The 144,179-nt window shown below is 43.3% G+C and overlaps 1 protein-coding gene across 1 annotated transcript; it reads left to right on the top strand.

The window, feature by feature from the left end:
* The first annotated feature begins 65,981 nt into the window (after positions 1 to 65,981).
* On the top strand, positions 65,982 to 128,770 carry LOC124551083 (general odorant-binding protein 72-like). Its single transcript, XM_047126009.1, has 7 exons — positions 65,982 to 66,092; positions 100,378 to 100,456; positions 106,519 to 106,571; positions 106,799 to 106,834; positions 112,136 to 112,250; positions 122,518 to 122,582; positions 128,503 to 128,770. Exons 1-7 carry the CDS (start codon positions 66,024 to 66,026, stop codon positions 128,518 to 128,520), a joined length of 435 nt encoding a protein of 144 aa, XP_046981965.1. The 5' UTR covers positions 65,982 to 66,023; the 3' UTR covers positions 128,521 to 128,770.
* The last annotated feature ends 15,409 nt before the right edge of the window (positions 128,771 to 144,179 follow it).

The following is a 144,179-nucleotide window of genomic DNA, read 5'->3' as shown; positions in this document are numbered from 1 at the left end:
TCGCTTGTGGCTGCCACTACTGGGTCCTATCAAAATAAATGCTGTGGTCTCCTAGCTGCAAAACACGTTCCGCAACAGCTGATCTGTCAATCTCCCTTCTTCTGCAATTGCCCTTTTGACCACTATTCTTGTAGTATCCACGTACACCTCTCCACAACTACACGGAATCCTATAAATTCCTGTTTTTTCTAGCTGTTGGCCAGCATCCCTGGCCGATTTTAGGCGATCTTGTATCTTCCGGATGGGTTTGTAGATTGCTGCGATGTTCCCCTTTTCAAATATTTTGCCTGTGCGGTCAGTAAAGTCCCTTAAGAAAGGCAGGAAAACTTTCGATTTCACCGGAGCTTGAGCATCGATATGTTTTCCACGCGGTGGTCTTAACGTTCTTTTCACCTCAGCGAACGAATAACTGCATCCAGCAGCTCTGGTTCGCAGATTTTCCTCGTTCTACCCGCCAACGTTTTTATAAATCCTCGCTTTGGTTGTGGGTGGTGGTTCGAATTCAGGTGTAGACAACGGTCTGTGTGCATGGGGTTAAGGTAATCCGTGTAGCCCAAGCCACCACCTTCTTTCTTAAAAAATGGCTCTGAGCACTATGGGACTTAACATCTATGGTCATCAGTCCGCTAGAACTTAGAACTACTTAAACCTAACTAACCTAAGGACAGCACACAACACCCAGCCATCACGAGGCAGAGAAAATCCCTGACCCCGCCGGGAATCGAACCCGGGAACCCGGGCGTGGGAAGCGAGAACGCTACCGCACGACCACGAGATGCGGGCCTTCTTTCTTAAAAACTAGCACACCCAGAAAATTTAATCTTCCGACTGACTCCTCCATGTTACACTGAATCTTCGGATTGATTCCATTGAGATGTTTGTGAAAACGACCTAGCTCTTCCTTGTCGTGCCGCCACAAAACAAATGTATCATACACGTACTGGAACCAAACATTCGGTTTCTTGTTCGCAGTTTCCAATGCTTACTCCTCGCATTTTTCCATAATTCGCTACAACTGGTCTTAAGGGGCTCCCCATAGCGACGCCGTCCGTCTACTCATAGAATTCATCGTTCCATTTGAAATACATGGTGGCACGCGGGAGCAGAATTTTGCCGTAGTTCAGTAGCGAGCCAGGATGTGAATCGGACTTGCATAGAAGCTATCATCCCCCTTGAAACTGTCCTCCGCAGGTGGGAACGAAGCGTTGGGTTTAAAGTGAAATCCATTGTACCATGACATGATGGCTCGGAACAGTTTATTAATTGTGACATTGCCGGTCGTGAAAGTTTACATTTTACCTTTATGATTGTTTTCATGCGAGAACACACTCATGCGTTGCTGCCAGGGTGTGGTACACTGTATAGTGATGCGAATGCTTGGGCATCCCTTACTGTGACGTGTGTTCATCTGGTCCGAACTTATTATCGTATACTGCAACTTTTCTAGTGTTTAATAAATCCTGTAAACTGAACCTGGAGTAAACAGAACTGCTGTTATCAGTATCCGTGTATCTGTGTTGCGGCCCTGTAAAATAGAAGTTGTGTACTTACAGAAAAGCTATTTGATCAATTAGTCGCCAGAAGTGAAATTGTATAACTGTATTTTAATTAATAAAGTAATTAGAAACGCAAAACTGAACTGCCGGCCTGTGTGACCGTACGGTTCTAGGCGCTTCAGTCCGGAACCGCGTGACCGCTACGGTCGCAGGTTCGAATCCTGCCTCGGGCATGGATGTGTGTGATGTCCTTAGGTTAGTTAGGTTTAAGTAGTCCTATGTTCTAGGCAACTGATGACCACAGATGTTAAGTCCCATAGTGCTCAGAGCCATTTGAACCAAAACTGAACTAAATAAGGTACCCCGTGAAACTGCGTATTGTGCGGGAATGAGCAGTGATAAATGCGTGACGTAACGATGCAATTCCAACATACAACGCTAACTGAATGAAATATAAAATTACCAATCGAATTTTGAAAGAATAACGAACAAAAGTGTTTCTACAAAAATTCCCTGTAACTTTTCATACTTAGTCCGACCAAACAAAATTCGAAGCACTGAGTAATGCACACGCAGATGTAAAGGATGCAGGATGAAAAGTTTGCCTAATTAAACTGATACTGAATTTTGAAAAGCAAAGCTAGTTGATTCATATAACTGTAACCTAAGTGTACGTTTAAAATTGGCTGAAACAAGTTTTGCGTGGTTTGCCTGTGGCAACGGAAAATTCGTACTCCTCAAAGACCTGAACACAAAATATGCAACAGCGCGGCAAGTAAACTAAACAGGGGAAAAAAATCTTCTGCAAGTCCAATAATGTACGTGCAACTACTCTAAAGAGATCTTATCATTGTTTCAGCCACTGCGTTCCGCAGAGTGCAGTAAGACGACGCACACAATCAGAAAATAAAATTCTTTCGTGAGGAGGCGGTGCTAGAATTTGAACTTGTTTAATGATTGAAAGAAAAATTTACCTTTAAGAAACCATATTGCGAAAAGAAGTTCATTGTCTGACTACAACAACCATCTTTACAAAATTTACTCTGTGAAAATTATTTACTAAAATGGCACATCAAAAACCTGAGAGTGCATGCCATGTAAATAAAAAATCTTTACTTGCTCACATCTGAGCCATGAAACTAACTAACCCAAGCCAATAAAGAGAGATGCTACTAAAGCCTCATTGACACATCATAATCACGCACAAGCAAACAATGCAGCAACATCTCACCTGAAAAAAAAAATCTTCACTTGTCCAGTTAATCTTTTCAAAACCATAATTCAGAGTTCATCCTTCTCTGTATCTTTACCTGTGTGCTCTATAAACCATTTCCATCCGCTCAGTAGCATTGCCAACACCCGACTCATCCACCAACTGCTATCACAATGCTTACTGCAACGACAATGCTACGAAGCAACCAAAGATCACAGTGCTTGTACGCAGAACCTCTGTGAAGTAACATATCGACTATCGAACACTGCTATTTGAAAAATATCCAGTATGCTTATGTGGAATATGACACATCGAATGAAAGCAGAGATTACCTCAATTTTCTTGAATATCAAAACTGAACTAGAAACCGTACAATATTCCTCCAAAATGAACTAGCTGTCATCTCACTTGTCAATAAAATGACTTTTTCAGGTTGTTACACTACTGGCCATTAAAATTGCTACACCAAGAAGAAATGCAGATAATAAACGGGTATTCATTGGACAGATATATTACAGTAGAACTGACATGTGATCACATTTTCACGCAATTTCGGTGCACAGATCCTGGAAATCAGTACCCAGAACAACAACCTCTGGCCGTAATAACGGCCTTGATACGACTGAGCATTGATTCAAACAGAGCTTGGATGGTGTGTACAGATACAGCTGCCCATGCAGCTTCAACACGATACCACAGTTCATCAAGAGTAGTGACTGGCGTATTGTGACGAGCCAGTTGCTCGGCCACCATTGACCCGACGTTTTCAGTTGGTGAGAGGTCTGGAGAATGTGCTGGCCAGGGCAGCAGTCGAACATTTTCTGTATCCAGAAAGGCTCGTACAGGACCTGCAACATGCGGTCGTGCATTATCCTGCTAAAATGTAGGGTTTCGCAGGGATCGAATGAAGGGCAGAGCCACGGGTCGTAACACATCTGAAATGCAACGTCCACTGTTCAAAGTGCCGTCAGTGCGAACAAGAGATGACCGAGACGTTTAACAATCACGCCGGGTGATACACCAGTATAGCGATTACGAATACACGCTTCCAATGTGCGTTTACCGCGATGTCGCCAAACACGGATGCGACCATCATGATGCTGTAAACAGAACCTGGATTCATCCGAAAAAATGATGTTTTGCCATCCGTGCACCCAGGTTCGTCGTTGAGTACGCCATCGTAGGCGCTCCTCTCTGTGATGCAGCGTCAAGGGTAACAGCAGCCATGGTCTCCGAGCTGATTCTCCATGCTGCTGCAAACGTCGTCGAACTGTTCGCGCAGATGGTTTTTGCCTTGTAAACGTCCCCATCTGTTGACTCAAGGATCGAGACGTGGCCGCACGATCCGTTACAGCCATGCTGGTAAGATGCCTGACATCTCGACTGCTAGTGATACGAGGCCGTTGGGATCCAGCACGGCGTTCCGTATTACCCTCCTGAACCCACCGATTCCATATTCTGATAACAGTCATTGGATCTCGACCAACGAGAGCACCAATGTCACGATATGATAAACCGCAATCGCGATAGGCTACAGTCCGACCTTTATCAATGTCGGAAACGTGATGGTACGCATTTCTCCTCCGTACACGAGGCATCACAACAACGTTTCACCAGGCAACGCCGATCAACTGTTGTTTGTGTATGAGAAATCAGTTGGAAACTTTCCTCATGTCAGAACGTTGTAGGTGTCGCCACGGGCGCCAATCTTGTGTGAATGTTCTGAAAAGCTAATCATTTGTATATCACAGGACCTGCAACATGCGGCCGTGCATTATCCTGCTAAAATGTAGGGTTTCGCAGGGATCGAATGAAGGGCAGAGCATCTCCTTCCTGTCGATTAAATTTCGCGTCTGTAGCACGTCATCTTCGTGGTGTAGCAATTTGAACGGTCAGTAGTGTAGAGACCGTACAATACTCCTCCATAATGAACTAGCTGTCACCTCACTTGTCAATAAAATGACTTTGTCCTTCAGGGTGTTACTTTTTTTTCCAGCACTGTAGTTTCCAAGTTATGATCTTTTTTGAAGTGATAGTGCGATTTCATGGACACGCTGTACGTGTGATGTCTGTGACGGTTTGCTGTGTGCGATGGAGGGCAGCACAAAGCCTCGTCGTTTTCCTTAGCGCTTCCCGGAACCTTACCGACACGTTGCTGAGGATGAGGCAGGGGGCCGGAACGGTGACGCTGTAGCAGTGGCCGCCAGGACCGTGATTTTGCAAGTTGGAGGCTCGCGTCCTGCGTTTATCGCCGGGAGAAGGCGGTTCTCGAGCGAGGCGCAGGCAGGGGGCGCCCGCTAATGACTATCTTCTGCGCCGCTGCCCAGGACCCGCCGATGCATTGTCTGGTAGGTCTCGATGTGGGAGCCGCGTGTCACAACGCCCACTCACTTCCGCCCGCACACCGCCACATTGCCCAAGAAGAGAACTCCTTTTCTTGGTCGTAGGAGATGTTAGACTTGAGAGGCGCTGGTAGTACTAATGGACGAAACTTAGGCACGCTCAATTCTGTAGTAGGAGGACAGTGGACACAAACCCAGAGAAATACCCATAAATTACATACAGGGTGTTAGAAAAAGGTACGGCCAAACTTTCAGGAAACATTCCTCACACACAAAGAAAGAAAATATTTGGACATGTGTCCGGAAACGCTTACTTTCCATGTTAGAGCTCATTTTATTACTTCTCTTCAAATCACATTAATCATGGAATGGAAACACTCAGCAACAGAACGTACCAGCGTGACTTCAAACACTTTGTTACAGGAAATGTTCAAAATGTCCTCCGTTAGCGAGGATACATGCGTCCACCCTCCGTCGCATGGAATCCGTGATGCGCTGATGCAGACCTGGAGAATGGCGTATTGTATCACAGCCGTCCACAATACGAGCACGAAGAGTCTCTACATTTTGTACCGGGGTTGCGTAGACAAGAGCTTTCAAATGCCCCCATAAATGAAAGTAAAGAGGGTTGAGATCAGGAGAGCGTGGAGGCCATGGAATTGGTCCGCCGCTACCAATCCATCAGTCACCGAATCTGTTGTTGAGAAGCATACGAACACTTCGACTGGAATGTGCAGGAGCTCCATCGTGCATGAACCACATGTTGTGTCGTACTTGTAACGGCACATGTTCTAGCAGCACAGGTAGAGTATCCCGTATGAAATCGTGATAACGTGCTCCATTGAGCGTTGGTGGAAGAACATACTGACGAAACTAAAATGAGCTCTATCATGGAAATTAAGCGTTTCCGGACACGTGTCCACATAACATCTTTTCTTTATTTGTGTGTGAGGAATGTTTCCTGAAAGTTTCGCCGTACCTTTTTGTAACACCCTGTATATTTATTCAGCAGTAAATTACCAACAAATAATAATATTATTACTTTACAAAGTATTTCAAATGACAGTAACGTTGGCACGTAACGAACGACATTGCCTCCAAACAAATAGCCCCTATGCCCTTCACAGAATATTGGGTACGGACAAAATCTGAAGCACACATATATAAAAAAATTACAAAATGTACACAGGCAAATAATCTTCCAGATGAAACTTCCTGGCAGATTGAAACTGTGTGTCGGACCGAGACTCAAACTCGAGACCTTTGCCTTTCACGGGCAAGTGCTCTACCACCTGAGCTACCCAGGCACGATTCACGACCCGTCCTCACAGCTCTAATTCCGCCAGTATGTCTCTTACCTTCCAAACTTCACAGAAGCTCTCCTGCTGACCTTGCAGAACTAACACTCCTGGAGACATGGCTTAGTCACAGCCTGGGGGATGTTTCCAGAGCTCTTGCCCATGAAAGGCAAATGTCTCGAGTTCGAGTCTCGGTCCGACACAGAGTTTTAATCTGCTAGGAAGTTTCATATCAGCGCACACTCCGCTGCAGAGTGAATACGTCAATCACTCCAGATATTTAAAGGAAACCTGGTTGAAAGTTGTGTAACCAATGTTGAGGTAAAAATCAAATTAGATTAGAGGAATTTAAGAAATACTTATTAAAAGGAGTCCAAAAAATTTTGACAAAAAGTACACTTCGTTTTAAGCTACATTTTTAACGCCTGCAACTTGTGTATATTCAATTTCGGCTCATCATAAGCAGCTGAGAGCGCAAAGTCTTTACAAGCTACCCGTAGTCTTCCGTAACTCGCTTCATTTAAATTTAACCATTTACATTCAAACGAACTACAGAAAGCTTATGGCACTAAAATAAGAGTGTCCACACCATAGTAATCTTTAAAAGTCATTATGTCAACAAACACATAACGAAATTTAAACAGTTTTAACTTCTATTCATAGAAAAAATTCTTAAACCAACAAAAGCTTTAGGCCCAGTTAAATTTCGCAACTTCAAAGCCCAGGCATACATCCGAAAGTTCAGAGCACAAATGAGGCTCTTGTACTGCTGTAAGTGAAAAAACTGTTTGTATCCAAACACGACGCTCACCGTACACTGAAGTGTTGCTTTGTTCTCCTTCAGCAAACAAATCTCGGAAAGCGTCTACAGCGGGTGACTAATATGGGGAGTGGCTGACAACTCCATATGGTACTTCTAGTCGCCGATGTGGCTCATCTCTGTTAACAGACCGTAACTGGCAACCATTCACTAACACGGTTGTTAGGTGCACTGCATCGGGCAAGGAAGGACGCCACGCATCCAAACCCCCGCAGGATCCTCTTCAAACCGCAACAACAAAAGACTCGCCAGTACAGATGCTACTCGTCCGGCGTCACATAGAGCACTGTCGCCTCCTAGCAAGGCGGCAAGGTAGCGTGGTCCCCCATCTTCGGCAATCGATCACGGACCTTCGAGGCTCACCACGGGGATACTTCTCCGTGACGTCACTATAAAGTGTCCGTACGCAATTTCGGCCATTGTGCACATCTATCCACTTTCGTGGTTGCATCGCGTCTGAGGGTGGTGAATCTAATAATGGCATAAAAGACATCCATCTATATGGAGAGGTTACGTCTCCCGGTTTCACTTTGGAGTTGGCGCCATCAACCTGTTGATCCAACGCCATTGCTTACAAGGGGACCATCAGCCCTGTTAATCATGTATTTTCATGAGTCTTAGACATGTTGTAGAGGAGTGGCCTTCAAACTGCATCCGCGGGCAACACACACCCGAATCAAGTACCCATACGGACTGCGATTCTCAACCTATTTTTAATAATATGCATCTACGATTTGAACCAACATGGTTGAAAGTGTCAGCGATCTTACTTGTGATAACTACTTGTGAAGAAACAGTCACGATCGCAAAAATGTATGCAAAACGACCGGTTTCGGCACATACATAGGCTATTTTCAGATTTATTGCACCATTTGCTGGAGCCGGTGACGAGTAAGACATCGTTTTGACAACACGCAGCTGTTCAGAACTTTGCCAGTTCTAGCAAATTGCGCCCACTGTATGTGCTGAAACCGTCCATTTTACATAAATATTTTGTCATGGTGACTGTTTCTTCATAACTAACAAGCATCTAGTAACTGACAGCCGAATCCAAAAACTTTGTTAACTTTAAGAGTTTCTTAAGAATGTAGTTTTCCTACTCAGTAACAAACAAAGATACTTACAGAGGGATTAGTAGTTTAAGGTGGCTTAATTTGGTTGAGTTGCTGAATACGACCGTGAGCTAAACGAAGTTGGTCGCTTAACATAAGACGTGGTGGGGTAAGCAGCGTGGCCACTGCGGGGTTAGAGTAAGTGAGAGGACGATGGTTAATTGTTTATCTTCCAACTCATGGCTACGTTTTTTCCTTTTTTTTTTTTAAAGTCATCAGTCTTCTGGCTGGTTTGATGTGGCCTGTCTCGAATTCCCCTCCTGTGCCAACCTCTTCATCTCAGAGTAGCACTTGCAACCTATGTCCTCAATTATTTGCTGGATGTATTCCAGTCTGTGTTTTCCTCTGCAGTTTTTACTCCATACAGCTCCCTCTAGTACCATGAAAGTTATTTGCGATGTCTTAAGAGATGTCCTAGCGTCCTGTCCATTCTTCTTATCTATGTTTTCCCTATAGTCCTTTCCTCTCCGATTCTGCAGAAAACCTCTTCATTCCTTACCTTATCAGTCCACATAATTTTCAACATTATTCTGTAACACTCACCTCTTACCGATAAGCTGATATGGTATAATTTTGATAGAGACATGATGGATTCGTGAATGCCCATTACACAAATGTTTCATATTATCCCAAAGAAGGAGAGAGACTGCCATGGATATGATGCGTGAGTTGGTGACGCAACCATTAAAAGAAAGGCGTTTTTGTCACCAAATTACAATCAACATTCTCCTCTGAAAGCGAAAAACAGTTTGTTGATGCCCACCTACAGTCCATGTGGAGAAATTATCAGCAATAAAACAACAGAAATCAAATCTTGCACGGAAGGATTTAAGTGTTCGTTTTTCTCAAGGCACTGTCACAAACTGGAACGGTAGAGAAATAGTTTGATAGAGCTTAAACGAACCCTCTACCAGGCATTTAACTGTGAATCGCACAGTAATCACGAAGATGTAGAAAATGGCATTCGAAACTTAAGTGTCCTGGACTTGCAACACTTCCATGTAGTTCATCCTCTATATTTAAGAACACAATGAGTTCAACATAAATGATGTTCAATGTGTGGGCGTGTGGGGTTGCTATTTTGTCATTCTGCGCAGCGGATTAAACATTAAACTAACGAAAATTATTATTTATTTTGCAAAAATTCTGAGAAATCACAATGGCACTTTTAGTTATGAACTGAACACGTTATTTCATGGTTCTTGTCGGAATGTGAAGTTACTTCTCAAGGATAGGATTCGCTAATGAAAATTTCTATACAAAGTTTAAGATTGTTATTGACTTGGCAGAATGGCTGAGAGCCGCGCCTACTCAACTTGAATAATTATCCGTTAGAATGTTGCTAGGTACGGTCGAGGCTGTCGCATGTGAAATGCAGTGAAGTGTACTGTTGTGGAGGAAATATGGGGCTCGCAAGAGCTGTAGCACACAATACCGTAAGCTGCGATGACTGCTGTCTGCGCCGCTTGCTGCTGACAAATAAGATAACTTTCGTTCTATCTGGATTGAACTTCGCCAATCGAACTCTCCCTACGCCTTGATGAAGTCAAGGACTCCTATTCGCCCCTAGTCTAACTATTGGCGTGGTACACCGGTCAGATAACCAGTCCACCGCGATGCCACTCAAAAATTCGCTCACAGGCGTTTAACTATTACCCTGTCTGTTCACACTGCACGATAAGTATGGCGGCCAACACAATGAACAACGCTTAATCGCAAAGACTCAATATAGAGTCGCACTTCGATTTGCTCTCAACAGAGGTGCTCTCCCAGTGAAGTACTGAGGAGAGACTTGTTCCTCGTTCTTTGAGTACACATACGAGCGCGCATGCTCTCGTTACATGTTCTCGCTCCAAGAGCGACAACAGAACGGCCCCTCTCCACGCCAGACGTGAAGGGGAATGTCTTTCAGTCTCTTCCATTACTCCTTCAGCTCAAGGTGTCAGGAATACCGTCTGCCAATCAGCATTGCTCTTCTAAAACGGAAGAATGATGTTTCGTTTAAGGCGACCAATCTGGAAATCTGTAGTATCGGCGTTTGGCGTTTGCTATCTCCCTCTGAAAATCTCTGAAACTGCGTGCTATGTGTAAAGAATGCGTAGGCTGGCCACTCCCACACAATATAGCGGAATTTACTTTTAAGCCGAACATGGGGTCGTCCTTTCACTCGGGCAAACACTGTCTGCTCTACGGGCAGTAACCAGCCGACGTAGATGGGTTGGGACCGGCCTCCTGGCGTGCAGTTGCCTCTCTCGAACTAAAAGCTCCTGTGACTGTCGTGTCTGGAATGTATGTGTGTACACCAGCCTCGAGTATTTCAACTACGGTGCGCACTTGCGATTTATTAGTTATTTTCATATCGTTTAAATGAATTCATTCAACATTGACTTTATCTTATCGAGTTCGGGTTCAAATGAAGCATCTTGATGTGTGGAATATGATTGTGAGGGCGGAATATGTAAGCAATGAAGGTCAGGAGACCACGACATCTTACAACTGACTGTCAAAAACAGGTAAAGAAGTTTGTAGCTAGTTAGTAACAGGAAAATAATTTCACAACTAAATCCAAGTACTTGGAATGCAAGTCTTGCTTGAGGAAACAACACAATGAAAGTTTCTACAGTCAGAGTTCGGTCTCCACTAGCTGACTACCAAATGTTTTAGTCCTGGCTCTCTTTGAGCGGAGCACCTAACACGTAAATTTGATCTGTACAATTTCACAGTTTCTTCAGTCTTGCCAAATGAGTCTGATAGAATACCAACAGGCCCGCCAGCACATTGCCGAGGTCCCTTGGCGGCGAAGGCAGCATGCGGTCAATGCGGTGCTGGATCCGGAGCAGTCTTCTTCTCTTGGCTGGCTGCATCGTAATTACTATGAGCGTTTTTTTTCCTTTATTGTGATTTCATACCCCCACCCCATAAAGACAGCAAGGGGCGGAGGGGGGGGCTGGCAGCGGCGCAATCCACCGATCTTCAGCCCAGCCGAGTGACATTACATTGAAAAGAAAGAGGAAACTATACATAAAAAAGACGGAAAAAGGGGGACATAAAATCATGACAACTGGGGACTATGGGTGTTAAGACATACACCGACATGGGGACATACATTGTGGGACAGGTAAAAAAAAGTCGACATGAAGTTAAAAGAACATAGATGGCTAGTTGTGGAGCACTTAAAAGACACTGGAGTCATACGCACAAGTTAAAAGTTGACCGCAGTATTAAAATACACACAACAAGAGACACTTAAAAAACCACACACATGAACAATAAAACTTGCTGGGAGCGACCTGTCGATAGAGGGGGGTCCTGAGAGGAGCGAGATTGAGGGGAGAGGAAGGTGCAGTGGGGAAGGGGGGCTAGAGGGGGTGGGAGGAAAAGAAAAAAAGGGTTGTCAGGTAGAGGGGGGGGGGGGGGGGATGATGCTGTGAGTGGCACTGGTGGAGTCCTAAATACCTTCACGGTGGAAGTTCACTTCCTCCTGATTGGCGGCACGCAACATTGGTGGATGCAGCAATATGTTTGTGGCAGGAGCGACCTCTCTTCCTGGTTTACACGCCCACTGTAGTGTGGTCCGCTGTACGTGAAGTCCCTCTGCAGTTCGCGCTGCAAATGACGAAGTCGGAACGTCGTGCAGTCGCAGGGGCTGAGTAGGCAACCAACCCGACGGTAGTGTGCCGCAGTGTGGCCTCGGCGCCTGCCGGCGTGCAGTCGCAGGGGCTGAGTAGGCAACCAACCCGACGGTAGTGTGCCGCAGTGTGGCCTCGGCGCCTGCCGGCTTTTGCGACACGCCAGAAACATTCAGTAAACATTCATCTACATCTACATCTACATTTATACTCCGCAAGCCACCCAACGGTGTGTGGCGGAGGGCACTTTACGTGCCACGGTCATTACCTCCCTTTTCTGTTCCAGTCGCGTATGGTTCGCGGGAAGAACGACTGTCTGAAAGCCTCCGTACGCGCTCGAATCTCTCTAATTTTACATTCGTGATCTCCTCGGGAGGCATAAGTAGGGGGAAGCAATATATTCGATACCTCATCCAGAAACGCACCCTCTCGAAACCTGGCGAGCAAGCTACACCGCGATGCAGAGCGCCTCTCTTGCAGAGTCTGCCACTTGAATTTGCTAAACATCTCCGTAACGCTATCACGGTTACCAAATAACCCTGTGACGAAACGCGCCGCTCTTCTTTGGATCTTCTCTATCTCCTCCGTCAACCCGATCTGGTACGGATCCCACACTGATGAGCAATACTCAAGTATAGGTCGAACGAGTGTTTTGTAAGCCACCTCCTTTGTTGATGGACTACATTTTCTAAGGACTCTCCCAATGAATCTCAACCTGGCACCCGCCTTACCAACAATTAATTTTATATGATCATTCCACTTCAAATCGTTCCGCACGCATACTCCCAGATATTTTACAGAAGTAACTGCTACCAGTGTTTGTTCCGCTAACATTTTCTAATGGTGCAACTTCTCTGTATACTACAGCATCATCCGCGAAAAGGCGCATGGAACTTCCGACACTATCTATTAGGTCATTTATATATATTGTGAAAAGCAATGGTCCCATAACACTCCCCTGTGGCACGTCAGAGGTTACTTTAACGTCTGTAGACGTTTCCCCATTGATAACAACATGCTGTTTTCTGTTTGCTAAAAACTCTTCAATCCAGCCACACAGCTGGTCTGATATTCCGAAGGCTCTTACTTTGTTTATCAGGCGACAGTGCGGAACTGTATCGACTCTTACTGCAATATGCATTTAAATACGAGTACAATTACTTTTATTAATAAGTTAAACGTCCAATCACACAGGCAGCACTTCGACCATCATCAGTTATTTTGCTGCCCAAAGAGCAAAACTCATCTACCATTTCAAGTGTCTCATTTCCTGATCTAATCCCCTCAGCACCACCCAATTTCATTCGACTACATCCCATTAGCCTCGTTTTGCTTTTATTGCTGTTCATCTTACATCCTACTTTCAAGGCCGCCGACCGAAGTGGCCGTGCGGTTCTAGGCGCTGCAGTCTGGAACCGCGAGACCGCTACAGTCGCAGGTTCGAATCCTGTCTCGGGCATGGATGTGTGTGCTGTCCTTAGGTTAGTTAGGTTTAACTAGTTCTAAGTTCTAGGGGACTAATGACCTCAGAAGTTGAGTCCCATAGTGCTCAGAGCCATTTGAACCATTTGAACATTCGAGGCCTTGCCCATTCCTTTCAACTGCTCTTCCAAGTCCTTTGCTGTCAGTGGCAGAGTTACAATGTCATCGGCAAATCCCGAAGTCTTTATTTCTTCTCCCTGGACTTTAATTCCTACTCCAAATTTTTATTTTGTTTCTTTTACTGCATGCTCAATGTACAGACTGAATGATATCGGAGGTAGGCTACAACCCCTTCTCACTCCCTTCTCAACCGCTGCTTTTTCCGCGCCCCTCGAATCTTATAACTGCTGTCTGGTTTCCGAACAAATTGTAAACAGCCTTTCGCTCCCCGTATTTCACCCCTGCCACCTTTAGAATTTGAAAGGAGTATTCCAGTCAACATTGTCAAACGCTTCCCTTAAGTCTACAAATGCTAGAAACGTAGGTGTGTACAGTATTCCCAACACCATTACTCTACCACGCAAACATTGTTATTACTCTCACCTGGTGTGAGACGTTCCCTGGGGATCCACCGGGGGCCGAACCGGACAATAACCCCGAAAGAGTGGTTCGGTGTGGAATACATTAAATATTCTTGCTTTATTGTTTCATTACAAGAAATTGTGTTTTAAGAATCAGAATTTTAGAACGGTATTTTAAAAAAAATGTTTTCTCATGATTAGTTTTATCACAAGTATTAAAAAATTGAAAGTTGTGATTTTTATGGCTGGGGGTAGCGGGCGGGTGAGGGAGGGGGTGTTGTCTGTTTGAAGAGGTGCGTTTCGGCAACTAAACTTTTAGAAAATTGAGCACTGCCCATAACATACTAGCTTATGTAGGTTACCAATTAGTAATGAGATCAGAACCAATACGCCCCGGGGTGCTGCCGAACAATGTGAGCATTGGCTCTTGAGGAAAGAGGTCTGATGACCACTGTTGTAGAGGGACGTGTCACTAGCCGGTGGTACCTAGCTAGCGGTTTCTCATGTGACGGCTTCTAGTTTCTAATAAAGATCGATGTTGGAGTTTTATGCGTTCCTCCTATGCCCGTAACGTCAGTCCAATATCGACTAAGCGAGCGCAGCGTAGCTGCTAAGGCACGTCTACCACGCTGGTGGTGCGGTTGCAGATCCCGTCCACATAGGCCTACCGTTTTTTTTTTTTTTAATTTCTCCGTCGAGAATATCATTAAATGTATATGCCATTCAACATTATTCAAAAATATTAATTTTCGCCTTAGTAATTTCATTATTATAATAATCAATTATGCAGTAAACTCTCTTCAAATGTACATTCCTTTTGTTACAGAATAGATGACAGAATCGTCTTACACGGTATCACTTGCACCATTTGCTGCGCTAGAACAAAATGCTGGGTTGTATTTTTCACAGAAACAGCAGAAACACAAATTCTTGGGGTACCACGCACTCTTAATGAAATCTACTGCCTTAGAGGTGCGCGGGTTTCTCAGAAGCGATACCGGAAAATTCAGGTCGTTTAAATTCAAGAAGATTGTTCTTTCCTCGATTAACGTCGATGCAAACTATGCATATACGATCGTTCCTGTGAAAGTAGGTTACTATATTGATGCGGAATTAAGGAATGTGTGTTTATGAGATCATTCCTCGAAGCGATTTCTTTATTAGGATTTAGGAAATCGGGAGCACTTTGAATTTTTTTCGTGAAAATAATCACGGAGTTCGGAAAGTGGACTAGATTTGGGCGGAATAAATTTTATGGTGTGTGTACACGTTTTTCATTCATTTGATCTTGAAATACCTGATCAGTCTATCCTCCCAACGGATCATTAAGATATAAAGATTTTTCTTGTCCCACGTATGGAAGAGTGACAAATTTTACAAACTCTTCGTAAAGCAGTTTCGTGAACTTCACTGAGTTCGTGAAATTCACATTTTTTAACTTGTAAGTCAACTCATCAACTCTTTTTAGAACTATCCGACAAAATTTCCTGGATAGTTCTAGTATATCTAAGAAAACCTAAGGGAATATCTTTCCTGGCGTAGTTTAGTTATAGTACAGGAACACAACTGGCCATTAAAATTGCTACACCAAGAAGAAATGCAGACGATAAACGGGTATTCATTGGACAAATAATTATACCAGAACTGACATGTGATTACATTTTCACGCAATGTGGATGCACAGATCCTGAGAAATCAGTACCCAGAAGAACAACCTCTGGCCATAATAACGGCCTTGACACGCCTGGGCATTGAGTCAAACAGAGCTTGGATGGCGTGTACAGGTACAGCTGCCCATGCAGCTTCAACACGATACCACAGTTCAAGAGTAGTGACTGGCGTATTGTGACGAGCCAGTTGCTCGACCACCATTGAACAGACGTTTCCAATTGGTAAGATATCTGGAGAATGTGCTGGCCGGGGCAGCAGTCGAACATTTTCTGTATCCAGAAAGGCCTGTACAGGACCTGCAACATGCGATCATGCATTATCCTGCTGAAATGTAGGGTTTCGCAGGAATCGAACGAAGGGCAGAACCACGGGTCGTAACACATCTGAAACGTAACGTCCACTGTTCGAAGTGCCGTCAATGCGAACAAGAGCTGACCGAGACGTGTAACCAATGGCACCCCATACCATCACGCCGGGTGTTACGCCAGTAAGGCAATGACGAATACACACTTCCAATGTGCGTTCACCGCGATGTCGCCAAACACGGATGCGACCATCAGGATGCTGTAAACAGAGCTTGGATTCATCCGAAAAAATTACGTTTTGCCATTCTTGCACCCAGGTTCGTCGTTGAGTACACCAACACAGGCGCTCCTGTCTGTGATGCAGCGTCAAGGGTAACCGCAGCCACGGTCTCCGAGCTGACAGTCCATGCTGCTGCAAACGTCGTCGAACTGTTCGCGCAGATGGTTGTCGTGTTGCAAACGTCCCCATCTGTTGACTCAGGGATCGAGACGGGGCTGCACGATCCATTACAGACTGCTAGTGATATGAGGGCATTGGGATCCAGCACGGCGTTCGGTATTACCCTCCTGAACCCACCGATTCCATATTCTGCTAACAGTCATTGGATCTCGACCAACGCGAGCAGCAAAGTCGCGATACGATAAACCGCAACTGCGATGGGCTACAATCCGACCTGTATCAAAGTCGGAAACGTGATGGTACGCATTTCTCCTCCTTACACGAGGCATCACAGCAACGTTTCACAAGGCAACGCCGGTCAACTGCTGTTTGTGTATGAGAAATCAGTTGGAAACTTTCCTCAGATCAGCACGTTGTAGGTGTCGCCACCGGCGCCAACCTTGTGTGAATGCTCTGAAAAGCTCACAACAATTTCAATGGCCAGTAGTGTACATACAGACGTCCGTGGTGTTGCCTCCCAGGTCTTCGGCCACCGGCGACGGTCATATCGAAACCGGTAGACGGCGGGTCAAGCGACACTAAAAGTCCGGTCCTCCTTGCTGGGGTCTACTACCCTCCGCCGAATCACGTGCGCGGAAATAGATCCACAAGCGCAATGGCTGTTTATAGCGGCGCAGTTCCACTCATCGGGAGTTCTCCGCCGACGCTCTGGGCCAACTTGTGCACCTGCAGTTCTATCCCTTCTATCAGATCCCGGTAGGAGCCCCTGCAGCGGGAATGTGGACCTCTACAACATCGCCCCACGGGAAGCGTCTTTGGCCAGCTTCCGCCGCGTACATTCTATCTCCTCCCCTTGAGAAACTTCATTGGTTTTAGCCTCTACGTACCATCATCTTAATTCACTGTGTTGTTCTTTAGGCGCACGCCTGGTAGAACACTGAGAACGTTTTGTATTAATTAGTTTTTGTGAGAAGAAGCTATTGTGTTGTCAGTGTCCCGTTGTTTTGTTAATAAGCCTTTGTCTTGTTGATATGGGACGTGTAGTGTCTTAGGCATCTCACAACGTGATATATAGCACTATATAAAAGGAAACGTTGTTGGCAAAAATCTCGAAATGTTGAGACCCATTTACTTCAGATTTTTACATGATACTCTAATAAACATTTGGATAGACATTGGTTTCATGTAAGGCAAAATTTGTTAGCAGAATTCCAATGTATTTCAAACATTTACACGACATAGTAATAAATACTTGAATGGACATTATTATTTTAACATATATCGTACATGAATATATATAATATATTAACCATGAATGTATCAGGAATCTCGAAATATTCTTGATCAATTTACTTCAGTTTATTACATAATACTCTAATAAATATTGGGACTGTCTTACGCTACATATTTGTAATACATATATTATGTAAATATTTGTAATACACAAAGCAGAAACATTATTTTTTTAAAACTCGAAAAGTGCATCACCAATTTACTTCAAAATTTTACACGATGTTCTAACAAATATTCATACTGCCATTGGCTAATAATTAAAAAAAAACAGTTTGTAGGTTTTCTGTTATGGCTAACAAAGAAAATTTTGTTCTGTGAAAATGACCGGTTTTGTTAACATTTGCCGGCCGCTGTGGCCAAGCGGTTCTAGGCGCTACAGTCCGGAACCGCGCAGCTGCTACGGCCGCAGGTTCGAATCCTGCCTCTGGCATGGATGTGTGTGATGTCCTTAGGTTAGTTAGGTTTAAGTAGTTCTAAGTCCTAGGGGGCTGATGACCTTAGAAGTCCCATAGTGCTCAGAACCATTTGAACCATTTATTTGTTAACATTTTCAGTTAGTTTGAGTTATGTTAGCAGAGCATTTAAACCATTACAGAAATCGTTTCTGCCAAATATATTCTTTCTCCATATATATATATATATATATATATATATATATATATATATATATATATATATATATATGCGCCTAAAGAACAACACAGTGAATTAAGATGATGGTACGTAGAGGCTAAAACCAATGAAGTTTCTCAAGGGGAGGAGATAGAATGTACGCGGCGGAAGCTGGCCAAAGACGCTTCCCGTGGGGCGATGTTGTAGAGGTCCACATTCCCGCTGCAGGGGCTCCTACCGGGATCTGATAGAAGGGATAGAACTGCAGGTGCACAAGTTGGCCCAGAGCGTCGGCGGAGAACTCCATATATATATATATATATATATATATATATATATATATATATATATATATATATATAATTTTAAACAAATTTTTATATATAGCAATGCGCAATTTAATTTTCTGCCTCGCAGTTGGTTTTAACAGAGAATAGGAAAGTAGATTCTGTGGCTTATTGGATTACGATCAGAATACTACTGCAGGATCTGAATCATCCTGAATATTGTGATACTAACAGTTCGCAGATTAAAATTATGTCAAAGACTGTCGTTGAAGCTCCTATCCTACATATCCAGCAGTTGGAAATGTCTCTCTCATATGTCGAATATCAAAGGTACCAACCATTTTCCCATACATTTTAAGCGAATTCCACTTAAGGTTTCGTTTGCAGTAACAACGAATAATCATTCCGCTGTGAGCTATACCTGCAACAGCATTGAAGCACTATGCCTCGTCGACGTGTGTATCGTCAACGTCGTCATCGCATGCCAGTCTACAAACACATAATAAGCCTGGAGAATAAACTTGGCACAAATCGAGCTGCACCAAGTGTCATATTGAATGGACCGATTTTTTTCCGTGGATGTCGAGTTATTTTCAGTCTTGACGTTGCTTCAGGGAGTACTCGAAGTGGACGGTTTACTCTCGCTATCGTCCGATGTGAGAATGCCTCTCTACCTGGATTGGAATCATTTGCCGACCGAGATGTCATCGCTTACAAGACCTGGCATTGTGGAATAGATGCTAAGACCCAGTCTAGACCCAGTTATGTATATAGTAATATGCCTTTTACATTGTATACTCGCTCTTGTCGTAAAGTTAGTAATGATGAAAAAATACATGTATGGATGAATGGACTTGGCGTACTTGCTGAGAGGGTGGAAGATGAGATGGCCAGGGGGGGGGGGGGGGGGGGGGGAGGCAGGAAATGGACATGGAGAGGGGAAGGAGGAGATGGGCGGAGATACATAGGGGGATGAGATTATGGAAAGAGAAAGGGGCAGGAAGACGAGATGGACATAGAGACGGGGCAAAAGGAGATAGCGATCTATACCCAATTCTCAGACACATTCAGCAACTGTGAAGCACTGCCTTGTTCGTAGGTAAAGTACGTACACAAACGTTTCTTGTAAACCAGTCTATCTATTGGTGAAAACAATTTGAAAATTCCTACAGCAGTTTCTGATATTAGCTCTCACTTGAAGACAAAAACCATGGCGTTGGACTTTAATTTATGTGTATGAGGCGGTGAAATAAAAATTTAAAAAATAATGAACCGTAGCTGTTAATACTGTGAGACAAGGCGGTCAACGCTTTCATTTAAAAATGTTTGTATTTGCCTAAGGAAACGCAATTGTACCCAGGCGTGCACATATTTGTTTGAAGCAAGTCGATAGCCCCGGATGTTTTTTTTTTTCAAAGCTCCAAAAATACACATCAAAAAAGTTTTGTATCACCTCGATTCCGAGAGTTCCGGAACCTGTACAGAAAATTGGAATAGAGATCGACATAAACATCATTTCTGCTCTTTTTATTGCACATGAAAATCACACATTGCATGTTGTACCACCAAACAGCCAGACCTTCAGACGTGGTGGTCCAATTTGCTCTACACACAGGTACCTCTAATATTCAGTAGTACGTCCTCTTGCATTGATCCATGCCTGTATTCGTCGTGGCATACTATCCACAAGTTCATCAAGGCACTGTTGGTCCAGATTGTGACACTCCTCAACGGCGATTAGGTGTCGATTCCTCAGAGTGGTTGGTGGGTCACGTCGTCCATAAACAGGCCTTTTCAATCTATCCCAGGCGTGTTCGATAGGTTTCATGTTTGGACAACATGCTGACTACTCTAGTCGAGCGATGTCGTTATCCTGAAGAAAATCATTCACAAGATGTGCACGATGGGGGCGCGAATTGTCGTCCATGAAGACGAATGCCTCGTCAATATGCTGCCGATATGGTTGCACTATCGGTCGGAGGTGGCATTTATGTATCTTACAGCCGTTATGGCACCTTCCATGACCTCCAGCGGCGTACGTCGTACCCACGTAATGCCACCCCAAAACAGCAGGGAACCTCCACCTTGCTACACTCGCTGGACAGTGTGTCTAAGGCGTTCAGCCTGACCAGGTTGCCTCCAGATATGTTTCCGACGATTGTCTGGCTGAAGGCATATGCGACACTCACCGGTGAAGAGAACGTGATGCCAATCCTGAGCGGTCCATGCGGCATGCTGTTGGGCCCATCTGTACCGCGCTGCATGGAGTCGTGGTTGAAAAGATGGACCTCGCCATGGACGTCGAGAGTGAAGTTGCGCGTCATGCAGCCTACTGCGCACAGTTTGAGTCGTAACACGACGTCCTGTGGCTGCTCGATAAGCATTATTCAACATGGTGGCGTTGCTGTCAGGGTTTCTCCGAGCCATAATCCGTATGTAGCGGTCATCCACTGCAGTAGTAGCCCTTGAGCGGCCTGAGGGAGACATGTCATCGACTGCTCCTGTCTCTGTGTATCTCCTCCATGTCTGAACAACATCGCTTTGGTTCACTTCGAGACGCCTGGACACTTCTCTTGTTGAGAGCCCTTCACGGCACGAAGTAACAATGAGGAGTGATCGAACCACAGGCATTGTTGAACTACAGACAGCACGAGCAGTGTACCTCCTTCCTGGTGGAGTGACTGGAATTGATTGGCTGTCGGACCCGCTCCGTCTAATAGACGCTGCTCATCCACGGTTGTTTACATTTTTGGGTGTGTTTAGCGACATCTCTGGACAGTCAATGGGACTGTGTCTACGATACAATATCCACAGAACGCCTATCTTCAGGAGTTTTGGGAACTTCGGTGATGCAAAACTTTTTTTTATATGTATATGTACAGATATCGGAAATGTATGGAGGATGTGTAAACGAAAGTAGTGCAGCGTGGTGAAAAACTACCTGTAAACAATATGCCCGTCCACATGTTGCCAAGGTTGTTTCGACTACGCTTTAGAAGTTTCCCTGGGAAGCCCTTACACATCCTCCGTACAGTGCCGACTTCTCCCCGTGCGATTTCTATTTTTTTGGAGCCCCGAAACAGGCATTAGTGGCCGTCGATTTGCTTCGGACGAAGAGATGCACTACCTGAGTACAATCATGGTTTCGCAGGCAACCGCAAACATTTTTCTAGGAAGGCCAATGCTTCTTGTCTCACATATGACAAATGTACACTACTGGCCATTAAAATTTCTACACCAAGAAGAAATGCAGATGATAAACGGGTATTCATTGGACAAATGTATTATACTAGAACTCACATGTGATTACATTTTCACGCAATCTGGGTGCATAGATCCTGAGAAATCAGTACCCAGAACAACCTCCTCCGGCCGTAATAATGGCCTTGATACGCCTGTGCATTGTCAAACAGAGTTTGGATAGCGGGTACAGGTAAAGCTGCCCATGCAGCTTCAACACGATACCAGAGTTCATCAAGATTAGTGACTGGCGTATTGTGACGAGCCAGTTGAACGGTCACCATTGACCACACGTTTTCAATTGGTGAGAGATCTGGAGAATGTGCTGGCCAGGGCAGCAGTCGAACATTTTCTGTATCCAGAAAGGCCGGTACAGGACCTACAACATGCGGTCGTGCTTTATCCTGCTGAAATGTAGCGTTTCGTAGGGATCGAATGAAGTGTAGAGCCACGGGTCGTAACACATCTGAAATGTAGCGTCCACTGTTAAAAGTGCCGTCAGTGCGAACAAGAGGTGACCGAGACGTGTAACCAATGGCATCCCATACCATCACGCCGAGTGATACGCCAGTATGGCGATGACGAATACACGCTTGCAATCTTTGTTCACCGCGATGTCACTAAACACTGATGCGACCATCATGATTCTGTAAACAGAACCTCGATGCATCCGAAGAAATGGCGTTTTGCCATTCGTGCACCCAGGTTGAGTGCACCATCGCAGGCGCTCCTGTCTGTGATGCAGCGTCAAGGGTAACCGCAGCCATGGTGTCCGAGCTGATAGTCCGTGCTGCTGCAAACGTCGTCGAACTGTTCGTGCAGATGGTTGTTATCTTGCAAACGTCCCCATCTGTTGACTCAGGGATCGAGACGTGGCTGCACGATCCGTTACAGCCATGCGGTGCGGATAAGATGCCTGTCATCTCGACTGCTAGTGATACGATGCCGTTGGGATCCAGCACGGCGTTCCGTATTACCCTCCTGACCCACCGAATCCATATTCTGCTAACAGTCATTGGATTGGATCTCGACGAACGCGAGCAGCAATGTCGCTATAGGATAACCGCAATCGCGATAGGCTACAATCCGACCTTTATCGATGTCAGCAGCTGTTTGTGTATGAGAAATCGGTTGGAAACTTTCCTCATGTCAGCACGTTGTAGGTGTCGCTACCGGTGCCAACCTTGTGTGAATGCTCTGAAAGCTAATCATTTGCATATCACAGCATCTTCTTCCTGTCGGTTAAATTTCGCGTCTGTAGCACGTCATCTTCGTGGTGTAGCAATTGTAATGGCTACTAGTGTATTAACAATTATGGCTATTACTTTTGGAAAAATAAACAGTTTAGCTACCTTTTCTTCACCTGTCTCGTTTTCATTTGATTACCCCTTATATGTAAAAATGACAAAAGTCAGAAGAAGATAGATGCTCAGAAAAATTCTAATACGACTTCCGAAAGTTTTTCGATTGGATAGGGTTCACTTTCTATAGAGCTACCTGCCGTGTCGTCGGTTTGTGTATGTGAGTGCGTCATGTCCGTGGCTTTTCCGATACGTGCCGGAGTGTGTTGGGAAGACTGACCTCTGCCCTACTCATAATTGTAACGATGGCCTGTGTGACGCGCCTGCTAGTGGAATGACGCAGAGCGGATGCCGGCTTCGCACGGGTTACCGTCAAGGATGTGTTACGCAACCGGCCTGCCTTTACGCATGGCGGAACAGAAATCTGCCGCATGCGGCGGCGTGGAAAACCTTGCGCCAGGAAACCGCATAGCTGCAGGGACTTCAGCTGGTCGACAGAGAACGCTATATTCTCTGTACACATGAGCGATCTGAAAGGAACGGCAACCCTCTCTGGTGTAAACGCTAGGCGAGCTGCGAGCGAGCTGCATTCGGTCGTGTTCGGTTCGCATTCGGTTGTGTTCGCTCGTTTTCCATTTGTTGTCGGTCTTTTAAGACACCGTGAAAGGAAATTCGCGTCGTCTCCGCTACGGCACTAACAGCATAGATAGCAATCGCCTGCTGTCTTCTTCGCGAACTATTGAAGTTGTTGACATGAGGTGCGTGACGGATGGATTATAGAGAGCAATCGCCTGCTGTCTTCTTCGCGAACTATTGAAGTTGTTGTCATGAGGTGCGTGACGGTTGGAGTGGTCCGAAGAAAATGTAAAGTTGCTGGTAGAAGAATATAAATGCGCTGGACAAAAATATGGAAACACTAAAAAATAATACATTACCATGCCTAATGCAGAGTAGGAAAGCCACTAATCTCAGAATGGAAAAATGCAGATCTTGTATCGTTTTCAAGGAAATCTTATACCATTTTCCCTTCAGGATAGCGTTCAGGTAAAGATGATGGAAATGGATATCGACCATACACCCATCTCTCCAAAGTACGCCACAAAGATTAAATACACTACTGGCCATTAAAATTGCTGCACCACGTAGATGACGTGCTACAGGCGCGAAATTTAACCGACAGGAAGAAGATGCTGTGATATGCAAATGATTAGCTTTTCAGAGCATTCACAGAAGGTTGGCGCCGGTGGCCACACCTACAACGTGCTGACATGAGGAAAGTTTCCAACCGATTTCTCATACACAAACAGCACTTGACCGCCGTTGCCTGGTGATGCCTCGTGTAAGGAGGGGAAATGCGTATCATCACGTTTCCGACTTTGATAAAGGTCGCATTGTAGCCTACCGCGATTGCGGTTTATCGTATCGCGACATTGCTGCTCGCGTTGGTCGAGATCCAATGACTGTTAGCAGAATATGGAATCGGTGGGTTCAGGAGGGTAATGCGGAACGCCGTGCTGGATCACAAGGGCCTCGTATCACTAGCAGAAGAGATGACAGGCATCTTATCAGCATGGTTGTAACGGATCGAGCAGCCAAGTCTCGATCCCTGAGTCAACAAGTGGGAACGTTTGCAACACGACAACAATCTGCGCGAACAGTTCGACGACGTTTGCAGCAGCATGGACTGTCAGCTCGGAGACCACGGCTGCGGTTACCCTCGACGCTGCATCTCAGACAGGAGCGCCTGCGATGGTGTACTCAACGACGAACCTGGGTGAACGAATGCCAAAACGTCATTTTTTCGGATGAATGCAGGTTCTGTTTACAGCATCATGATGGTCGCATCCGTGTTTGGCGACATCGCGGTGAACGCACATTGGAAGCGTGTATTCGTCATCGCCATACTGGCGTATCACCCGGCGTGATGGTATAAGGTGCCATTGGTTACACGTCTCGGTCACCTCTTGTTCGCATTGACGGCTCTTTGAACAGTGGAGGTTACATTTCAGATGTGTTCGACATGTGGCTCTGCGCTTCATTCGTTTCTGCGAAACCCTACATTTCGGCAGGATAATGCACGACCACATGTTACAGGCCCCGTACGGGCCTTTCTGGATACAGAAAATGTTCGGCTGCTGCCCTGGCCAGCACATTCTCCAGACCTCTCACCAACTGAATACGTCTGGTCAATGGTGGCCGAGCAACTGGCTCGTCACAATACGACAGTCACTACTCTTGATTAACTGTGCTACCGTGTTGACGCAGCTGTACCTGTAAACGCCATCCAAGCTCTGTTTGACTCAATGCCCAGGCGTATCAAGGCCGTTATTACGGCCAGAGGTGGTTGCTCTGGGTACTGATTTCTCAGGATCTATGCACCCAAATTTCGTGAAAATGTAATCACATGTCAGTTCTAGTGTAATATATTTGTCCAATTGATACTCGTTTATCATCTGCATTTCTTCTTGGTGTAGCAATTTTAATGGACAGTGGTGTAATATTGAGGTCTGGTGACAGTAGTGACCAGGGGAGATGTGACAATTCACCCTCGTGCTAACAGAACCAGGCCTGCACGGTGCGGGCTGTGCGAACAGGCGCCCTGTAGTCTGGGAACGCAGACACCATTGAAGGGCAAACACTGTACCATGGGATGGACCTGATCGGCAAAAATGCACACATAACCCTTACGTGCAATGCGACCTTGGGGTGAGACACAGGTCCCGTGGAATACCACTTTTTTATTTTTATTTTTATTTTTTTTAGTCATCTGTCTTCTGACTGGTTTGATGCGGACCACCACGAATTCCTCTTGTGTGTGCGTAGTGCTTACAACCTACGTCCGCAGTTATTTTCTGGATGTATTCTAATCTCAGTCTTCCTCTACAGTTTTTGCCCTCTGCTGTTCTATCATCCTGTCCCTTCTCCTTGTCAGTGTTTTCAACATATCCCTTTCCTCTCCGATTCTGTGTAGAACCTCCTCATTCCTTACCTTATCAGTCCACCTAATTATCAACATTCATCTCTAGCATCACATGTCAGATGCTTCGATTCTCTTCTCTTCCGGTTTTCCCACAGTCCATGTCTCACTACCATACAATGCCGTACTCCAGACGTACGTTCTGAGAAATTTCTTCCTCAAATTAAGGCCTATGTTTGACACTAGTAGACTTCTCTTGACCAGGAATGCCCCTTTTGGCAATGCTAGTCTGCTTTTGATGTTCTCATTGCTCCGCCCGTCATTGTTTATTTTACTGCCTAGGTAGCAGATTTCCTTAACTTCATCTTCTTTGTGACCATCAATCCTGATGTTAAGTTTCTCACTGTTCTCATTTCTGCTACTTCTCGTTACTTTCGTCATTCTGCAATTTACTCTCAATCCATATTCTGTACTCATGAAACTGTTCATTCCATTCCATGATGTAATTCTTTTTCACTTTCACTGAGGACTGCAATGTCGTCAGCGAATCGTATCATTGATATCGTTTCACCTTCAATTTTAATTCCACTCCTGAACCTTTCTTTTATTTCCATCACTGCTTCTTCGACTTACAGATTGAACAGTAGGGTCGAATACCACGATATGGCTCTCGAAATCAGCACCGAACCCCGCCATGTTTCACTTTTGGAACGTGAGCTCCGCCAGAAGGTGGAAACAGCGTGAAACAAGAATCATCCGACCAAATCACAATCTTCAATTGATCCAAACTTCAGGTTTTATCGCTTCGGCACTACGATTTGTTGTCGCTAGCATTTGTGTGGTTTTGGAATTCCCTACTTATTGAGTTCCCTTTGTGTTCTTTTCGTACAGGGAGGTCGCGAGTGCGACATACAGCTCTGCAGTGATTTATACAGCTGTCGTCTTCTTATTTTTCGTCACAACCTTCTTCAATAATTGTCTATCACGATCTCTTAACACACACTTTCGTCCTCGTTGAGACTTACCGCACGATGTTTTTTCCGCTACGGTCGCTTTCGAAACACTACACACTTTGGTTCTCTTCGTAACCACCCACCATACGAGCAGTGACAGTACGTCACCGTTCAAATTCACTTACCTCCGACATAGTGCAGTCACAACAACACAGAATTCTGCTCTGACCATAACTGACAGGCGCAAAGTGTTGAGGACATTGCACAGGTGCCTTTCGTGGTCAAATACAACAGCGCAACCTGAATAGTATCTGCATTCATGGTCAAGCATGCTCTTCTCTCGGTGCTTCTGTATTTTTGACCAACCCCTGCACATACCTTAAATGTGTTTTGCTTTCCATGAGTTCTACAGCACAAAACCGAAAGAAAAGATATATGTTGTTGTTGTTGTGGTCTTCAGTCCTGAGACTGGTTTGATGCAGCTCTCCATGCTACTCTATCCTGTGCCAGTACCTACTGCAACCTACATCCTTCTGAATCTGCTTAGTGTATTCATCTCTTGGTCTCCCTCTACGATTTTTACCCTCCACGCTGCCCTTAAATCTATACTCGATGTTAACAAATTTCTCTTCTTCAGGAGAAGATATATGTTTGGTAGAAAATTACGGAACCACCGAAAGTTCCAAATGGGGTAGCGAGAGAAATGACAAATTCATTAGACGCATCAGGTGAGATCGCATTGAATAACAACCAACTTCTCGTTTCTTTTTATTAAAAGGAAAAAGATCAATAAATTAACTTGAAATTAAACGTGTGACGTTGTACAGGAAATGTATTTACAGTTGTGAATATGAACAACGTTTAATTGTATATCAGAACGACGACAATGCACAATGAAACGTGTTCAACGTTCCATACAAAATATCAATTGGCAGAATTCTCTGTTTCATTTTGCTGAAAGCTATCTGGGAATTGAAAATGGTGCGTTGTGTAGGGAGGGCCTTTTGAAATGCATAGTGAGACTGGCTCACAATATGAGTGATTGACATTTGATACAAGCGCAATATGACTCCAGTAGCAACAGCTGTGCTGTTCCGTACTGAGGGCATTCCACAATGACATGCATCACTGAGTTCACTTGCGGAATCGTAATACAAATAACGCTTTCATAAGCAATTTCACAATTAGATTCACACATTTGCTAAAAGAAACATAGCACACTGCGAAACAAACCCTATCAGAACAAATCCCATAAATTATTTTATTAATATTATTATTATTATTATTCCTGCCAAAATATATGCCAAGTACAAACGAACGCAAAATCTCCAAGACTGGTGATCTTTTACAGAAGCTCGAAATTTAGCGCGGACTTCAGTGAGGGATGTTTATAAAAGTTTGCACAGTGAAACTTGGTCTCGAAACCGGACAGAAAATCCAAGGGGATTATGGTCGTATCTATAATATGCTAGTGGCAAGACACTATCAATGCCCTCTTTCCGGATACCAATGGAAAACCTATCGACGAGAATGCTCCCAAAGAAGAATTACTAAACCCTCCGAAATTCCTTCACCAAAGAAGACGGAGTAAATATCCCAGAATTCGAATCAAGAACAGCTGGCAACATGGGTTGAAGTAGATGCCATCGGATTGGTGAAGCAACTTAAATCACTCAGTAAAAGCAAGTCTTCCGGTCCAGACTGTATATCTATTAGGTTCCTTTCAGAGTATGCTAATGCAATAGCTCCATGATTAACAATTATACACATACGCTCGCTTGACGAAAGATCCGTATCCAAAGACTGGAAAGTTGCATAAATCACACCAGCATTGAAGAAACATAGTAGGAGTAATCTACTAAATTACAGGACCATATCGTTAATGTCGATATGCAGCAGCATTTTACAGCACGTGTTGTGTTCGAACATTATTAATTACTCCGAAGAGAACCGTCTATTGACACACAGTCAACACGCATTTAGAAAACATCGTTCCTGTGAAACACAACTAGCTCTATACGCACATGGAGTGTTGAGTGCTGTTCACATGGGAGATCATACTGATTCCGTACTTCTAGATTTCCAGAAGGCTTTTGACGGTGTACCACGCAAATGGCTTGCAGTGAAATTGATTGCTTATGGAATATCGACTCAGTTATGTGACTGTATTCGCGATTTCCTGTCAGAGAGGTCACAGTTCATAGTAACTGATGGAAAGTCTGTGATATCGATAGCAACGATGCCACGGAATAGTTTCTCAAGTTGGCACTGCGAGAGCCACAGACGATACCGCCCTCTAACCGGTGCTGTCGAGGTCCGCGACTGCTTCTGCCGATTTCATCAGGTGCAGCCAGCCAGGACACTTCGCTTCAGCTTCGCACCACCTTGCAAGTTATGTAATATGTTTGCATATGTTTATCCAATAGTAAAGGTGCTTTAACTGTATCTGAAGTACCGAGAGATTAGTAACTTTTCCTATTCCTGTTCCCACCCACGAGCCGCCTCGCAGGCGGGATACAAAAAAGTCAACGAGTAAAACAGAAGTGATTTCTAGTGATGTAGGCCCTCTGCTGTTTGCAGATGACGCTGTCGTTTATCGCCTAGTAAAGTCATCAGAACATTAAAACAAATTGCAAAACGATGTAGAAAAGATATCTGTATGGTGTAAAAATTGGCAATAGACCCTAAATAATGAAATGTGTGAGGTCATCCATATGAGTGCTAAAAGGAGTCCGTTGAACTTAGGTCACACGATTAATCAGTCAACTCTAAATGCAGTAAATTCAACAAAATACTTAGGAATTACAATTACGAACACCTAGAAAATTCTGTGGGGAAGCCAACCAAAGACTACGTTTTATTGACAGAACACTTACAAAAGGTAACAGATCTACTAAAGAGACTGCCTACGCTACGCTTGTCCGTCCTCTTTCGAAGTACTGCTGTGTGGTCTGGCATCCTTGCCAGATGGGATTGACGAAGTACATCGAGAAAGTTCAAAGAAGAGCAACACGTTTTGTATTATGGCGAAATAGGGGTTGGGGGGGGGGGGGGGAGTATATCATTGACATGATACAGGACTTCGGCTGAACATCATTAAAACGAGGGCGTTTTTAGTTGAGGCGGAATCTTCTCACGAAATTTCAATCATCAACTTTCTTCTCCGAATGCGAAAATATTTTGTTGATACCGACCTACATAGGGAGAAAGATTCATCGTAATAAAACGAGGGATATCAGAGCTCACATGGAAAGATATATTCGTTTCTTTCCGTGCGCTGTTGGAGACTGGAATAATAGAGAATTATTGTGAAAATGGTTCGATGAACCCCTCTGCCAGGCACTTAATTGTGATTTGCGGAGTATCCATGTAGATGTAGATGCGGATAATGAAAATCAGTGCCATACCTGGACTCGAATTGGGATTTCACGCTTGACGTCAGCGGTCGCCTTAACCGCTTCAGCTATCCGTACACGAATCACGACGACACCCATATTTCCATACGTCGTCTTCTTTATGTCACGTTCTGGACTCGTAGTTACGTATTTTTCCGTCCAGGAAAGACATATTTACTGAGAGTCGAGGACTTTGTATTTGCGAATAAATACGAAATAGCAGTGTCTGTGTTGTTAAGAAGTACTATGCGACGATCCTTCCTTAATAACACAGTCATTGTTATTTCGTATTCGTGCGAATGTGTGTCTATCATGCTAACTAAAGCAAAAAATTTAGGAAACACCTGGTGATTGTCATTGCTTACGTACACGGTATCTGTAATTACAATGATTTATGTGCCACTGTTACTACAGAGATTTGGGTGAAAATAAAAATGGTTTACTCGGCGCCTTGATAATTACCCTCTAATTAAGTACACAGAAAATTTTATCAAGTATCGTACGTAACAGGTCGTACACATATATTCCAGATGTCGCTACCCACTTCAATAAACCCCTGGAAATGTGTCCCGTATATCACTGGACACACCTGAAACTACCCGACATACATACTGAAACAGTAATCAGGCGCATCTTCTCTGGTGTTTCGGCAGATGTTTGCGGTTTTGCTTTTGCGATGTATAGCTGAGGTCATCCCAAACAAATGTACGCCTTTCATGGGACGCAAGGGGGTAAGTGGAAAGCGTCCGTTTGTTTTCCATGGTAAACAAAATCATTTTTAAAGTGAAATTTTTCGACAGAGCGTTCCCAAATTAGTGTGGTGTGATATTTTGTGTATCGATATGTATTAACAGGGATAGCAAAACAAGAAGAGTAAACAGCAACCGAGCAGCGGCATCACTGCCCTGGCCCGTGCTGACTGCTACCGCCTTATAGCAGCGCGCTAGTCAGTAGCTGCTGGAGTACTGTTAGTTACTCCTCGTGTTTTACTGTCCCTGTTAATGCATATCAGTAAAACTAATATCATAGTAGACTAATCTGGGAGCGCTCTATCAAATGGGCACGTAAAAACCCCATTTAGAAACCATTTAGTCTGTAATGGGAAACAAATGTACACTTTCCATCGACGCTGGGCCTCCGATGAAAGATGTGATGAGCAAAATTTGTTTGGGCTGACCTCAGCTACACATCGCAAAAACATATCTGCAAACATCTGCCGAAGCATCAGAGAAAATGCGCCCAGTGATCCACAGGAGTTATTGAAATGAGAAACTATCACTAACGTAAATGTTTCCAGTTGCCTAGAACCAGAGTGTAAATTTAATCAGGTAGCGCTGATCGTAGGTAAATAGCGTGCCGCTTTTAAATTTCCTGCTCAGTTTAAATGAGAAGCCAACGAAAAGCATTAAGCGACCTATGTCCAAGGTTACGGACTATTCCTGAGGTACGCAGTTCAGTGTAAAGCGCACTACCTTCACGCTTACGTACAAGTCGAGACACCTACATTCTTCCTTTCCCATGTCATGTAGCTTACTTCATCAAAAACTGTGCTCTCCGCCAAGCAAAATTATCCTCTCTGAATTATAAACTTCTCCGTCACGGATCTAACTACACTCATCATCATAAATGAAGGATAATGCTGATACATGGTGAAACAACGCTCTGGTGGGCGGTTTGCGGGTTTAAATCACCTCAGGGTATGACCATACGGTGTATTTCAACTGCGGTCGTCGCACGGTGGCGCTGGCAGCAGTCCACATACGCAGAGGTGCAGCGAGTAAGTGTGCAGACGTTTTCAGAAGTGCTGATGGTGACTGTGTGTTGAAAATGGCTCAAAGAACACATATTGATGACGTTATGAGAGGTAGAATACTAGGGCGACTGGAGGCTGGTAAAACATAGCAGGTCGTAGCACGGGCCCTCCGTGTGCCACAAAGTGTGATCTCAAGATTATGGCAACGATTCCAGCAGACAGGAAACGTGTCCAGGCGCTACAGTACGGGAAGTCCACAGTGTACAACACCACAAGAAGACCGATATCTCACCATCAGTGCCCGCAGACGGTCACGGGGTACTGCAGGTAGCCAAGCTCGGTTCCTTACCGCAGCCACTGGAACAGTTGTCTCCAGACATACAGTCTACAGACGACTGAACGGACTAGGTTTATTCGCCCGGAGACCTGTAAGGTGCATTCCACTGACTTCTGGTCACAGGAGAGCCCGTAAAGCCTGGTGTCAAGAACACAGTACATCTACATCTACATCTACATGATTACTCTGCAATTCACATTTAAGTGCTTGGCAGAGGGTTCATCAAACCACAATCATACTATCTCTCTACCATTCCACTCCCGAACAGCGCGCGGGAAAAACAAACACCTAAACCTTTCTGTTCGAGCTCTGATTTCTCTTATTTTATTTTGATGATCATTCCTACTTATGTAGGTTGGGCTCAACAAAATATTTTCGCATTCGGAAGAGAAAGTTGAAATTTCGTAAACAGATCTCGCCGCGACGAAAAACGTCTTTGCTTTAATGACTTCCATCCCAACTCGCGTATCATATCTGCCACACTCTCTCCCCTATTACGTGATAATACAAAACTAGCTGCCCTTTTTTGCACCCTTTCGATGTCCTCCGTCAATCCCGCTTGGTAAAGATCCCACACCGCCCAGCAATATTCTAACGGAGGACGAACGAGTGTAGTGTAAGCTGTCTCTTTAATGGGCTTGTTGCATCTTCTAAGCGTCCTGCCAATGAAACGCAATCTTTGGCTCGCCTTCCCCACAATATTATCTATGTGGTCTTTCCAAATGAAGTTGTTCGTAATTTTAACACCCAGGTACTTAGTTGAATTGACAGCCTTGAGAATTGTACTATACATCGAGTAATCGAATTCCAACGGATTTCTTTTGGAACTCATGTGGATCACCTCACACGTTTCGTTATTTAGCGTCAACTGCCACCTGCCACTCCATACAGCAATCTTTTCTAAATCGCTTTGCAACTGATACTGGTCTTCGGATGACCTTACTAGACGGTAAATTACAGCATCATCTGCGAACAACCTAAGAGAACTGCTCAGATTGTCACCCAGGTCATTTATATAGATCAAGAACAGCAGAGGTCCCAGGAAGCTTCCCTGGGGAACACCTGATATCACGTCAGTTTTACTCGATGATTTGCCGTCTATTACTACGAACTGCGCCCTTCCTGACAGGAAATCACAAATCCAGTCGCACAACTGAGACGATACCCCATAGGCCCGCAGCTTGATTAGAAGTCGCTTGTGAGGAACGGTGTCAAAAGCTTTCCGGAAATCTAGAAATACGGAATCAACTTGAGATCCCCTGTCGATAGCGGCCATTACTTCGTGCGAATAAAGAGCTAGCTGTGTTGCACAAGAACGATGTTTTCTGAAACCATGCTGATTACGTATCAATAGATCGTTCCCTTCGAGGTGATTCATAATGTTTGAATACAGTATATGCTCCAAAACCCTACTGCAAACCGACGTCAATTATATAGGTCTGTAGTTCGATAGATTACTCCTACTACCCTTCTTAAACACTGGTGCGACCTGCGCAATTTTCCAATCTGTAGGTACAGATCTATCGGTGAGCGAGCGGTTGTATATGATTGCTAAGTAGGGAGCTATTGTATCAGCGTAATCTGAAAGGAACCTAATCAGTATACAATCTGGACCTGAAGACTGGCCCGTATCAAGCGATTTGAGGTGCTTCGCAACCCCTAAGGTATCTACATCTAAGAAACTCATCCTAGCAGCTGTTCGTGTTTCAAATTCTGGAATAATCCATTCGTCTTCCCTGGTGAAGGAATTTCGGAAAACTGCGTTCAATAACTCCGCTTTCGCGGCACAGTCGTCGGTAATAGTACCATCGGCACTGCGCAGCGAAGGTATTGACTGCGTCTTGCCGCTTGTGTACTTTACATACGACCAGAATTTCCTCGGATTTTCTACCAAATTTCGAGACAATGTTTCGTTGTGGAACCTATTAAAGGCATCTCACATTGAAGTCCGTGCCAAATTTCGCGCGTCTGTAAATTTTAGCCAATCTTCGGGATTTCGCGTTCCTCTGAACTTCGCATGCTTTTTCCGTTGCCTCTGCAACAGCGTTCGGACCTGTTTTGTGTACCATGGGGGATCAGTCCCATCTCTTACCAATTTATGGGGTATGAATCTCTCAATTACTGATGCTACTATATCTCTGAATTTGAGCTACATTTCGTCTACTTTTGCATACTCATTTCGGAAGGAATGGAGATTGTCTCATAGGAAGACTTCTAGTGACACTTTATCCGCTTTTTTAAATAAAATTATTTTGCGTTTGTTTCTGGTGGATTTGGAAGAAACGGTATTGAGCCTAGCTACAAGGACCTTGTGATCACTAATCCCTGTATCAGTCATGACGCTCTCTATTAGTTCTGGATTGTTTGTGGCTAAGAGGTCAAGTGTGTTTTCGCAACCATTTACAATTCGCGTGGGTTCGTGGACTAACTGCTCGAAATAATTTTCGGAGAAAGCATTTAGGACAATCTCGGAAGATGTTTTCTGCCTACCACCGGTTTTGAACAAGTATTTTTGTCAACATATCGAGGGAAGGTTGAAGTCCCCACCAACTATAACCGTATGAGTGGGGTATTTATTTGTTACGAGACTCAAATTTTCTCTGAACTGTTCAGCAACTACACTCCTGGAAATGGAAAAAAGAACACATTGACACCGGTGTGTCAGACCCACCATACTTGCTCCGGACACTGCGAGAGGGCTGTACGAGCAATGATCACACGCACGGCACAGCGGACACACCAGGAACCGCGGTGTTGGCCGTCGAATGGCGCTAGCTGCGCAGCATTTGTGCACCGCCGCCGTCAGTGTCAGCCAGTTTGCCTTGGCATACGGAGCTCCATCGCAGTCTTTAACACTGGTAGCATGCCGCGACAGCGTGGACGTGAACCGTTTGTGCAGTTGACGGACTTTGAGCGAGGGCGTATAGTATGCATGCGGGAGGCCGGGTGGACGTACCGCCGAATTGCTCAACACGTGGGGCGTGAGGTCTCCACAGTAGATCGATGTTGTCGCCAGTGGTCGGCGGAAGGTGCACGTGCCCGTCGACCTGGGACCGGACCGCAGCGACGCGCGGATGCACGCCAAGACCGTAGGATCCTACGCAGTGCCGTAGGAGACCGCACCGCCACTTCCCAGCAAATTAGGGACACTGTTGCTCCTGGGGTATCGGCGAGGACCATTCGCAACCGTCTCCATGAAGCTGGGCTACGGTCCCACACACCGTTAGGCCGTCTTCCGCTCACGCCCCAACATCGTGCAGCCCGCCTCCAGTGGTGTCGCGACAGGCGTGAATGGAGGGACGAATGGAGACGTGTCGTCTTCAGCGATGAGAGTCGCTTCTGCCTTGGTGCCAATGATGGTCGTATGCGTGTTTGGCACCGTGCAGGTGAGCGCCACAATCAGGACTGCATACGACCGAGGCACACAGGGCCAACACCCGGCATCATCGTGTGGGGAGCGATCTCCTACACTGGCCGTACACCACTGGTGATCGTCGAGGGGACACTGAATAGTGCACGGTACATCCAAACCGTCATCGAACCCATCGTTCTACCATTCCTAGACCGGCAAGGGAACTTGCTGTTCCAACAGGACAATGCACGTCCGCATGCATCCCGTGCCACCCAACGTGCTCTAGAAGGTGTAAGTCAACTACCCTGGCCAGCAAGATCTCCGTATCTGTCCCCCATTGAGCATGTTTGGGACTGGATGAAGCGTCGTCTCACGCGGTCTGCACGTCCAGCACGAACGCTGGTCCAACTGAGGCGCCAGGTGGAAATGGCATGGCAAGCCGTTCCACAGGACTACATCCAGCATCTCTACGATCGTCTCCATGGGAGAATAGCAGCCTGCATTGCTGCGAAAGGTGGATATACACTGTACTAGTGCCGACATTGTGCATGCTCTGTTGCCTGTGTCTATGTGCCTGTGGTTCTGTCAGTGTGATCATGTGATGTATCTGACCCCAGGAATGTGTCAATAAAGTTTCCCCTTCCTGGGACAATGAATTCACGGTGTTCTTATTTCAATTTCCAGGAGTGTATATCATCGGGGTCTGGGGGGCGGTAGAAGGAGCCAATTATTAACTTAGTTCGGCTGTCAAGTTTAACCTCCACCCATACCAATTCGCACGGAGTATCTACTTCGACTTCAGTACAAGATAAACCACTACTGACAGACACAAACACTCCACCACTAATTCTGCCTAATCGATCTTTCCTGAACACCGTCTGCAGAACTTATTTCAGGCTTTAGCCAGCTTTCTGTACCTAAAACGATTCAGCTTCTGTGCTTTCTATTAGCGCTTGAAGCTCAGGGACTTTCCCAGCACAACTTCCACAATTTACAACTACAATTCCGACTGTTCCTTAATCCAAGCACGTCCTGTATTTGCCATGCACCCTTTGAGATTGCAGCCCACCCCGTACTTTCCCGAGGCCTTCTAACCTAAAAAAGCACCCAGTCGACGCCACACAGCCTCCGCTACCCGTGTAGCAGCCAGCTGTATAGTGAACTCCTATTCAGCGGAACCCGAAATCCCACCACCCTATGGCGCAAGTCAAGGAATCTGCAGCCACCACGGTCGCAAAACCGTCTGAGCCTCTGATTCAGACCCTCCACCCGGCTCTGCACCAAAGGTCCGCAGTCGGTTCTGTCGACGGTGCTGCAGATGGTGAGCTGCCTTCATCTCGTAAGCAAGACCGGCAGCCTTCACCAAATCAGATAGCCGCTGGAATCCAGAGAGAATTTCCTCAGATCCAAAGCGACACACGTCATTAATGCCGACATGTGCCACCACCTGCAGCTGGCTGCACCCTGTGCTCTTCATGGCATCCGGAAGGACCATTTGCACATCAGGAATGACTCCACCCGGAATGCACACGGAGTGCACACTGGATTTCTTCTCCTCCTTAGCCGCCATATCCCTAAGGGGCCCCGTTGTGCGCCTAACATTGGAGCTCCCAACTACCAATAAGCCCACCCTCTGCGATTGCCTGGACCTTGAAGGCTGAGAATCATCCTCTGAAACAGGGCAGGCAGCTGCATCTGGCTGAAACCTGTTTGTCAGACGCACCAGGGAGGCTTTCTGATCAGCCTCTGGGGACGTCTTTCGCTGCCTGCCATGCCTTGGAACGACCTCCCAATCAACCACAGGCGAGGGCTCAGCCCCACTCCGGGCAGCAACCGACCAACCACGGTGGCAGACCGATCTGGGGACAGACGGGACGAGGTTGGCATCCCCGTGATACCCAAGTCCAGCTCCCCACAGTGGTGCCCATTGGCAACAGCCTCAAGCTGCGCAACCGAAGTCAGCGCCGCTTGCAACTGTGAGCGAAGGGCTGCCAACTCAGCCCTCATCCGAACACAGCAATCACAGTCCCTGTCCATTCTAATCGATGCTAAACAACAGTTACTGAAACACGAGTCCGTGCCTAGATAACGCAAGGGAAACACGCAAAGAATGTATGAACTAACCTGTACAAGTGCCTAACGACTGCGCTACAATCTGCCTGAATATACGATTACGGTAACTAAAACTCGAAATTACACCTCCTATACGAAACTCACACGCAATTTAAGTAGGAGTCTACGAAGTAAACAGAGAAAAGAGGCCATATACGTATCTTTCTGCGCTGTCGATGTGCACCAACTGGGAGCTCAGGCCACAGAACATGGTCAATTGAACAGTGGTCCCAGGTTAGGTTCATGGACGCGTTCAGGTATAGTCTGAACAGTGATTCCCGCCGGGTTTTCATCTGGCGTGGACCGGGAACCGTATACCAACCCCTTAATATCCTTGAAAGGGACCTGTATGGAGTTCGTGGTTTGATGGTGTGGGGTGGGATTACAATTGGTGCACGTACACCCCTGCATGTCTTTGACGGAGGAACTGTAAGAGGTCAGGTGTATCGGGACGTCATCTTGCACCAGTATGTCCGCCTTTTCAGGGGTGCAGTGGGTCCCACCTTCCTCTTGATGGATGATAACGCACGGCCCCACTGAGCTGCCATCGTGAAGGAGTACCTTGATACAGAAGATATCAGGCGCATGGAGTGGCCTGTCTGTTCTCCAGACCTAAACGCCATCGAGCACGTCTGGGATGTGATCATTTTGCGAAACGTACGTGGCATGTAGTAATATCTTTCCGCATTTTCTTGGAGCGCACGCTCCCGGAATTTCAACAGTAACCTTCTCCTTGATGCGCAACACCTCTCTTGTGGCACCTGCCACTCGAGTTTGTTGAGCTTTCCTTAAATGTCCCTCTGAGGGAACGCGCCGCTCTTTGTTCCATCTTGTCTATCTCTTATATTAATCCAACCTGGTAAGAGTCCCAGACTGAACAACAGTACTCAAGAATCGATCAATCGTGAATGAATTTCATTTCCTTAAGATAGAATATAGGTAGAGGGTAGATAAACCTACGATTATAGCATTTGTAGACTTACAGAAAGCTTTTGACTGGAATACTCTCTTTGAAATTGTGAAGGTAGCATAGGTAAAACACAAGTAGCGAAAGCCTATTTACAACTTGTACAGAAACTAGAAGGCAGTTATAAGAGTCGAGGGGGATGAAAGGGAAGCTGTAGTTGAGAAGGGAATGAGTTGGGGTTACAGCTTATCCCCGATGTTAATCAATCTGTATGCTGAACAAGCAGTAAAGGAAACAAAAGAAAAATTTGGAATAGGAATTAAAGTTCATGGAGAAGAAATAAAAACTTCGAGGTTTGCCAGTGACATTGCAATTCTGTCAGAGACAATAAAGGATTTTGAAGAGCAGTTGAATAGTATGGGCAAGGTCTTGAAAGTAGGATTCAAGATGAATAGCAACAAAAGCGAACAAGGATAATAGAATGTAGTCGTATTAAATCAGATAATATTGCTGGATTTAGATTAGGAAGCGAGAAACAAAGTATTAAATAAGTTTCGCTATTTGGGCAGTAAAATGATGATGGCCAAAACAGAGAGGTTATAAAATGTGGACTGGCAATGACAATAAAAGCATTTCTGTAGAAGATAAATTTGTTAACATCATATATCTATTTAAGTGTTAGGAAGTCTTTTCTGAAAGTATTTGTATGGAGCGTAGCCATGTACAGAAGTGAAACATGGACGCGAAGAGAATAGAAGCTTTTGAAATATTGTGCTACAGAAGAGTGGTGAAGATTTCGTGTGTTGATCACATAGCTAATGAGGAGGTACTGAATAAAACTGGGGAGAACAGAAATTTGTAGCACAACCTGACTAGATGAAGGGATAGGTTGACCGCGCACCTTCTGAGACGTCAAGGGATCATCAGTTTGCTACTGGCGGGAAGTGTGGGGGTAAACATCATAGAGGGAAAATAAAAGATGAATGCAGTAAGCAGATTTAGAAGGATGTAAGTTGCAGTAGTTATCCGGAGATGAAGAGGCTCGCACAAAATAGAGTAGCATGGAGAGCTGCATCATCCAGTCTTCGGACTGACGACCACAACAACAACAGAAAGATTCTCGCAGTGAATCTGAGCCTGGTTTGTGCTTCTCCTATTACTCGATTGGTGTGGTCATACCACGTAAGGGCACTCCAGATGGTTATTCTATGTATTTTAGAGTAGTTATTGCTTCCAATGCTTTGTCGGCAGTAGCGTAACCTAACAGTAGGCTGATATATATTCGATTCGTCATGAGCAGTATTTTAGATTTTTTATAGGGGGTAGACAAAATAAAATGAACACCCTGGCTATATAATGTATCTTGTTGCAAGCTGGCACCACTACGTACGTGTAAATACTGCGATGCGGTTGCGGGGTTACTGAAGAATGGGATGCAACCCGTTGGCTTTGGTCGATGACGTCAGAAGCTACCACAGATGATGTATTGCACAGATTTAGGTAAGGCGGATGTTGAGAAACAAAGGAATGCAGGACAGAGCAAACAAATTGTAAACATATGCCGTGTACAGTCGTATTTCGAACGTAATGTTAGGTATATCGCTTCTTTGAGTCCTAGTATCCTATTCTTCATTTCACCTATAGAGCTCAACTGAAGAATGGGATACTAATGCAAAAAAAGAAAGAAGGAAAAGGGACAGAAGTATCGTTAGCATGGAATACCTCAGTTGCCATATATGAGTTGTTTCCCTAACTTTTGCTGATATGTACAGGTTAACTGCAACATGGGATACAAATTTAACGTATGTCGATTGTTTCGCCTTTGCTAAGACCAGTATCCTATTCTGCAGTTGACCAAAATAAGTAACATATGTATTCCTTTCTTCAGCTGACCTATATAGGTCAACTGAATAACAGGATACTAATGTTAGCGAAGACGAAAAAATCGACGTACGTAACATTGGCATCCCGTACCTCAATTGAACTACGTGAAGGCGAAAGAAAGCGACATACATAAAATTTTTATCCCATACTTTTTTCCGCAATCGATACTAAGAGCATTGACTGAAAATTGTCATAGTAGTACTAGCGACAGCGAAAAAACATACAACAGTAAAATTTGTATCCCCGACTTCAAAACTACTGAACTACTGAAGACTAGTGAAGACGAAAAATAGCGACATACAAAAAATTTGTATCCCATAATTCCCTTGACGTTTGTAGGTCAGGACTACCTTCGTAGTTCAAGTAAAGGATGCCGATGTTACGTATGTTGTTTTTTTCAGCTTTTCTAGCACTAGTATCCTATTCTTCAGCTGACCTATATAGGTCAACTGAAGTACGGAATACAACTTTTTTATGTCCTTCGTTTCGCCTTCCATATTACTAGTATCGACTGAAAAATGCTGCTAGTGCTAGCGAAGGCGTAAATAAGAGACAAATGAAAAAATTGTATTCTATTCATTGGAATAGATAAGTTCGCACCTACAAACGAAAATCAAAAAGTAAGGAGTGTGTAGAGTGAAAAACAGTTCCTCTAAAATATATCGAACTCACTAAGAATGAATTGGAACGAACAAATGATTTAAATTAATACAAGAGACAAAAATCGTACACAATGTGTAGCCCTGTCTTTTAAAAACACATTCATTTATTTCAATTGACAATGATGACGCCAGGCCACAGAAGATAACCGATTTATTACCTATGGCTGGAAAATAAAGACATTGATATCTATCGATAAACCACGATGTCATTGGTCAAAGCGTACGGGTTGCATCCCATTCTTCTGTTGTCCCGCGGTTGCAGTGCACGGTTAACGTGCCAAGTCTTCAAGGTTATCTTTCAGTGCATTATAGGTTTTCATCTGCGGCGGTAAACATAAGCGATCGGAGAAATATGTGATCTCTCAGAATTAAAAAAACGGTCAACTCGCTGGTGCGCGATTACGAGAGCATCCGTGACGAAAACGGCTCAACTGTTTAACGTTTTACGAGCGACATTATCCACGATAGCGACAGCATTCACAAAATATGCTGAAATATCAGCGGCCGAAGTTAACAGAGACCTACGAATATTAAAAAGGATTGTGGGGATACGACATAAAAATACTGCGTCAAAAGTGACTGCAAAGCTCAACACTCTTGCGTAATACTATGTCGACAACAGCAGTACAACGGGAGCGTCACAAGGCCAACATTTATGGAAAGGCTACAATTGTGAAACCCTTAATAACGGAAGCCACCACAAAGCTGCGAATTGAAACAAGTGGTGCCACGATCATAAAAGCTGAACACAGCATGACTGGACGAATTTATTATGCTACGATGGATCATCGTTTGTATTGTTTCCTACAAGCGGCCGAGTTTATGTATGTAGGACCCAAAACGAATCCTACTATCCGGTCTGCGTGCTTCCTGTAGTCAAGTACGGGGGAGATTCCGTTACGGTTTGGATGGCTATATCGTGATATTCAACTGGTCCTATCGTTACAATGCTCGGATTACTGCGAATAAATATCTCGGCATCCTAGACAGTAAATGTCTTGCTATTACTAGCGTATTGCTGCCAAACAGTGGCATATTCCAAGATTATAATGCGCTTACGCAAAAACAGACAAAAAGATTCAGGCGTGGTTTGTGGAGCGTCAGAATATCATCAGAGGTCTTCCCTGGCCAGCACAATCGCCGGATCTCAACGTCATCGAATCGTTACGGGGAGTTTTAGAGCAGAGAGTGAGGAGCAGATTTCCAGCTCCAACATCGTTGAAGCAACTAGCCGATGTTTTGCTATAAGAATGGGAGAACGTTCCGTTGGAAGCTGTTCTTACACTCTACGAATCTATTCCGCGGGGACATGCCCCTGTTCTCAAAAGCCAGTGGTGGCCCAGCACCTTGTTAATAAATGAATATAGTGTATGTGTCAGGCTTTCATTTAACTTTGTTCACCCCCTGTATGTTCAGGGTGAACTATCAGTCCCAACAGCAATCATGGATCCTCTATAGGTTTTCCTGCAGTTCGCTGCAGACTCCTGGAATTGTAACCCTCCTACAAATGACTGCATCGTCTACGAATAGTTTCACATATTCTCCAACATTAACCTCTTGGTCACTGACATAAATTATGAGTACTAGCAGTCCTATACCGCTCGCTTGGGGTACGCCAGAAATTATCTTTAACGCTTTTGTTTCACTAAGAACGACGTTGAAAGTCGGATGCTTCTGATTCTGCTGTTGCGTGCATACACAAACGCTGAGTCTGAGATGTTATTATTGCGAATGGTAGCGAATGAACAGTTGCTGGTAATATTCGGACGAGCAGTGGCATGGAGAAAAGCCACATCAGGAGAGGTCGCAGTTTGCCCAGACTTTCGTAGCACCAGAGGAGATTCTGGTATTAATCGAGGGTTTTTGGTAATTTGTCTTTTTTTACTGCACTTAGTTGTTGCTTGCTTGCGCACTGGAGAGAGTTTGTCAGACTGAAAGTAATATTCATATCACTGATGTGATCAGATACGTGATTATTGATTATGGACATTGGGGAATAATTAAAATTTTTGATATTCAAACTGTCCAAGTAAAAGAAAGATCTGAGTAAAATTTGTCAGTATCTGATCTTCAACTTTCAGAATATAGTAAATTAAAATTTTTTTTTGTTTCCTTTCATTTTTTTCTCTGCTTAAGGCTTGCTGACTAAATCCCTCCGGATCATTTAATTTCCATAGAAATAAAACAAAGGAACACTTGCCTTAGTAGTTGTGACAATGCACTGTACTCTGCGTGGATCGCAGTATTTCTTTTGAATTATTGTAGCACGTTCTTGGATACAATATATTTATGCAATGGTAGTGACAAGACGAGGTAATTTGTCTGGTGCGTGCAGGAACATTGCACTATAATTGTTTGGAGACGTTAGAGAATATTTAGAAATCACAGTCAGACACTAGAGAACTGATTTTTCATGATTTATAGGAAGGGTAATTCATTTTTGTTTTTGTTCTCTATCCGAATACTTACATGTCCGATAGTAGGGGGTTCCATAAAATGTTTGAATACTGACATGTCGGAATAGGGGCTTTCACAATACAAGTTGTACGGCTACATATCAGAATTTATGATAACCATAGTAAAGATCTCACTAGATCGTCTTGCAGTTTCTAGAGAAAAAGTGCGAAAATATTGTCACAGATAGAACTTTACACATTTCCGTACGCTTTCCACCAGGCTAACAGTAATTACAATCCTTGATAATAAAACTTTCAACGTTTTGATTTTCTGTTCTCACCTGCAATTTACGACTAGAGGTTTATAAACATGTCGTTGCTTCCTGTGTATCCTGTATTTCGGAATGCGGACAGATTACTAAATATTGCGATGGAAAGAAAAGGAGACGCACTGAAGCCCTCGACCTCTAGCAGATGGGCTAGCTCAGCCAACATGCGAGGGATGAATTCTAGGAAGACGAATAAGATGAGTATAATATCCAGCAGGGACGTGGTAATTCTTCAGTAGTCACATCAACATAAGGCGTTACTGTCACGAGATGGATTGACAATTCGCCTGTAGCCGTTGTATCGTCATATGCTGCAAGAGAACCTACCCGATTTTGTCGAAAGGGAAAGAAGTTTATTGAGATCAAAAGACCCCACTGCATTGGAATTTATAATAAGCACATGGGAGGAGTTGATCTAATGGATTTTTTAGTGGCTCTCTATAGAAATGACACCAGAAATCTTAGGTGGCACATGAGGATTTTCTACCACATGCTAAATGTGACTGTAGTAAATGCATTGATACTGTGGAGGATGAGTGGAAAAGAAAATATGGATTTCCTAGCGTTCAAACGTAGAGTGCCTCTGGGCTAATATATAAAGCGAAAGCAGAGATTACAAGAAAGAGTAGAGGCAGTCCTTCAGATGAAAGTCATTGCTGTCTGTACAATCAAATAAGAGAACCTGTCATGCGGTGCCCAACGAATTACGCTTCGATGGTGGATCACACTGACCAGCGAAGTCAGGTGGTTCCAATGCCTACAGGCATTTGTGAAAAGTGTAAAGTTGCTGTGTGCCCTGAGTGCATGAAACAATTTCACTGTAGACAAAATACAAAATAGTGTACACTCTTCATGTATTCTTTGATATTACTGATAAATGTTCTAATAGTGTACACTCTTAATGTATTCTTTGATATTACTAATAAATGTTCTATGTAAAATGTAGTAGTTTTCGTGCTCTTTGTCCTCATATGAAGACGCCTGCCTGTTGGTCTATGAAACTATTTTTTTCGATAAATTATGATGAATTCTGTGTAACATAGGGCTTAAGGAACCAAATAATGCATTAAAGAAATGTTTCAATGTCAGGTTGATAATTCGTGCATGAGAGGGCTTGAGTTGTTTGGTGATATTTTTGCATCTTTGGAAAGAAGAAAAACGGTCTAAAAACCTTGTTATGCATGAGGCCGTACCAAACATTCAATTTTTCGCTGTCTCGCTGTAACTGTACAGCAGCATGTGGAGACTGTGAACCCATGTACGGACATTATACCTATTTAGCATTCCACTAACATGAAAGGTGGATTCATCTGTAAAGAATATGCGATGTAAGTAATCGTTAGCGGCATCAGTCCTGTTGAGAATCTCAGTTGCAATTTCAGCACGTATCAGCAAACCATTCGGTTGCAAGGCCTGCAACATTTGCACTTTGTAAGCGTGCAACCTAAGCCTTCCATGAAGAATTCGTGCATGAGAGGGCTTGAGTTGTTTGGTGATATTTTTGCATCTTGGGAAAGCTACTGTAATTATCGAATTGAATGACCTTGTGAGGTTCAATAGGGATTCCTTTACATGCCCTGGAGACGGAAAATCAATGATATGATAGTGTTTCACAAACCTCTTATTAACTCCACTGTACAGTACTTCAGACTCGGGCTTTAGGCGGCTGCAGTGGAGCGGAGCGAGTGACAAGCAAGAGGTGCGCACTATTTCGGCCTCTTTGACAGCGTTACAGATAGCACAGCAGCGGCAATCGCTGCAACCATCCCATCTCGCCTGACTGGGGTCCCATGCAGCTCAACGCCGCGCCAGCCGCTCACATCTCTGTCTAGCCAAGTGTATAGCGTCCGCACCGAGACCTGCGGGAGGGGCGGTCCGTGGCGCATACGTCACACCACGTGACACTACAGGTCTTACAAGTGGCAGCAGCCGCCTCCGGTGGAGAGCGATTAACTGTTTCAGATGAGTCTAATACCTTTCAACTACGTATGGGTTTCCCTGTAGAGACCTGTGTGGAGACTGGCATTCGTGAATTGTGGCAGGCAAGCCGGTTCGTTGCGGAGCTTGTATTTTTCATGGGATCACCCCATTCCTACAAGCATCAACCCCCTAGACCAGGGCTTCCCAACCTTTTCAGCTGGCGGACCCCTTCTTCAGTCGAAAATCCGTGGCGGGCCCCTAGTCAGTCAAGAGCACGGTAACTTTAAATTTCAGAGCGAAACCCATCCGAACTGAAAGTTTCTTAATGCAAGTGCTATGTTCCCAATGAGCCCCCCCCCCCCACCCACCCACCCGAAGTATCAGTAGTCTTTGGTTTAGAGATGAATGAAAACAACTTGAAATTAATGATCCAATTTGAATTCCCACTGTATCCAGACACTTACTAGTGGATTTACTCCCATTGTCTATAGTCTGATTAAAATTACTTGATAATTGACATTTCACACGTTGGAGCTGTTTAACATTTGATGATGCCTGGGGCCGCATACGTGCCAGCGAGCGCTGTGATTGGTCGACAAAGCTCGCTCCGCGCATGCGTAAAAGGTTTCAGCGCATGTAGCGTCGTGAGCCGGCGCACAAACGACCCCCGTATTGTTGCGAAAAAGTCGATCAGAGAAGCCGCATTCTCCGGCACTACACTTAGGAACCGCAGAGGCTGCTTGGGAATACGACCTAAAGTAAAAGTACACATGTTTTTCAGGCGAAAAGAAATTGTTATAAATTTGATTTTCACATTTTTATTCGATAATTTTACTCACTATTTTAGACGATTTGGTGAAAGGTGGCCGCGGACCCCCTAGAAAGAGTGGGTGGACCCCTAAGGGGTCCGCAGACCACACGTTGGTTAGCCCGGTGTCCGGACATTTGCCACACCGGACATTTGCCACGCCGGACATTTGCCACGATTTTACCTGCTCCTAAGGGTCGGGTCCCTTGACGCCTCCTCCCCCTCCCCCTCACCCGCCGCCAACCCCAGGAATGCCCGTGGTCGGTCACCGAACCCGCACACTGGTAGCAACAAAAGTCCTTACACTCAGTTTACTTTCGAAGTTCCTAACGTTACCATCAGTATGGGAGTTATTACAACGAACAAGGGCATGCCTTCTGCTCATTACAATGGTTACGCGTATCTTAAACAGAGGGAATCTAAAGAAGGTGTTGTTACGTGGATGTGCTTACGCCGAAAAGCGGATCATTGCAAGGGAAAGCTGCTTTCGAAGAACGGAGAAGTGTTGAACGTATCAAAACATCTCTGTGGACCACATGACGATGTGGCTCTGGAAATGAGAAAGCAAGTGGAAAGGGCGAAGAGAAGGTCTCAAGAAGAAATTACACAGTACACGCGGATGAAATGGGAAATCTTCGTAATAAAGGTTATGACTTTGTTACAGTGATGCCTAATTCAGAATCTATGAAGAGAACCATGCGTCGTCGACAGAGTCAAGCGCGGGGGAACCAACAAGAGCCTACGAACTCTTATGAAATTGATCTTCATGAAGATCTATTAAAATGGGAGATGGCAGTAGTTTTCTTCTGGAAGACGTTAGATTGGAGGTGGGAATAATGATTTTTAGTGTAAGCAAGGGAAAAGAAAGTTTAAAAACATGTTTCCATTTTTTTATGCATGGAACATTTAAGAGCTGCAACAAGCGGCTCGCACAAATCTACACCATACACGTAGACTTAGGAAGCCCGATTAAAGAAACAAACATTCTTCCTATTGTATTTGCACTGCTCCCAAATAAGAAGAAAGACACATACGTTCGTCTGTTTCGTCTGATAAAACAGGCAATCCCTGAGTGGTGTCCTAAAGAAATGAATGTCGATTTTGAGGCAGCTGCGATATCGGCCATTCGTCAAGCTTTCCCCACAATTGAAATAAATGAATGCTATTTCCACATGTAGAAGAGTTTATGGAGGAGAATTCAAGTTCTCGGTCTAACTGAGGAGTACCGCCAGAACGAGGATTTAAGACTTCACGTAAGCATGTGTGCAGCATTTGTAAAACCGAAGGACGTAAGCAATGGATGAATTGAGATTCATGCGGAAGCTCCTGATAACGGAATGCTCAATTTTTTGACTACTTTGTGGACAACTGGCTAGACAATGAAGATATCCCAATAGAAATGTGGAACTGCTATGGAAAAAGGCACCGAACGACGAATGCTGTTGAAGGGTGGCACAACAAAATAAATAGTATTGTTGGAAACCCTCACCCTAGAATCACCTATTTGGTGGAGTGCTTGAAAAAGGAAGCAGAGCTCACAAACTGCATGTACATGAAATTGGAAATGAATCTTGATGGTAAGAAGAGAAAGAAGAAGTACTTGAAGCTGGACGACAGGATAGAGAGAATCGTAAAGAATTATGAAGAGACTGGCAACATTAGGCCTTGCTTGAAAGCCATTGCCCATATTCAGAAACTGGACTAAAATATGTTAAAAATAATGCATTAAAACTATGAATACCACTGAGACCTCGCAGATTACTGAGTTAAAATTACTAAAACATTGAAGCAGCATTATCGGCGCGAATACCAAGTTGTAATCGTAAATAGAGTGTACATTAGTTCAGCCTGTTTAGGCTGATTTTAAACAAGCCAAAATGGTGAATGGTCATTTATCATTTTGACAGTCCAAATCCTGTGCAAAGTGTGATGGGAATCAGCCTTTATTGTAAAAATTAAAGAGTGTTTCAAGCCTCACAAAAGTATCCCTAAATAGCTTAACGATGTAACTAGCTAGGTTTACTAGCGCGTAATCAAGAAGCAGTGAATTAACGACGCCAACATTAAACATCACTCATATGATCCTGCTGTAACCAGAATTTACAGTTACAGCTAATTTTTTTCAATAGCAATTTCCTTTTTAAGTAAGAGCTCCTATTGTTGTCACGTTAAGATAACTTTTTTCTACCTTCTAATATTATGGCCATACTACTAAATAATTGTGAGTTCTAAAATTATTTTCTTAAGCTTCAGAGTCGCAACTATCACCTAAAATATGATGCTTTGTTAAACTGATAGTATAAGGTTTGTAAAAGAAAATGGGGACTGAACCTTTGAATTGAACCTAAAATTGACATCCCAAAACTGATCTGATCCTAAGGGTGACAATTTTGGCATCTCAAATATTTTTTAAATTTAAGTTTAGCTGCAAACATTTATAGTAGATGTAAATCTATTTAAGTACATTTAGATATAGTCCTTTAAAAATTAAAATTCCTTACTAAATTGTTGATTATCTTTAAACAGGCCAGTAAAAGCAACTGAAACTAGGCAAGGAGCTACTACTGAAAATTAATTGTTATTGAAGAACATCAGAAACGTATTAGACCTACTTTTCGTATACATTAGGGGCTTTTTGAAAAGATATTTGATGACTTCCTCTGTCACTGACAGTTCAGGTACCTCTGCAACGTCAGTTATTTGATAGTGTAATTTCATTTGCTTCGCAGCACCAGGCATATCTACTTCCATATTATGTTTGCAGCTGTTCTCATTTCGAATTCTGGAATATTTACTTCGTCTTCTTCGGTGAAGGAATTTCGGAAAACTGCATTTAGTAACTCCACTTCATCAGTAACATTATCGTCGCGCAGTAAAGGCACTTACTGAGCCTTTCCGCTGGTTTACTTAACATAGGACCAGAATCTCTTTGGATTTTCCGCCACATTTCTAGAGAGACTTTCGTTGTGGAAACTATTAAATGCATCTCGCATTGAAATGCACACCAAATTTCGAGCCTCGGTAAAACTTCACCAATATTGGAGATTTTGCGTTCATCTAAATTATACGTGCCTTTTTCGTTGCTCCTGCAGCAGCTTTCTGTCGTGTTTTGTATACCATGGGGGATCAGTTCCGTCTCTTATTAATTTATTCGGTATGATCTCTCGAGTGCTGTTGATACTACTTCTTTGAACTTAAGCCACATATGGTCATCACTTACATAGTTTGGAAGGATTGGAGACTGTCTCTTAGAAAGAAGTCAACCGAATTTTTAGCTGCTTTTATAAATAGGTATATTTGGCGTTTAGTTTTGGTGAATTTCTTTGTTACGGAGTTGAGCCTCGTTACGACTGTGTTCACTAATCCCTGTATCCGTCGTGATGCTCAGGATTATTTGTGGCTAAGAGGTCAAGTGTTTTTCGTAACCATTTACAATTTGAATGGCCTCGTGAACTAATTGTTCAATTTAAAAAAAAAGTAGATTAAAACTGTGTGCCCGACCGATACTCGAACTCGGGACCTTTGCCTTTCGCGGGCAAGTGCTCTACCAACTGAGCTACCGAAGCACGACTCACGCCCGGTACTCACAGCTTTACTTCTGCCAGTACCTCGTCTCCTACCTTCCAAACTTTACAGAAGCTCTCCTGCGAAACTTGCAGAACTAGCACTCCTGAAAGAAAGGATATTGCGGAGACATGGCTTAGCCACAGCCTGGGGGATGTTTCCAGAATGAGATTTTCACTCTGCAGCGGAGTGTGCGCTGAGTTCGAGTCTCGGTCGGGCACACAGTTTTAATCTGCCAGGAAGTTTCATATCAGCGCACACTCCGCTGCAGAGTGAAAGTCTCATTCTAAAAAAAAGTATTTAGAACAATTACAGAAGTTGTTTTCTATCTACAATAGGGTCTGATAATGTATTTTTGTCAACATACGGAAGGTAGATTGAAGTCACTGCGAACTATAATTGTAGAATAGGGTTCCTATTTGTGATGAGACTCAAGTTTTCTTTGATCTGTTCAGCACCTGTTTCATCTGAGAATGGGGGGGGGGGGGGTCAGTAAAGGGAGCCAGTTATTAATTTATTCCGGTTGTCGAATGTAACCTCTCCCCGTACTAAGTCACAGGAACTATCTGCTTCAATGTCGCTTGTGAGCTGGAATACACATTACATTATTTTTCCTTAAGTTGTGCTTCTTGTTTCTGTTGTAGTGCAGATCATTAAAATTACGGCTTTTCGCTCCAAAACCTAGGATGCTTTCTCTGTGACCCTGTAAATGCCAGAGCTAAACAATGAAGAACAACAACGTACGTTACAAGCATAGCACTCTGTATTACTTCATTTGCTTATTTCTTACATTTAAAATTGTACGTCGACTTCAGATGACATGTCAATCATAGGTGTTCTTATTTCTATTTAGTGAACGTACGAGTATTTTAAGTCATGTTTTGAACATTGTCCCGCTACGCTTTATTAACTAATGTTTCACCACAAGGGATATCGCATTTTAGAGAATAAATTAATATAGAGTATGTCGTTCTTCTTTTCAAACATTCACATGCACATTTCTTTTTTCCTTGTTGTGTTTTGGGCATGCAGTTGTAGTAATTAAAGTAGGCACAAATGCGGTGATCAAAAAGAAATGATTAGCGTACATTCGCATTCTCTTTACATCGTTCCTTTCTTGTTGCTCGCATGGCGATGGACTGTTTCTATCGCAATCAGTAAGCGTGAAAGGAAGCTACCGTACAGACTGAGGAATCTGTATTTATACTGACATAATCGTCAGTATAGCTTTCGTTTCCCAAAAGTTATAAATATTTCGATTTCGGAAAAGAAGCTCTGTATTTCGCCAAGATGTCGAAGAAGAAGGTCCCTTACGTACTGGTTGTATCGAGTAAGATGTGGAGACGGCGGTTTGAAAGCGGACAGAAGTAGTACGAGGAAGGGCGTCCCTTACCTGAGGGATCGCTACCTGGCGTAGGGGCAAGTGTGGCAAATGTCCGGCGTGGCAAACGTCCGGCATTCGGTTAGCCCTGCCCTAGACCATTGTATAGAGCATCGGATTATAAGCATCCCTATTCAATCAAATAAACTTTTTCTCATTTAAACCTACCATCATTAAAAGAGCAGAAAAAAGAACAACCGAGATAAAAAATATAAACTGAAAATGATAACAAACTTATTCTCCGAGCTCTCCAAACATTTCTCTAGGTAAGTCACAAACCATGATTACTATAGGAGCTTGTCAAATATATAGCAGACATAATCACAAATGTTGCAGGGTATGCAGCATTCTCATTATAAATTTTTAATAATAGCTGTCGATTATAATAACTACCCTAACAAATTGCGAATAGGTAATTGATAGAGCTCTAGGTATACTTACTATTTCCAATATTTTGCTTCAAAAGTTGAATATATGTAGTAACTTATTCATGGAAGAGCTTCGTGCTCTCTGACTGGCTGCCATATAACTAATACAGTGTTCCTTGGTGTTGCTGACAGATGGCAGTACGATTAGAATCATTGTTGCCGAAGCTCATTAATATGCATTTATATAATATCTGTGAATAACCGAATGTCTAATTAATTTCTGGAAGGTTATTTTTTATCAATTGATGTATTTTATTTTCACAAACTGAGAACACAGAGGACAATGTTACAGAATGTTTTAAATAGAAAGTGACGGTTTTGGATTTTGAAAAGTTTGAGTATTTTACGTAAGGGAAAAATTTTATTTATTGTGACTCTTTGGAAGTTTATACGCTCTTTGCTGCTCTGTGGCGAATACTTGAGTTATCTGACGAAAGTTCAAATTCAAGAAGTTAGTCATTGTCGGCATCCCTGTACTTCTCCGGCGAACTTTTCTCTCGTGTTGGTAAAAAAGAGAACCCCAGCAATAAGTTTTAACACGTTCTTGTTAAGAAGCTTTCTTGACTGTTTGTGTGGTACAAATTTTGCAGTTAATTTAAACTAACTTCCCGATGAACTAGAGACTTGAAATTTTTCAACATAGCTCAGAACTGGATGACAATGGATGGAATGTCAACTCGCTTTCTTGTCTGCTCTGTGGCGGAGGTTAATTTGTCTATAATGGCGACGCAGGATTCCGGAATCTGTTCCTCCGCGCACATTTCTGGTTGTGGGACCACTTTGACTTTTGATTCAGTCCGTGCAAAATATTACAAGCTTCAGAACAACTCCTAAAATACAGTGTGAGCACAAAGTCTTGCCCTGATTATACCAATTTATTCCAGAATAACCGTTTGACACAAAAATTTACATTTGATGCCATTACATAGGTTAGTGTTACTAGTTTTTTTTTAAAGACCACTTACGTTAGTAAACCTCAACGTGTGCTCCCTTGGTAGCTCGGAGAATGTCGAGGCGGTGATTCCAGTTCCCGCCAGGTGTTTGGTAACATGTGTTCTGTCACAGTACCCACAGCAGTTTGTATCCTAGCCTTCAATTCGTCGACGTCAGCAACTGGTGTGAGAAAGACTCTGTCCTTGATGCAGCCCCAGAAAAAAAAGTCAAGGGGCGTAATGTCAGGGGATCGGGGTGGCCAGGGTGTTGGACCGTACCTTCCAATCCACAGATACAGAAATGTTTCATCCAGGAAATCACGCACTATCAAAGCCCAGTGGGAGGGTGCTCCATCTTGCTGGAGAAGTATGTGATTGATAGTCTTCTGACTGTGGAGCAATGAAATGTTGTTACAGACAATGGATTTATTCGCGAAGAAAAACGGCCCTAAAACCTTGATATGCATAAGGCAGCACCAAACATTCACTTTTTCGCTGTCTCGCTGTGGAGACTCTGAACCCCATATACGGGCATTATGCATATTTACCATTCCACTGACATGAAAGGTGGGTTCATCGGTAAAGCATATGCGATGTAAGTAATCGTTAGCGGCATCAATCCTGCTGAGAATCTCAGTTGCAAATTCAGCACGTATCAGCAAACCATGCGGTTGCAAAGCCTGCACGATTTGCACTTTGTAAGCGTGCAACCTAAGCCTTCCATGAAGAATCTTCACCGCACTTGCTTGCGGTATTTCAAGTTCACGTGATGCTTGACGAGTTGATTGAGACGGACTCCGTTGAAACGATTGCCGAACACGATCAACAGTTGCATCACTCACACGAGGCCTGCCACTTCGAGGACGATCTTCAAAGCTGCCTGTTTCGCTAACCTTTGCATACCATCGCTTTATTGATTTAACGTCAGGAGGGCTGCGCCCATGAGAAGCCCGAAATTTACGCTGAACACTAATGGGCGATTTCGTTTCGTGAAACCAAAGCACACATTGCGCTGTCTCCTGTTTCGACGCCATTTCGCCAGCAACTAACGTGGCCGAACACACCGCGTCGGTGTTGTGGAGCACTAGCGCCATCTATTGGTCACAACAACTAGTAACATTAACCTGTGTAACGGCATCAAATGTAACTTATTACGTCAAACGGTTATTCTGTTATAAATTTTTATAATCAGGGCAAGACTTCGTGCTCACTCTGTATATATTCTAAACAATTTCTATAACAGAGCGGATGATTTTTTAATCTTACAAAGTACCTTGTGATTTTTGTCTGTGGAGTTACGTAAAAGACGGCGTTTTTATCCCCCTCCCCCTCCCCCCCCCCCCACCCCCCCGCCCTATGCCTGACACTCTTGAAATTCTGCGACATCGCAGTTTTGGTGCTGTGAATTCGATAACGAGATTAGCTGCTTCGTGTGTGGCAGGAAATGAGCCACCGTTGCGTCATTTTTCGTGTAACAGACAGCACTCGCATTGGATACTTACAAATTTCAACATTTCTCTTCCCAGGAACGCTGCAATTCTGTTTCTATCTCATGTAGTTTAGAAACAATAAATGTTTGAAATCTTTTCCTTCGTTTTAAATAGCCCCGTAAATCACTTGTTAATATGTAATAATAAGTTTTCCTCTCTCTAGGAAATTTATAATATTCGAACATCAAATGTGATCAATAATTCTTCTGCAAACCGGCGTTAACGGTATTGGTCTGTGATTATGCGGATTCGTTCTTTTACCCTTCTTATACACGGAAGTCACCTTCGCTTTTCTCAGGTCGCTTGGAACTTTGTGATAAATGCAAACTAAGTAAGGGTTCAAAAATGGTTCAAATGGCTTTGAGCACTATGGGACTTAACATCTGAGGTCACCAGTCCCCTAGAACTTAGAACTACTTAAACCTAACTAACCTAAGGACATCACACACATCCATGCCCCAGGCAGGATTCGAACCTGCGACCGTAGCGAAGGGACCAGTGCCGTAGAGCACTCTCTGTAAGACTGAACTGGGATTCCTCGCGGGTGTATTTGTTTTCTACTACCTCAGTTGCTTCGCAACGCCAGGAATGCCCATTCCTATCTCCTCCATACGGGAATGTGTGCGGCGGTCAAACGATTTTATGTCTGTGCGGTCGTCTTTCATGAATAAGTTTTTTAAACACGAAATTTAAAACTTCATCTTCTGTTTTGCTGTCTTCTATTGCTACCCTAGACTGGTCTACGAGTGGCTGAATAGAAGCCTGCGACCCGCTTAGTGATTTAACGTAGGGCCGCAGATTTCTAGGATTGCCGACAAGATGGGTTGTTTGGGGGGAAGAGACCAAACAGCTAGGTTATCGGTTTCATTGGATTAGGGAAGGACGGGGAAGGGAGTGGGCCGTGCCATTTCAAAGGAACCATCCCGGCATTTACCTGGAGCGATTTAGGGATAATCACGGAAAATCTAAATCAGGATGACCGGACGTGGGATCGAACCGTCGTCCTCCCGAATGCGAGTCCAGTGTGCTAACCATTGCGTCACCTCGCTCGGTTAGCGACAAGCGCTTTCGCTGACGTATGACGATGGAAATTGTGAGTTCCGCATCGATCTTTTTAAAGAGGCGCGAATTTCTACTAACCTGTCCATATATGTGCGTTATTTTTTACCCGAGAGAGTAAGAGTTTGTTTCTCAGCAGTTTCCACTACATAATGGGACTTAACAAACAATGTAAACTTTCCCCCTAATTCACTACGCCCATCTAATCGGAACTAAATGATGTCCATTCACTTAGTATGATGCCAACAGCTTATCTGCTCTTTCCAACACAAATAAATTTCCTGGTGGATTTCTTTAGTAACCGTCATCCCTACTCGTGATCGCTATTCCCTCTCTCTACATTGATACTGAAGATAAGATCAGGCCTATCTGCACCTACCACCGTTCGCAGAAAGCGTTCAGAACTTATTCGCACGACTATCTGTCCTTACAACATGCAATCAATCCATAGACATCCAAGTCAATAATCGGTAGGTTAAACACACCTCCAACTAATATTGGATGATTTGGGTACTTCCTTTGAATGATTCTACAACGTTCAAGGCGGAATCGAGTGGAAGTTAAAAAAGTCCGATGATTAACCTCGGGCGGCTAAACACGTCCAGATAACTTTGTAACAAGGCTCAATTTCGATCTCGCCAGAACTAACATTTTTGTTGATTGTTATGAACAATTCCCCTCCTTCGATGTCTAATCCGTATTTTTTATCTACTGTTCACGCCTCGCTAAATATTTCGGTGTCCGCAGCTCGTGGTCGTGCGGCAGCGTTCTCCCTTCCCGCGCCCGTGTTCCCGGGTTCGATTCCCGGCGGGGTCAGGGATTTTCTCTGCCCCGTGATGACTGGGTGTTGTGTGCTGTACTTAGGTTAGTTAGGCTTAAGTAGTTCTAAGTTCTAGGGGACTGATGACCATAGATGTTAAGTCCCATAGTGCTCAGAGCCATTTTTCTTAAATATGTATGTGCTTTCTACTTCGAGTTGTATTCAACTCAACTCAAGGTTCCGTGTATAATTTGAGCGCGGCAGTTTTCCAGGAGAGCTGTAAATTGAGGGACTTTGTTACCAATACTTCGGTAATTTGCTGTTAAAATCTTGACAAAAAAATGTCTCTACATGAACGCGACCAGCTCTCTTTCTCTGCGTATTTTCTGGCGAGCGCTCATCAGAGCCCCTCATACTATGGCCTGGCCAAAATAAACCTCAAGTGCATTCCTCATGTACAGGGTGACAATTATTGAACTATACTCGAATATCCACACTTTAGTCATCAACTATTTGAGAATAAGAGCAGTTAGTAACTTGCAGCGAACTTTAATTTAAAACCCTTACGAAACATTTTCTCGCTGAGAAATTCCACAAAATGACGATGGGAAAGGAGTTTATCGTTTACTACATTTTCGCTGTTCATACAGTAAAACATCCGCATGAAGCATGACGTTTTAATTTACTAGTTCTTATCTACGAACTGTGCTCTCAACGCATTTTGCAGAAAATATTGACAGTCAGCACTGACTGACCCAGCAAATTTATACCAGTGTACAACATGTAACTCAGGAGATGTGACGTCATAAACGCCGAAATCGGTGGAGACCTGATGCATCATGCAAGACGTTTACATTTATTAATTCTTTGCTGTTAATCTATTCAAAACACGTTTAGCACACAGCGTCTACACTCATGCTCATAAATTAAGGATAATGCTGATACATGGTGAAACAACGCTCTGGTGGGTGGTTTGCGAGTTTAAATCACCTCGGCGTATGACCATGCGGTGCATTTGACCTGCGGTCGTCGCACGGTGGCGCTGGCAGCAGTCCACATACGCAGAGGTGTGTTGGTGCATGTCAGAGTACGGTGCAGCGAGTAAGTGTGCAGACGTTTTCAGACGAGCTAATGGTGACTGTGTGTTGAAAATGGCTCAAAGAACACATATTGATAACCTTATGAGAGCTAGAACACTAGGGCGACTGGAGGCTGGTCAAACAGGGCAGGTCGTAGCACGGGCCCTCCGTGTGCCACAAACTGTGATCTCAAGACTATGGAAACGATTCCAGCAGACAGAAAACGTGTCCAGGCGCTACAGTACGGGACGTTCACAGTGTACAACACCACAAGAAGACCGATATCTCACCATCAGTGCCAGCAGACGGCCACGGAGTACTGCAGGTAGCCTTGCTCGGGACCTCACTGTAGACACTGGAACAGTTGTCTCCGGAGACACAGACTGAACAGACATGGTCTATTCGCCCAGAGACCTGCAAGGTGCATTTCAACGACCCCTGGTGACAAAAGAGCCCGTAAAGCCTGCTGTCAAGAACGCAGTACATGGTCATTGGAACAGTGTTCCCAGGTTATGTTCACAGACGAGTCCAGGTATAGTCTGAACAGTGATTCTTGGCGGGTTTTCATCTGGCGTGAACCAGGAACCAGATACCAACCCCTTAATGTCCTTGAAAGGGACCTGTATGGAGGTCATGGTTTGATGGTGTGGGGTGGGATTATGATTGGTGCACGTACACCTCTGCATGTCTTTGACAGAGGAACTATAACAGGTCAGGTGTATCGGGACGTCATTTTGCACCAGTATGTCCGCCTTTTCACGGGTGCAGAGGGTCCCACCTTCCTCCTGATGCATGATAACACACGGCCCCACCTAGCTGCCGTCGTACCTTGAAACAGAAGATATCAGGCGAATGGAGTGGCCTGCCTGTTCTCCAGACCTAAACGCCATCGAGCACGTCTGGGATGCTCTCGGTCGACGTATCGCTGCACGTCTTCAAACCGCTAGGACACTTCAGGAGCTCCGACAGGCACTGGTGCAAGAATGAGAGACTATACCCCAGCAGATGCTCGACCACCTGATCAAGAATACATCTGTGTACATATGCGTGGTGATCATATCCCATACTGATGTTGGGGTAAATGTTCAGTAAACGGTGTTTCGTAGCACGTGTGTTTCGGGACGGTCTTCTCAACTTATCACAAATACCGTGGATTTACAGATCTGTGTCTTGTGTGTTCCCCATGTGCCTATGCTATTAGCGCCAGTTTTGTGTAGTGCCACGTTATGTGGCACCACATTTTTTTTTTCCATACTCCGCAAGCCACCTGACGGTGTGTGGCGGAGGGTACCTTGAGTACCTCTATCGGTTCTCCCTTCTATTCCAGTCTCGTATTGTTCGTGGAAAGAAGGATTGTCGGTATGCCTTTGTGTGGGCTCTAATCTCTCTGATTTTATCCTCATGGCCTCTTCGCGAGATATACGTAGGAGGGAGCAATATACTGCTTGACATTCTGCAATTATCCTTAATTTATGAGCATGAGTGTACATAGCCCACCGAATATACCTACAAAAATATATCATTGTACGTACGGTATACAGTTAAGGGCATAAGACATCAAATACTGAGATACGTGAAAAAATGCTGCGTCATGATCGACATTTTAATTTATTACTTCTTTACTGCTAACTCTGTTCGTAAAATATTTCGCAAACAGTATCCACATAAGTCACTGAATGTCCCAACAGAAATACATCATTGTACGACACATTATTCAGGAGATATAACGTCAAATTTTTAGATGCAACAAAACTGTGGCCTCGTATATCAGATTTTAATTTGTTACTCATTTACTACTAACTCTGTTCACAAAAAATTTCGCAGACAGTAGCCACATACAGCGGTGGACGTGCACTCAAGCGCCAAAGAAACTGGTACAGGCATGCGTGTTCAATTACAGACATATGTAAACAGACAGAATACGGCGCTGCGGTCGGCAACGCCTATACAAGACAACAAGTATATGGCACGGTTGTTAGATCGGTTACTGCTGTTACAATGGTTGGTTATCAAGATTTGCGTTTGAACGTGGTGCTATAGTCGGCGTACGAGCGATCGACACAGCATCTTCTAGGTAGCGAGGAAGTGGTGATTTTTCCATACGACCATTTCACGAGTGAACCGTGAATATCAGAAATCCGGTAAAACATCAGATCTGCGACATCGCTGCGGTCGGTTAAAGATTCTGGAAGAACAGGATCAACGACGACTGAAGAGAATCGTTCAACATGGCAGAGGCACAACCCTTCCGCAAATTGCTGCAGAGTTCATTGCTGGGCGATCAACAAGTGTCAGCGTGCGAACCATTCAACGAAACATCATCGATATGGGCTTTCAGAGCCGAAGGCCCAATCGTGTACCCTTGATCTCTCCACGTCACGAAGCCTTACGTCTCGCCTTAGCTCGTCAACACACATTGGACTGTTGATGACTGGAAACATGTAGCTTGGTCGCACAACTCTCGTTTCAAATTGTATCGAGCGGACTGACGTGTACGCTTATGGAGACAACCTCATAAATCCATGGACCCTGCATCCCAGCAGGGGTCTGTTCAAGCTGGCCGGCCGAAGTGGCCGTGCGGTTAAAGGCGCTGCAGTCTGGAACCGCAAGACCGCTACGGTCGCAGGTTCGAATCCTGCCTCGGGCATGGATGTTTGTTGTGTCCTTAGGTTAGTTAGGTTTAACTAGTTCTAAGTTCTAGGGGACTAATGACCTCAGCAGTTGAGTCCCATAGTGCTCAGAGCCATTTGAACCATTTGTTCAAGCTGATGGAGACTCTGTAATGGTGTAAGGCGTGGGCAGTTATAGTGATATGGGACCCCTTATACATTTAGATGCGACTCTGACAGGTGACACTTACGTAAGCGTCCAGTATGATTGACTCCATCTATTCATACCCATTATGCATTCCGACGGACGTGGGCAATTCCAGCAGGACAATGCGACATCCCACACGTCCTGAACTGCTACAGAGTGGCTCCAGGAACACTCGTCTGGGTTTAAACACTTCCACTGGCCACCAAACTCCCCAGACATGAACATAATTGAGTATATCTGAGATACCTTGCTATGCGCCGTTCGGAAGAGATCTCCACCCCGTCGTACGCTTTCGGATTTATGGACAGCCCTGCAGGATTCATGGTGTCAGTTCCCTCCAGCACTACTTCAGACATTAGTCGAGTCCATGCCACGTCGTGTTGCGGCACTTCTGGGTGCTCGCTAGGGTCCTACACAATATGAGGCAGGTGTACCAGTTTCTTTGGCTTCTCAGCGTACCTGCAAAATTATATCATTTTATAGCACATGGTGCAGGAGATGTGATGTCATAAACATTGAGATACGTGAAAATGAAACTGCAATGCCAAATTCGTTAGAGATACAGGTGAAATATGTACAGAGATGCATGTGAAATATGTTAAGTATATGTGAAATATATATATTTGACATGTTCATACAGAGGCAAAACCACAGGTAGAAAGCTGATTTTAAACCCCTTTAATGACTTCAGCGAAATTTGGTTTACATATTAGTTACGATCAGAAGTACTGTAGCGTTAAGAAACTCCAGCCCCCTCTTGGAGTGAGCATGGTGACCTGGAGAGAGAAGCGGGGAGGAGAAGATGGGGAGAAGGGGAAGAAGCAGATGGAGAGACGGGGAGGAGCCATTGGACAGAGAGAGTGAGGAGCAGAAAAAGAGGAGAGAGTGTGGGGAGTGGGGGAGAGGAGATGGACACGGGGGGGTGGGGGACAGGAGGAGGCAGTTAGAGAGAGGGGAAGGAGAAGATGGACTAATAGGAGATTAGAATAAATACGTGCTCGAGCAACGCTGGGTACTCAGATAGGTTAAACTCTATAACTGACTATTAATTAAAGAAGGTACATTTAATCAGAGTTCAACATATAGTGAATGAAGTGAACTGATAGCAGAGGGAGCTTCATTCAGAAGTACAATCAATGGTCCTCAGTACTTCCTCAGAGTGTAGACTCTGACAATGCGCAGAACAGTTTGTTCTGGGGCCCTGCAGTCGCACGCTCGCGACTTTCGCAGTCCTCATTTGTGCATCACAACATTGCACCCAGCTCTGCCTGTTATTATCCTGTTTTCAGTCTCGTTCAGTCACTTCTCTTCAGATCGTATCCTGGTAGGTTGGCAGCTGGATCTTGAACACCTTTTTGTTTTATTGTTGCAGCAGTCCATCTGTTGCAGCACTCTTCTTTAATATCAAATTTCTCGTTTGTACAATACATTGATAAGCTAGAACATTATGACTACCGGGCTACTATTGATATAAACCTGTCCAGGCGACAGCAGCACCACCTGGCGAGGAATGACTGCTAGTCAGACCCACGCACGGTGCATTCAGTGGACGTGATGTCCGTGTGTAGAATGGGGAAGGCGCGCAATCTATCCGAGTTTGACCGAGGGGAGATTGTGATGGCCCGGAAGCTCTGCACGAGCGTCTCGGAAACTGCACGACTTGTTGGACGTTCGAGGAGTGCTGTGGTGAGTGTCTTCAACACGTGGTGAAACCAAAGCAGTGGGGTTGGGCGGCCACCCCTCGTTACAGATTTCGGACGACGTACGCTGGGCAGACTGGTATAATACGACAGGCCATGAACTGTGGCGGAACTAACATCAGGCTTTACTGTTGGGCAGTGTGTCTGAATACACAGATACCCGATGGGCCTCTTCAGAGGACGACATGCATGATGCAAAGTTAACACCACATCGGCAACTACGACTGGAACGAGCACGTGAGCATCGGCACTGGACTGCCCAGAGGCAGAGCGTTGCATGGTCTGATGAATCCCAATATACAGGGCTATTACAAATGATTGAAGCGATTTCATAAATTTACTGTAGCTCCATTCATTGACATATGGTCACGACACACTACAGATACGTAGAAAAACTCATAAAGTTTTGTTCGGCTGAAGCCGCTCTTCAGGTTTCTGCCGCCAGAGCGCTCGAGAGCGCAGTGAGGCAAAATGGCGACAGGAGCCGAGAAAGCGTATGTCGTGCTTGAAATGCACTCACATCAGTCAGTCATAACAGTGCAACGACACTTCAGGACGCAGTTCAACAAAGATCCACCAACTGCTAACTCCATTCGGCGATGGTATGCACAGTTTAAAGCTTCTGGATGCCTCTGTAAGGGGAAATCGACGGGTCGGCCTACAGTGAGCGAAGAAACGGTTGAACGCGTGCGGGCAAGTTTCACGCGTAGCCCGCGGAAGTCGACGAATAAAGCAAGCAGGGAGCTAAACGTACCACAGCCGACGGTTTGGAAAATCTTACGGAAAAGGCTAAAGCAGAAGTCTTACCGCTTACAATTGCTACAAGCCCTGACACCCGATGACAAAGTCAAACGCTTTGAATTTTCGGCGCGGTTGCAACAGCTCATGGAAGAGGATGCGTTCAGTGCGAAACTTGTTTTCAGTGATGAAGCAACATTTTTTCTTAATGGTGAAGTGAACAGACACAATGTGCGAATCTGGGCGGTAGAGAATCCTCACGCATTCGTGCAGCAAATTCGCAATGCACCAAAAGTTAACGTGTTTTGTGCAGTCTCACGGTTTAAAGTTTACGGCCCCTTTTTCTTCTGCGAAAAAAACGTTACAGGACACGTGTATCTGGACATGCTGGAAAATTGGCTCATGCCACAACTGGAGACCTACAGCGCCGACTTCATCTTTCAACAGGATGGTGCTCCACCGCACTTCCATCATGATGTTCGGCATTTCTTAAACAGGAGATTGGAAAACCGATGGATCGGTCGTGGTGGAGATCATGATCAGCAATTCATGTCATGGCCTCCACGCTCTCCCGACTTAACCCCATGCGATTTCTTTCTGTGGGGTTATGTGAAAGATTCAGTGTTTAAACCTCCTCCACCAAGAAACGTACCAGAACTGCGAGCTCGCATCAACGATGCTTTCGAACTCATTGATGGGGACATGCTGCGCCGAGTGTGGGAGGAACTTGATTATCGGCTTGATGTCTGCCGAATCACTAAAGGGGCACATATCGAACATTTGTGAATGCCTAAAAAAAACTTTTTGAGTTTTTGTATGTGTGTGCAAAGCATTGTGAAAATATCTCAAATAATAAAGTTATTGTAGAGCTGTGAAATCGCTTCAATCATTTGTAATAACCCTGTACTCTTCTTCATGACGACAGAAGGGTGCGAATCCGTCGCCTTCCAAGGGAACAGCTCCTGCCGGACGGGGACAAGCTGTGAGCGGCTCCATTATGCTCTAAGGAACGTTCACATGGGCATCCATGAGTACAGTGGCACCATTAAGGCCAAGAAGTACCGTACACTGGTTGCAAACCACGTGTATCCCTTAATGACGATCTAGTTTCCGACGGCAGTAGCATTCCTCAGTAAGATAATGCCCCACGTCACAAGGCCAGGAGTGTGATGGAGTGGTTCGACCAACACATTGGCGAGTTCCAATTGATGTGCTGGCCCCTCAGATCTAAAGATCTGAACCCAAGCGAACACATCTGGGATGTGATTGAAGGAGGCGTCAGAGGTCATCGCCTATCCCCGTCAACGGAATTTACGAGAACTGGGGAACTTCTGTGTGTAAATGTGGTCCCAACTCTCTCCAGCGACCTGCCGAGGCCTCATTCTTTCCATGGCACGACGTACTGCCGCTGTTGTCCGTGCCGAAAAAAAAAATAGTTCATATGGCTCTGAGCACTATGGGACTTAACATCTGAGGTCATCAGTCCCCTAGAACTTAGAACTACTTAAACCTAACTAACCTAAGGACATCACATACATCCATGTCCGAGGCAGGATTCGAACCTGCGACCGTAGCGGTCGCTCGGTTCCAGACTGTAGCGCCTTGAACCGCTCGGCCGCCGCCCATTGTGGCCGAGCGGTTCTAGGCGCTACAGTCTGGAACCGAGCGACCGCTACGGCCGCAGGTTCGTATGCTGCCTCGGACGTGGATGTGTGTGATGTCCTTAGGTTAGTTAGGTTCAAGCAGTTCTAAGTTCTAGGAGACTGATGACCTCAGATGTTAAGTCCCATAGTGCTCAGAGCCGTTTGAATCATTTGAATCGCACGGCCACTGCGGCCGGCGTCCATGCCGAAGGTGGACATAGCGACTATTAGGCAGGTGGTCGTGATGTTTTGACTGATCACTGTAAATGTGTGGTGTCTGCTCGGTTGGACATGTCCGACAGAACCGACACCACACATAAGTTACACGTACAACAACTGTAACTGCAGAGGCACAATAGGGCCCAATCCTCTTGGGGGAATATAGGAAATGCTGCGAGAAAATTAGTTAAAATGAGCAGGGACGCAACTTATGAGTGTGCAATAAGTTGAGAATTTGGACTCGACGTGAAGCATTCTCGGATAGCCAAAGCCATTAAGGTGACTGCTCACGGAAAGTGGGGTATCCGAGTTCGACTCGCGGTCTGGCACAAATTTTCATCTTTCGCCATTGAATGATTTCGGCTGTCGTTGATACAACCCTTGACATATTAAATAAACTTCTTGTTTCTTCCGTTATCCCACAGTATAACACATCAATTTGTCTGGAGGAGGGTCATTTAAGATGGTACGAATTGGAAGGTTAGGGGATAGATTGGCGGATTGTTGGCATTGCAGTTCAGGTGGTGGAATGTTGCTTATTATGTGTAGCGAAGGCATTGATGTGCTTTTTGTGCACCTATAATAATGCTGATTGATTCATTCAGATGGCTGTCCAGTTTCCTTGTACAAGCACTGTGTTGCCATATTGGGACATAGTACTCAGCAACTGGGTATATTATTGCCAAAGCTGCATTGCATCCAGTGGATGCTTCAGCACCCTAGGTTGTGTCAACCAGTTTCCTTCTGAAGTTGTGTCTTTAGCTTGAAGCTAGTATTTTCCAGGTGTCTTCTGTACATTGAAGACCGATCGAGTGTGACACCAAGCTACTCAGTCTGTTACTGTGTCTGATCCTGTGTCGACAGAAATTCACACTGAGCTGATAGTTTGCTGTTTGAAAGTGGAGATTTCTGCCTTGTTTGTGTTTGATTTGAGTCTCCATGCTTTGTAATCAATACTGAGAGCTTCTAAGTCTCTAGACAAGATATTTTCTCCTTTCTCAAGCGTAGACTATTGCATGGTCACTGACATGGCAAAACGTTTTGCTACTAGTGTTAGGCATGCCACTGTGTAGGTTGAAGAGCAAGGGTGCTAGAACTGATCCTTGAGGAAGTCCATTTTTTTTTTTTTTTTTTTTTTTTTTGCAGTAGATAACTTACAAAAAAACATGAGCTTGAGCCGTTGTCCACCCAAATGCGAGCCAAGAGCCCCAACAGCGCGCCAGCTCGCTCTGTCGTGGCCCTTGATGTCGGACATCCATCTTGTCACGGTCGTTTCCTCCACTGCCGGCCTCACGGCAGTACAGGAGACCTACAAGGGCCAGTCACGCCCCCCACGCGTAATTACTGGCGGTAATCTATCATTTTCCAGCGGCAAGGCCGCGCCGTCTTCTCATAAGGAGGCACGCAGCTCCCGTAGCGATATTCTTCCCCAGCGTTCTGTGCGACCATCACCTGCAGCCGCCACCATGGACAAGGGTACCTCCGCGGCGCTCACCGCCTACCTGCTGATCGTGGTCGCCGCTGTTCACACGCAGGTGCTGTCTCTAGCTACACTCGTATCTTCTCTGTATTGCTGTTAAAGACAAGGCGCCTTTGCTGTTTCCGTAGCTGAGTGGTCAGAGTGTGTGGCTGCCATACAAAAGACTAGCATTCCATTCTGACTACTGCCAAGGACCGCAAATGGATTACCAGCGCTTCTCACTTCCGGGAGAAGCAGAGTTCGATTTCCTGATCCAACCATACAGATTTAAGAATTGGTGTCTAGAATTCCCACAAAGGGAATAGAGAATAGGAAACTGGATTGAGGAAGAGGGCATGCTAGGGTAGTAGGTGCATTCGTCAAAAGCCACTGTGCCAGGGTGGAGCTGTCGTTAGCGCATCTGCCTAGTGAGCAGGAGATTTGGGTACGAATCCCAGCCGTGGTAAAATTTTGATTCGTCACTTCAATCTGCGTATACAGGGCACAGAAAACTTGTCTCACGAAATTTTAACCCTGGGTAGCTGATACCAGTAGGAAGCAAAATTACTAATGTTGTGTAGATCGACAACGCACCATTTTTGAACTACAGAAACTTGGCGTCACGCGCTCCGATTGGCCGTGGGATTGCCCTGTTGCCGTTCATCAGTTGACGGGCAGCGCTATGGTTGCTGTTCACACATACAAACTTCCCTCGCTCCATCGCTGCCCCAACGTGATACGCACACGTGTCGAATAGGTCATGCTCTTTGTCTCCACCTCTCGTTATAGGAATTCGGAGCACACACACGCCACCTACGATTTAGTCATACAGTAAGCATGGCGGCACATTATTCATTCGAGACCAACGAGATGTGGTTTTTGTGTATGGACTAGCTGGCGGTAATGCGCATGGAGCTCGACGGTTGTATAAGGAACGGTACCCAGCAAGACGCCACCCATATCCATAAGCGTTTACAGCAATTCACCGGCGACTTGGCGAAACAGGCTTGTTACCGGGATATCATGTTGATGCTGGAAGACCTCGAACACTACGGGATGCTGCATTTGAAGAGCCTGTTCTCGAGCGCTTCGAGCAAGCACCTCCGACAAGCACTCGAGCGGTTGACACGACTTGGAGGTCACCCATCAGTTAGTCTGGGAGGTTCCGAGGGATGACGGCCAGCTTCCATTTAGTTTCCACCCGTCCGAGACTTAAATCCTGTGGCGGACTATGAACACAAGCCAGGGTTTTGCCAGTGGTTTCTGCGACTTGTTGCACGAGATGCCGACTTCTCCACCATTGTGTTGTTTACCGACGAGTACACCTTCCTTCAGGATGGCCTTTACAACATTCGAAATGTTCATTACTGAGCAAGGGGAAATCCTCACGTCAGGTACATCCACGGACACCAGGAATGAATTTTGCTCATCATTTGGGTAGAAATTGTGGGTGACCTTGTGATTTGGATGGTCCGTCTACCTCCTCGACTTAACGGCGCAAATTGTCTTCACTTTTTGCAAGAAACTCTACCCGGCCTGCTGGAAGATGTTCCCCTGGACATACGGCTATGCATGTAGTTGGAGCACGATGGGGCGTCCGCGCATGTCGTGAAGTGCGCGGATATTTAGATGAACTCTTCGACAGCCGGGTAATTGGCAGAGGTGCTCGTAGGACATGGCCCCCGCGGTCACCAGACCTCACGCCACCGGACTTTTTCCTGTGGGGATTCTTCAAGTTTCTAGTTCTCCCTCCTGGACGCGAACCACCTAGAAACGAAGAGTAATTAATGGATCGAATTCAACACGCCGCCAATCACATCAGGGTAATGCCAGGAATCCTTGAAAGAGTTCGACACAACACCGTTCGTCGTTACCAAGTTTGTGTCGCGTCAGAGGGTCGCCAGTTCCAGCACCTGCTTTAAGTAAATGATGTCCTAGCTACAAAAAGGCCCTTTTCACGGCCGACTCAATTTGTAAAAGACTTTCTGTGCGCGAACTAATAGCTGTTGACGAGTTTGTTCCCGGTACGTCTTATCATGAAACTACAATGGACGTGTCGAGACCGCGGCAGACTCTCGCCACAGTGGAAGCCTGGTGCGCTACTACGGAGCTTGCGCACCGCCTGGTATACATCGCGATCTCCGGCAGGCAAAGCATTCACAGTCATGCGTTGTCCAGAGCATTCGGCAACAGGACAATCCCGCGGCCAATCGGAGTGCCTGGTGCCAAGTTTCTGTAGTTAGAAACGGTGCGTTGTCGACATACACAACATTCCAGAATGAGATTTTCACTCTGCAGCGGAGTGTGCGCTGATATGAAACTTCCTGGCAGATTAAAACTGTGTGCCGGACCGAGGCTCGAACTCGGGACCTTTGCCTCTCGCGGGCAAGTGCTCTACCATCTGAGCTACCGAAGCACGACTCACTCCCGGTCCTCACAGCTTTACTTCTGCCAGTATCTCGTCTCCTACCTTCCAAACTTTAAAGCTGTGAGGACCGGGCGTGAGTCGTGCTTCGGTAGCGCAGATGGTAGAGCACTTGCCCGCGAAAGGCAAAGTCCCGAGTTCGAGTCTCGGTCGGGCACACAGTTTTAATCTGCCAGGAAGTTTCATACACAACATTAGTAATTTTGGTTCCTACTGGCATCAGATATCCACGGCTAAAATTTCGTGACACTATTTTTCTCCTCCCTGTATACAGCGAAGTAGAGATGATTTAAAAATGCAGACTGCAATAGCAAGAAAAGCGTTTCTGAAAAAGACAAATCTGTTAACATTTAAAATACATATAAATGGTGGGAAGCCTTTTCTGGTGGTATTTGTACAGAGTGCAGATTGGTAAGGAAGTGAAACGTGGGCGATAGTCAATTCAGACACGAATAGAATCAAATTTTTTGATATATGGTGCTGCAGAAGAACGCTGAAGAGTAGATGGGTAGAGGAACTACTGTCTCGAATTAGGGGAAAAAAGAAATTTATGGCATAACTTGGCTAAAATAAGCGATCAGGTGGTAGGACACAACTAGTGGTATCAGGGAATCGCCAGTTTCGTAATGGAAGAAAGTGTGTATGTGTGTGCAACGGGGTGAGTGGGTAAGGGGCGAGTGTAGGTAGAGACCAATGTTAAATGCTGTAAGCAGGTTTAATGGATCTAGTGGATGTAGGTTGCAGGCGTTATTTAGAGAAGAAGAGGCTCGCACAGGATAGAGTAGGACGGAGAGCTCCACCAAAGCAGCGTTCGGACTGAAGACCACAACAACGACACGTTATTTAAACTTATTACGTCTTACCTACATCTTACTCTGTACCATCACCTTCGAAGTGGTCCCCTTGGAAGCGAATACAACCGCCCCAACGTTTGTGTCCCATGTGAACTGCGTCCTGCAAGTCTTTCTTTGTTAAGAAGTTTAGCTCCGTCCGCGTTTACGCCCGAATCTTCTCTGCTGTATCAAACCTACGTCTCTTCGGTTTGGTCTTGGTCGCGGGGAAAGAGTAAGAACCCATTACGAGCTTAGTGTGGTGAAAAGAGCGGGCGAGGAACATTTGACAGCTTGTTTCTATTCAGAAGTTCCTCAGTAATGTTCAATGTATGCAGTTGTGCATTGCCACGGTGGAGCACCCAGCTTTTCGCACGTCACTTCCGTCGTCGTTTCCTCCTCGCGTCCCCCATCAAACGTCTTACAATATAGTGATAGAACGCTTTATTGACTGTCCGACGAGGGGGAACAACTTCTTTATGAAAAATCCCGTCACCGTCAAAAAAGCCGACCAACAACGACAGAAAACAACTCATGACTTGTCGAACATTTTTGGGTAAAGAATGACTCCTCCATTGCGACGATGATTGCTTAGTTTCAGGATCGCACTCATAAACCTAATTGTTGAAACTAGTGACAATCTGTGAAAGAAAGCCTGTATTGTCTGGAAGCAGTTGTTTGAGTTCTTCTGATCATCTTGAAACAGTTGTGGCCAAAATTTCGCCGCTATCCTTCCCCTGTTCAACTCTTCTGACAGAATACTTTCACATCCGCCATCCTCAACGTGTCGCAGAGGTCTCGGACGGTGTGTCTACGAACCTGCAGAATCAGATCCGTCACTTCCTGCACATTTACGCCAGTCGCCGGGCGACCAGAACGATCATCACAAAGCAATGTTTGCTCGTTTTTTAAACCTTATACCTGTCCTCAAGTCTGTGTCTGAGCTAAAGCGTTTTCTGAAAAAGCTTACATCGACAGTTTAGCACGAGTTTTTACACAGACACGCTATTCTTTCAAGTGAGACATTGCAAACTGCAAGCTCACTTAAACAGCACATTGGAAATAGACTCACCAATACCAACCAAACCACTCAGGTCGCAGCCGCTAACAGCTCTGGTTCAGGAAAGATGAATGGGGGAGACGCCTTGCGGTATTTTAGTCTGCTGGTAACCATTTGCGCACACAAGAAATAACTGGTGCTTATCGATGCTACCTCGTAGGTTTTCTATGGTTTCCTTAAATCGATTAAGACGAATGCTTGAACGGTTCCTTAAAAAATGACACAGCCTTTTTCCTTCTTCATCTTTCTCCCATCAGGGATGACCCCGTTATGAGGGAACTCTAAATGATAATTTTCCTGCCTAGCTTACGATGAACTACAATAAGGTCCACCAACGCAGTTGGGCCCTTCAGTGGTAGCACAAACTCTCCCGTTTTCAAAAGTGATAAGGACAATATGTTGCAACGGTCCCTTATTATATACACTACTGGCCATTAAAATTACTACACCACGAAGATGACGTGCTACAGACGCGAACTTTAACCGACAGGAAGAAGATGCTGTGATATGCAAATGAATAGCTTTTCAGAGCATTCACACAGGGTTGGCGCCGGTGGCGAAACCTACAACGTGCTGACATGAGGAAAGTTTCCAGCCGATTTCTCATACACAAACAGCAGTTGAACGGCGTTGCCTGGTGAAACGTTGTTGTGATGCCTCGTGTAAGGAGGATAAATGCGTACCATCATGTTTCCGACTTTGATAAAAGTCGGATTGTAACCTATCGCGATTGCGGTTTATCGTATCGCGACATTGCTGCTCGCGTTGGTCGACATCCAATGACTGTTATCAGAATATGGAATCGGTGGGTTCAAGCGGGTAATACGGAACGCCGTGCTGGATTCCAACGGCCTCGTGTCACTAGCAGTCGAGATGACAGGCATCTTATCCGCATGGCTGTAATGGATCGTGCAGCCACGTCTCGATCCCTGAGTCAACAGATGGGGACGTTTGCAAGACAACAACCATCTGCACAAACAGTTCGACGACGTTTGCAGCAGCATGGACTATCAGTTCGGAGACCATGGCTGCGGTTACCCTTGACACTGCATCACAGACAGGAGTGCCTGCGATGGTGTACTCAACGACGAACCTGGGTGCACGAATGGCAAAACGCCATTTTTTCGGATGATTTCTGATGGTTCAAATGGCTCTGAGCACTATGGGACATAACATCTGTGGTCATCAGTCCCCTAGAACTTAGAACTACTTAAACCTAACTAACCTACGGACATCACGCACATCCATGCCTGAGGCAGGATTCGGACCTGCGACCGTAGCGGTCACGCGGTTCCAGACTGAAGCGCTTAGAATCGCAGGGCCACACAGGCCGGCTTTCGGATGAATCCAGGTTCTGTTTACAGCATCATGATGGTCACATCCGTGTTTGGCGACATCGCGGTGAACGCACATTGGAAGCGTGTATTCGTCATCGCCATAGTGGCGTATCATCCGGCGTGATGGTATGGGGTGCCATTGGTTACACATCTCGGTCACCTGTTGTTCTCATTGACGGCACTTTGAACAGTGGACGTTACATTTCAGATGTGTTACGACCCGTGGCTCTACCCTTCATTCGATTCTTGCGAAACCGTACATTTCAGCAGGATAATGCACGACCGCAATTTGCAGGTGCTGTACGGGCCTTTCTGGATACAGAAAATGTTCGAATGCTGTCCTGGCCAGCACATTCTCCGGATTTCTCACCAACTGAAAACGTCTGGTCAATGGTGACCGAGCAACTGGCTCGTCACAATATGCTGGTCACTACTCTTGATGAACTGTGGTATCGTGTTGAAGCTGCTTGGGCAGCTCTACCTGTACACGCCATCCAAGCTCTGTTTGACGCAATGCCCAGGCGTATCAAGACCGTTATTACGGCGAAAGGTGGTTGTTCTGGGTACTGATTTGTCAGAATCTATGCACCCAAACTGCGGGAAAATGTAATCACATCTCATTTCTAGTATAATATATCTATCCAATGAATACCAGTTTATCATCTGCCTTTCTTCTTGGTGTAGCAGTTTTAATGGCCAGTAGCGTAGGAATTGTACTCGCAACTGCGAATATGAACCACCATCGCCTGTATATCAGAATGAGGACAGTGCAAGTTTGTGCCGGACGGGCTCTCGAACATGGATTTCCCGCTTTACGCGACGCGTATCACTGCCAGATCCAAACTTCCGTACGTCGTCGTCCATATGTCACAACCTGCACTCGCACGTTGCGGATACTGATCAGCGAAAACATTACGTCCACTGCCCAGCGCGACTTTGGATGCTGCCCAGTGGCACTGAGGGCACGTGGCGAAGCAGACACAGACGGTGTATGACCCTAGTGAAGATTTGGGCTACAAATGGGAAAATCCATTGAGATATGCTACCTTCACAAAGTGCAGATTATTATCAAGCAGAGCCTGTGAACTAGTATTTCGAGAAGGGCGAAATTCTCTACTGCCATGAGAATTTATGGAGAGAGGTAGCGGCTAAATGGTTGGACGTTCACGACCCTTCACAAAACTTGGTGTTCGGAGGCTTGTCTGCTCTTTAAAATTGGATAGCTCGTGATCTGAGCATCTCTGCTCAAAGAGCACAATACTAGTGCATGCACAAGTGTTTTGGATCATACCGTTTATCGTACAGTGTTGATCATGGAGCTCTGCAGCGGACCACCTCTAGGTGTTCACACGTTGACCAAACGACATCGTCAGATACGACGACTGTGGGCACTGGACCATCGGGATTCGACCACCGATCAATGGAAACGTGTCGGCTGTTAGGGTGAGTAATATGTTTGTTACATTAGGTGGCTGGTCGTCTTCAGAAACGCCGTCATTGAGGTGATCGGCGGCATGAAACGTGCAGCGCGCCACGGACGTAGGCTGGTGGGAGCAGTATTATGCTATGGGAGACATTCTTCTGCGCTTGCATAGGACCTGTGGTATTAACTGAAGACAGGCTGACAGCTGCAGACCACCTGCATCCCTTCATGCTTGATGTCTTCCCCGACGGCGATGTCATCTTTCAGCACAACTGTCTGTGTCTCGGGCCAGAACCCTGCTACAGTGGTTTGATGAACATTATAGTGAACCCATGCTGATGTCTCGGCTAAATTCGTCTGATGCCAATCCCATTAAACCCATCTCGGTTGGTCCACAGCTCGTGGTCTAGTGGCTAGCGTTGCAGCCTCTGGATCACGGGATCCTGGGTTCGATTCCCGGTCAGGTTAGGGATTTTCTCTGCGCAGGGACTGGGTTTTTCCGTTGTCCTCAACATTTCATCATTATCTTCATCATTCGTGACAGTGGCTAGATTGGACTGTGCAAAAGACTTAGACTGTATAAAAATTGGGACTTTGTACGGGCGCTGACGACCATGCAGTTGAGCGCCCACAAATTAAACATCATCATCCATCTGGATCGATACATCGCGCTACCACCGCGTACCCAAATCAGCGGCTCTTTATTTGCGCGAATTACATTACCTGTGCGTAAACATCTAATGCCACATACCTCCACAAACCTACCATCAACCTGTCTGGTCCCTGAAACGTAGAATCAGTGATGTATTTCCCTCCAAAGACGGATAAACAAGCTATTAAGCAGGTGGTCATAATGTTTTGGCTCATCAGTACATATTCCTGTCCGGGAAGGGCATATTTACTGAAAATGGAAGGCTTAGTATTGGCGAATAAATACTAAAAAGCGGTGCTCATGTTATTAAGAAGTACGATGCATACACGTCCGAAGGAACTTCGTATCACACTTGTTAATAACGCAGGCACTGCTATTACGTAGTTTCTTATAAAATAAGGCCATATGACGTTACTGCCAAAGACTTGAGAATGTGACTTTTTATAGCGATTCTATACCTTGCCTCAATAAACGTTCGTAAACGTTTGACCCAGAACTCTATGAGCACTGCCCACAGCGAGACTGAAGGCCGCCTGGTGGCACAGGTCACACTTGATGGACAAGGAAAGTATGTAAACAGAGCAGAGACGAATAGACAATCATTCTGTCAACGATACTGGCCGAAAATGAGAAAATCCACTGACATAAGCGACTTTGACAAAGGGCAGATTGTTGTGACCCGGCACCTGGACCTTGAACATCAGGAACGGTGAAGCGGTTGTTCGTGTGCGCCTATCGTGAGCGTCTGTGGGAAGTGGTTGAAGGACAGTGAAACCTCTTGAAGGCGACAAGGTCTTGGGGGTCCGTGCCTCATCACAGAAAGTGAAGGGTCGGAGGTCGCCCACTTTGTGAAGCAGGATAGGCGGCAGTCTTTGGCAGGTCTGATGGTAGAGACTACAATGCAGGCATAAGTGTTTCGGAGAACACCGTCCACAGTGTTAAACATGGGGCTCTACAGCAGCTGACCTCTACATGTTATTATGTTGACCCAACGCATCGTCAGTTACGACGGCGGTGAAGAAGCTGACAGAGCACCTAAAGCAGTCTGCCAGGAAATCACTACTGCAGTCGACCTTAACGCCCCCCCCCCCTCCCTCCCGCCCCCTACCCCCACAGGCTGACGTGTCGTGGGTATGGGTAACAAAGAGAGTGACGGCTGAGTGTGAAAATGGCCGACAACAAGCTGCATTCGACCGAATCGACCAAGGTGAATATCTTTCCGAACACAAAAAAGAGACAAAGTGGTCTTCATTTGCATTCGTATCTGACACTACCCAATGATCCACGTTTATCTCTTGTGGCATGAATATCCTCCAAAAAGCAGTATTTTTGGCGTCACATTCGCTGTACATTTTGTTTTAACGTCATGTGTTTTGAAGTCTAATAGGAGAATAACCTTTGGTCTGCTCATGGACGTACCCTCAGTTGTAGGCGCTGACGAGACAACAGCAAGAAAACTGTTGACATTTTGTGCACCATTAGGACTCCTACCCAATTTAATTGGAAGGTGTTGTTGGGTGGTTGGTTCATCCTATCAGTTCCACGATCATCCAGCCACCTTTATGCCATCCACTGTTTTATTAATGTTGCTAACATATGACAATGGAATGAACAGATATACTGGAGAATGTATGTCAAATTTTTGTGGCCGTGGCTGTTGATTTATGGCCTTTGCTTTTTCGTTTTAATAAGAGTGACTACTCACAACACAGTCCAACGATCTTGAGCTAGGGCGCTGATGACCAAGCTATTTAGTGTCCAACAGCTCTAAATCCACCCATTCAGCGATCCACGATTGCAGTAGACACAGTATCATCGGGACTGAACAACGAATCAATGGAAACGTGTCCTCTGTTCGGGAGAATCTGGTCTGTTGCTACACCAGCCGGTGGTCGTATCTGGATACGCCGTCAGGTGAACGACTGTTCGAAACATGCAACGCACCGTGGATGGAGGCCAATGGGGCAGTATTATGCTATGGTGGAGATTGACCCGTGCTTCACTGGGACCTGTGGCAGTTATCGAAGGCACTCGGACGGCTGTGAACTACGTGAACATTGAAGGGGACCATCTGCATCACTTAATGCTTGATGCCTTTCCCGATGCCCCAGCTGGGTAACTTTTCGTGTCGTAAACTCAGAATCGTGATACAGTGGTCTGAGGTGCATGATGGTGAACTTATGTGACTGTTCTTCCTGATCCACCCTTCAGCCCCGATCTCGCGCCTTCCGACTTCCATCTGTTTGGCCCAATGAAGGACGCACTCCGCGGGAAGCAGTACATGGATGATGTGGAGGTTACTGGTGTAGCAAGGCGTTGGTTCCGACGTCGACCAGTAGAGTGGTACCATGGGGGCATAGAGGCCCTCCCACTAAGATGGCTTAAGGCTGTCGTACTGAACGAAGAGTATGTTGAAAAATAAGTTTTTGTACCCAAAAGCGTGGGGAATAATATAGTCTATTGGAATCCTGAATAAGACCAACCCGTTTTCAGAAAGAGAGTGTGTTCATTATTTATTGAACACCCCTCCTATACAATCTTTCACTCCCTGCGTTTTATCGGTGCTACCTTCAGAATATTAATAGGTGTATTCCAGTTCAAAGTGTAAAAAGGTTTCCCTATATCCAATAATGCTATAAACGTAGGCCTGCGTTTCTTCACTGTAAGATAAGTCTTAGCTTTAGGTTTACTTACGTGTTGCCACATTTCTCTTTGGTTCAAACTGATACTCCTCGTTGCTGGCTCCCGCTACTCTTTTCATTCGTCTGTAAATAATTTTCGTGAGTGAAACCATGTTCCGCTCGTGCTACGGTCGCAGGTTCGAATCCTGCCTCGGGCATGGATGTGTGTGATATCCTTAGGTTAGTTAGGTTTAAGTAGTTTCAAGTCTAGGGGACTGATGACCTCAGATGTTAAGTCCCATAGTGCTTAGAGCCATTTGAACCATTTGAAACCATGTTCCTAAACTCATGGTTGAGTGATATTCACGCCTTTCAGCACCTTTCTTCTTTGAATTGGAATTATTTGCTTCTTCTTCATGTCTCTGGTTATTTCGCCTCTCTCTCATATGTGTGGCAGAACACGTGGGATAGTTTTTTTCACGGTACGTTGTCCCAACGATATCGATAATTATGAGGGAATGTCGCCTACTCCAAGTGCCTTGTTGCGACTTACGTCTTTTCAGTGTTCTGTCAAATTCTCCTCTCCGTATCGTATCTACCATCTCCTCTTCATCTACCTCCTCTTCCCTTTCGATAATATTCTCTTCAAGAAAGAAGGTTCCTCCGATAAACAGGAAACAAAAACAAAATACATTTCACACGCCGAGAGTTGAGAAACGTGTAGGCCGAGGTAAGTCACCATTACGAGAAATTAGGTGACCAGAGAATTTTAACACTTGAAGAATTCGTCACACTTTCTGTGTGATCTGTTCTGACTAGTGGATACTTCGGGTGTTCAAGAAGTAATGCAGCACTTTTTCTTTCTGAAAGCGGGTTGGCTTCATTCAGGAATCCAATACGCCATATTATTCCCCACTCTTTAGCCTACTAAACCTCATGTTTCAGTATAATATCCGGTCAATGCGATGGACTTCTACACCTTACTGAGAGGCCCTGTGTGCCCGCATGGTACGGCTCTACTGGTCGACGCCTTGCTGCACCAATGGCCTCCCCATCATCCACGTATTGCTTCCCAAGGAGTGCATCCTTCATTGGGCCAAACAGATCGAAGTCGGAAGCTGCGAGATCCGGGCTGTAGGGTGGTTGAGGAAGAATAATCGAATGAAGTTTTGTGAGCTCCTCTCAGGTGCGCAGACTTTTGTGAGGCCTTGTGTTATCATGGATTCGTTTGTATTTTTGTGGCGACGAACACACTGAAGTCACTTCTTCAATTTCCTGACGATAGCACAACACACTTCAGAGTTGGTCGTTGCACCGTGAGGGAGAACGTCGAGCAGAACAACCCCTTCTGACTTCCAGAAGAACGTCCCCGTGACTTCCCCGACTCAGGATGAGGTTATGAACGTCTTCTTCCGATGTGAGGTGCTGTCGCGCCATTCCAAGAACTGCCGTTTCATTTCTGGTTCCTAGTGACGAGCCTTGTATCATCGCCTGTGACGATGTTCGAAAAAAACACTGTCACTATCAGCATCGTTACGAACAAGCAATTCCACGCAGATGGTTCTTCGTTCCTCTTGATGATCTTATGTTAAGCGGCGAGGAACCCAGATGGCACACACCTCTGAGCATTCCAACTGGTGGACGAGTGTGTGAGCCCTATCAACAGAGACGTCCAACTGTGCAGCGAGGTGTTTGACTGTAACTCGACGATCACCTCGAATGAGAGTGTCCGCACGTTCCAATACTGCAAGAGTCACGGCTGTGTATTGCCGTCCGGCACTCGGGCGCTCGAACAGGTTTAAGCGACCTTGTTGCGATGATGACAGACACCTCGCGCAACGACTCACCGTGCTTTTGTTCAGTGTCTCCGAGGATATTCTGCAAGCGCTATGAATATATGCGGTGCCCTGGTTTCCCGCCAAAGGAAACTCAGTAGACAACACTACCATCTCTGGTGTCGGTCTTGACGAAGAATGAGCTGACATTCCTACACAGCTACTCATACACTTCGCTCAAAGGGTACCTAGCAGAGTTGAAGCCGTCACAGTGGCTAAGGGTGGACACACCCCATATTAATGTCTACTAATAACCGTCCAGATATTTTCGGTTAGATAGAGTACACTGTAAACACACAGAAGCCACAGTCAAAAATGGGGGTCACACGAGCACAATAAAAAAATAAAGCATATATGCGCTTTGTACGAGGTAATATCAGTAGAGGCGTTAGACGATTAGTTCAAAATGGTTCAAATGGCTCTGACCACTATGGGTCTTAACATCTGAGGTCATCAGCCCCTAGACTTAGAACTACCTAAACCTAACTAACCTAAAGACATCACACACATCCACGCCCGAGTCCGCAGCTCGTGGTCGTGCGGTAGCGTTCTCGCTTCCCGCGCCCGGGTTCCCGGGTTCGATTCCCGACGGGGTCAGGGATTTTCTCTGCCTCGTGATGACTGGGTGTTGTGTGATGTCCTTAGGTTAGTTAGGTTTAAGTAGTTCTAAGTTCTAGGGGACTGATGACCATAGATGTTAAGTCCCATAGTGCTCAGAGCCATTTGAACCATGCCCGAGGCAGGATTTGAACCTGCGACCGTAGCAGCAGCGCGGTTCCGGACTGAAGCGCCTAGAACCGCTCGGTCAGAGCGGCCGGCAGACAATTAGTGCAAGACACTGTGAAACAAAATAAAGCAGGTATTGGCCACAAAATCATTTTGTCCTTTTAAGCTCTCTTCCAGGCTCTTGCTTCTTTGGTGTCGTAAATTTCCAGCTCTGCTAGCAAATTGGGAGCACGACCTTTCGGAATTCTGCAGAGAATACCCATACTATTCTCGGCGTTCCCTGCAAGCCGCAGCCCCGAGGCACTTTACTTACAAGGCTGCAAATACTCCTTCAACCCCATGCTTACTTGGCAGTTACTCGAATGACCACAGTTTTGGTAGTACAGTGAATCCAATATACCCCAAAGAAAACAAATTTGTCAAATACACTTTCCAACATAAATTTTACCCGAAATTTGAGCGTACTGTTAACTTGGCAATCACATTTAACATTAGGTTTCTAAACATTTCCTCTCTTTGCTGGAATTTATTCCCGTGAAAGTTCAATGGAATGGTTTTAATTCTTTAGTTACACTGAAGCGCCAAAGAAACTGGCATAGGCATTCGTATTCAAATACAGAGATATGTAAACAGGCAGAATACGGCGCTGCGGTCGGAAACGCCTATATAAGACAACAACCGTCTGGTGCAGTTGTTAGATCGGTTACTGCTGCTACAATGGCAGGTTCTCACGATTTAAGAGAGTTTGAACGTGTTGTTATAGTCGACGCACGAGCGATGGGACACAGCATCTCCGAGGTAGCGATGAAATGGGGATTTTCCCGTACAATCATTTCACGAGTGTATCGTGAATATCAGAAATCCTGTAAAACATCAAATCTCCGACATCGCTGCGACGGGAAAAAGATCCTGCAAGAACGGGACCAACGACAACTGAACTGAATCGTTCCACGTGACAGAAGTGTAACTCTTCCGCAAATCGCCGCAGAGTTCAATGCTGGGCCATCAACAAGTGTCAGTGTGCGAACCATTCAACGAAACATCGTCTATATGGGCTTTCGGAGCCGGAGGCTCACCCGTGTACCCTTGAAGACTGCACAACACAAAGCTCTAATCCTCGCCTGGGCCCGTCAACACCGACACTGGACTGTTGATGACTGGAAACATGTAGCCTGGTCGGACGAGTGTCTTTTCCAATTGTATCGAGCGACTGGACGTGTACGGTTATGGAGACAACCTCATGAATCCGTGGACCCTGCATGTCAGCAGGGGACTGTTCAAGCTGGTGGAGGTTCTATAATGGTATAGGGCGTGTGCAGTTGGGTTAAAAAGGGGCCTCTGATAAATCTAGATACGACTCCTGCAGGTGACACGTACGTAAGAATCCTGTCTGATCACCTGCATCCATTCATGTCCATTATGCATTCCGACGAACTTCAGCAATTCTAGCAGGACGATGCAACACCCCACACGTTCAGAATGTTACAGAGTGGCTCCAGGAACACTCTTCTGTCTTTAAACACTGCCGCTGGCCACCATACTCCCCAGACATGAACATTACTGACCATATCTTGTACGCCTTGCATCGTGCTGTTCGGAAGAGGTCTCCACCCCCTCGTACTCGTACGGATTTATGGACAGCCCTGCAGGCTCAAATGGCTCAAATGGCTCTGAGCACTATGGGACTCAACTGCTGAGGTCATTAGTCCCCTAGAACTTAGAACTAGTTAAACCTAACTAACCTAGGGACATCACAAACATCCATGCCCGAGGCAGGATTCGAACCTGCGACCGTAGCGGTCTTGCGGTTCCTGACTGCAGCGCCTTTAACCGCACGGCCACTTCGGCCGGCTAGCCCTGCAGGATCCATGGTGTCAGTTCCCTCCATAACTACTTCAGACATTAGTCGACTCCATGTCACGTCGTGTTGCGGCACTCCTGCGTGCTCGCGGGGGCCCTACACGATATTAGGCAGGTGTGCCAGTTTCTTTGGCTCTTCGGTGAATAACCTCTATTTTCTTGGTGAGATCCTCTTAATCTCTGTACTACACGCGCTTAAAAAATACTTTCATTTACGATTTGCTCCACTCAAAATTTCCCTCTTGTCTCAGAGCTGGGCGCACCACTGACAAACACTCACGCACACACACGCAAACATACACACATGCGCGTGAGCGTGTAACCACCGAACCAATATCACACTCCGAACCACAGTCTAACATACACATTCGCGACACTAACTGGTGTGAAAATATGCAACTGATCTACATCGAGACACTACAACACAAACAAAACGAGTAGTGGCAGTTAGCGCCACTATATAGGCCACAGTGCAGAAAATGGAGAGTTAATTGTTTAACTGAAATGTATTCTAAAACGCCAAAAATGGGACATCCTTATGTACATAGGCCATCTAGCTACAACTGCAGGACGACATAATTATATGGAATAATAAGATCACAAAATCTTGAGTAGAACCAAGTAGTAACTTAACCTGGCGAAACTTGCGGTCCAAAAGCTGTTTGTTACCTAATAATAAGAGAATAACAAACATCTGTACTGTAGAAACAACAAGTACCTGCCGGCCGGGGTGGCCGAGCGGTTCTAGCCGCTACAGTCTAGAACCGTGCGACCGCTACGGTCGCAGGTTCGAATCCTGCCTCGGGCATTGATGTATGTGATGTCCTTAGGATAGTTAAGTTTAGGTAGTTCTAAGTTATAGGGGACTGATGACCCCAGAAGTTAAGTCCCATAGTGCTCAGAGCCATTTGAACCAACAAGTACCTGGAATCATTATACAGGGTTAGTCACTAGCTATTGCCACCAAGAATAACTCCGAAAGTATGATAGGAGCTGAAAAGTTTGTGGAACAAAGTTGCATGATACAACGGGGGCCATAATATGACGCTTTTTGTTGCTAGGTGGGGTCGCGTCAGAGATATGAAGGTCAACTCTGTTTTTTTTTTTTTTTTTAATGGGATGCTATAGTTTAGTGCTTATTTTCTGATAGCGGCTATCGAGACGAATCCAATGATGTGTAACAGTAAGGTCTTCGAAGGTCAACGAAGGTCACAAAGATGGCATGAACGTCCATTTACAGAAGGTGTTCGAAGTGATGACCATTGATATCAATGTAGTGCTACAATCTTCTTATCATGGACTGAGTGGTATTCCTTATCACATTGGGACTTATCGAAGAACATGCTCTGAAAATCTCTCTCGCATATTTTCAGGTGTAGTTGGATCGTCTTTATAAACAATGTCTTTTACGAATCCCCACAAGAAAAAATCAAGAGCCGTCGAGTCTGGCGAACGAGCCGGCCACGACACATCTCCTCCGTGTCCAATCCAACGATTGGGGAATTATCTCTGCAACTCATTTCTAGCCATCAACGAAAAATTTGCCAGACACCCATCGTGTTGGTACCACATTCTGTTCCTTGTTCTTAAAGGTATTTCTTCCAATAACAGGCTTAACGTTTCTTGCAGGAATGTGGTGTACTTCCTACCATTAAGATTTCCTTCGATGAAATAGGGGCCTATAACTCTGTCCTCCAGAATCCCACACCATACATTCACCGACCACGGTTTTTGGTGTGCGACATGCCGCAGCCAACCTGGATTTTCAGATGCCCAATAATGCATGCTATGCAAATTAATTAATATAATCGTGAATGTAGCCTCGTCAGAAAATATAGTCGAATTAATAAATGTGTCATCCCTCTGAATCTGAAGTTGAGCCCATCCACAGAATTTAATGCGACGCATACAATCCGTACCAGTTAATTCTTGGTGGAGACTTATATGGTAAAGATGATATTTATGGCAATGAAGAAAACGAACAACACTACTCTGGCTCATGCAAGATTCCCTTGCGATTTAACGCGAACTAACACAAGGATCTCGAACCACAGTGGCAAGTGTACCAATTTCCGTTTCTTCGTCAGTAACTTTCCTTTGCCGGATATGTTTTCGATGCGTTTAAGATCCAGTTGTTCTCAATTTATCAAACACGTATGTAAATGTACAGCGCGCAGGGGAGTACGTTGAGGATATCTTTCAGCATATAAATCTCTAGCTCTCACTGAATTTCGTTGGCATTCTCCGTAAGTGAGAAGCATATCGTCTTGTGCTTCGAAGGAATACATCATTCACATTCGCTTGATTCGACGATACTAGTCTTACCGTTCCTATTAGTGTGGTATTGCGAAACCGTCGAATGTTGTTTACATGTCAATGGCACGTTAGATGGATACGCCATATTCGACGAATATTTACTATTTGCACGATATACGAGAGAGAATTGTCAGAGCATCTGCTTCGATAAGTGCCGAAGTGATAAGGAATACCACTCAATCCCTGATACTAAGATTGCAGCACTACATTCATACCAATGGTCATCGCTTCAAACACCTTCTGTAAATGGACGTTCATACCACCTTTTTGGCCTTCGTTGACCTTCAAAGACCTTACTGTTACACATCGTTGGATTCGTCACGATACCCGCTATCAGAAAATAAGTACCAAACTACAGCATCCCATTAAAAAAATTAAAAAAATTGACCTTCATACCTCTGACGCGACCCCACCTAACAACAAAAAACCAACGTCATATTATGGCCCCATTGTCCCAAGCAACATTTGTCCCACAAACTTTTCAAATGGTTCAAATGGCTCTAAGCACTATGGGACTTAACATCTGAGGTCATCAGTCCCCTAGAACTTAGAACTACTTAAACCTAACTAACCTAAGGACATCACACACATCCATGCCTGAGGCAAGATTTGAACCTGCGACCAAAGCAGCAGCGCGGTTCCGGACAGAAGCGCCTATAACCACTCGGTCGCAGCGGCCGGCATAAGCTTTTCATCTACTATCATACTTGTGGAGCTATTCTAGGTCGCAATAGTGACTCACCCTGTTTAACGCAATTATTATATACATAAAACTTGCATTACAGGCCACTGAAGATGCTCCATAAATAAAAAGACTCCAATAGAGCATGGCACAAAACAAACGGTCCATCAGACATCCCACACCTCTCAGAATATAGGAACAACTAGGGAGTAATGGGAAACTAAAAATGACTTTTTCTTTCCTTTGCTTTAAAATTCGGTATTGAGTTCTTTACGTCTTTCACTGTCGGGCAACGATAGGCCTATATATAAGAGACAGTGAATTACTGCTGCAAAGAAGACTCTTTTACACTGTGCAGTCATATTAATGTGGCCATCTTTGAAAAGACTGACTGACAGCCTTTTGCAGTATGGACTACGAGACTTCCAGGAAGACAGTCAGTGAGGTTCTGGAAAATAGCAAAAGGGATGTTGAGCCATGACGACTCCAACGTCGTGCCAGATGCGCTAGGTTTGGGTTTAAATCCGGGAGTTTTGTGGCCATGAGAGCACAGTGCACTCCTTCTGGTGCTCTTTGAACCACGCACGTGCGTTGTGAACTGTGTGAAACGTTGCATTGTCCTGCTGATAGATGCCATTGTTCTCAGCAAAAACAAACTGCTTGTAGGGGTGGATGTGGCGTGCAGGGATAGATGTATACTTGTGTTGATCCATTGTACTGGTTGTCCCAATAAGAATGACCCGATTTTAACTTGTAAGAATATTGAGACAAATGTCACTAAGTAACTGAAACAGCGCTAGGTGTAATCGGCATGGTCTAGAGTTTCAGAAAAAAATCCGCTAGATGTCGCTACGAGCGCTGACCTGGAGCGTGCAGCCAGTCTCGCGCAATATGGCGACCGCGCAACAGAAGGCGTATTGTGTTATTGAATTTAGTCGTACTCAATCAGTGATCGCAGTTCAGCGGGCGTTTCATATTCGATTTCGTGCTAAACCACCATCACCAAACAACATTAGACGGTGATATAAACAGTTTCAAGAAAGAGGGCGCCTCTGTAAAGGCAAAAGTCCTGGCCGGACCACACGTTCCTGAACAAACAGTGGAACAAATCTAACGAGCATTTGAGCGGAGCCCTCGCAAGTCTACGCGTCGTGACTCTTGAAAGTTTATTGTCTTACCTCCTTACCTAGGGACGCCAGATGAAAGTTGATGTCGTCAAGCCCTGAATCAGAATTGCGCAACGGATAACTGGGGAAGAGAGCTTGAGAGCGCTACCTAGAGAGCGTGTCCTTTCTGTACAATACGAGGCAAGGGGCTGGAGGGCTCACACGCTGATGTGTGGGTCTCTGCATTCTATATCTTTTATTTTAAATGAATTCCTTTAACTTGACTTCTTTGTGATTTTTAAGGTATGTTAAAGATTGATGACAATTGATTACGTATTTATTTTAAATATTATCACTCGATTTTACAGCCATTGCAACAATTGTTGCAGTTTACAGATATTACAATTTTACAACTTATAGCTCGGGTATATTATATAGGAATCTGCACGCACTTTTCTACGGGCAAGGAGGAATTGCGTTGGCCAAGTGTATACCACCAAAGTCTCCCAATATTTTACATAGGACATTCACTATGTGAGGAGGATAACGGGCAAACTGGGGACCAGATACTTTAACACAGGGGGTCAAATTTCCGGAATTAAACGAGCACATTCATTACCTTACACAATCCGAAGCTGGAAATAAAAGAATTAATACAAATATTCAAATACCTCTCTTCCATGCGTGAACATTGAGACAGATGCACTGAGGGCACGTCTGCTCACTTACCCGTCTCCTGTAACACTCCTAGAATCTGGCGGGCACCCGGAGGTCCTCCTGGGCCCCGGTGGAGGGGGTGGTCGAACCACTTGGCCGTGACCAACCTCTCCACCCCAAATCTTGTGACACTGGAAAGTCTTTGACTTTTACCTGCCTGTGCTGTCTCTCTGATCCCATAGCCAGGAGTAAGGTTGGCACAACTATAATATAGAACTACTTCCCAACAAATATTTGGCCACGCTTTACGGAAAGGTGTGAGGAGGATTAGGAAAGTTCATGTGCAGATTCACATTCACGTACAAGAGATGCATAATACACGTCACATATAAACACGTATTATGAAGCCTGCCACATTTCTTTCCACCCGTCCACATGGGTTCTGTTGCTCCCCGGCCGGCCGCTTCGTGTAATAAAATTGGCGTGTCGTCCGTGCAGCCAATGGAGGAAATATTGAACATTTATGATGGATTTTTATGAACTTTTGTCTTCTCTGAGTAATTTAGTATGCAATTTGTTCGTGTTAACCCCTTCTTCTTAATAAATGATCCTAATTAAAATCGGGTCATTCTTTTTGGGACACCCTGTACTTAACAGAATAACGAGATCACCCAGGGAATGTCACGAAAACATTCCCAGACCATAATCCTCCCTCCTCTGGCCTTGGACCCTTCCGATGACTGTTGCAACGTGTTTGCATTCAGAGCATAAAACACTATTCACCTGAAAAGGCCACCTCGTGCCACTCAGTGGACGTCCATTTGCAGCAATGGCGCGTAAATTCCAACCTTGGTCGCTGATGAACAGCGGTCAGCATGGGTAGATGAGCCAGGCGCCTGCTACGGAGCTCCATAGGCGGCAACGTTCGCTGGACGTTCGTTGAGACGATGCTGTTGGTTCATCTGTGCGGTCAGCTGCTTAACAGTTGCACGCCTGTTCACCAGTACACATATCCGCAGCCGTCTTTTTACGAGAGAGATGGGGCCCCTCCACGCCCGCACCAACGTGGTGACCAAACCAAAAGTTCTACTGTCACCTCCGTAAACATGTTAGTTATCTAGTAAGTGGATCACAGGATGCTGGGCTGTGATGTTATCCGTGCGTCTGGGTAATACTACGCATTAACAGGGTCCATCAGGTGACAGATAGTGGACGAAACGCGAGTGAGGGTAGCGATTTGAAGAGCAGAGAGAAAAAAGTGCCATGGCTCGTGCCTTGGGAAAAAAACCTCTGCGACAGTGGGATGGGTAGTAAGAGCAGTAGTGGCTTACTAGTTGCGATAGTTCATGCAAGGTTGGATTTGTTAGTATGGGTATCATGCATCATTACCGTGGCAAGCGGTGGCGATGTATCCCAGTTGCTGCACCCGTTACATTCCTGGAACAATCAAGATCGTTATACAGTAGTGGGAGATCGGCCATAGATCATCTCACTGTGTGGGGGATGTGTGGAGCTTGTCTGCATGCAGTGTACGGTACGGCTTCCCTGCGTGGTGCCAGTTATTCAGCAGTGTATTCCAGCTGGATATCCAGTAATGGCGTCTGATTAACAGGGGCTCACCTGTACCATTATGTTTGCGTATGCTTGACCATAGATGTTAGGTCCTTACAAGTATGTCTTTTGGTCTTTTATGTTTTCATCTATGGTTGTGGTCGTAGTTCCCCAGATTCAGAATAAACGGGTTCTGCGAATGTCTGGAGTTTCTTTATAGTCTTGTGGTGAGTTTGTGGACCACCTCCGTGAGAGTCTCAAGTCGGTATTCCCGGTGAAGGTCCGCGATGCGTGTGTATCGTGGAGCATTGCTTATGATTTTGAGTACTTTGTTTTGTATGAGCTGCAGACAGAGCAGGCGTGTAGGCGCAGCGTATCCCCAGACAGGAGCTGCGTACGTCATCAGGGGTCGAATAAGTGTTATGTACATGGACCTCGACACCCTTCTGTTCAGTGTGCTACGCCTGTTGAGCATAGGGTAGAGCTGTTCGAGCCTCGCGTTAGCTCGGTTGGTGATGTGTTGTGTGTGGTCCCCCCAGAGTAATTTCCGGTCCAGCCAGACACCGAGGTATTTGACTTTCTCGCGGAAACGTACTGGACGTGCATGTAGAGTTACTGGTCTGCAGTATCGGTGTTTGCGCAGTTGCTTCGGTCTTCTAGTGAACAGAACGGCTTCGCACTTGTCGACGCTTACTCCAACACGCCATTTCTCCAACCAAGGCTCAGCCACTCTCAGCGCAGTCTGTAGGCGTGACGTAATGTTTGATGGTTTCCAATCTTGCGCGAGGATGGCTGTGTCACCCGCGTAGATAGCCATCGTCGTGTTGTGTGTGGTTGGGAGATCGTTTATGTAGAGGTTAAACAGTAGGGGCCCTAGGATGCTTCCCTGGGGTACTCCCGCGTGTATACCGTGTCGTGTTGATTGTTTTCCCTGCACGTCAGTGTTGAAACTCCTGTCTGTGAGCTATGAGTGTATGAGACGCACCAGCCGGTCGGGGAATCCCGCGTCGCTGAGTTTGCGAATGAGGCCGTTGTGCCATAGACAGTCGAAAGCCTTTTCGATGCCCGGGAACACCGCCCCTGGAGCTTTGTTTATGTTGAAGCCATATGATATATCGTTTGTCCCTGTAATTTACGGCTCGTGGTGCACCACAGTTGCTATGCACGGTATACTTTAACCACAGCGGCACGCAAACAGTTTACAAACTTAGCCGTTTCGGAAACGCTTCCAACCTTGTCCAGGAAGCAGATGATTGTGCCCTTTTGGACGTCAGATAAATCGCTCCGTTTCCGCATTAGGACAACGAGTGCACTGCTTTTCCGTGTCCCTCGGATACGCTTTGTGTACCCTCCACTGTCAGTGCGCCCCTACCGCCTGTGAGTGGTGTTTAAGGCCCGTTTCACGCAGGGTCGCTGGTGATGGCCGGCAGCGACGGTCACCGGTGATTGTGGTGAACACTCTTGGATCACAGGTGTCCGACACCGCGGCTATTGCCAACTGACTAGTCAGTGAAATTGACTCGTGCGAGGAGGAACTTTTGTTGGTACTTCTAAACAGGAGAATGAAGATTACACGTACATCCACCGCTACATGATCGGCCAGACAAAGGATTGTTTTACAATCTTTATGTCCTTTGAGGATACGCTAACTATTCAGGGAGTGCAGGACATGTCAGCTCGTTTAGTCCGTGGAGGAAATATTGCGAACAGTATCAGAGATGACTTTGCAATCTACTCCGTTAGCCCTGACGGTAAAGTGGCTTGGCAGCAGCAAAAAATGTAATTGCTAGAAATGTTGCGTGAACGTTATCGTGGTTAGGTCTCATTGTTCATCTGGCATTATATTTGTGATGTTCATTGTGCAGTTATTACTATGTTAACTGTAAGACGTCACATTATTGTATTCACTGAACTGATTGGAACTTACAATTAAAATTATAGTATGTCAGGAACTTGTACCTAAATAATACACTACTGGCCATTAAAATTGCTACACTAAGAATAAATGCAGATGATAGACGGGTATTCATTGGACAAATATATTGTACTAGAACTGACATGTGATTACATTTTCACGCAATTTGGGTGCATAAATCCTGAGAAATCAGTACCCAGAATAACCACCTCTGGCCGTAGTAACGGCCTTCATACGCCTGGGCATTGAGTCAAACAGAGCTTGGATGGCGTTTACAGGTACAGCTGCCCATGCAGCTTCAACACGATACCACAGTTCATCAAGAGTACTGACTGGCGTATTGTGACGAGCCAGTTGCTCGGCCACCATTGACCAGACGTTTTCAGTTGGTGAGAGATCTGGAGAATGTGGTGCCCAGGGCAGCAGTCGAACATTTTCCGTATCCAGAAAGGCCCGTATGAGACCTGCAACATGCGGTCGTGCATTATCCTGCTGAAATAAAGGGTTTCGCAGGGATCGAATGAAGGGGAGAGCCACGGGTCGTAACACATCTGAAATGTAACGTCCACTCTTCAAAGTGCCGTCAATGAGAACAAGGGGTGACCGAGACGTGTAACCAAAGGCACCCCATACCATCACGCCGGTTGATACGCCAGTATGGCGATGATGAATACACGCTTCCAATTTACGTTCACCGCGATGTCGCCAAACACGGATGCGACCATCATGATGCTGTAAACAGAACCTCGATTCATCTGAAAAAATGACGTTTAGCCATGCGTGCACCCAGGTTCGTCTTTAAGTACACCATCGCAGGCGCTACTGTGTGTGATCCAGCGTCAAGGGTAACCGCAGCCATGGTTTCCGAGCTGATAGTGCATGCTGCTGCAAACTTCATCGAACTGTTCGTGCAGATGGTTGCTGTCTTGCAAACGTCCCCATCTGTTTGGGATCGAGACATGGCTGCACGATCCGTTACAGCCATGCGGATAAGATGCCTGTCATCTCGACTGTTAGTGATACGAGGCCGTTGGGATCCAGCACGGCGTTCCGTATTATCCTCCTGAAACCACCGATTCCATATTGTGCTAACAGTCATTGGATCTCGACCAACGCGAGCAGCAATGTCGCGATACGGTAAACCGCAATCGCGATAGGCTACAATCCTACCTTTATCAAAGTCGGAAACGTGATGGTACGCATTTCTCCTCCTTACACGAGGCATCACAACAACGTTTCACCAGGCAACGCCGATCGAGTGCTGTTTGTGTATGAGAAATCGGTTGGAAACTTTCCTCATGTCAGCACGTTGTAGGTTTCGCCACAGGCGCCAACCTTGTGTGAATGCTCTGAAAAGCTAATCATTTGCATATCAGAGCATCTTCTTCCTGTCGGTTAAATTTAGCGTCTGTAGCACGTCATCATCGTGGTGTAGCAATTTTAACGGCCAGTAGTGTATTATAATAAATAAAATTTATGATTGTAGTAGCCATATATGCGTAAATGATTGTAGTTAAGAATAATGTTTTAACTCTATTTTTTGGACCATAAGGCGGAACGCCTTGAAGCAGAAGAAAAGGGGGAGAGGGATGCAAATGTGCTTGAAGGTTACTACCGTCCTAGCCACCACTTTGTTGCTATAGTCATCGCTCTTGACGTCCCAATGGCGGGACGACTTTCTACTTCACTTATAAATATAAACTCATGTTTCAATGTTTGCAGTATAATGGACAGTGAATGTTTCGCGTCACTGTATCAAAAATGACTGCCTGTCTGTTGGCAAACCTGCAGCGCTGTGTCTGTGGTCTGTGTCCAGTACGAACACTCCAATTGAAACTAATGCATGTCCGGCGGAGACTGCTGTGAACACAGTGACCTTGTCCGTCACATATGGCGAGGGTGAGTCACTACTGGGACACGCTCCAGTTCAAACAAATGTATCTCTGTCGGTGACCGTCGCTGGTGACCGACACCAGTGTCCCAGTGTGAAACGGGCCATAAATTTACATCGAACATAGGCAGATCACAGTAACATGACTGGACCCTGTACATCGTGATGGATGGCGGGAACTGGCATTCACAAGATCTGTACATACAGGTTTACTAAAGGTCAAAAACTGATATTTGTTGTTAACGTTCTTAACTGTAATATATATGTAGCTAATGGAGCTTTCTTCTTCCACCTCTATAGAAAAAATCATTTTTGGACGCTTGAGGCAATGTTTTACCCTCACTAGTATTCCATTCTATCAGTGATAAAATACCATCGACATAACGTTTACAATAAATAGACTTTTTTGTTTCAGCTTTGGAAAGGTGGCAAACAATTTACATCCCAAATAATCCTCCAAAAGTATGTTAAAGGCAACTTACAAACCATTTCATTCTAGAACACAGGTGTTCGTTAGGAAGGGGGGAGGGGATGCACATGTTCCCTCCACCTCCTGGAATCTAGAAAACAGAGTTCTTATTCATTACGGAATTTTCATACACTTCTAGAAGTGGAAATGGAAATGATCGTATGGCATCAGAGGCCGGGAGTTCCCAGTCGGGTAGTACGGCCGCCAAGTGCAAGTCTTATTGAGTGCGACGCCACATTGGGCGACCTGCGCGTCGACAGTGGGGAAGAAATGACGATGACAGCACAGCACCCGGTCCCTGAGGGGGGAAAATCTCCCTCCCCAGTCGGGAATCGAAGCCGGGACCACGTGCGTGGCAATCCAACGCGCTGTCCATTTCTTTTTTCCTTTTTCTTTTCGATATAGTTCGTTGTGGCGGTATTATTACGTACATAACGTATAAAATAGCAGCGCATTGGCGGAGCTGTCACTTGTACTCGGGTGATTCGCGTGAAAAGGCTTCTGACGTGATTTTGGCCACACGACGGGAATTAAGACTTTGCATGCGGCATAGTAGTTGGAGCTAGACGCTTAGGACATTCCATTTCGGAAATTGTTTGGGAAGCCAAGAGTGTGCCGTGAATACCAGATTTCAGGCTTTACCTCTCACCACGGACGACGCAGTGACCGACGACCTGCGTCTGTGTAGAGTTCTCAGTGCGAACAGTCAAACAGCAGTGAGTGAAGTAACCGCAGAAATCAATGTGGGACATACGGCGAACGTATCCGTTCGTCAATCTCTAGATTTTCGCACAGGTGACGAAATGGTAGATATCGAAATAGATGACAGAGGGATAGAAAAACAATTAAAATCGCTCGATAGAGGAAAGTCCGCTGGACATGATGGGATACCAGTTCGATTTCACACAGAGTACGCGAAGGAACTTGCCCCCCTTCTTGCAGCAGAATGCCGTAGGTCTCTGGAAGAGCGTATCGTTCCAAAGGACTGGAAAAGAGCATAGGTCATCCCCGTTTTCAAGAAGGGACTTCGAACAGATGTGCAGAACTATAGACCTATATCTCTAACGTCGATCAGTTGTAGAATTTTGGAACACGTATTATGTTCGAGTATAATGACTTTTCTGGAGACTAGAAATCTACTCTGTAGGAATCAGCATGGGTTTCGAAAAAGACAGTCGCGTGAAACCCAGCTCGCGTTATTCGTCCACGAGACTCAGAGGGCCATAGACACGGGTTCACAGGTAGATGCCGTGTTTCTTGACTTCCGCAAGGCATTCGATACAGTGCCCCACAGTCGTTTAATGAACAAAGTAAGAGCATATGGACTATCAGACCAATTGTGTGATTGGATTGAAGAGTTCCTAGATAACAGAACGCAGCATGTCATTCTGAATGGAGAGAAGTCTTCCGATGTAAGAGTGAATTCAGGTGTGCCGCAGGGGAGTGTCGTAGGGCCGTTGCTATTCACAATGTATGTAAATGACCTTGTGTATAAAATCGTAAGTTCACTGAGGCTTTTTGCGGATGATACTGTAGTATATCGAGAGGTTGTAACAATGGAAAATTGTACTGAAATGCAGGAGGATCTGCAAGGAATTGACGTATGGTGCAGGGAATAGCAATTGAATCTCAATGCAGACAAGTGTAATGTGCTGCGAATACATATAAAGAAAGATCCTTTATCATTTGGCTACAATATAGCAGGTCAGCAACTGGAAGCAGTTAATTCCATAAATTATCTGGCAGTATGCATTAGGAGGATTTAAAATGGAATGACTGTATAAAATTCATCGTCGGTAAAGCAGATGTCAGACTGAGATTCATCGGAAGAATCCTAAGGAAGTAGATTACAGTACACTTGTCACCCACTGCTTGAATACTGCTCACCGTTGGGGGGACTGATGACCTTCGCTGCTTAGTCCCCCTTAAACATCCCAACAACCACCACCACTGCTCACCGTTGTGGGATCCGTACCAGATAGGGTTGATAGAAGAGATAGAGAAGATCCAACGGTGAGCAGCGACCTTCGTTACAGGATCATTTAGCAATCACGAAAGCGTTACGGAGATGACAGATAAACTCCAGTGGAAGACTCTGCAAGAGAGACGCTCAGTAGCTCGGTACGGGCTTTTGTTGAAGTCAACGAGGAGTCAAGCAATATATTGCTCCCTCCTACGTATATCTCGCGAAGAGAGCGTGAGGATAAAATCAGATTAAAGCCTACACAGAGGCATACCGACAATCTTTCTTTCCACGAACAATACGAGACTGGAATAGAAGGAAGAACCGATAGAGATACTCAAGGTACCCTCCGCCACACACAGGTGGCTTGCGGAGTATGGATGTAGATGTAGATGTAGAAATAGCACGACATTTTCTACATCGCCTCTCCTGGGCTCGTGACCATATCGGTTGGACCCTAGGCGACTGTAGAACTGTAGCCTCGCCCAATAAATCCTGATTTCAGTTGGTAAGAGCTGTTTGTAGGTTTCGAGTGTGGCACAGACCCCTGAAGCCATGGACTCAGGTAGTCTACAAGGTACCGTGCAAGTAGGTGGTTGCTGCATAGTGGTGTGGGTTGTGTTTACATGGATCACTGACTCGAAATGACTACTTGGAGACCATTTGCAGCCATTCGAGGATTTCATGCACCCAAACAACAATGGAACTTTTATGGATGATAATGCGCCATGTCACCAGATGATAACAGTTCGCGACTGGTTTGAAGAACATTCTGGACAATTCGAATGATTTGGTCATCCAGTTCACCCGACATCAATCTCATCGAACATTTATGCGATGTAATCTAGAGGTCAGTTCGGCACAAAATCCTGCACCGGCAACACTTCCGCAATTATGGACGGTATACAGGCAACATCGCTCAATATTTCTGCAGTGGAATTCCAACGACTTGTTGAGTCCAGGCCACATCACGTTTCTGCACTACACTGGGCTACAAGGTATTAGGAGGTATTCCATGACTTTTGTCACCTCACTGTAGGTACCCGCCATTATTGTAAATTGTATTGTATGGATTTTCTCGTATCAAAATACTGATTAGGTTCACTCTGACATATCTGACGTCTGGATGTGCACTGAATGGTCTCCAGTATTCACAGGAAATTTAGTCTGATGTGACATAATTATGTACTTGATAATTTACAGCTCGGCAAAGTTAAGTGTTCCCTGGCCCAAAGCGGCTCGAAAATATTGTAATATTCATAACTTCTTATCTACAGTAACACTGTGGTAGGGTTCTTGGACAATGAGAACACAAATACTTATAAATCTATCAGTCATCGATATTATTGATAAACGCACAGAGTTTTCTCCTGCTCTGAAAAAGGCTCTATTAACTGTTCTTGCTTTGCTTCAACTATTTGCACAATTGACATTGGTCTCACCCCTAAATATCACTTACGGGTGAGACCTACGTCGATCTTGATAGTTCCCGTACTCAGCAACAGATGGCAGCACTTATCTCTAAGCTTTTACACTTGAGGATTAGCCCGTTCTTTCGTGCATGTCCTCAGTTAGGATCCTTCAGTATTGTGCGAAAAAAAAGTGGCTGTTTTCTACACTGAGTGAAAACAGGTTATAGGAATTGTTCGAGCTAAATGTTCGCAGAATAAAAGTGATTGAAAAACCTGTTTTTACTAACTTAAGTCATTGACAAATTTGGACAAGAGCCTTAGCGACTTTTATTCGCCTTCAAACAGGACCAGGTGTAAATTTACATTTTGTGTAGTTTCGTATCACATGTGTTTCTGCATAGTTATTCGTTTCTTCATCAGCTATTGCTAGGTAATGAATTAATTATTTTATTATTTCGAATTTTAATTTGTAAGGTTTCATTTTATGTGATTGAAACTGCATTTTTGTGAATGTGAGTAGATGTACTGTGGCGTGCTGAAGAGTAATGACTCTGAATTTTTTATGCGAAAACTCTTAAACCTTTCTAAATAAAACAAGCTTTATTAACATTTCACATCTGTATTCTTTATGATTACATATTTGTTTCTCACCATAGATAGCCTGGCGACGAACAAATTTCACCCAATGAGAGACCAGATCACTTGATGTTGCAGGAGCCACAATCTCTCCTCTCCTTGCATCGCTTCATCACTATTAACGTGAAGTTTTGAAAACAGATGTAAATCGGATGGGACCGAGGGTTTGGGACGGTATGGGAGGATGATCGATGGCAGTGAACCGAGGCGGTAGGATTGTTGCAGATGTCGCTGCACTCGTTTGAGGTCTGGGACTGTCATGCTGAAGGACAGGGTGCTCCATGTGTGGACGAACTCTGCCAATTCGTGCTTTTAGTTTTCGGAGGATCTCTCACTACACCGATACAATTACATCACACATCGCCATGTTCCACGTTACAATTCACAGCACTCTAGTCACAGCAGTCGCACAGGGTTGCAGTTTGCGACAGCGAAGTGGGAAGTCGACTGTTTTGTTTTGTTTTAGGGCGCCCAAGTAATAAGCATGACACACAGGGTGATTCACGAAGATACGCAAATATTTTAATACACTACTGGCCATTAAAATTGCTACACCAAGAATAAATGCAGATAATAAACGGGTATTCATTGGACAAATATATTATACTAGAATTGACATGTGATTACATTTTCACGCAATTTGGGTGCGTAGATCCTGAGAAATCACTACCCAGAACAACCACCTCTGGCCGTAATAACGGCCTTCATACGCCTGGGCATTGAGTTAAACAGAGCTTGGATGTTGTGTACAGGTACAGCTGCCCATGCAGCTTCAACACGATACCACAGTACATCAAGAGTACTGACTGGCGTATTGTGACGAGCCAGTTGCTCGGCCACCATTGACCAGACGTTTCCAATTGGTGAGAGATCTGGAGAATGTACTGGCCAGGGCAGCAGTCGAACATTTTCTGTATCCAGAAAGGCCCGTACAGGACCTGCAACATGCAGTCGTGCATTATCCTGCTGAAATGTAGGGTTTCGCAGAGATCGAATGATGGGAAGAGCCACGGGTTGTAACACATCTGAAATGTAACGTCCACTGTTCAAAGTGCCGTCAATGCGAACAAGAGGTGACCGAGACGTGTAACCAATGGCACCCCCATACCATAACGCCAGGTGACATGCCAGTATGGCGATGACGAATACACGCTTCCAATGTGCGTTCACCGCGATGTCGCCAAACATGGATGCGACCATCATGATGCTGTAAACAGAACCTCGATTCATCTGAAAAAATGACGTTTTGCCATTCGTGCACCCAGGTTCGTCGTTGAGTACACCACCACAGGCGCTCCTTTCTGTGATGCAGCGTCAAGGGTAACCGCAGCCATGGTCTCCGAGCTGATAGTCCACGTTGCTGCAAACTTCATCGAACTGTTCGTGCAGATCGTTGTCGCCTTGCAAACGTGCCCATATGTTGACTCAGGGATCGAGACGTGTCTGCACGATCCATTACAGCCATGCGGATAAGATGCCTGTCATCTCGACTGCTAGTCATACGAGGCCGTTGGGACCCAGCTCGGCGTTCCGTATTACCCTCCTGAACCCACCGATTCCATATTCTGCTAACAGTCATTGGATTTCAACCAACGCGAGCAGCAGTGTCGCGATACGATAAACTGCAATCGCGATAGGGTACAGTCAGACCTTTATCAAAGTCGGAAACGTGATGGTACGCATTTCTCCTCCTTACACGAGGCATCACAACGTTTTACCAGACAACGCCGGTCAACTGCTGTTTGTGTATGAGAAATCGGTTGGAAACTTTCCTCATGTCAGCACATTGTAGGTCTCGCCACCGGCTCCAACCTTGTGTGAATGCTCTGAAAAACTAATCATTTGCATATCACTGCATCTTCTTCCTGTCGGTTAAATTTAGCGTCTGTAGGACGTCATCTTCGTGGTGTAGCAATTTTAATGGCCAGTAGTGTATGTTATTCTACAAGTAAAACTAAAGAAAAACGTTCATATAGACATAGGCCCGCAAATGTTTAGTTACGGAGTTACGGCTAAAAAAAGATTCTGCATGAAATTTAGCAACTCCGCTAGTATGAAGCCATTGCAAAACTGTGTGAGGTTAAAGTAAAGCACGATTTCCATTTATTTTACTGTTATTGATCTGGTGAATAGTATCCATAATATCATCATCATCGTTCTCACGTATCAAGCGCTCGTACTGATTATGAACACTAGGAAGAGAACCTGTCTCCCATTACATTTGAAATGCTCCTCTAATGGTTCGTGCATTCGGAATCCTCCGATTTGGATAACGTAAGCGATATTTGTTAACTGCAGCTGTAGCATTACTATCACGTTTGCCATAAATAAAACGATATCGGCGTATTTCTCTGTCGTAAATTTGAAAGGCATCCCTATTTCATAAATAATCTGCAAACTACAACAGATACTATGTGGGTGCACTAAATACACTGTTGTTATTATGTTATTTCACTGAACAATACAGAAAACTAACTCGTTTGAAGGTTAGGAAACGGCTGAAACAACTCACTACTGGTTGCCCACAATGACATAAACGTTTCTAAAACTCTTAATTGAAAGTAACCAAATTTACTTGTATAATAATCCGCTTCTCTGGATTTTCTGGAAAACTACTGCAGATACACGTCTGAGACATGTTTTATTGGATTCACCAGACCAATAACAACAAAATAAATGGAAATCGTGCTTTTCTTTAACAGCTTTGCGATGGCTTCATATCAGTGAAGTTGCTAAATTTCAGGCTAAATCTTTTATTAGCTGTAACTGCGTAACTAATCATTGTATAAGCATTTTTAAAATTTGATCTTTGGTTTTTTTTCACTTTCGTCGAGTAAGATCAATCAAATGCTCATCACTGCTGGTTATTTTTCTTCGTCAGAATTTTCACATTCAGCATCAATAAACATTAGTGGTATAGAATAAAAATATCTTTTCTAAATATTTTACAGCTTTATCATTTCGATGAATGACGAAGGGAAGTCAAAAAGTAAAGGGACTTTTGCAATTTCTCGCCGTATGGTATGGTAATGCTGTTGGTATCCAGGGCTGAAGTGTTGTCGTCTGCAGCAATTCTATACGACGAGTCACTCTTATTTCCGCGTTAGTCGTTGTATTGTAGCAGACAGTGAAACACTACAACTGCATTGTCGATGCGCACCAAGGAGGAAATGAGGGGAGTGATTCGCTATTTGTTCACGGAAGGCGTTAAACCTGCGGAAATTATTCGTCGAATGCAAGCGCAGTATGGTGACAACTGTCTATCGCGAATGAAGACGTACGAATGGAGAGAGCGCTTGAAATAAGAAAGAACTTCTCTGTGTGACGAGGAAGGACCGGGAAGGCCATCGGCGTCAGCAACTGAGAACAATTTGGAACTGATGGTGGAGGAGATCGCCAACATTTTACATATCAGGCATGGTTCAGCGTATTCCATCTTGCACGACAGGCTAAATTTTCGGAAAATGTGTGCAAGGTGGGTTATCGGAAGAATTGTCACCGGAGCGTAAGGCGTAAAGGATGGACATCTCTCACAAGCATTTGGGATGTCATCATCGCGAAGGAGGTGGATTTTTTCAGAAAATCGTTACTGTATACGAAACGTGGGTACATTATCACGAACCGGAAAGTAAGACTGCAAGCACGGCTTGGAAACAGCCATCATCACCACAGGATAAGAAATTTAAATGTCAACCATCAGCTTAGCAGCTAACACTATTCTGGGACACTGAAGGTGTGGTAGTCGTTCATCTCACCCCAAGAGGCGAAACTGTGAAAAGTGGGAACTATTTGTGACGTGTTGCGAACTAAACTGAAACCTTCAATCAGATGCAAACGTCGCGGAAAACTGGGAAAAGGTGTCATCCTGCAGCAAGATTACGCTCGGTCACATTCTGTCAAACGAACGGCCGAAACAATAAAGGAGTTGGGATTCGAATGGTTGGAATACCCGCCATACAGTCCAGACCTGGCTCCAAGTGATTTCCATATGTCTGGACCGTTGGAAGAAGCAATCAGGGGAAGATTTGCAACCGATGCAGAAGCCGTGAAAAAAAAAAAAAAAAAAAAAAAAAAAAAAAAAAAAAAAAAAAAACTTTTTTTCCGACGGAATCAAAAACCTTGCGAAACTATGGACAAAGTGCATTATGTGCAGGTAGGTTATGTAGAAAAATAATCTTCGTTTCAGTTTCGTATCATCAGAACGAATATTCCATTTCTCAAAAGTCCTCTTACTTTTTGACTTCCCCTTGTATATCAGATTTAATCGTAAAAGCATATTGTATTTGATCTTCAAAAATATGCCTCTTTAATAATACGAAAAGGTTTACTTTGAAGGTAATCATGAAATTAATCAAGATAATCTACCTATAGCAAATGTTGAGTGAATAGCCTAGTTCTCTAGGATATAGTGATAAGTGACAGTTTCACGGTATATGTCCAGCCCATCGACAATGTACAGATGTTACTGGAGCATCTGCCCAATGCATGCGACACAATCCAAATGGAGCCAAGAGTATTGGAAAGAGAGCAAGATTCACTGTGAAGAACAGCTGAAGGGCGTGTCAGGACGCATGGTAACCACGTGCAGGATTACCACATGTGACAGATGGGAATGAGAGGTTGGCCCACTTCCAGACATGTCAGTGCAGGGACTTTTCTTCTAGTTGCGGGCAGTAGAACCGCCACCTCCCGTGGGAATACATGACGCTTTTTTTAAACACCCTTTATAACACCTTTTCATTGCTTCGTAATTTATTGTTTACAAGACGAAGATCGTCCAGCAATTGTATTTGGTTTCCCCTTTCCTGACTTCTGAAGATTGTCACTGTCCGCCAAAATCTCCAATTTATTGTGATCATTATTAAATCAACTAAAGCAGTAAGTTCTGTACTTCCTGGATCAATGTTTTTACTCGCAAGTCTGATACAGCTTGTTTAACTTTTTTGTTATGTAGATTCTACTTTTATCTAAATCATTTGGTCATTTTGTTGTAGGCCCTGTCATTGGAGCAGCTGAGGCAGACAAGCAAAATAGTGAGGAACATGTGCCTCAAGAAGACATCAGTCGACCTAGGTACTGTGTGCCACATTCGAAAACTTCTGTTGATTAATGTAAACTCCTTGTCACTATTTAGTTTCTCCCAGTGTAATACATGACAAGCTGGAGTCCAATGGGAACAATATATTTGGCAAACAACATTATTATCTTAGTAGATTGCCATGTGAAGCAGATGAAGAAGTTGGACGTACTCTTAAGTGAACGAAACCTATGAAACTGATCATTTCTTGAAAAGAATCATCTGGTTTTCTGACAAAGACAATGCAGTGGCAGTCCTGTTCAACAAAGACAACATCAAGTAAATGCAATGCTTGGAAGAGGATAATGCTTACCAAAAGATGGTCACTGATGCCATTGAAAATGTATAGAAGCCTCAGTCCTACAAGATGAAATGATTAAGGAGCTACAACTAAGAGCACTGGTTCATAAAGAAAGAACACTGGAGGTATGGATTAAAAAACGCCTTCAGTCACAACTTTTCGTGTGTTCTTAAGTACACAATGCATTTTGGACCCTGTGGCTCCATCATCAGGTGTAATTTGTCTTAATACAGTGCTTTAGCATGTATTGAGACTAATTAGGCCTACACCTGATGATGGACGCACAGGGTCCGAAATGCATCGAGTCCTTAATAAAACACGAAAAGTTGTGACTGTAGGCACTTTTTAATTCATACCTCCAGTGTATCGAATACAATCATGTTTGATGCCACGAAATATGGATAAAATTAAAAAGAAAGAGTACTTTGCTCCCAGTGTTAGCAACATTGAAGCCCCAATGTACTTACGCATTAAGTACCTGGAGCACATGCATAGCCCTTATGTTGGCAAGTGTCCACATCATATTTGCAATTCTGTAGATTTTGTGCAATACCCCAGCAGCTTAAGGCTGAATATTTCCAACATTTTATTAGGTTTCATGTTGTCTCTTTTTTTTTACCGTAGTCCTTGGAACTTATTGCTCAAAAATTCTACTGGTACATCTTCAACTTCTTCATGCATGTCTTGACGCCAACATATTTTCTTCCTGATAGTACTTACTAGACCAGATGGAAGGAGAGGACATAGGAAGTTCACTCTCATTAGTTGTGATCAATATCCACTTGAAGCACTTCGCAGAGGAAGCCCTGGTATCATCTCGATAGAAACTGACTTGTTTCTTGGAAATTGACTTGTTTCTTCTGTTATGGTGATGATACCTAAGTAATATGACCACATGGAGGAGACAGACTGGATGAATTCATCACTCTTCCCAACTCCATATGTCCAAATATTTTGCAAACAGTGTGACAGTATGTGTTTGCGAATACAGTTTTCGTAAGTCATGACACCAAGGAAACTGCAAACACTGCAAACGATGAACTGTTTCAGAATGTCAGCTGCACTGCCAATGGCTAAGAACTACATGAATGTCAGTATGTGCTATTAAAAAGAGAAAACTAACCCAGTGATGATGGTTCAACTTCACCGAAACATGTACAGGTTAAAAAGAATAAGAGTATGTTTGCTCAAGACAGTTCTCTTTTCAAAACCTTGCTATCTGAATGTGAACATGGACATAAAGCGGTCTTCAGCCCTAAGATGAATTCTGAATATCACTTTTATCATGGAAGATGAAGTGGATGGAGAGCTGTCCTCTCTGAACGCTCTGGTAAAATGAAGAACAGAAGGTAGAGTGTGCACAAAACAAACTTGGTCTGTAACTGTGCGGTAGGGGAGGGTACAGCAGTAGTGGTGGTGGGGGCTCCATTGCGTACTGCCATTTTGTGGTAGGAGAGGTGAAGTTTGACAGCCTGCTCATAAGTGTGTACCTTGTATAACTTGTGAGCTGCAGTTGTAGAGTCTGTAATAAGTCTCATTAATGGGTTATGAATAGTATGACCAATAATTTGATGGATATAGATGTTCAAAGTCAAAAATTTCTCACTAGAGCACCTAAAAAGGAAAAATTACATAAACAAAGGATCAACCAAAGCAAACCAACTAAAACAAAAGACAGGCAACTAAATCAACCATTGCCGAGCACTGTCTGGAACTCAATCATTCCACAAATTATAGTGAAACAAGGTTCCTGGCACAGACACCCAAATTCTGGGACAGTGTTATAAGAAAATCTATAGAGAAAAAGGTGACACAAAACCTCATGAAACAAAGAAGGTGGCATATCTGTCCTATGCTGGCTCTATTTCTGCCAGAATCAGTAGGATCCTCCGTAAACACAATATTAAGTGTGTTTTCTGTCCATCCAACAAGATCGGGGGACTGCTGGGGAGTGTCAAAGACGACCTGGTGTTACGAAAACCAGCGATTTACAATATACCTTGTCAATGTGGCATGTCCTACATTGGCCAGACGACAAGAACTGTGGAGATCAGGTGCAAAGAACATCAGAGGCACACTAGATTAAGACAGGTGACTAAGTCAGCCATTGCTGAACACTGTCTAGAGCTAGATCATGCCATGAAGTATGAGGATACCAAGATTCTAGCACAAACACCCAGATTTTGGGACAGTGTTATAAGAGAATCGATAGAAATTAAAATGGCTGATGGTCTTATGAACCGTGACACAGGGTACCAGCTAAGCAGAGCCTGGGATCCGGCTCTGGAAATGTTAAAGGAGCAATGGGGCCAGCTGCAACACTACACAAACAGAAGAACCAGAGACATGGAGATGGAAAACGAGCCCCTGACGGACTGCCAGGTGCACCAGACCGAAGATGGAACACCCAGAAGTGTGACTGGTGGGTGCGGACTGCAGAGGGAACATCCAGAGCCGTAGCGGACGAAAAACGGAGCGGCAACGCTCCAACAGGTCGTGGTGAGCGGGCGCAGACCGCAGGGGGAACACTTGGTACCCCAAACTGTAGATGAAACCCCCAGGAGCGGGTTTGGTGGATGCGGACCACAGAGGGAACACCTAGAACCGCAGCGGACAGAAAACGGAGCAGCAACGCTCCAGCAGGTCGCATGGAATGGGCACGGACTACAGAGGAAGCGCCTGCAGCCGTTGGTGGAGGGGGAAGGCCATAGGCATAAATACTGGACCAGGTCCACTCGAGGAGCAGTCTCAGGTCACACCTGATGAAGGTTACGAGCTACGTGACCGAACTATCATGCAAGTACGATGCTGATATCCGGCAGAACACCCGACAACCCAAGATGTCATTAGATCGCCGGGAAAGCCTGAAGAGTTACATCATCCCAAAGGTGTTAGACTGGTCTCAGATCAGAACTCTGGGTAGGTCAGTCCATTTCAGGAACATTATTGTCCACAAACCATTGCCCCATAGAAGCTAATTTATGGTAGGGTTCATTGCCATGCTGCTACAAACAATCAACATCTCCAGACTGCTCCTTTGCTGTATGCAGTACACAGTGCTGTAACACATGTTTGTATCCTTCCACATTTAGCATTTGCTTAAGCACATTTAGGGGACCATGAAAGACATCCCCATACTGTAACACCACCTCCTCTATAGTTAAATGTTGACACTGCATATGACAGCAGTGGAGGTTCTCCAGGAATCTGCCAAACCCAAACCCTTCCATTGTACTGCTACAGAATATGGCACGAATCACTCATTTCCAGTAATCCACTCTTCATTGGCATTACTCTTCACACCATCTCAAGTGTCACTTGACTACAGAAATGTGTGGCTTATGAATTGCTCCACCATTCTAACCTATTCATTTTAACTCCCTATTCGAATCTCCTCCATCATTACTTCTTACTGGATTTTACAAAAATAAAGTATGATATTACCTTAAACCCCTTAAAACATGATTTTGTTTGGGTTTGTGTTCTCAAGTATTAATCTAACTGAATAATATAAGAGAGGTACTTACTGAACTTCACTTGTTGTCCATTGTAGGCTCTTTGTCATGTCAGAATACGATTCCGATTTTGCTTGATTGTTAAGATCCAGTTAGATTCTGCTAGTCATTTATATTAACACCCTAATGAAGAGTCGGAGTTCTTTATACAATTTTTATTCAATCTTATCATCACAACTTCATATTTATACAGCTTTTAACGAACCAACATGTCTTCTTTCTCTCTCCAAGAACGGACAGGCTCACATAGCCATTATAGACAACAACTAACTCAAGCAGACAATCATTACTAACTCACACCACAGTATGTTAACTCAACAGCAATGCACAGCACATCAATCTTAGAAAGTATTGATTTTTTACTTCCAGCGAAATTTAAATATTATTAACTGCTTATGTTAAAAATATTTTTATGTTTTCTTTCAAAACAATTACAGAAACATTAACTATAGTCATAATAATTTTAAGTGGCAATCACTAAATTTTGAAATAAGTTGTTTTGTAAAAAAATAATTATGTTTTCTGTAAGATAATAACTCTTATATTATTTTAATGTCGTATAATTTTTTCTGTTTATATATGTATAAGACCATTTTAGGTATCACTCAAAACTCACACAACTTTACTTTCATTAGCACCTCATCTCATTCCTTCAAAACATCACAGAAGCTCTCCTATGAAACTTGAACTGAGTGGGGTAGTGCAGTGGTGAACCTGTTAACTCACTGGACTCACATTCAGGAGGACGACAGTTCAGACCTGCATACGGCCATACTGATTTAGGTTTTCCATGATTTCCCTAAATTGCTTAAGGCAGATGCCATGATGGTTCCTTTGAAAGGGTATGGCTGCTTTCCTTATCCATTTTTCCCTATTCCTAGCATGTATTCTGTCTCAAATGACCTCTTTGTTGACGGGATGTGAAACACCAATCTCCTGTAGGAAAGGATATTGAAGAGGGTGTCTTATCCAAAGCCTGAGGGATGTTTCCAGAATAGATTTTCACTCTGCAGTGGATTAAAATTGTTTGCCAGACCAGAAATTAAACCCAGGAACTTCAAATTTTATCAGCAAGTGCTCTACCAACAGAGCTACTTTAGCATGACTCATGACCCATCCTCTCTGCTTTATGTCTGCCAGTAAATACCCTCCTGCTTTCCAAACTTCACAGAAGTTCTTCTGTGAAACTCGCAGGAGTAGCGCTCCTGGAAGAAAGAGTATTGCGGAGACACAGCTCAGCCACAGCTTGGGGTTGCTCTCCCTGTTTTAAGCTCTCATGTTTGATATCATGTAAAATGACATAATGATAAATTGTCAACAGCAAACAATAGGTACACCTACAATGTATCTGAGTATCTGTAGTTTGTTTAAAATTATTGGTAATAATCTTCCATAACATAGTGAATAATAACTCTTATCCACCATCAACAATCAGTCTTCTCACATAACGGTTAAATGGTAGTATCAACAGTAAAATTGAAACAGTTGGAGCCTCTTTCCTTAAAGTAGACATGTTTCTACTTCTTTTATGATATATAAAACAATGGGTTTGAAACCTCAATAGTGTGTTCTAAGTTGCTTTGAGAATCAAAATAAATGGACCTCTTTAACTGTAGTTAGTTATTAATGTAATTCACAGAAATTCTTCATCACCTCTGTGGTAATGTAGTTAATTAGCCACACATCCATGGATGTCTGTAGGACACAAAGCATGTGTAGGTAATTGAGTGACTCATATTTTCACATATGATTTTATGATTAGGCCTATCCCAGAATTCCACGCCATAAATACTGACACTTTTCATGCATTCCCACACACCGAAACCAATAACATTTGTAAAATAGCATTACGAATTTTGAACTGAAAGCTACATACCCTGCATAATGCAGCCATTGCAGATCAGATAACTTGTCTTAATTTGTCTGGTAATGAATCATAAGGGCTGCAAGGTATACAACTATATTTCTATGTCTTTCTCTCTGTGATAGCCCAACACCATGCTGAAGAAAAATAAAGAAAAAGAGGAGGGGAAGCGTGCATTAAATTTGATTTATTCAGTTTTCTTTTTTTGCAGTAAATACGTCACTGTGATTTTCTAGCTCATTTATCTCTCATTAATCAGCAAAAAGTGCCTTCTGACAGCAGTAATATATCTACAAAATTGTATATCCTTGATGTACAAAATTCTAGTAACTGCAGTAAATACTAAATGAGTTATGCCATGTGCTTCCTGTATTTCAGCACTTGTGGAAGGAATCCAAGAAGGGAAGTTTCCAGATGACCAAAACCTAAAAGTGAGTTCTCGTTTCTTCTATTTTTGTTGATCTGTCTAAATATTTTACTTAAAATACTTTACACATGTCAAGAAAGCTGATTAAGATAATCACAGTCATAAGTTTAATTTGCCATGAGAGATGATCGCATCAGCCTGTTTCTTTCTGTTGTTCATAAGCTACATAATTAAACTTCCAATATAATGTGGACACATGTAAGTAACATCCTATTTTCTTTTTTATTTCAGTGTTACATGAAATGCTGCATGGGTGCAATGCAGGTGGTAAGTGTATTTGTGTATTTAATTTCTTCATTTTTATCTCCCCAGCAGCATTTACTTTATTTTAACTGTAAATATAAAAATCAAGTAATGCAGCTAACACACTTTATTAAGAGACAACTTAACATATACTGAAGGTCATAAAACAATGAGTTCATCATACACGCACTGCTAGCATGTTATGCCCCCACAAGTATTGATAAATATTGTGATTTTATGTGGTATGGGCTTGACAACATACCAAATGTGGGGGTAAACACTCCCGTCACAACATCTTGCACAAATGATCTGGATGTAACTGACATTTGATACACTGTCCCTGATGGTCCCTCGGATTTTCAAATGGACTAAGTTTGTGAATTTTGTGGGCCAACCCAGATGTGTGAATATTCCTGACCATACCTTGAATAATTATGTGAGTTTCAAGCCAGTGGTAGAGGGAAGTATTATCTAAAAAGACAGAATATATTAATGTCACAATTCTTATTGAGATGAAAGGCAAACAACCAAACTGCTTGTCAGGTATGTGATGTCACAAGATTCAAGCATTCTGTCTCAGTAATGTCTTCTCCCAAAGAATGTAGAGCTTGAAAATGCATCTTTTTGAAATTTGAGATTGTTGTTCAGTGGGAGTGGTGGGTCACTGGCGAAAGGAGGCTAATGTTAGTATTGGTATTATTAATTCATTCGTCCATGGCTCATTTTAAAAATGATATAGAATCTGTCAGGTTAAATAAAGGAAAATATCTATCATATGTACAGACATACAAGTATACAGTCATGATACATGTTTGCTGTTTAAGACTTTCCTGACATAGTAACTGCTTCACTGGTTCACGAGTGTCACATTGGATAATGTTGTGGTAGCTGCGCAATATTTTGATGAGACAGCTGCTCATCATCTTCAGGTGCTTACAGTAAGCACCTGAAGATGACAGGCAGCTGTCTCATTGAAATATTGTGCGCTTCCACAACTTTATCCAATGCAACACCTGTGAAATAATGAAGCATACAGACATGTGTTTAATGAGGAGAGGACAGAACAGGTGATTGGCAGTGGTCTTGTTGAATGAACCATTACATGGAAAAGATAAATCAGAATGGTCAGACAGAGCATAAGACTCCATCATCCTACGTCTGAGGCAAGTGTCAAAAAATTTACATTTATACATACTTGTAACAAATTAGCTTAATAACATGAAAACGATTTATACAGTGTTCATTTAGTCTCTTCACACTTATCACTTGCAGTCAGTGTTTTATCCAGTCTGACAAAGTATTGGTTAGTGACCACCTGATGCTGCTTTCTATTCTGTCTACTTGTAATTTTCAGTATACATATTTCTGTGGCTCAGTGGAAAGCCATCAGTTTTTGAGTGATTATGGCATCTCTGAGGGCCATACAATGAAATTTGTATAACATACTGATTGTAAACTTTGTGTCTCAAGTACACTGAAAGCATGATACAGAAAACCCTATATAGTTTACAGAACCACTCCAGATCATATTTACTCTTCTGATCATTTCTTTTGCCGTCCATCCAGTCATTGTATTGATCTGCCCTAAAAACAGAGACCACTTCTCATCAACTGGTTCTATGAGTTGATTGTAGCTCTGTCCAGTTTTCTTTTCAGTGCTGATTATAGGCTTTTAGTGTTATTAGATTTTCAGTCTACTTTTAAACGTACACTATTAATTACTTCTATTAGCTGTTGAATTTACGTCCACTGAAGGCAAACACCACAATGCCATGAGCAAAATGAAGATGGTTGAAACAAATTCCTTCTTCTTTTCCCCAGTGTAGGGATCTAAAGTCCTCCTCTAATGCCACTGATAAAAGTATTGATGTTGTGGAATATTCTTGCCTGATTCTGCTATAAACTCTGCATTTCCTACTATCCTAATGACATGTAATGGAGGTTGCAGCACTGATGTATGGGGTGGCACAGAAATTGTGCATATGTGTATAGCACATAACTTTTTTGCTTGCAAATGCATATAATTTACTCCTGTCTAATGAGGTACATGGCTGGGGAATGTGGAAGCTATAGATAGGAAAAGTTATGTGTTTAAAATGATTGCCATTCACAGCCTCACAAAGAGCAGCTTGTCATAGTACGTTGTTCATTATTTTGCAAAGAAGCAGATACCTTGCAGTTTTCCAGTGCCCATATACAGTGTGGTTCAGAAATCACAGTACACACTTCATGGGTGTAATGCATCAAAATAAGAGTAATACATTAAATAAAGCTTTGTCCGCAATTGCTTTATTTCAGAGGTATGCAATAGTAGGAATCAATGGTACAACACCCTCTGCATCAGCTGCACTTTATGTTGTTGTTGTTGTTGTTGTTGTGGTCTTTAGTCTGGAGACTGATTTGATGCATCTCTCCAAAAATCCTGTGCAAGCTTCTTCCTCTCCCAGTACCTACTGCAATTTACATCCTTCAGAATCTGTTTAGTGTGTTCATCTCTTAGTCTCCCTCTACGATTTTAACCCTCCGTGCTGCCCTCCAATACCAATTTGGTGATCCCTTAATGCCTCAGAATATGTCCTACCCACCGATCCCTTCTTCTAGTCAAGTTGTGCCACAAATTTCTCTTCTCCCCAATTCTATACCTCCTCATTAGTTATGTGATCTACCCATCTAACCTTTAGCATTCTTCTGTAGCACCACATTTGTAAAGCCTGCACTTTGTATGGGGATAATTTCAACTCCATTATTAAAATTCTTTGCAATGACCTTCGGTTCATCCCAAGCTGAGTAGCATGTCTCTAATTTAATGTTTGGGGTTGTTATTAATGCTGTCCCACACTCGTTGAACATCTTTGGGAGTCTAAACTGAACGTCATCTGCCCATTCATGGGTGATCACAGATTGAATAATGATGCCAAAAGCAAGCTACCAAATTGAGAATTGGAGTCTGATAAGGACAGTTGCACACATTGAAGTGCCAACATTGTGTTCTATAAGGATGACAGATCTTTGATTGTGAAAATAAAGTTCTGTCAGTTTCATGTACCGTTTACAACTTACTCTCTCCATGGTACATGTCCCAAATGTACTTCACAATCCTGAAAAGAAAAAAATAAATTAGCAAATTAAAAAAAAAAAAAAAAATATATATATATATATATATATATAATAGAGGGAAACATTCCACGTGGGAAAAATATATCTAAAAAGAAAGATGATGAAACTTACCAAACAAAAGCGCTGGCAGGTCGATAGACACACACACAAACACAAACATACACCCAAAATTCTAGCTTTCGCAACCCTTTTTCGCCTTTTTTCACACCAGATCTCCATTTGCTTTCTAATTTTACCTTTATCTCTCCCCATATATTTTTTCATATTTATTCTCATTTTCATTTCAGCCTCGTGTTCCACTTTCCACCTTCTAGTACCATGTCACCCTCACAACACCTTCACAACGACCCCATTAAGTTTTATTTACATTCCCTCCGCAACCTTTACAAATGTCTGCTTGTGTCTGTGTATGTGTGGATGGATATGTGTGTGTGTGCGAGTGTATACCTGTCCTTTTTTCCCCCTAAGGTAAGTCTTTCCGCTCCCGGGATTGGAATGACTCCTTACCCTCTCCCTTAAAACCCATATCCTTTTGTCTTTCCTTCTCCTTCCCTCTTTCCTGACGAGGCAACCATTGGTTGCGAAAGCTAGAATTTTGTGTGTATGTTTGTGTTTGTTTGTGTGTCTATCGACCTGCCAGCGCTTTTGTTTGGTAAGTTTCATCATCTTTCTTTTTAGATATATATATATATATATATATAAGGCACTGCAACCCATTCGTGACATCTGTGTCACCCTCTGTATATCTAGCAGTACAAAACCATAGTTTGAAACAACTCCTTCTTTCTCAGAGATAGATAGCAATCATTTTTGAAACCTGATCAATAGTTTTCCCAGAATATATGAATTCCAGTCAGACTGGTAATTCATTTTCGTTGCTACGTATATTCTATAATTTTTTCACATCTAACATGTGGCTCATTCTGCTGCATCTACTTTTTTTAGGAGCCAATGTTTATATTCTGTGTGGTTGATGATGATTGTAATGAAATATCTTCTACAGTGTTGAAAGGAGACTGACTGGTTGATTTTTTCTCTTTTTTTTTGTCTCATTTCTAGTGACTCAAAACAAAAATTACAGCTTTTTTCAAGAGCTGTTACATTATCTTATTCTGCAGGCATTCTGTAAATAATTTTGCTATTTCTTTTGCATTACTTTTCCCCCAGGTTCAATCATTCCTACTGAGATTCTGCCATCTTCATTAACCATTTCTCTATTAATACTTCATCATCTTTTCTTCTTCATCATCATCTTCTTCTTCTTCAGTTTGCAGCTCTGGCTGTGTCTGTTTGGAACATAGAGCCCTCCCCCAACCCCTACCCCCATCTTTTCCTGTCCTGCAATACTTCTCTCTTTACTCTGCCCCAGTCTTCTCCCCACTTCTTGACACATTCCTTCACTCCACTGATTCATCTGTCTTTCTGTCTTTTGCAGGGATTCTTGCCTCCTATTTTCATTTAGTGTATCTGTCTCAGTATGTGGCCAACTCCCATTCTTACAACATGCCCATACAGTGTTAATCTTGCCTTTTGCATGGTATCTCACATGGGATTCTCTTTCAGTATTTCTCTCATTATCTCTTTCCTTACCCTGCCCATTCCAAGACCTACCTTTTTTATAGAAAGAATTTATTTATTTATAAGGTTCCATGGAACCACATGAGGCAAACTTACTTGATCATGGAATGAGTCCCTGCATAGTCTACAGAATGCTGATTAGAAAATTTATAAACAAAGAGTTAAAGAATTAACAAAACACAGTAAAACAAAAAGCAGTCACATGAACAACACAGTACAGAGATAGGTTCCCAAATACTCAAGGAACACCTAACAGAATACAAGGAAATTCCACAATGAAATCTTCCAACTTGCATTTGAACCTTCAGGTTTATCACTGTTTTTTCAGTTCTGCTGGAAGCCTATAGAAATAAAACTTGCTGGATAGTGCACATCTTTCTGTACAATGCTTAAAAAATAATGCTGTAGAATTGGTTGAATATACAAATGGAATGCAAATGGTATACAAAGTGCAAAATAAAATAATCAGTATTAAAAATAATTATGCAATTGAAAAATGGAAAATATTTTTGTTTATGCACAATAGGAAATGCTTAAATTAATGTAATTAGAGACCAATCTCACCATTTATTAGAAAGGATAGTAAGTATGACTACATCATTCAGAGTGTACATCATGTGCATGTTACAGCTGCGCCAGGGCCGTTACAATGTCAATGCTGCGAAGAACCAGGCTGAAAAGATGCTGCCCCCTGACCTCAAGGACAGATTCATAGCTATGTTGGATGCTTGCAGTGACAAAGCAGGTACTGCTCCCTCTTCTCTGCATTCTATATATTAAACAATGGAAATTCCATGTTGGAATATCAACAATGTAGGAAAAGATTGTGCTACTTATAGTAAAAATGGTACATTAAGTTGCAAACATGTGCAATTGAAATGTGTGGTAAGGACTGTGGGACCAAACTGCTGAGGTCATCGGTCCCTAGGCTTACACACTAATTAATCTAACTTAACCTGACTTACATTACACACTAATTAATCTAACTTAACCTGACTTACACTAAGGAAAACACACACACCATTCCCAAGGGAGGACTCGAACCTTCGACGGGGGGAGCCACAAACCGCGACTAGACGCCTCAGGCGCAACTAAAGGACACTTACACATAAGCTATGGCCACAGCCTGCATGGGGCAATGAAAGATAAAAACACACCATTCGTTCAAACAAGCAAGCACACTTCATGCACACATGACCACCAACTTCAGCCACCCAGACAGAATGGAATTGTCACATAGAATGGAAGCAGTACTCTGGAGGGGGTGGGGAATGGGAAGGGATAGCAGTAAATGGGTGGCGGGAGAGAGGAGTGCTGTTGGGCAGAGTGTACAGGCACTAGACTGCCAACAGGAGCAGCACTCAGAGGTTGTGGGGTAAGGAGGTGGGGAAAACAGAGTGAAAAAGGAGAGGGGTGGGGAAAGATGGGTGGATGCATTGGCAAAGGATGACACACATGGAATGTGGAAGATGAGAATGGGGAGGAGGTGATAGAACAGAGGGGATGGAAACTGTTGGGTGGAGGTTGTGGGGACAGTATGTTGCCATAGGTTGAGACCAGGATACTCATGGGAGCAGAGAATGTAAGGATAACCCTCACCTGCACAGTTCAGAAAAGCTGGTGGTGGAGGGAAGGATCCAGATGGCTCGGATAATGAAGTAGCCATTGCAATCAAGAATGTTATGTTCAGCTGCATGTTGTGCTACAGGATGGTCTACTTTGCTCTCAGCCACAGTTTGGCAGTAGCCTTTCATCTTGATGGTCAGCCGCTTGGTAGTCACACCAAAATAAGAAGCTATGCAATGGTTGCAGCAGAGCTGGTACATGACATAGCGGCTTTCACAGATGGCCCAGCCTCTGATAAGCCTGTAACAGTATTGGAATAGGAAGTGTTGGTTGGATGGATTGGGTCTTCTACAGGAATATGATCCTTGTGGCAAGGGGGTGGGAACAGAAGTGGCACAGAGATGGACTAGGATATTGTGGAGGGGGGGAGGGGGGGCATGGAACATGACTTTAGGTGGGCTGGGAAGGATCTCAAGTAGGATTTCCCTCATTTCAGAATACAATAATAGTTAATCAAAGCTCTGGTGAAGGAAATGGTTCAGCTGTTTCAGTCTGGAGTGGTACTGCAAAGGGTGCATTCCTTTGTGGCTGGTTCTTGGGAGTGGTGAAAGAATTGAGAGTGTGAGGAGTAGTGGCAAAGATCTGCTTCCACAAGCAGACCTGGGGGTAGCGCCCGTCTTTGAAGGCCTTGGTGAGACCTTCAGCATGCTGCAAATGGAGTTCTTGTCACCAGAGATATGCAGTCCCTGTGTGGCCAGGCTGTATGGGAGGGATTTTTTAGTGTGAAAGGAATGACAGCTGTTGGAATGCAGGTACTGTTGGTGGTTGGTGGGTTTAATGTGGACAGAGGTATGGATGGAGCCATCAGAGGGAGAAGGTCAACATCTAGGAAAGCGGCTGAGGAGCACTGGGTAAAGCATATGGGAGAGAAGGTGGTGAGGTTGTGAAGAAATGAAGATAGTGTATCTTGGGCCTGAGTTCATGAAGATTTCATCAGTAAATCTGAACCAGCCACAACCTATATACATATTGGTTTTTTGAACACCAGAATGAAAATAATGTAGATTTAAAATTTACTTGTATCGAGCTAAGTTATTTTTGTGATCTGCAGTCCAAAAGACTGGTTTGATGAAGCTCTCCATGCTGGCCTATCCTTTGCAAGCCTCTTCATCTCTGCATAACTACTGGAACCTACAACTATTTCAATATGTTTAATGTAGTCAAACCTTAGTCTGCCTCCATAATTTTTAGTCCCCGCACTTCCTTCCATTATCAAACTGAAAGACTCCTTGATGCCTCAGTCAACTTGTGCCATCAATTTCTTTTCCCCTTGATTCAGTTCAATAGTAACTCCTTAGTTATCCAGTCCACCCGTCTAATGCTCAGCATTTTCCTGGACAACCATATTTCAGAGTTTTCTATTCCCTTATTGTTTGAACACTCCAGACAAGTAACTTCAGAAAAGGTGTTCAATCATTTGAAATTACACTGAAGTGACAAAAGCCATGGTATAGTGATATGGACATATACAGGTGGCTGCAGTATCATGTACAAAAGGGCAGTGCATTGACAGAACTGTCATTTGTACTCAAATGAGTCATGCGGAAAGGTTTCTAACATGATTGTGGCCACACAATGGGAATTAATCAACTTTGAACATGAAATGGTAGTTGGAGCTAGATTCATGGGACATTCATCATTGAGGAATTCAGTATTCTGAGACATACAGTGTTAAGAGTGTGCTGATAATACCAAATTTTAGGCTTTACCTCTCACCATGGAAAACCCAGTGGCTGATGGCCTGCACTTAAACGACTGAGAGCAGCAGAGTTAGCATGGAGCTGTCAGTGCTAACAGACAAGCAACACTGCATGAAATAACTGCAGAAATCAATGAGGGACATATGCAGAATGTATGTGTTAGAACAGTGTGGCGAAATTTCGTGTTAAGGGGCTATGGCAGCGGAAGACCAATGCAAGTGCCGTTTCTAACACCACAACATCACCTGCAGCGCCTGTCCTGTGCTCGTGACCATATCAGTTGGATCCTAGATGACTGGAAAACAGTGGCCAGGTTATATGAGTTCTCATTTTAGTTGGTAAGAGCTGATGATAGGGTTCAAGTGTCGTGAAGGCCCCATGGAGCCATGGACCCAGGTTGCCAACAAGGCACTGTGCTAGCTGCTGCTGACTGCAAATGGTGTGGGCTGTGTTAACATGGAATAAACTGGGTCCTCTGGTACAACTAAACTGATCATTGACTGGAAATGGTTATGTTTGGCTATTGGGAGAACATTTGCTGTGATTCAAAGACTTCAAGTTCCCAAAAAATGATGCCATATCATTGGCCCACAGTTGTTTGCAATTGGTTTGAAGAACATTCTGGATAATTCAAGTGCCTGACATGAATCCCATAAAACATTTATAGGATATAATTGAGAAGTCAATTCATGCACAAAATCCTGCGCCAGCAACACTTTCACAATTATGGACAACTGTAGAGGCAGCATGGCTCAATATTTCTGCAGGGGACTTCTGACGACTTGTTGAGCCCATACCATGTTGAGCTGCTGCACTACACTGGGCAAAAGAAGGTCTGACACAGTATTAAGAGTTATCTGTTACTTTTGTCAGCCCAGTGTATGTCCTCTCTGCTTTTACCACCATCACTTATTTTGTTGCCCAGATAACAAAACTAATCAATTATAATGTATCATCTTCTAATCTAATACCCTCAGCATCATGTGATTTATTTTGACTACATTCCGTCATCCTTGTTTTGCTTTTTTTGACCTCTTATAATCTCATTTCAAGAGACTATTGATTCAGTTAAACTGATCTTGACATCTGACAAAATTACAATGTCATTTGGAAACTTCAATGTCTTGATATTTTCTCCTTGTACTTTAATTCCCTTTCAAAGCATCTCCTTTATTTCCTTCACAACTTGCTCAGTGTATGGACTGAACAACATCAGGGATAGAATACAAACCTGTCACACTCCTTCCCAGTTACTGATTGGATTAGATGTACTTTTCATTACATAGACCCACAATGAATGATCTCCTAGGATGTGGAACATGTCCTAAAACATAAATATACAATACATATTTACAAAGAAAAAAGATAAGGTATGCTAATGTACCTTCAACAGATTCCAGATCCGCAGTCCATGTGTATGTGGAAGAAGCCAAACAATCTCTGACATATTTCTGTTTAAAATGTAGTAACAAATTTGTCACAAAATGTAGATATTCATTACACTGAGCTGCATACAATAATTCTTAGGCTGTTGTAACCATGCATGATCACAGAGAAAAATTTGTGTTCAAAACTTACTTACTTTGTTCACATTAATGTGCTGAAGATATACATAAGTCATACTTTATGAAATACTTACATTATTCATACTGTATATTGTGTATTGAAATGGGGACCTAGAAGGGATGAAGAGGACCATAGTGGTCCACAACACCACAACAGGTCGCAGCAGTCATTCACCCTGCTGTTGGCCCACACTGCTGAAGCCAGGCTTATTGTGCGGTTCAGCCCCCAGTGGACACCCCCCCCCCCCCCTCCCGGAACGTCTCACCTCGTACCAGATGAGTGCAACCCCAAATGTTTGCGTGGTAGAGTAATTATGGTGTATGTGTACGTGGAGACAGTGTTTGCACAGCAATTGCTGACATAGTGTAACTGAGGTGGAATAAGGGGAACCAACCCACATTCACTAATGCAGATGGAAAACCACCTTAAAAACCATAAAACCATCCATAGGCTGGCTGACACACCAGATCTCGACACAAATCCTGGCGGATTCGTACTGGGGACTGGCACGCCTTCCTGCTCGGGAAGCAGCGCGTTAGACAGCACGGTTATCTGGGCGAGCTTACATTATTTAATATTATTAATGATATGCAGAGGGGAATCAAATGAAGACCTCAAAAGTGTAATTAAAAATTAACATTTTGTGTCATTGTTCTGAAATCTGGCAGACTGTTGCCAGTGATGTAAGGAATGCGCTACAGGTGGCAGCATACTATAGACAAGCAAAACATGGCAATGATACCAGTTCAAAATGACTGCCCCACTTGCGACGTGCACCAAGGAAGCACAGAGTTCTGTCATACATTTTCTGAGATAGTGAAGGTACGAAACATACTGAAATCAATTGGCAAATGGAGGTCCAGTATGGTGATGCATGTCTGTTACTGCAGCAAGTATGTGAGTGGAGTGACATCAGAGTCTACTGCAGCAGTTGGAGGCTATTGTGATGGATGGTGAATGAAATAGCTTCAAATCTGAACATTAGTCATGGCACAGCACATCACATCATTCATAGTGTCATACTGTCTGCAAAATAGGTGCTAAGGCAGCTCACTCCAGAACTGAAAGAGCAACATGTTGATGCCTGTGGAGATTTTTTTTTTTTTTTTTTTTTGTCCTTCTTGATGAGAATTGTTGCGGGAGATGAAACCTGAGTATGCTGCCACCAACCCAAAACAAAGAGAGCAAGCAAGGAATGTTACCATTCATCGTCATCGAAACCCAAGAAGTTCTGGACGCAGCCATCTGCAAGGAAGGCTTTACTGACTCTCTTTTGGGATGGACTAGGCATTGTCTTCTAACACCATCATGAGTGTGTCACATTCCAAATGTTAAAAAAATCAGCTTCAGTCTCCATTAAGGTCAAGCAACTTGTACTTCTGACTGCAGGCGTCATTTTGCTACATGACAATGCTTGGCCTCATACTGCCCATGCAATACTTGCTGCCATCAATGACCTGCACTTTGATATTCTATCACATCTGCTATACTCACCATACCTCACACCTAGTGATTACCACATGTTTGGGTCACTCAAAGAGATGGTAGGAAAAAAGAAACTTCATTCTGATGGAGGGGTGCAGCTGTGCACATGACAAAAGGAATTGTTTTTTCTTCCAGGGGAATCCATGCACTTCCTACATGCTGGAGGAAGTGTGCTGAATGACAGGGAGACTATGTCAAAAAATGATACATTTGTGTTCCACTTTTGTTCAATAAAAATATTACTATTTAAGGTTTTCATTTGACTCTCCTTTACATACAGATCAGTAACCTCTATTAGGTAATTTGTCAATAAAGTAGGAGGAGATGGCAACCAATAAATCCTATAAGTTACCATTAAACTGAACTTTATAGGTAGTTAAATTATGGCTTCTGGTATGTTACTGAAAGTGTGTGTTCCTGAATAATGTACATCTTTCTAGACCAAAGTAAGTGACTTTAAGTCTTCGTGAAGATCATTTTTACATCTAGTATTAATTCCTTGAACTGGTCTGTGGGCTTCAAAAGAGGTATATTATTAATGACCAATTTCATTACAGGATAAATATATTGAGAAGCAGTAGTTAGTAACAGCAGTTCCTTGAACAAGCGTCTGCAGTATTTTCTTGAGTTCACACCACAAATACTTCATGTTGCATGCTTTTGGACTCAGAACACTGTAACTTGGCTTGTGAGTTACCAGAAAAAATGATCCTTATGTCATTATGGAAGGACACACCACACTCACACACCAGATGCAGGCTGGTAGGATGTACAAGGAGTGTGAGTAGTGTCAGGTATTGAGTAGTCACTGTGAAAGACTTGCAGATGTTGCATACCCATGTGAGAAAGCATTATCATCACCTGACAGAGTTTGAAAGATGCCAGTCAACCAATCAAATCATCCAATATCAAGATTTTTTGGGCATTCAGAGGTGACAGTGGCCCAGCAGTGGACTGCATGGAGATTTGACTGCAGGGATATTCATCATCCAGTTTCCAATTGACCACATGTGACTATCACAAGGGAGGATCACTGTATTGTGCACTGCACCCATCATAATGCCTTCACATCTGCATCTGCCATTCAAGAATAAGTAGTGCACACCCTGCAACATTCTGTGTCACCATGCACCATTGACTGAGGACTATAGGCAGACAGATGACAGAATTATTGCTCTGTCAGATGACTGTGTTTAGTTGGTTGATTTGGGGGAGGGGACCGAACAGCAAGGTCATCTGTCCCATCAAATTAGAGGAACCATCCCAGCATTTACCCAAACCAATTTAGAGAAATCATGGAGAACCTAAGTCAGGATGGCTGGATGCACATTTGAACCATCCTCCTGAATGTGAGTCCAGTGTGCTAACCACTGCACCACTTCACTCGGTCGGCAGTGTTCTGAGTGGTGCCATGATCAGGACTACTGATGAATGCATTACATTGTATTCAGAGATGAATCACAGTTCTCCACTATCCCCGATGATCATTGTCAATGCATATGGCAGCTCCCTGTGGAGAGGTCCTATTCTTCCAATGTTTTGGGGAGGCACAGCTCTGCTATTCCTGCATCATGGTGTGGGCAATCATTGGGTATGACTTTAGGTCCACAGCTGGCAGTGATTGATGGTACATCATGGACAACCTGTTCACCAATGTGTTATTTCTCATGTGACAGTATCATGGTGCCATTTTTCAAAAGGACTGTATGACACGTGTCTCTACAACCTGTCTGCATGATGGTGGGATACTCTCATGACTAGCAGGATCCTGAGATCTGTCTCCAATAGAGGTTGTGTGGAGTCAACTCACACATCATCCACATCTGAGTGGAAGTATCCAGGACATCAAGGTCCAGTTACAACAATTATGGGCTGATTTCCTTCATCAGAGGATACAACAGCTTTATGATGCCTTTCCCAATCCTGGGCCAGAGGGGTGCTACATCAAATTGATAAGTGGGCTCATACTTGCAAGTTCTTCGTAAATTTGACACAATTTTGTAATCACTGGAATAACATCACATACCCTCACAACTCCTGAAGTTTCGTTTCATTTCTTCCCACCCTTCTGGGTGCTTAACCTTCTTTGACAGGCAGTGTATTTTTATTTTTCACATTGGTTTCAAAGCATTATTGCTCCATTTTCAGTGCGATACAAAATGGAGGTATAGTGTTAATTCATTCAAAATATTCTGAAGGTCCTGTCAAGAAGGAGAAGCCCTTTCTGGGTGCTTCTTTTTATTAGTCGGTATATATTTGTTTGGCATATTGGTTTCACAGTACTATTACTGCTCCATTTTCAATGCAATGCGAACTGGAGGTATAACGTTCATTCATTCATTTGTTCATCATATTCTAGTGATCCCATCAAGAAGTAAAATCTTCAAGAATGTGGAATGAGTGATGGTAAACATTAGCGAAACTCAATCAGATCATAGAATCTTAATCTGAGCTGTATTAACAGTAAACTGTCACAGTTCTGCGTAATGCTATTCTTGACATTACGAAAGTAACACACATTGAAAGCTGCTGCTTTCTCAGCCATACTAAATCTCTATTATTTTAGATTCATATTTCCTTGATGATTCTGACATTTTTCAAAGAAAATAGTTACCTATGTCTGTTAACACATAGTGCTGTTTACAGCACATTACTATTTTTACTGTTTGTCAAGCAATTTTATGATGAGCACCAGTACGTGCCATATCACTAACAAAACTTTTCTGTAATGGGTATGTAAAATAAACATGTTTGGTAGCTGCATTGCAGTTCTTTCCTCTTACACAAAGAGCAAAAAAGTAAAAAAAAAACTCTCTGAATGACTCTGTCGTTGTGTAGAATCGATTATCCACATGATTCATACTTAATAAAAAGCAGTGTATTTTCTTTTATTAATTCATCATGTTCCACAGATCCACTCATGAGAGATAACCTTCAGTGATGTGGAACATTCCAAGTAGCAATATATATGATAAAAATGTGTGTATTATGAAAAGGATAGTTGCTACTCACCATATAGGGGAGATGCTGAGTTGCAGATAGGCACAACAAAAAGACTGTCAGAAAATGAGCTATCAGCCAACAAGGCCTTTGTCAGAGATACAACATACACACACACACTGATGCAAACAGAACTTGCACACACATGACCACAGTCTCGGACTGCTCAGCAGTCATAGACTGTGGTCATGTGCATGTTCTATCTCTGACAACGGCCTTGTTGGCCAAAAGCTCATTTTCTGACAGTCTTTTTGTTGTGTCTATCTGCAACTGAGCACTTCCTCTATATGATGAGTAGCAACTATCCTTTTCATTGTATTGTCACATTCCATCCTGGATTTTCCATTGTTGAAAAATGTACGTATGTATTTTATGCCACTATATGACACATAGATTAGGAGATATGTAGCTGCGTGTCCACCTGCTTAGCTGAGTGGTAATGTGTTTGCCTACCAGGCAGCAGGCCCAGGTTTGATGCCACAGTGGATTGGAGATCTCTCCGGTTGTGCTCAGGGTGTTGTGTTATCCTCATCATACTTTCATCATCATCGTCATTGACACTCCAATTGCCCAATGTGGTATTGACTGAAGTAAGACTTGCAACCTGGCAGACAAACTTCCCTGGCTGGGACCTTTGACATGCGGTCATTTCATTATCATGTCACTGAGTTCGTTCAAAAACTGCCACATTGTGTATGATACATAACTTTATTACTTCTTTGCTTCTAACTCTTTTTGTAAGATATTTCACAGACAGTATCCACATATGTTGCTGAATGTACCTACACAAATATACCACTGTACAACACCTAGTTCAAAAGATACTTCTTACTCTGACAGGTCTCACCTTTCATTTCAAGAAATGGCAGTTTCCAGTGAGACTTGCATTTGTCATTATAATTAACAAGTCTCAGGCACAATGTATTAAATACTGTGGAGTGGATTTGACATCTCCATGTGTTTCTCACTGACAACTTTATTTTGCTTGCTCAAGTGCGAGCTCACCCAAGAATGTATTCCTCATAGCTCCTGGGCATGTAGCTATAAATATTGTTTATAATCAAGTTATGAGTTAAGTAAACATCAGAGAGAATTTGTATTTGCACATTATATTTCTTAATTTCAGTACTGTACATACACATACATTTGTTTGTACATTTGTACATCATGCATATTTCTTTATATGACTGTTTCATAATTTCACAAGTGTTTTCATGAATACAAGGAAATGAAATTTTTTGTATTACACTACAAACACAGTTATTTTTTTGTTTTCGTTTCTGATAGAAAAGTGGTAAAATGAATGCCTGGGCAATGTCATGTTTATCAGCTAGTGGATTAATAAAGCGAAGCATTTTTTAGAATCTGATTTAATTATCAGCTGTTGTTAGACTGTTGTGATCTATTTGGCTAAATTTAAAATACTAAAATTAGTAGAAAAGGGGCTAATCTGAAAATAAAAAAAATACAAAAACCTCTTGATTCATTATTCAGTTTGGCATTTTGCTTAAGATTCCTAAAATATTGTGATTATTTCTTTGAGGTCTTATTATTCCCGTGCTTAAGCCTGATATGGTTTTGGCATCAGGGATATGTACATAACATAATTACTGCAAATGACTGTTTTTGTTACAGTTGGAGAAGATGACTGTGAAATGGCGTATCAATTGACTAAATGCAGTTATGAAGCTGACAAAGAGGTGAGTGACTGAGGTTCATTATAAAAGTTTGAGAATACATCAGTGAAAGAGTTTCAGATTTTAACCCTGTGAAGCAGGGCAGTACTTTTAGACATTGTCAGAAGAAAAATATCATACCACAAGGAAACACAGAGACCATGATTTTAATTTATTATGAGACATTTAACCCTTATGTCACAAAATAGATTAGATGATTTTACTTTCCTGTTCAGCTGACAAGTTACTGATTGACTGGGTCAGTGGATGGAAGTGCTAACCCACAGGACCATATTTTGAGACATTGTGTGTTAAATGTTTGGTTAAATTCAAAGACAAGAACATAAATACAATAATGAACAAAAATTTATGTACTAGACAATGCTTTTTAGCAATTCTTAGGGACCTATTCTGTATCAGTGTGTGGTCCACTCGAAAATGCAACACATCAAGTGACCCTTACTAAGTTGAGGGTTAGCATTTTCTTTCACTGCCCCTTAAAGCAGAAACTTGTCAACTGAACAGAAAAGTGAGATCATCTAATCTATTTTGTGATATAAGGCTTACATGTATCTATCATAAATAATGTTTCCTCACAGCAGAATATTTGTCTTCTTGCAATGTGTAATCTATACATCACCCCCAATATTGTGTTTGCAACACTGCAGAACAGATCAACACACATGTGTTGTGGTTGACATTGGAATGGATTCACAGGCAGACACAGTCACCTCTCTCAAGCCATCCAGCATACGTGGCTTTGTGGCATAGAGTACCACACAGGAATAAGTCCAGTAGTGTTTGATTGGGAAATCTGGGTGGAAACTCAGTACTTCCTTTTTGACCTTTCCCCTCTCAGCAAATATTTCGTTCAGGAATTACCACACTGTCTTGTTGGAAAAAGCTCGGTGAACAGCTGGTACAATTCATTCCTGCAACATGGTAACGTACTTTATCCCTGTCATTGTTATTTTTAAAAAAAGGGGGGGGGGGCATCGCACAAGTCCCCTGACGGACATGCCGTACCCCAGATTATCAGCTCATTCTTTTGTAATGTGGGGCTTGTCTCTTGCCCATAATTATGGTGAATGATGGTTCCATTCAATTTAAATGTCACTTCGTCAGACCAAACAATAACATCAGACAACTGTTCATTATTGCAAATACATTCACGAAATATGAGGTGCCTATCTGTGTCCTTCTCATTCATCATATGAAGCAACCTGGCAATGTAGGGTTTTCTCTTTGCTGGATTTAAAAATCAATTTGCATACATCTGCTTCACATGTAGCTTGATGTGTGGACTTCTTTGGGGATCTTGTGAAAGCTTGTACCACTACATTCACATCTCTTTCATCCACTACTGATTTCATCCTACCACAACTCCCTTCTTCAAATCACACAAACTTCCTTCCCTCACAAATTTGCCATGTAATTTTGTTGGTACTATATGTAACAGTGGTGTAGTATGAAAATGTGCCCAACATCATCTCTACACTTCTTTCATGTTTTCACGTTTCCAGTAACATTTTAAAATCCACTTCCTTTTCTTGAAGAACAAGTTTCCAGCCATTTTGTTATTTATATGTAGTTACTGGCAGTCAAAAATAAACAAATGAAAAACAAATGAATGGCTACATACACTATTCAAGAGAGCACCATATAAGCATAATTGCAATAGGTTTTCATTAATACCTTCTCAGTTATTAAGATTCAAACAGTGTAAACACCTTTGTGAGACATCCAGTATAAATTAAAGCCACAGTTCCTGTTTTGGGATAACCTCAGGAACCTCTATAGAGATTTTGATACAGTATCCACTAATAGAGAGTCTGATTCACAAGGAAGGTGTTTCGGCACTGACCGTAGTGCCAGGCTGGCATGAGCTACCACTACTGGCTGGCTGGTGAGAGCTACTGCTGGCTTCCTGAATGACCTGCAATGCAGTACGTATCAGATAATAAGCTGATTAGATCACAGCTTTTGGTATAGAGTTAGTGTGAGAAAAGGTCACACAGAAAATGTTGCTCACACTGGACTGACACTGTAGTTGGACAACGGGAAAGTGGCTCAGCTCACGCCAAACTCTATTGTGGTTGTGTGAACCATGCCTTTCTGACACTGTAATTGGGCAGACCGGGCAGTGCAGCAGCTCACACCTCCCATCATTGCCATGAGATGTCACTCCAAACACCAATTAAATATGAAACAGATAAGATTCAAGCCTCCGGAGAACTTCCCTGGCATGCACTGCCCAAATCGTTTAAGTTATATGAAAGTGGTGATATTCAGTTACTTAACGTTATTCTCAGAATTTTAATCATAACTCTACACAGTGGGCTGTAAACAAAATTACTGCCACAGTAGGCAAGATATCCAGCTGTAGATACTTAGACTTACATGTGTGAAGCTGTGGTGGTTTCCTAACTGAAGTGATAAATGTAACTGTACAGGAAAATTTTACCTGTAACATTTCAGCTTCACAAAGAAACATGCCACATAAAATATTGTATCTATGTGATTAGAAAGAACACACAACACATACTGAGAGAAGTTTGAGATTTTTTGAAGATTACAATTTTGTTTCTAGAAATTCATTAGTAGAATAGAAACAATGAGTTAATAGCTGTTTGTTTATTTTGATTCTTCTTTATTGAACAGTTGATTAGTATGTTGTTTGCTAGAAGATGAGTGTAATTTTTATTCCAATACATTTGACATCATTTTTATATACTTTTGAGTTATATGCTATAACTTGTAATTGCATTTTATTTATAGTTTCAGGGGGGAGGGGAATTAGATATTTTTGTGTAAGCATTCTAGGTGCTTTTTGTATAATTAATGTTTTTCAGTATATAAATGCATGGCAGTGGTAGGATATTGAACAACTGGAACAGCAGTTTACAGTTTTCATCTTCCTTCTTAGATGGCATTCTTTACATAGCTTATTTCTCTAATATAAAACTTTCATAGTACTCTGAAATATTTCCCTGTAAGATCAGTTCATATCTCATGGCAGAGCCAAATAGTGCATGGTAGACAACCTACAAACTGTCTTCTCTTGTTGATGATAATCAGAGAGATGGGCACCAAGTGTGAAAGGCAGGGGAGGGGTGCACCAAGCTTATCATACACATCAAAAGAAGGTTCACTATAGACTGTGCTTGAGTCCTCACGCCCTGAGACACCAGAAGTTTGGGATTTAGTGCTGGGCATTTGTGCAAAGTCTAGTAATCAGGAACGATACATCACAGCACATCATAATCCAGCTCACAGTGAAAAACGTGAAATATAGCCACAGATCAGTTTTCAAAATCTCATAGGATATTTTGAACAAGAGGAAGCTTGCTCCTCATTGGGTTCTGCAACTTCTCATGCACATTCAAAAACCTCGATGGAACAGGGTAGCAACAGAAATGTTGAAGCTGTGTTAGGCCAATCAAGGTGATTGCTTTAGCCACCTAATCACCATGGACAAGTGCTGGATGTATTAGTTTAATGCAAAACAAAGAAGCAAAGCAAGCAGTGGAAATATGTGGATTCCCCTCTGCTGAAAAAGGTCTTGATTGTGACCAGGCAGGGTACACTGAGTGTCTTTTGGGACTACCAAGATGTGGTCCTAAGATAATACAGTCATAAGAGGAAAACTGCCAAACAAACATAACACCAAACAGCATGACAAGTTTGTAGGTGGGCATGACAGGCAGCTGGTCATCTAGGTGTATTTGCTCCACGACAACATGTCAGTTCATTCTGCACAAGACACAGTCACATATGTAATTTCTCTGCACTGTCAATTAGTGCCTCTCCCCACCCTTACTTCCACAACCAAAGTGTCCACAAAGCGATCCACAATTGGTAAGAATGTGTCACAATACATGGCAGATATGCAGAGGATTAACACCATCAGCAAATTATATAGTCACAATGTGTGTTTCTTCATTGAGGTGAAAATTAAAACCCTATGACTACTCCTTGTATTAGTGACTTCATCTGTAGCAGTGTAAGAATAAAGTTGTCTAATGAACAAAAAATGGGAGAATCTTGATGTGATGAAAGACTGTTTGCAGAATAAGAAGCCAACAAATGTGAAAAAATAAGAATCAACACTTAATTTAAGATAATTGTAAATCAAATGGAAAAAATTTGCCATTCTGTCTTGCATTCCATTATTTTCTATCCTGTGGGTAGCCAATTTACTTGGACAATTTGCAGCACTGTGGCAGATCCCAGGAAAGACATTTTTCATGATTGTTATTTATAAACAGTTAGGCTGTCATGTTTTGGTGAAGTTTACTGTACAGTCTACTCTGCCATTATCCTTCATTGTTCTGTAGCATACTTCACTAAGTATATAAAGATCAAAGGATGGAGATTAAAAATCTTCAGGACAACAACATCTTGCTTCAGTGCACTTTTTTCCAAACTGCATGTGCCATGATCATCAGAAACATAATCCACAACAAACATAAACAATATTAAAATCATACACTTTATTAAACTGCCTGTTGAATACATGTAACACTACAAAGATGGTACTCACTAAACAAAACATGCAATGCACTGGCAGGGAAAACGCAACAAAGCAAATATGAGTTCAGTACATAAAAATACTCTGCACTCCACTTCTCAGTCTTTGGCTAATTGTGTCCTCATACAGCCCCCACCCTCCCTCCCTCCCCCTCATAGAGTGGAGTTTCTGGGATGAAGAGAGATTTGTGCCATACAATCCTGCCAGCCCTCTTGCAGACTGGACATACAACAGGAGAAACTGGGTGAGTGCTCCATGGAGACTCATCAGTCGATGGCGTAGTCTCATCAGCAACTGCATCAGTTGATGTAGGCACTGGATGTAGAGACTGGTCTGGTGAACAGCATAGGCGTGTGCACTGCTACATGATACCACATAGGCATCAGGTGACAATAGAGAGCCTAACTAGCAGTGTCATCCTCCTGGAGCAGATAGGCCGGCTTGAAATGTTCGATGGAAACTTTTGTAGGCTTTCCATTAACTAATAAGGTCACCATATGTTCCTTTTGTGTAATGTGTTTTTGATCATCCATCGCCTTCTTTGAAGCCACTGCTTGCGGGTACTTCGATCCACAGTAAAGTACGAGTGATATTAAAACCACACACTTTATTAAATCACCAATTAAGTATGTGCAACTCTACAATAAGATACTTGCCAAATGGAACATGTAATTCACTGGTGGAAACCGCAAGTACACAATGCAAATATGAGTTCAGAAAATAAAGATACTCTGCACTTCACTTTTTCAGTGATAGTCATCTACTAATTGCATCTCTAAACTAGTAATACAAGAATTTATTGATTTTCTTTCCATTTTGATTTAAGTGCATACTATTTCCTTCTGTGCATTAGACTGTAGTTGGTTCCATAATACTTAACATTGATAAGTGACCGTTTATTTTTAATTTCCTTCTCAGCTTTAGACTGTAGTTGGTTCCATAATACTTAACATTAGATAAGTGACAGTGTATTTTTAATTTCCCAGGTGAGTTGATAATTTCAATTTTCGTGTACAGTTTTTGATGAGTGGCCAAACCAGTTTTCTCAGCTATTGTAAATAAGGATCTTAGTTGCTCTTGATGCAGTCTGTAATCAGATGGACAAACAAATCAGTAATCAAAATACTGTACTTAAAGACAAAACTGTCAGCTTGGTTGGACTCTCAAAAATCTACTGACTATATACCCTGAAAACCTTACCATATAAAATAAAGTTCGTATGTCAAGGAATGAGCAAAATAAAAGAAAAGGAGGAACAATATTTAGAACACTTAAGCTCATGCCAAACATCTTTTTTAAGTCTAATATTTTCTAATTAAATTATTCTATTTCTTGTTTTGTTCTACACACTGAACATTTCAGTTCTTACAAGAAGGTTTTACTAATGGTACTTTTTTCCTCTTTCTTTTCTAGATTTTCTTGTTCCCATGATGTGCACTACCTGCCAAGCATCACAAGGTTTCATCTTTCATTCCAGTGAAGTAGCAGCATTAATTACACCAGCAGACTGAGACAGTATTTTCTACCTTTCTTGTAGCATGAGTCACAGTGATCACCTGATGATAATTCCAAAAGTGAACAATATACCAACATTAATATGTATGTAAATATGTTATGCATGCCGAATCTGTGACGACCACATGAAAACATAAAAAATAAAGAGCTGACTCCATTAAATTAATTACTGTATTTTTTCTAAATGGTATAATGGACAGAATTTTACTATTATAAATTCTCCTTGTTTTATATTGTGTTGAACTAGCAATGTAATACAGCAAATGTTATTTTATTGAAGCACAAAGAGGGTGTTCTGGGGAAAGCTGTAAACAAGCATTGTCAGTTTGAAAATGAATACGCTTTGTTCTAGCAGATAGCATTGTGTAAGATAATCAAATATGTGTTTATCTCCAGCAGTGTAGTAAAACTGTTGTGGGCACACAAAAGAACTTTGAGTTAAGGATAAGTATTAAATCACATGCTGAACGAGACCACCCACTCAGTCTTTCATTTGCTCATTCACATAATATATATGGAACATAAAGGCTGAAGGATAATCTGCAGAGATCCAAGGCTGTGAGTTATGCAAGAATGAAGCAATAAACAAAATTAACTGCAGTATACTGCCTATGGCCACATGTTAGCTAAATAAGCTCTTACAGAGTCTTGACTAAAAGTAATTGTAAACTGATAGAAAGACAAAATAGTTGTACGTTCTGAAGGAACATATGGAAGTAGATCAAGCAGCAATACAAGATGATAAATATATGGACACACCTCTCAATATTTTGTGTGAAAACTCTTAAACCGTTTTAAATAAAACAGATTTTATTAGCATTGTACATCTTTACTCTTCATACCTACATATTTATTTCTCAATATAGTCACCCTAGAGACAAACACATTTCTCCCAATGTGAGGCCAGTTTGTTGATACCATCACTGTAGAATGTTTGGTTTTGTTTCAAGGGTCATAATAACTCCTCTGCATGCACCGCTTCATCACTATCGAAGTGAATTCCTTGAAGGTGACTTTTTAAGTTTTGGAAACAGATGAAAAGTGAATGGGGCCAAGTTGAGGCTGTATGGAGGATGACTGATGACAGCAAACCCAAGAGTCGGACTGCTGCAAACGTTGCAGTGCTTGTGTGTGGTCTGGTATTGTCATGTTAAAGGAAAGGGTCGCCACATGTGGACGAAGCCTTCAGATCCAAAGCTCGATTACAGCACGCTGTTTCTCATGCACAAGCATTCTGCAATTTGGAGCCCTTTAGTCTCAGAAGGCTGCAAATATGTAGACATTAAGAATAAAGATGTTTAATGTTAGTAACATCTGTTGTATATTAAAAATCTTAAAACATTCAGAGGCCTTACTTTTCATCACACACTATTACAAGACACAAAAATAATTTTGATGTAGATGTTGCCTCCTTGTTTAGGGTTAATTTTGATGTAGATTTCGCCTCTTAGTTTAGGGTTTACACTGGAGTTATACGCCCTGCTAGGAAGATATTCAACAAGTTCTCATCTAATATAAATCAAGAAATTGGAAATTCCAATCACTTAAAAAGAAAATTAACAACGTACTTTATAAGACAGTATTTTTACAAATAATCTTAATATCTATATTCAGGGACTGAAAAGTTGTAATAGCTACATTGCAAGCAACAGTGTTTGTATTAAATCTGCATAACAAGTAAAAACGTCCTGTCAACAAGGTTCAGGATTTACAGATGTGAGAAAATGCCATTGTAATCAAGGAAATATTAAGCTACTAATAGCAGATAAAAATTAGCTGTATAGAAAAACTGAGCAGGTAGCAGCTTTTTCCCAATGCAACAGCTTTCTCCCTAATTCATTCCCTACAGTTTAGGTATCATATGCATTAATAGCACTAACCGGTATAATGCTAGCTTGCTGTAAATTATTTCTGTGTTGTATTTGTGACTGTGTAAACCTCAGTTGAGCTGAACCTGACTTTTATTGTCAGCAAGAAACACCATTAAGGAGTAAATGTATTCTTGAAGTGAGTGCAAGAATTCTGAGATCCTTAACAAAGCATTTATAAACCATATGTTTATGTACTTCACACTATATTCTTATTGCTCACTTCTGCTGTACAAACAGTTCAGTTACTTTGGATGCACTGCCCCTTAAGATAATTCCATAAGACAATAGAAAGTGAAGATATGAAATATAAATCAACACTATTATCTTTAGGTCAACAAGTGAGAGATGTTTCTAAGGGTGCAATATTCTGAAATGAGTTTCTTGATTAGTTTATCCATGTGTTGACTTCAGTTTAACTTGTTATCCAGTTGGACCCAATGAAATTTTACTCTCTGTGCTTCATTTAGTGTATGACAATTAATGTCTAATTCTGCTGCTAAAAGGTCATTATTTTTGTCTGAATCTGCATAGTATAAGTCAGAGATCTGAAAGTCTACTTCTGCTGCTAGAAGGTCATTATTGTTTGTCTGAATCTGCATAATATGAGTCAGAGATCTGAAAGTATAACAGTTTCTGCCATAGCTATTTTGTGGGGCACAATTTCATATGACTGACTAGTTTTTGTTTGTTCCATATCTAATTTGCCTTATCCTCAGACTCTTTACAATTAATTTGTCACATCTTCCAACCTTCACTAAACTGTTTACACTATTCTTAAATTCATATCTTTGACAGCATTCCCCCACTCACTGAGCTTCCAAACTTCTCTACATTTCAGCCAGTTTCCACATTCTGCTCCTCATCCCATTCTTTCCCACAAGTCTACAAATACAGTAAATTCAGTATACTACGAGAGTGTGGTGGAAAGTAATATTTCTGAATTTTTTATGTGAAAACACTTAAAGCTTTTAAGCAAAATAAACATTATTAACAGTCTGCATCTTTATTTTTCGTGTCTACAAATTTCTTTCTCAACGAAGTCACCCCGGCAACGAACAGCTTTCTCCCAATGAGGGACCAGTTTGTCGATACTATCATTATAGAACATTTCACTTTGTTGACACAACCACCTTGCCTCTGCTCACACCTCTGTACTACTATCAATGTGAAGTACTTGAAGGTGTTCTTTAAGTTTTGGAGACAGGTGAAAAATCACATGGGGCCAAGTTGGTATGTATGGAGAACGACATGACAATGAACCTAAGGTGCCAGACTGTTGCAGGTGTTACAGTGTTTGTGTGTGTTCTGGCATTGTTATGTTGAAGGATAGATTACTTCATGTGTTGATGTACTCTTCAGACTTGTGCTTTCAGTTTTCTGTAGGTCTTGTAGTACCTTGCAGAGTTTATGCTGAGGTGACAAGTCATGGGATACCTCCTAATATGATGTTGGATCTTCTTTTGACCAGCATAGTGCAGTAACTTGATGTGGCATAGACTCAGCAAGTGATTAAATGTCCCCTGCAGAAATATTGAACCCTACTGCCTCTATAGCACTCCATAATTGAGAAAGTGTTACTGGTGGAGGATTTCGAGCACAAACTGACCTCTCAATTATGTCCCATAAATGCTCCATTGGATTCATGTTGGACAATTGGGATGGTCAAACCATTTGCTCAAACTGTTCAGAATGTTCTTCAAATGGATCATGAACAATTGTGGCCCAGAGACATGGTGCACATCATCCACAAAATTTCCATCATTGTTTCAGAACATGAGATCTGTGAATGGCTCCAAATGGTCTCCAAGTAGTCAGATATCCAGAGAACCCTGTCCATTCCATGTAAACGCAGCCCACACTATTATGGATCCACCACCAGCTTGGACAGTATTCACAACTTGGGACCATGGAGGCCAGGGTTTTCCAGTCATCTAGAGCCAAACCAATATGGTAACGAACCCAGGAGAGGTACTGCAGGCAATGTCTGTTAGCAAAAGCACTTGTGTCAGTTGTCCACCGCCATAGCCCATTAACGCCAACTGTCCTAATGAATACATTCATCATACATCACACATTTGTTTCTGTCATTGTTTCATACACTGTTGCTTGTCTGTTAGTACTGACAACTGTACACTCTGAATCATTAAGTAAAGGACATTGGCTTTGTCCATTCTGAGAGGTAAAGCCTGAAATTTAGTATTCTTGGGATGCTCTTGACACTGTGAATCATGGAATATTGTATACCCCAACAATTTCTGAAATGGAATGCCATATGTGTCTAACACTACTATTCCACATTCAGAGTGTGTTAATTACCATAGTGTTGCCATAATCATGATGGAAACTTTACATGAATCACCTGAACACTAACAACAGATCTGCCACTGCACTCCCTTTTATATCTTGTGTATGTGATTGTTCCATTTTCTATATATGTGCATATCACTGTCCTATGACTTGTCACCTCAGTGTATGGTTGTGCCTTTAGGCATGAAATCCAGATGCACCACACTTTGGACATCCCAAAACACTATAAGCATGATTTTGCCTGATTATGGCATGATCTTGAACTTTTTTGGTGTCAGTGGTCCTTTGTGGTGGCTCTCCATTGATACCCTCTTGTTTTTTTGGGTCAAAATAGTGAACCCAGCTTTCATCATATGTCACGATATTGTTAAGGAGCCCACACCCTCATCTCAAAACACAACTACAATTGTTGACAGATGGCAAATATCTCCTGTTTCATGCCAGGAGGGAACATTTTAGGCACCCACTGAGCACACAGTTTTTCTGTACTTCATTTCTGCAATGACGGCTTGTACACACTCTTGTGACATTCCACACACACCTGAGAGCTGCATTGTGTTCTCTAATGATTTTCTCTGATGAGTTCATCAGTCCAATTCAAATGAGTTCATCAATCCAATTCTGATGAGTCTTGTTGATTGCTGTACACAATGTTCCACGCTGAGCTCTGTAACCACCATTCCCTTAATTACAAGCATAAATAACCCATTGTCATACATTACTGATGTCAATACAATCATCACTGTACACAGCTTTCACTATTCTACGAATTTCAATTGGAGGTAAATTTTCTGCAGTTAGAAACTCAGATAAAGCACTCCATTTCTTGTGTATTCTCGTAGTTACGTTATGCACTATCATTGTATATGCTTCAATTTGAGGTCATCTGGTGGCAGAGGGTTCCAACTTTTGTCAACAAAGCAGGAAAGTTGATCAAGTCATAAGCATCACATGTAATACTTCTCCTGACATTGAGAACAGAAAAAAATGCAAAGACACTACATTTCACCACATCCTCATATATTCTGACATACTTACTTCTACTTTTATATCCACATCTATACCCTACAAAATGAAACAATGGAAAACCTGGGTTGGAATGTAACAATATAATGAAAAGGATATATGATACTCACCATATAGCAGAGATGCTGAGTCGCAGAAAGGCACAACAAAAACACTGTCACACAATAAGCTTTCAGCCAACAAGGCCCTTTTCAAAATTAGACAACATACACATACACTCATGTAAATGCAACTCATACACACATGATAACAACAGGGCATTATGGGAGAGGCAAATAGGTGGGGTTAAGGAGGAGGCTGGGGCAGAGGCTGGAGGGATATCAGGGGTGGGGGACGGTAAAGAGCTGCTGGGAGTATGCAGGGATTACGTGGAGAGTGGGGCAGCTGGGTGCAGTTGGGAGGTTAGATGGTGGGCAAGGGAGAGAGGGGTATTAGCAGAAAAGGAGAGAGGTAAAAATATTGGGTGTGCTGGTGAAATAGAGGGCTGTGTAGTGCTGAAATGTGAAGAAGGGAGTGGGTAGATGGGTAAGGACAATGACTAACAAAGGTTGAGACTGGGAGGCTTACGGGAACATACATTATATTGCAGGGATAGTTTCTACCTGTGCAATTCAGAAAAGCCAGTGTCTGTGGGAAGGATCCAGATGGCACAGGTTATGAAGCAGTCATTGAAATGAAGGACATCATGTTGGTGGTGTGTTCAGGAACATGGAAGTCCAGTTGTTTCTTGGCCACAGTTTGTTGGTGGCCATTCATGCAGACAGACTGCTTGTTCATTGTCATGCCCACCGTAGAATGCAGCACAGTGGTTGCAGGTTATATTGTAGATCACATGACTGGTTTCAGAGGTAGACCTGCCTTTGATGGAATAGATTATGTTTGAGATCAGACTGGAGTGGGTGGTGGTGGTGATGGTGGTGGTGGGAGGATGTATGGTACAGGTCTTGCATCTAGCAGAGGCACTGCAGCCTATTACAGAAATATGAGCCATGGGACAAAGGTCTACAAACATGGGTTGTGTAGGGATAGATGAGGATATTATGTAGGTTTGATGAGTGGCAAGTGGCAGAATACCTCTGTGGAAGGAGCAAAAAGGATAGTGGGTAGGACATTTCTCATTCCAGGATACAACGAGAAGTAGTCGAAACGCTGACGGAGAAGAAAATTAAGTTGCTCCAGTCCTGGGTGGTACTGGATCACGAAGGGAATGCTCCTCTGTGGCCAGCCAGTGAGGCTTCGGGAGGTGTCGGGGGCTGGAAAGAGAAGGCATGGGAGATCTGTTTTTGTACAAGGTGGTAGGGTAATTACAATCTGTAAAGGCCTGCAGTGCAGAGTAAGTCTGCGAGAGAGTATTTGTCAGCTATGAAGGTACATGGAGGTTTGGAGGTTGTTGTAGAGGTGGTGGACAGTGGTAGTCCAAGGTGGGAGAACGTGAGCAGGTTGGTGAGTTTTTTTGAGGTGGAGATGTGCCTGTTGCTCTTATTTATCTAGGGCAAGAGTTTCAATGTGTGCTATGGGATCTGGGAATTTGGCATTGCATAACAGAAGAATTTTACGAATGGAGAGAAGGTATTGCAAGGAGGTTTGGATCTGGTCGATATGATTCTGCCGGACTGTGTTGGTGAGAGAGACGTATTGGTGGAATCTAAACAGATGGAGGTCATCATGGAAGGAAGGGTGGCAGCTGGGGATTGGTAATTTGATGCTAAGGCAATTTGGGGGGATTCCACGAGCCAAGCAACAACTAAGGAACAGAAGTGGGACTGGGTTCTGGCTAGGGATCAGGAATCTTTTCTGTACTGGCGCAGATGGAAGGAGCAAGGATCCATGGTGGTGGGAAAAAACTCACGAAAAAATACGTAAATAACACAGAATAATATGAATGTGTGGTGTTTGTTCTTTCAGAGATGTCCGAAAGAACACAAACCAGGCAGAAGCCATAGCTGTTACACATTATGTGTAAATTGAAGGTGGAGAGGGGAAGAAAGGAAAGGAAAGGGGAGGGATCACTGCTGTCAGCTGCATTGGGACATTATGTGGAATCAGCGGTGATGACTGAAAATGTTTACCAAACCAGGATTCGATACCAGGATCTCCTAGCTACTAGGCAGGTGTGGTAACCATTGCATCATGCAGGACACAGTGTTATCAGAACTGAACAGACTATCTCGGCTTGCCTCATGCTCAATCCACACTCCCACAGTGTGTCACCTATCTGCAGCCTCTGTCTGTTTCTTCAATATTTGCTCTTCTGAGATTCCCACACATTCATATGATTTGATAGGCAGAGCTGGGCAGTGAATCCACGTACTTCAGTGTGTATGCACAAATGCATCCGACCTCCTGTGGGAATCTCAGAAGAGTGAATATGGAAGAAATGGACAGGGGCTGCAGATAGGTGATGCTCGATAGGAATGTGTATGGGCCATGAAGTGAGCCATGATAGTCCACGTAGCTGTGGTAACTCTGTATCCTGTATGGTGCAGTGGTTACGCACCTATCTAGCAAGCAAGAGATCATGGGTTTGAATCCCGGTCCAGTGCACATTTTCACTCATTGCCACTGATTCCGCATAATGTCCCAATGAAGCTGACAGCAGTGACCCCTCCTATTTTCTTTCCTTTCTTCCCCTCTTCACCTTCAATTTACGTATAATGTGTAACAGCTGTGGATTTGGCCCACTCTTTTGGGCATATCCAAAAGAACACATACCACACATTCATTTAATTTGATAGGCATAGCTGGGCACTGAATCCACCTTCTTCAGTGGAGATGCACAAATACATCCGACTTCCTGAAACGGAACACGCAAGTGAGGACTGTGTAAGGGAAGGCAATTGGTCAGCTTAAGTTTATTGGGAGAATTTTGGGTAAGTGTGGTACAGATACAGGACATTAGTGTGACCTATTCTTGAATACTGCATGAGTGTTTGGGATCCGTACTATGTCAGATTATAGGAAGACATCAAAGCAGTTCAGAGGTGGAGTGGTAGGTTCTAACAAAACACAAGCGTTTCAGAGATGCTTCAGTAACTCCAATGGAAGTCTTTGGAGGGAAGCATTAATTAAGAAAATTTAGAGAACTGTCATTTGAAGCTGACTGCAGATAAATTCTACTGTTACCAACATACATTTTGCATAAGGACTATGAAGATAAGATACAAGAAATTGGGGTCATACAGAGGAATATAGATAAGACATTTTTCTCTCGCTCTGTTTGTGAGTGGAACAGGAAAGGAAATGATTAACAGATATACAGAGTACCCTCCACCATGCATGTTATGGAAGCTTGCAAGGTATGTATGCAGATGTAGATGATGTGATATAAAATACCTTTTGAGGCAACCAGCCACCATTAATTAAAAGAGTATTCATTTTAAATATGTAGTGTTTGATATTATTTTGATTCACATTTGAGTATTTTTAATTATGAACGAATCTGCATATTTTTAATTTTTAAGTAAGGATGTCACAGTTTAGAAATAATGTATCTAGTTTTGCATGTTGTGGTACCCGCACTAAATGTTCGTAAGTTTAATTTGGTGGAATTTCAATCTCAGTAGTTTCTGGTGACAGTTCTGTCTGTACATCAGTGAAGGTGTATCATTGCCTGCTGGCTAAGCCCCTAGGTACTGGCCCAGCTAAACTGCCCATATATGGAACCCACCGGCTAAGCACCACCAACAGAGAATGTTTGTAACTGGAAATACCCCGGTCCCATCTGCACACAGAAACATCCTGTCCCGTACAACTTTGAACATGGCTGTCGTTTGCAGCAACCGTATACACAAATTTGACAATATGTAAAAATCAGCCAACCGGTTGTCTGATTTTTAGATATTTTCAAAAAATCCTGTCCTGTATTATTTCTAAAGCAAACTGCCACAAAAGTATTCCAAGCTGGGCTGCAATATAAGAGCTTAAATTTTTTTCTTACTTGCTCTATATTCAGCATTCCTTCCTAGAAATCTGTCACACATTGACACATACAGAAGTTCCCCAGTGAAAGTTTCCATGGCCCAAACGTCTGTCGAAACTATTCACAACCCTGTCCACCACGCTGTAATTACAGGTCCACTCAAATCAACATGCAGGTATTTTTACACTATAATCTTTCAACCTTCTTAACTGAACATTTGGAGATTGCTGTATCAGTCATTTTGGATAAACAAAATGGCCTGCATATTCATCAGACTTGAGACTTCTTGACTTTTATATGTGTAGAAAACGAAACAATTGGTTTACAAGGAAACGACAATGATTCATGAAGCCAAGAAATGCTGTGTAATATGTTTAAAGTGCGGACATCATTTCAATGGTTATCGTTTTTATGCTATGGCGCTGCATCATCAAGTTCCGTTTATCATTTTCGTATGCAAAATTCAGATAAATCACTATAGATTTATTTTTGAAGCAAAGATTGCATAAATAATGATTATGCACATGATCCTTTCGCATCCAATTCCAGGTATTAGTAATTTTTTAAATTATTTTTCTACTTACAGTCATAATTTGCTGTGGCCTTTGGCGATGTTAGCGTCAGAGGGTGGCCAGATGCCCTTCCTGTCGCCACCCCATACCCCCCGGGATGGAATTAGTGTACCCCAGCAGTCTGTGTCGAGTGTAATTCATGAAACAGCGCGAACGTTTTTCTGTGAGTGGTGTAACTTGAGGCGGGACGTGGGGACCAGCCTGGTATTCACCTAGTGGAAAACTACATAAAAACCACATCCAGGCTGGCCAGCACACCGGCCCTTGTCGTTAATCCACCAGGCGAATTCGATCTGCGGCCGGCGCGCCTACCCGAGTCCAGGAAGCAACACATTAGCACCCTCGGCTAATTTTTTTCTTAAATTACAATATAAAACTAAAATATTTCAAGTACTTCATTAATTTATTAACTCAATTCCTATAAATTCAAATTATTACAAAATCTATGTGTTTCATTATTTCTGTATGTAAGTTATATATTCAGCCGATTGTCTCAAGATTTTTGGCAAGAACTGTAACGTCTTTACACTGGACTCGCATTCGGGAGCACTGCAGTTCAACCCCACATCTGGCCATCCTGATTTAGGCTTTCCACAGTTTCCCTAAATCGATTTAGGCAATTGCTGGGATGGTTCCTTTGAAAGGGCAATGCCGCTTTCCTTCCACATCCTTCCCTAATCCGAGCTTGTGCCCTGTCTCTGATGACCTCTTTGTCGATGGGACATTAATCACTTATCTCCTGTAACATCTGTATATCATTGCAGAGTAGGGAGTGGCCAACGAAGGATTGGAAGGATGTACTGCTTTACAATTATACAGTTTCAAATGTTATGTGATCATGAAGTTATGAAGCACCAGTTTTACGTATAGTGTACTATCATGTGAATGCTTGTTTAGTAACTTTCAACTACCAACTTTGACTGAGGAATGTAGGAATATACTGCAACCGCCTACACATCACTCTCATAGAGATCATGGGAACAAGTTAAGACTAATTACAGTGTGTGCACAGAGGCATTTACACAATCGTTCTTCCTACACTCCATACACAAATGGAGCAGGACAAAACCCAAGGATCTTTTAGAATGCAAAGCACCCTCTGCCTTGTACTTTACAGTGGTTTTCAAAGTGTGGATGCATATATTAAAAAGAAACCAGACATCTAACGGAATGACTACAATGAACAGTCATCAAGAGTATTAATCCAAAAAAGTAAGAACAGTTGATGTTTCGCATCCTGCTTTCGAGTAATATTAAACACACTGCCTGACATAAAAATTAAGCACTGAGAAGACATGCTCAGTTGTCAGTGTCACTTTGTACATGTGCACACTACTGCCAGGTAAGAAAATCATTAGAACGGTAATCCTCTGTGACAGATACGAGGGGTGTTTGAAAACTCTGTGCAAAGTCCGAGAGATGGCACCACTGGCGCGTATTGAGGTCATGTTTAGTTAGTAGCATCTTTGGAAAGAACGAACACCAAGTTTCAGCCATACTGGTCATTTTTTTTTTTTTTTTTTTTTTTTTTTTTTTTTTTTTGTGTTTGGCATTCGTGTGGATCAAGGAAGTCGAGTGATTGTCAAAAAATGGACGAAAAAGAATTTGGCGTGGTGATTTTCACAATACTTTATGAAAGGTAAAACGCCTCAGGAGACTAAAGAGAAGCTTGGTAAACATTACGGTGACTTTGCACCTTCGATTAGAACAGTTTATAAGTGGTTTCAAAATTTTCGGAGTGGCCGTATGGGTACAAGTGATGCCGAACGTTCTGGACGTCCTGTGGAGATTACGACTCCAGAAATCGTTGATAAAATCCATGATATGGTGATGGATGACATAAAAGTTAAGGTGCGTGAGATTGCTAGTGCTGTGGGCATCTCAAATGAACGGGTACATAATATTTTGCATAAACATTTGGACATGAGAAAGCTGTCCGCAAGATGCGTTCTGTGATTGCTCACGCTTGACCAAAAATGGAATCATGTGAAATGTTGCAAGGAAGGTTTGCAGCTGTTCAGGAAGAATCTGCAGGACTTTAAGCATCGTTTCGTCACTGTGGATGAAACATGGATGCATTGCTATACACCTGGGAGCAAACAACAATCTCAACAATGGGTTACCAAGGGAGAATATGCGCGAAAAATGTGAAGACCTTTCCTTCAGCCGGAAATGTTATGGCGCTGTCTTTTGGGATTCGCAGGGAATAATATTCATCGACTATCTGGAAAAGTGTAAAACTATTACAGGTGCATATTATTCATTGTTGTTCGTCCATTTGAAAACCAAGCTGCAAGAAAAACGCCAGCAATTGGACCGCAAGGAAGTCCTTTTCCATCATGACAATGCACCAGCACACACCTCAGCTGTTAAATGATCGCAAAATTAATGGAAACAGGATTCCAACTCGTTTCACATCCCCCCTATTCTCCAGACTTGGCTCCCTCGCACTATTATTTGTTCCCCAATTTGAAGAAATGGCTGGCAGGACAAAGATTTTATTCAAATGAGGTGATTGCAACAACTAATAGCTATTTTTCAGACTTTGACAATTCCTATTATCCGGAAGGGATCAACAAATTGGAACAGCGTTGAGCGAAGTGTGTAAGTCTAAAAGGAGACTATGTCGAAAAATAAAAAAGGTTTACCCCAAACACGTAACTAGTTTTTATTTTTGCACGGACTTTTCAAATGCCTCTCGTAGAATGGCCATCAAAGTGCAGTAGAAAAGTATTTTTGCTCACCAAGAATGACATGGTACAAATTGCAGAATCGACCTCAAATGTTCAGTGCTGAGGACGAAGATGTGCAACACAAATGGGAAAAATTCAAAAGCATCGTTCAATATGCGTTAGACAAGGATACAACTTTGAACATGGCTGACGTTTGCAGCAACCGTACACACAAATTTGAAAAATATGTAAAAATCTGCTAACTAGATTAGTCAGTCTCCTCACAGCACACCGGTGTTACTTATGTTTTAATGTTTGACTTTTGAAGAACATTATGTCTTATATTTTAATGTATGACTTCAACTCAGCTCTTAAATCACTGTACCTACATCTTTGACAATATGTTCTTCATGTAATTACCTTACCTTCTGATGAAGTCACCCGTAGAGGTGACGAAACCTGGTCAAAGTATATAGAAAACCTGTGCAATCGGTTGGCAGATTTTTACATATTTTTCAAATTAGACAAGGATGTTTCTTGCGCTGGATGCCACACGGGAAGCTCGTGCTTCGAAGATGCAGCAGCGCCAGCTGCCAACACATAGGTTGCGAGCAAAAATACCTGTCCTAAGGCATAGGCCAATGACTTTGTTCGCATCTCTGTAACTATGATTTGGGTCTAAAGGGCAGATACGAATAGTCTTCATACTCACCCACTACAACTCGAACATAATAAATAAAGAGCAATGGAGTTTATCATTTGAGAGGTCTTACTTTTCAGTAATTGTTGTCGGTATTTTTGTATTTCTGTCTTAAGAACACTGAAAACTAAAAATATAATTCCCAGAAGCAATCCACTTTCTTAGCATCCCTAGGCGTTGGTAACATTATGACCAAATAACATTCTTTTTAATGAGCAATAGTATCAGGAAACAAGTTGATGTGCGCAGGGGCTATCTTGACAGTAAACATCAAAGTATTGGACTACACAACGAAAAGTTTTTATATTTCCTCTGTTTGAAGCATATAAGGACACTGAAAAATAAAAGGCTTCATGAAGCGCGACTGTTTCTAGAGCGTTAGTTCTTCCACACGAAATTTCAGATGCAGTATTATTGTCTGAAAACGAGAAATGATGCAATTTCATTTGGCAATCTAATTACTTGTAAGTAAGGGCATGTTTTACACTGTGATAAACAGATGCAAATTACGCACACATCTTCCTCAGACTGTTTCTTCGCGAAGAAGGTTGTAATTGTTTTATTTTTACGACACTATTCTTGTGCCAGAATATGTTTTTGTGTCTTCTGATGGTCGACTATAGCTTTTCTTCCTTCAGATTTTCTCGAAAACGCGACAGTGAAAATTACGTACATTGCTTTGATGTCGTTTTCTCTCACGAATCATATGGAAAAGTCATTGTTTTCAAACTCGTCTTTGTTGAACACCGTATTTCTCTTACCTTTATTCTTTGGGACAGACGAGCTTGACGAACTGTCTCCATCATTCCGGGAAGGACGAAGTATCTTCCCCGAACACCGATCGTTTCTGATTCTAGAGTGCTCGAATAGTATATGAAATCCGCTGGCAACTTAACTATCCAAAAAACCCTAATTTAACATAAGACAAATGTGTGTTTTAAATCATCTATAGTGACAGGGAGAGAAAATTAACACATCATTCTTTCTCTTCATACATGATTCACAAATTAAGACGCAATGAAAGTATGTACCGAGTTCCTGTACCCTGGCTCCTGGACAGTATTTAAAATCCCGGGACAATCCCGCTGGAAACTCGATGGGTAGCATTTTAGCACATGTGTTCACACTGTTCCAGGGTTGACACGCTGCCCAGACTTTCCTGGAGAATGCTGGACCTATGCCAAGGAGCGATGATGAACAGTTAAATAACTGATCATTCAACCTTGTCCTAACGGTCATCTTATCGGATATCGGCATTCGGCTACGGCCACTGTATCTGTAACCGATAGAAGCCCTCCCCTGTGTTGTGTGTTGACGATATCTCGGCGCTGAGCAAGTTCTCTGCCCTTTCTGTCGCTCACAAACGACATCAGTTTACTATTATTAGGGAGACACCAAGATGTTGTACTGCGTGTCAAGCGTAAGACATCATACCTACAAGGGAACGACAGAAAACGATAGAACTTCGTTGATCCATTATGGATCGTGGGACGACGGCTGGCATGAACTTCTTGATGCAATAATTTACCAACAGCCGTATGTATTGTAGAAATTTATTTTATTATTTATGCTCATAGAAGCTCATAAAATAAAATAAATTTTTACAATACATACGGCTGTTGGTAAATTATTGCATCAAGAAGGAAACAAGGAAACGACAGAAGCTTAGCTCAGAACGGAAGTGGCCCACAAGAAGCCGCTTGGGGAGCATAGGAAAGTTGAGTGAGTCACGGAGCAAATGTCACGATTGCACAAGCTTGTGCGTTCGGGGAAGAGGTACTATGAGAGCCCACAAACGCGTTGAGATACCGATCAGAAATGCGGGAATACACAACGACGAAAGAGCTATCAACAAGTCTCACAAATTTATTTTCTTCTTTTATACACTTCCTGACAAAAACGTGGAGCACCCGGAGAGGTTGGAGGAAGAACATTAACATCTCGCAGTTACTTTATCGAGACACGTGCTATAGGTAAACGAGTAGGCTATTGTCCTAGCGATTAAATGGCACCCGCATGCTGGCGGATGAGAACGCCGTAGATTCGTGAATGCCGTCAAGAATTCCACCAACCGCCACCAGTGTGACATGGAGATGAGTTGCACTGTACCAAAACTACACATCAATAGTTTAGGTACACGACGTACACTCAGCCGACAGATATGGGATAGCGATGTACACATATACAAATGGCGGTGAGTATAGTGTTGTAGGCGACTTGCCTACAACAAATAATTGCATAGCCGTCCGGTATAATTAGTTAACGAAAAAATATTTATTCGTAAAAACTCACAATGAGAAGGATCTAAAAAAACAAAAGAGAAGTAGCAAAAACTAGGAGACTCTATAGTCTTACGGCAAAGATAAAAAAAAAAAACACGACAAAAAAAAAAAAAACTCTCGCGCACTTTTGATATCACTTTGCACCAGACATGAAAAATATCACTGCCACAGTGTAAACAAGGTATAAAAGAGTGGGCCATTGGCGCAGCTGTCATTTGCAGTCAGC

The sequence above is a fragment of the Schistocerca americana genome, chromosome 9 (assembly GCF_021461395.2).
Source record: "Schistocerca americana isolate TAMUIC-IGC-003095 chromosome 9, iqSchAmer2.1, whole genome shotgun sequence".
Classification (NCBI taxonomy): domain Eukaryota; kingdom Metazoa; phylum Arthropoda; class Insecta; order Orthoptera; family Acrididae; genus Schistocerca; species Schistocerca americana.
The sequence above is the reverse complement of the archived record's forward strand: the minus strand, read 5'-3'. Positions and strand labels throughout refer to the sequence as shown.

Coding starts and splice junctions, on each gene's coding strand:
- LOC124551083 (XM_047126009.1), top strand. CDS start 66,024: ATGGACAAGGGTACCTCCGCGGCGCTCACCGCCTACCTGCTGATCGTG. Junction 66,093..100,377: donor TCGCCGCTGTTCACACGCAG/GTGCTGTCTCTA, acceptor ATTTTGTTGTAG/GCCCTGTCATTGGAGCAGCT. Junction 106,835..112,135: donor GCATGGGTGCAATGCAGGTG/GTAAGTGTATTT, acceptor TGCATGTTACAG/CTGCGCCAGGGCCGTTACAA.